The sequence below is a fragment of the Lutjanus erythropterus genome, chromosome 10 (genome assembly GCF_056507025.1).
Source record: "Lutjanus erythropterus isolate fLutEry1 chromosome 10, fLutEry1.hap2, whole genome shotgun sequence".
Taxonomy (NCBI): Eukaryota; Metazoa; Chordata; class Actinopteri; order Lutjaniformes; family Lutjanidae; genus Lutjanus; species Lutjanus erythropterus.
This window is the reverse complement of record NC_139326.1, coordinates 6,516,412-6,619,202: the sequence shown is the minus strand read 5'-3', so window position 1 is coordinate 6,619,202 and position 102,791 is coordinate 6,516,412. Positions and strand designations below refer to the sequence as shown.

General features: G+C 39.3%; 7 protein-coding genes across 16 annotated transcripts; 6 read left to right on the top strand and 1 right to left on the bottom strand.

The window, feature by feature from the left end:
• The first annotated feature begins 1,095 nt into the window (after nt 1-1,095).
• Nucleotides 1,096-14,446, top strand: dbnlb (drebrin-like b). 3 transcript variants are annotated; one of them, XM_084728070.1, is made up of 15 exons: nt 1,096-1,255; nt 3,791-3,846; nt 4,070-4,182; nt 4,273-4,347; nt 5,455-5,604; nt 6,569-6,646; nt 7,101-7,252; nt 7,363-7,417; nt 8,686-8,754; nt 9,040-9,163; nt 10,499-10,615; nt 11,099-11,176; nt 11,403-11,461; nt 11,555-11,642; nt 13,119-14,446. In XM_084728070.1, the coding sequence occupies exons 1-15, from the start codon at nt 1,173-1,175 to the stop codon at nt 13,253-13,255; spliced, it is 1,434 nt and encodes a 477-aa protein (XP_084584196.1). In that variant the 5' UTR covers nt 1,096-1,172; the 3' UTR covers nt 13,256-14,446. The 3 variants fall into 3 exon arrangements, with proteins under 3 accessions (XP_084584196.1, XP_084584198.1, XP_084584197.1); XM_084728071.1 differs by lacking the exon at nt 10,499-10,615 and having other exon boundaries at nt 1,097-1,255; XM_084728072.1 differs by lacking the exons at nt 10,499-10,615; nt 11,099-11,176.
• A 7,677-nt stretch (nt 14,447-22,123) lies between these two features.
• On the top strand, nt 22,124-34,420 carry arid5a (AT-rich interactive domain 5A). The gene is made up of 7 exons (XM_084728069.1): nt 22,124-22,291; nt 23,779-23,849; nt 28,433-28,601; nt 28,697-28,749; nt 30,077-30,174; nt 30,257-30,416; nt 30,759-34,420. The coding sequence occupies exons 1-7, from the start codon at nt 22,288-22,290 to the stop codon at nt 31,995-31,997; spliced, it is 1,794 nt and encodes a 597-aa protein (XP_084584195.1). The 5' UTR covers nt 22,124-22,287; the 3' UTR covers nt 31,998-34,420.
• A 3,140-nt stretch (nt 34,421-37,560) lies between these two features.
• On the top strand, nt 37,561-45,605 carry gins4 (GINS complex subunit 4 (Sld5 homolog)). The gene is made up of 8 exons (XM_084729446.1): nt 37,561-37,844; nt 37,977-38,063; nt 41,852-41,965; nt 42,057-42,154; nt 43,147-43,235; nt 44,608-44,698; nt 44,840-44,944; nt 45,243-45,605. The coding sequence occupies exons 1-7, from the start codon at nt 37,746-37,748 to the stop codon at nt 44,934-44,936; spliced, it is 675 nt and encodes a 224-aa protein (XP_084585572.1). The 5' UTR covers nt 37,561-37,745; the 3' UTR covers nt 44,937-44,944; nt 45,243-45,605.
• A 2,677-nt stretch (nt 45,606-48,282) lies between these two features.
• ppp1r3c2b (protein phosphatase 1 regulatory subunit 3C2, duplicate b) lies at nt 48,283-52,181 on the top strand. 2 transcript variants are annotated; one of them, XM_084728068.1, is made up of 3 exons: nt 48,283-49,313; nt 49,544-49,614; nt 51,141-52,181. In XM_084728068.1, exons 2-3 carry the CDS (start codon nt 49,544-49,546, stop codon nt 52,006-52,008), a joined length of 939 nt encoding a protein of 312 aa, XP_084584194.1. In that variant the 5' UTR covers nt 48,283-49,313; the 3' UTR covers nt 52,009-52,181. The 2 variants fall into 2 exon arrangements, with proteins under 2 accessions (XP_084584194.1, XP_084584192.1); XM_084728066.1 differs by lacking the exon at nt 49,544-49,614 and having other exon boundaries at nt 48,285-49,313.
• Nucleotides 52,182-56,451: 4,270 nt separating this feature from the next.
• On the bottom strand, nt 56,452-68,633 carry phyhip (phytanoyl-CoA 2-hydroxylase interacting protein). The gene is made up of 5 exons (XM_084729445.1): nt 68,488-68,633; nt 63,481-63,657; nt 60,598-60,772; nt 60,268-60,385; nt 56,452-57,692 (listed from the first exon to the last, which is right to left on the bottom strand). The coding sequence occupies exons 2-5, from the start codon at nt 63,655-63,657 to the stop codon at nt 57,146-57,148; spliced, it is 1,017 nt and encodes a 338-aa protein (XP_084585571.1). The 5' UTR covers nt 68,488-68,633; the 3' UTR covers nt 56,452-57,145.
• A 4,386-nt stretch (nt 68,634-73,019) lies between these two features.
• polr3d (polymerase (RNA) III (DNA directed) polypeptide D) lies at nt 73,020-77,861 on the top strand. Of its 2 annotated transcripts, none has more exons than XM_084728065.1 (9): nt 73,020-73,162; nt 74,683-74,850; nt 75,067-75,110; nt 75,192-75,346; nt 75,799-75,923; nt 76,011-76,170; nt 76,324-76,571; nt 76,656-76,808; nt 77,449-77,861. In XM_084728065.1, the coding sequence occupies exons 2-9, from the start codon at nt 74,689-74,691 to the stop codon at nt 77,563-77,565; spliced, it is 1,164 nt and encodes a 387-aa protein (XP_084584191.1). In that variant the 5' UTR covers nt 73,020-73,162; nt 74,683-74,688; the 3' UTR covers nt 77,566-77,861. The 2 variants fall into 2 exon arrangements, with proteins under 2 accessions (XP_084584191.1, XP_084584190.1); XM_084728064.1 differs by having other exon boundaries at nt 73,027-73,166.
• A 1,558-nt stretch (nt 77,862-79,419) lies between these two features.
• On the top strand, nt 79,420-98,333 carry LOC146319947 (glycerol-3-phosphate acyltransferase 4). Of its 6 annotated transcripts, none has more exons than XM_084728063.1 (14): nt 79,420-79,675; nt 81,725-82,090; nt 82,176-82,369; nt 87,151-87,220; nt 87,319-87,619; nt 89,289-89,363; nt 90,033-90,122; nt 92,818-92,911; nt 93,057-93,172; nt 93,363-93,418; nt 93,521-93,606; nt 93,737-93,865; nt 94,872-94,951; nt 96,900-98,333. In XM_084728063.1, exons 3-14 carry the CDS (start codon nt 82,202-82,204, stop codon nt 97,006-97,008), a joined length of 1,374 nt encoding a protein of 457 aa, XP_084584189.1. In that variant the 5' UTR covers nt 79,420-79,675; nt 81,725-82,090; nt 82,176-82,201; the 3' UTR covers nt 97,009-98,333. The 6 variants fall into 6 exon arrangements, with proteins under 6 accessions (XP_084584189.1, XP_084584184.1, XP_084584188.1 ...); XM_084728062.1 differs by adding an exon at nt 81,565-81,606 and having other exon boundaries at nt 79,527-79,675; nt 81,725-82,369; XM_084728061.1 differs by adding an exon at nt 79,790-79,918 and having other exon boundaries at nt 79,534-79,675; nt 81,725-82,369.
• The last annotated feature ends 4,458 nt before the right edge of the window (nt 98,334-102,791 follow it).

Sequence of the window (102,791 nt, the reverse complement as noted above, 5' to 3'; positions counted from 1 at the left end):
TGCAAAAAAAAAAATGTCCTCTTGTGTGCAGTTTTATGTAGGATTTACTTTCTGTCTAGTAGTAAAAAAGTGGATCTTGCCGATATCTCCAAAACTCAGCACCTCATACCAAAACTATGTAGATGTATAAATAGCACCACAGGCCAGGGAAAACTCACACAAAAAATTAATCTAAATCTACATGCGTACGTAGCATTACAGGTAAAAGAAAAAATGTATATTTTTCATTTTGGAGTGAACTGTCCCTTTAATATATTAAGTAAGGCCAATGCTTACCTGTGAGCTGTAGGGTGTCTTTCACTCAACATGTCAGAGAGACAGCTACCTTTGAATGGAGCGATGTTTCATTGTATCTTTTCCTAAAATAAAAAAAAAAAAATTGCATGTTAAAGATTATTCGGAAACTGGATTGTACAGATTAATAGCTGAGTTTGTAAAAAAAAAAAAAAAAAAAACATTTACACCAGCTCCACTCTGTGTGAGCGTCCCACTGTACAGTGTGCAGGCAGGGTTGCCAGGTCTATGTGACAAAACCAGCCCAACGGCGAATAATGCAGCACCAAAACACAGCCCAATACCAGAACCCAAAATACATACTGTGTAATAACATAAATAAAATATAGCTGTGAACACAAAGTAACCTGTTGCTTTGTCTTTTCAGTTTCTGCCTCTTCTCTTCCTCCCTGCCTGTCTGGACAATAAACATATTGTTTTCACTTCGTATGTACTCACTGCAATTAATGCAACATATTATTGCAGCTCAGACACATTATGTGGTTACTTCACCATTTTAATCATTACTTACAGGAAGTAAATACGTGTATGTGTGCATGTGTGTATGTGCTGATCTGGCCTGGAGCCAGTTTGATAGGATTTGGGTATTAACATGTACGGTAAGTATGGATCTTTATTCATAGATATTATTCATGTAATATGCACACAAATTAGGCCTGCTCAACCTGCAGGTTGTTTTTTTTTACCTGAGGCAACACTTCAAAAGTAGCCCAATTCTACGGAAAACCGCAGACCTGGCAACCCCGTCAGTGGTTGAGATGTAGCCGCTAGCTAAACTAGCTTCCTGTGCTGTGAAAGTCAGCAGCATCATCGCCACTCCTCCCAGTAGGAAGGGCGCATCCCGGATAGCTAGCTGGCTAGCTGTACTCAGCAGAAACATGGCAGTTAACCTCAGCAAAAATGGCCCTGCATTAACAGCTGCTTTTAAAGAAGTGGTAGATGAAAAATCCAAAACCAACTGGTAAGAAGCAGCATTTTTACACCAGTGTTAGCTTTGTGTAGCAGGCATTATGTTAGCTGCAGGGCTGGCTAGCATTGTCGTCAAGTAAGTTAATGTTAACCTAACGGTCGATAAACTTAACCTGTGACTTAACGGTAATTTGTTAACCACAGCAGACCTTCTGCGTATTAAATTAGCGACAATATGAGATAAAGGCAGCTTTATTTACACGGCAGTTGAGCTTTCTTACGTTTATTGCCATTTTAACACAAAAGACGAGCTAACTGAATAGCTAGTAACATTGTTAATTAGCTAGGTACACTGACCAACTAGTGAACCGGCTTTATCTCTGTGCTTTCCTTCTTTGCATGTATTTCTTTACATGTTTTGATAAGCTTGCCTGTTAAGAAAATTGAATGAATAAGTTGCTCGCTGCCTCGCCCACTTCCTGGTAAGATATCAGAAGTTCAATATGATCAATATGGTGAAAGTCAAATCTAGGAACTTCCTCTTAGTCTTACCTCGCGTTACAGAAGTGTCTGTTCCTGTCTTGAGATTGAAGTGAGACCTGTTGATGACGGCTTCAGTGTTTAATGATGAACTGAATTAATGAATCCTAAGGAGCAATTACCAAGGGACTCCTGCTGGCCTCATACTCTGAAAATGTCTCTCTGTGAATGTTTGCCATTCTTCATTCAGTTTTAGGCATTTATGCAGCCAGCCACCGCCTAGAGAGAGCACAAGTTGCTGTTCCTGTAAATCTCTCTGAAATGGTGCTGACAGCAAAAGTAAAGATGTCAAGCTAGAATAAAGAAATAATCATTCATCAGCTAGTTTCAGTGCAAGTTCCACTTACCTAACTCTGAAAGTATGCACTGTAACACTTTACTCAGGGTTCCTATGCAGTACGATGAGTATAATTGATTTTTAGTCATTTCCAGGCTTGCATAAGCATAGAAAAAGAATATGGAAAAAATATTTGTGTTTTCTAAAGTCTAAAATTTACAATGTCTGAAAATAAGCTGAACATACAAACAGAGTGTTTTTTCATGGTGTTCGGAGCAGGCAGCCAGCACAGGCAGTGCTTCTTCTTTACAATAATTCACCACACACTACTACTACATGTTTACAATCAGGTGGAAAAACTATTTTTCTGTTTCTATTTGTAAAAGAGATAAAAGAGATATTTATTCAATATGTTAAGAGAAAACAATACAAGTATAACATATGTTTGGCAGTAGATCTCTGGAAATTCCAGCTTCTTATTTTTGCATTATTACATTTGAGGAGGTCATCTTGGGTTTTGGGAAACTGATTGACATTTTTCACCATTTTCTGTAATGTTATAGACCAAACAGACAGTGGATCAATTGAGAAAAATAATCAACAATGAAAATAATCAATGTTGCATTGCTAATGAATTCAATCATATAGTGCTTCATGAACTTTCATGAATGTACGAGAATTAAACAGTATCTCAAGCATGACTTGATGCAAGAACAACACATGAATTAATGCATTGCCTAAGTTATTTCAATCATCATGACTTCTGAGTTATCAATAATGCTTATGTCTTCTTCATAGGTATGTCTGCACACAAAGGGACAGGCCAAAAATCTGAGCACAGCACTGCTCATGTATTCTGTTGATTTCCAGCTGTTGTAATCATGACCAACCAGAGCATTACTTCTTCATGACTTCATCGTGTTTGTGGCCGTTCTAACTAAGTAGTGACTGTCTGTCTTTAACACTGATGAATAACATATGGTGGCACAGTTAGCAAGGTACGACGACCAACTAGTTAACAGACTGAGCATCTCATTTCAAAACTGTCTTTCTTTCTTTGCATGTATGTCTTAAAATATTTTTGATGCGCTTGTCTGTAAAGAAAATTGAATGAATCAGTTGCTCGCTGCCTCACCCACTTCCTGGTAACACTGATGAATAACATATGGTTAAGAGTGGCATAATTGTGAAAAAATCTGTTAACCATTTGTCACTTATGCATACATATTGCTCTTTTCTTAACTAAATGATTGATCATTGAAATAAAGTCTGCAATTATGATCTAATTTGCATTTGAATCTTTTCCAAATACATATTGTTGAAATACACAGAACGGGCTACAAAGTAAGGAAGAAGTAATGCTTAGTTAGTCATGACTACAACACTTGGAATTCAGTGGAATACATGATTCTTCAGATGCCTCCCTGCTAATGAAAATGATGGAAAAACATTTATGGAAGGTTTCTTTTCTGCATGAATGGCTGCTAATCTGTAGTTATTTTTATTGGGCATTTAATATCAAGGAAAAGTCAGTGGATTCTTATTTGTGCAGGGGATGTAACCTATAAAAGTCGCTGCCATGGCTGATTTAAAAAGGGATTAAAGTTGCAGTGATACTCTAGAATATCCTGCGAGAATGAAAGTTGCTTAAAATCAGTTTACAAAACATCCTTTGTTTTGTTTAGTGTGAAACTTCTGGAACAAACTTGTTTTCTGTCTGTCAGTCTGATCTGTTCAGCTGGTATTTTAATATCCTTGTGTTTTCCAAAGGGCCTTGTTCACCTATGAGGGAAACAGTAATGATATCCGCCTGGCAGAAAAAGGAGGTGAGTCTATTTTTTTTTAATCAAGTTTTTATGATTTCAACATGATATTATCAAATGTGTGCAGGAATTTCATGGTCAGCATACAGCTGCAGCACTGGAATATCAGCACAAAAGGACTGCATGCCTCTGCTTTCTCACCCCATCATTTGTAAGGGAAAAATGTCCGCAGTTACACAACCAACCACAGTAACCATTTGACTTTTCCACAATGTTTATGTATCAGATGGAGGACTGGAGGAGTTGGTTGAGGAACTGAACAGTGGAAAAGTGATGTACGCCTTCTGCCGTGTCCAGGATCCTAACTCTGGTCTGCCTAAATATGTCCTCATCAACTGGGTTTGTGTTACGCTTACCTATTGTGTGTTTGTTTTGTCCTCTTTGTTGTGGCCATTGTTGAACTTAGTAGAGTAATCCTTTGTGTTTCAGACTGGAGAGGGAGTGAAGGACGCCAGGAAAGGAATATGTGCAAATCATGTCAGTGCCATGGCCAATTTTCTTAAGGTAACATGCACTAAGTTTTAAGTCTAGTTTAAATATGCATTTGGATTTCTACTGCAGTCTCTTTGGCTTTCTTTGGCTCCCATTAAGGGCAACTTGTTTGAGCAGCTTATTATACAGAAAGGAACACACAGAAAGATACCAACAACCAGGGAGGGCTAAATGTGGGATAAAATCTATAAATAATACTGATAAATAAACTCACTAAAGTACAATGAAAAGATCATATAAAACATATGTGAAGCATTTAATAGTAGATTACAGAAGGAATGAACAATTAGGTAAAACATAACAATGCCCTAATGGCAACAGAGAAAATTTGCAGATTGTAAGTACATGTCTGGAAGAAGCCAGGGTATCTGCTGCTTTCTAGAGAGTTTATTGGCTGCAAAAAGAACTTGGGTATCTTTGTTTCACCTCAGTAATCTCAGACACGGTTTTAGCAATAATCTTCAGACTGTTTCTGTCTTACTGTGAGGCTGTGAAGCCAGCAGATAAAAGAAAAACTCAAGAGACTCTCAACAAAAGCTTGATAAAAATGACAAAGGATGATGGGGCTGACAGAAAAAGGCTGGGTGTTCCTCCGTTCCAGCAGACAAACTAAGCAAACGAAGAGGTTGGTTTACATGCTGCTCTGATGCACTGCTAGATTTGACGTTGTTTGTGTGTTGCATTACAAGGGAAGCAAAAGACCATTCGAAATCTGATTTTAGTGGCCAGGCTGGGACTCATCTGTAGAAATCTGATGGGAATTTAATTTAAAACCACCTCTAAATATGTTTTTTATGTGTTTGTTTTGCTGCCCAGACTTTCTAAAGTCAAATTTGAATCTGCCAAAACACAATTTGTTCAGTCTGAACAATGCCTTTATGCTTACAGAGGAGGTTACTTGTGTGCTAAACTGCATGTTAATGATGGCTTTGAGCAAGACTAAAAATACAACAGCATGCTGCAGACATTGTTGAAATAATTCAAGAGCTTTATTTGATCAGTGTCATATATCAAACAGTGCAAACTACTGGGTGGTGCATGCATAAACCAAGATAACAACCAAGGTGTTTCCCTGTTTGTCTGAGTATTAAAATGAACTTTTATTTCATGCTCTTTCAGGGGGCTCATGTCACAATAAACGCCAGAGCAGAGGAGGACGTGGAGCCCGAGGTGATCATGCAAAAGGTGGCCAAAGCCTCAGGAGCGAACTACAGCTTCCACAAAGAATCTTCCAGCCGCTTCCAGGACAGCGGTCCTCAGGGCCCTGTGGTATGCAATACATGCAGTTCCTGCCTGGTGCCCTCTCCTGTTTGTTTGTGTTTCATGCTCCAGAGATAAGCTGAGGGCAAGATCTTCTCCAGGCTCCTTAATCCTAACATGTGGATACATTTAAAGTCTTTCTGTTTTATTCTCTTTGTCATGGCCTTTTGTTCACACACAAACATTTCTACCACTGTCAACATTTTTTCAAACATTCAAAGCAGTAAAATTGGAAAATGCTGATGTACAAAAACTACTTAACCACACTGAATTTAGTCTTGTTGTGTTTCTCTTTCCTTTTTCTCTGTTATGCTCTCTTTATATGAGAGACAGCAACCATTGGTTCACATCTGATAGTTAGTTGTTAAAACAGAATAGCTCACATTAAATCAGGCACATCATGTGTTAAAGGGATTATTTGGATCGTTTGAAGTGGGGTTGTATGAGGCACTTAAACATAGTCAGTGTATCACCTCCAGTAGATGAGATGTGGAGTAGGACCAGCACAGAAGCTAAGCAGTGTACTGTTGTGGACAGGGTTAGAAGCAAAAAGCTTTTTAGCCACTTAAAAAAACAGCCCACCTAAAAAAGTCAGTATCAGTTTAAGTGTATGCAATGTTTAGAATATTTTGATCACTTTACCTTGCTGTCAGACAGCATTTTTCAAAAGGAACACAAGAATTGCTGTTCTACTTCTTGATCTGTTTTTTGTGTTATTGTGTGACCATGGCGAATCCAAACTAACCCTTGTAAACACCAAAGTCACACAGTAATATTACAGCTATATAGATGATGTGACATCAGTTAGAGAAACTCTGTGTTTTATTGATTTAATGAATAATGGCTGAGTAACAATTAGTAACAAAGATGGATTAGGTTTAGGAAATAATGCTTCTCATAGTTTTACCCCACTGTTTTTTGTTTCAATGTTTATGTTTTCACAGTCATATTAAATAGTCTGTTCATTGTGTAGGGCTCAGTGTACCAGAAGACCAACGCCATGTCAGAAATCAGAAAGACCAACAAAGACAATTTCTGGGCCCAGGCAGAGGTAAGCTCCTGAACTTGCATTAAGCTCATGCTGACTTCAACTTTACCTCTGAGACAGTGTGACGAGTACCAGGAACAACTCTCTAAAAAGTTTTTATTTTTATGTAAGACGCCTTTTGAATCATTGACTCACTGAAATTGTAAGTATTCTTCACAATACTGCAGGAGTTAGCACTTTTGAAATATTTGACAAATCGCTATTTCTCTTAAAAACTCATATAAAAATACAAGGCAGGCAGTTTTTATCCATCACGGATGTAACTGTAGTCAGCAGAAGCATTGTTGTAACTCTGTCCTTTGTTTGCAATTTTGGCTCATCACCACACCTGTCACAGACGCTGAAAGTGGTGCTCATTAGCTTGCAGTTTTCTATTGTGAAATCAAGCTTTTCAGTGGAATTAATATCTCGAAATTACCAAATCAATGCTGACCTCACCGGTCTGTTTGGCTTTCAGAAAGAAGAAGAGAAGCGTCGCCAGGAGGAGCGGCGCAAGGCAGAGGAGGAGCGCCAGCAGCTGGAGAGAGACAGGAAAGACAGAGAGGCCAAGGAGGCGATGCAGAGGGACAAAAGGGACAAGGAGAGGGCCTCTCAAATCGATCAACAAAAGTAGGTAGCAACTGAAGGAAATGCACACTGGTTAAGACTGGTTTGCTGTTGCACCTGTTAAAATGTTCAAATTAAATTTCCTGTCTTCTAAATTATCACTTGTTTAATAGGAAATACCAGCAGCAGCAGGAAGCTGAGAGTAGAGAGCAGGAGAAACAGCGTTGGGTGAGTGTCTTGCTGTCCCATCATCTGAAAAGATTACATGTTGAGTGAATGGGTTTTAACTTAAAGAAATGTAGAAACCATGTTGAAATGAGGATTGGTGTAAAATTAACTCGTATACACACTTTTCTATGATTATATTGATAGTACAAGGAGTTTTTAAATGCTTATGAAACATCTTAATTTAATATTGATGCCTTTTTATGACCTACATAATCAAATTAGACCATCAATGAATAGATCGGCTGTTTCTACATCGTTATTCTTGATTTCTGCCCCCGGGTCCTGTTCCCTGTGAAATCAAACGAAACGATTTACAGCATGCAGACCAGAAGAGTCTGTTTTCATTTTGTGTTTCATGATGAAGTAGTACTTACCAATTAAAAGGAAGAAGGTGGAGATTTTTTTTTCTTCTTTTTTTGTTCTTATTACTTAGTTTTTCTCTTTTTTGTGCATAGCAGAACATTCTGTGACATAAATAACTAAATAAATTAAATCAAACAACAAATAAATAGGAAACTGATATTTGTTTTATATGATATGATACGTTTAAAAATGGTATTAAAAAATAAGTTAAATCTTTCTTTCACACACTTCTAAAACAAATGCAGATGCTAGCCAGATCTAGATCTTTTTCACACAAAGGGTTACCATTTAGGGTTGCCAGGTCTGTGAAAAAAACAGCGCAGTGGCAGATGAAAACCAGCCTGATAGCAGCCCAGCGGCATGTAAAACCAGTGCCGGCATGTCATATTTGTGTGTGTTTGTATGAGGGTGCGTGCCAGGTCCGAGTGTAGAAGCTTATCTGGAGTCAGTTTGGCAGGACATAGGTATAAATAAATTATTTCATTTAAAACATGGATGTGTATTTATGCATATTATTAATGTAATTTGCATGTAAAATAGGTCCAAAGAATTCATTCTCTGGCAACACTTCAAACGTAGCCCACGGGAAAAATGCAGACCTGGCAACCCTGCTGCCATTATCAACACAAAATGAAAGTTCATTGTGCATAGCCTCAAACAGATACATTAACTGATCACTATGCATCTTGCAAACAGCTGTATTTTTCCAGAATATGGTATTCTACTCCTTCTACCTTGCACATGCTAGCAAGGTCAAGATCTTTTTTTTTCATGAGGGGCTGCCATAATTGACACAAAATAAAGTTCTTTGTAATTACTTAAAATATGTTTGGGTAGTGTAAATGTCTTGTATACACTTAAGTCAGAAAAGTAGCTAACATGAGCAGTGATATCATCACCATCAGGAGGAGCAGGAGAAAGAGGCAGCTGAGAGGAAAGCAGTGAAGAGAGGTGAATCTGTGGAAAAGGCCAACGTGAGTTCCCCTTCCCGAAAGCGTTCTTCTCTGAACAAACTTCTTTCCTTTTTCTTGCCTCCTTTTTCTCAAAACAGGTGTCCTCTCTTTCTAATTAAATGTGAACCCTTTGAAGCTCACCATAACACCTTTCAGTTTTTCGTGCATGATCGCTTATCTCGGTTACAGAAATCAGACATCTGTTTCTTCTGCAGTCATTCTCTCAGTAACATTTACCACTGCATTATTAATAACCTATGGCTGTCTAATGCTCACTGATGTATTATTCGTTTTATTTTTTCCAAGGAGGCGGCATCTCTTATCTCCCAGCGTGCTGTAAACCCCAGAGAGATGTTTAAGCAAAGAGAGAGGGGAATAACTCCCAGTGACTCAGACGTCCCTGCTGCTGCCCCTGCTAGCCCCCAACCAGGTATCGCCCCTGTGAACACTGTGACACCTCCATATAAGTCTGCTTTCTTTAAAGGTTAACTTTGGTATTTTTCAGCTCGGTCCTATTTTCACATGTGTTTTTAGTCTTGAGTGACTAATGAGGACAACAATTTCTGAAACCGGTCCAGTATTGTGTGAGAAAGCTGCAGCTGGCAGAAGAGGAACTAAGCTACAGCGTAATCCCTCCAGTCAAGTGTACACTGTAAAAGTACATCCACTAAAAGTGCTTGTTTGTTCATGAACAGGCTCAGATTATTACAAATGTGTGACAACATTATGGAAATGATCATAACTGACAGAGATGTTGTGTGTGATTTTAATATTGTCACCATAATTCAAACTTGTCAGAAACAATAAAACTCCCCAAAATAGCTGAGTTAAATTTAAAAATGTTGGAAAAGGAGTGAGAAGGAGGCGAGACGTCAGAGAAATGGTGTTTAGAGCCAAAATATTTTCCCATCTACCTTGGTGAATTAAAGGTTTATTTTGACAGAACAACCAGAGCGTTTGGCAGAGATTAGGCAAAGTTATGCAAAAACTGAGGTAAAATTACAAGTAAAAGACATAATAAAATAAGAAAGTAAAAGAGATGAGAACAATAAAAACAATACAAGCATCTTCATAAAAATAAACAGAAATAAGGGGAAAAGAATGCAGAGATCACATGATGTCATCTAGTCAATATAAATAAATGAAAATGATAAATAAAATGGATGAAAAGATGACATCATGAAGTGTCAATATAAATAAATACAGATATATGACATCAAATAAAAGCAAGTCTGTGAAAATGGGTTCTACACTCAGAAAATAACAGTCTGAGCCTCTAAGTGGCAAAACAAGTGCTTTTAGTGGACATACTTTGATGGTGTGCAGTTGCCAGGAGGGATTATGTTGTAGCTTAGTTTCAACTGGCTGCAGCAGACTGCCTCAACACTGGACCGATTTCAAAAATTGTTGTCCCTATCACTCACTCAAACACAAAAACGTGAAAAACAGCGCTCATGTTGAGAAATGCCGACGTTACACTTTAAATGTCACTGCCCCTCCTGCATTACTGCAAAGCTCTCTTAGCCTCCGTCTGAGGCAGCGGTAGGTACAAACTGGGGATTTTTCTAGAGGAGACTGTCTCCGAACACTGTCTTTTAACTTTCCATCAGACTGTCTACTGTTCTCATAGTCATACTTAACACTGTGTCTCCATCATGGTGTCTTCTCTTCTTCAGCTCAAACTGTCTGCACTTGTTTTCTCTCTCGTCCATGTTGGGGTTTTTTTGGCCATGTGTGTGGGGGCTCCATGTGTGTCTCTGCTCAGGGCGTCTGCAAAGCCCTTTTCTGTCTAAGCCAGTGTATGAAAGTGAGCGAGCCAGCTCACCTCAGCGCCAAGCTTCTCCTGTGCCAGCAGGCTCCGCCTCTCCTGTCCGTGCCACAGGTGTGAGCTTACACACACACGCACACACACAAGTACACGTGCAAAGAATGCATACACAACAGACTGGGTGAAAGTCTCATACACTATTACAAACCCAGTTCCAAAAAAGTTGGGACAGTGTGTAAAACGGAGTGCAATACGAGTCAGAAGTTTGTGCAAATCTTTGGATTCTGTTTTTATTTATGTTTTACACAACGTCCCAGCTATTGTGGAATTGCGGTTGTAAAATCTGCATGCTTCATTTCTCATAGTTGTTTGTGTGCCATCATCTTCATATTCCTTATAACTGCAGTTCATCATGAGTCATGCTTCCATTCAGTGTACTTTGTTTCCTAAGAATCTCCCAGGTTATTGTTCTGTTACTCCATATGTGAAACGTGCCAAGAATGTCCTCATGTCTGGTGGAGGTTTTCAGCCTGTGTGGACTTGTGAACGTGTTCCTCTGTGTACATGCGTGTCTGTGCTTGTGTTCTGGGTGATAAGAGCCTGATGTGGATGATGGACAGTCCAGGTGTGAGTATGATGAGCAGGAGGCGACACCCCAAGAGGAGCCGCCGAAAGGTGGGGCCCATTTCACACAACACCAGCCTCAGTGGTTAACCCTTTATACATCGGCTTCCCAACCCTCCTCACATCTGCTTCTTATTAAAATGCTGTTATAATTTGTTATGAGCACATATTTTATTATTTCCTCCGGCCAAACCGTGCTGTCAGGATCCGCTGCTGCCACCTGCTGGAAAACAAACAGATCAGACATGGTCTCACTGATGGTAATCTGTCTTTTCAGAGGAAGCACCAGCTGCCAACTCCTACGTCCAAGAGACGGCTTATGAAGAGCCAGCTCAGGTAGTTGTTTACTCATCTTCAGCAGGAAATGCTCTGACTATTTTCTTCCATATAAATCATTCTAAAAACAGCTTATCCTTATTCCACTCGCAGGTGGAGGAGACAAACTCCTATGAGGTGACTCCTGAGGAGACATCAGACAGAGGCATCTGTGCCAGAGCCTTATATGACTACCAGGCTGGTGAGTGTTTTTTTTTTATCACTACACTATAACAGCACATTGACTGATGTGTTGTCAGTCAAATAACTGACATGAGTATTAAAAAGAAACTTGACACTCCTATTTCAGATGGGACATGTCACCTTCACAAGCTCAAACAAAAAAGTATATTTAGTGTTCTTGCTCTTTAAGTAGTTCCTTGTTTGTAAATGTTGTGAAACATATCTTTTTTTTGGCCTGGCCAAGAGAAGGTCTGCAGCCAAAACAAAAAGTTACAGACAGAAACACAAGATACAATTAATAAGCATTAAAAATCACATTAAAAAGAGAAGTTTCTGGGGCGCCTGGATAGCTCAGTTGGTAGAGCGTGCGCCGCATGTACGGAGGCTGTGAGTCCTCTGCCGCGGCCGCGGGTTCACCTCTCGCCCATGGCTCTTTGCTGTTTGTCATTCTCCCACTCTCTCTCCCCATTTCCTGCCATGTGTTCAGCTGTCCTGTCATTAAAGGCATAAAATGAAAAAAAAGAAGTTTGTAGAATTCAGTTGCATACCAGGTACATTCTCATGAATCTGCCTTTAATTCATTCAGTTTCTGTCATTTGACTTTTGTATATTTATTGCATGAATATAAAGTAATGAAACAGACAGCTTCACTATTTACTTAATTTTATTGACCGTTTCAAAATGCAGCACAACTGTTTCAAATGTTTTTCAAATTACTGCACAAATTAAATCACTGTACTGCGTTCAAATAACTATAATGCACTCAGTGTAGTTTAGCTGCGGTGTCTCATGGGCTTACACTCATTTTCCGCGGTGTCGATATACAGGCACCGGTTGCACTTTCTTGCACTCTCTTCTCAATAACAGAAAATTCACACACACACACACACACACACACACACACACACACACACCGCAGCAGTGCCCGCACAGCCTCGCCTTTTCTTACTCAATCACAGCGTCTTTTTCTCGTCACTGGTCTCATTTGCTTCCGGTGAATCATAAATGGCTCAGGACAGGCCGTGTTAAATTGCAGACTTTGTTATGGTGTTGGCTCATTAAAGATGGCAAGTAGCCAGCGACGCTGCAGAGCAGTGCTAACGGAAAGTGCTGACACAACAAGTTATGCAAAGCACCCGAAGGACAAACATGCTGACCTCTGTAAAGAAGGTTTCTGGGCCAATGGCTGTTTGTAATTCCCAAAGACACACAGCAGATAGCATCCTAAAACAACAGAGTTTCAACTGATAGCAAAGTAGTTTGACTAAGGCCATAGGTAAAGTAACAGACAGTAAAAAGCTTGATATTAGAAAAAAAAATCTTTGTAAATGTTGTTATTGTGTGACAGTCTCTCTGCTACTACCCAAGACAGTAAAAGTTAAGAAGTTAAAATTAATGTTTCGTGACAATATTAGTTTATGGTTCATATGTTTATGCTAGTTTATACTAGTTTATTTGTTCATCATACAGTAACTTTACTGTTACTCTCCTTCAGCTGACGACACAGAGATCTCCTTCGACCCAGATGAAATCATCACTGGGATTGAGATGATCGACGAGGGCTGGTGGCGAGGCTACGGCCCAGGCGGCCACTTTGGAATGTTCCCAGCCAATTACGTGGAGCTCATCTAGCCCGGCGCTCCTCCCCCACGCCTCCATGCCCCACTACCACCTCAGATTATCACACTGGCAGCCCTGGCAGAGGACCTCTGCAGTAAAAACAACACACAGCGAAGCGAGTTGTCGCACACACGTGAGCCGATCAGGCTGAAAACGGAGCAAACGATCCTCCACATCATGGACCAATAAGCGGATGGTGACCGTGGGCCGGAAGCTTTTGAAACCTCCCCTCATTTTCAAGAAAGAAATTCCATTAAATTATTGATGTTGTGAGCAAACGATGGCATAGTTTAAGGATTTGTGAAGACCAAAACTCCCTCCCACTCCCTCAAATGATACATCTCCTTACCTATTAATGTGATGCAGTACAGTATCAGCCTTCGTTAAGTCTTAAATTGAATTGTGAGCATTTAATAGCACTTCTTGTTAGCATTCCTTACAAAGTGACTTCAGTTCTATTTCAGGTATGATTTTGTTGTTACTTGTAGCAAATGCTCCTGTACATTTCAGGAAAAAAAAAAATCAAAGATGGTGGTACCGGCTACAGTATAATCTTCTGCCTTGTTTTTGCCTTTCTTTACCGGCAGACTGAATCTTTCCTCTTGTTTTTTTTATGTGATTGAACTTAACATCCTGTGTGAATTTCAAACCATGTTTTAGTACTGATCTGACTGTGATTGAAGTGAATATTTAAAAGATAAAAACAGATGTTTGCTGTGCTCTGGGTGGTCCAATTTAGTGGGGAAATGCATAAAACGGTTAAGTTCCCTTTAACTGTGAGTAGATATAACAGTTTTCATTTCATTATTTCAGCATTTCAACATATTTAACTTTTCAGGGACAAGCTGAAGAGAACAAACCATTAAGTCAGCTTTCTTTTTTTTTCTTTTGGATCTCGCTGGTCTGAGGTTGATTTTGAGTGCATAACAGCTCTAATAACTGTGGTATTATGGTGCCATAATGAGGGGGATGCAGTGATTGGTGACATTTTAATTGAACAGCAGTTTGAATTTATGCAAGTTCACCGTTTTTATCATGGAACAAAATTGTTGCTCTTTTAAGCTTTTTAGGTCAGTCGAGAAAAGGAGAAATGAATCGATCATAAAGGGCATCCTGTATTTCATCGCATTATTCATGTTTGTTTTTTCCAGAGTCTATTGTAATGCACAGACATTCTTCATAATAAAATAAATAAATAAACAAGCCGTGTGCTTGTATCACTTCTCTCAAATAGCATATAGGCTGCATACATTTGAAAACTTTGAAATAACATCGAAAACCTTGAGGGATTTTCAGAGGTCTAACAGGAACTCAGACGTACACACAGACTCACTCTGTGCTCTACAATCAGTTTCCTGGAATGAGGCAACAGCTGGGGAATTCACCTCTAATGCATAGGTTTCATTTTCACACGAAAAATCTGATTTTACTTCTCCCACATCCTTCAGTTAAAACTGTCTTTGGGTAAATTACAGATGATGAGCCCTGCAAACTTTAATTTATTAAATGATTATTTAAACTCGGTTTACCTCCATTATCAAGGTACTAGACAGGTTTATCATTTTACTCAATTTGCTGCATATAAAAACAAGAGTATATACAGTAGTTTTTCTGAGGAGAGAAAAATATAACTTATCTATACTTAAAACTATATTATTAAGGGGGTGGATGAAGCAGTCTCACAGCCTGAGGAAAGAAGCTGCTGATCCAGCAGCAGATTATTCTTTTATCACAAACTAACTTCACACACAAACGCACACACACGTCAGGCAGCCATTCCCAACACATAAGCATACCACAGCCACAGCTGAAATTTTGAAAGTCTGCTGCAGCCCATTCAAACCTTTAAATCACAACTCTGATCAACACACAGGATTAATCGAACCCATGACGAGATATAAGATACGTTCCAGTGTTAATGTGACAAGTCACCAAATACAGCGTGATGAATGTGACACCTGTTAAACCAGGTCAGATAAATAAAGAAGAACATGTCATTTATATCTGGTGGCTTTGTTTAATTAGTTCTGCTTACTTTTTTTTTTTTTTTACTATTTAAGTATTTTATTGTAATTTCAAGCTCATAAAACTGGAGCTGTTTTATTTAGTTATTTTCATTGACCTCTCAAGGCCCACCTGCAGTGAGCAGGTCATTTGTTTTACATCAGACTCCTGCATCAGCCTGTCTGGGTTTATTTCACCATAAAGACCTTATGATCCCATAACTGACCAATCAGAATCATATTTATTTGACAAACTATAATTTTTCCCATCTCCAAATATATTTCCATATTTTAGATCCATATAATCTCATGTCAGGCTGATTATCGGATATGTTTCATTTTCCACTGTATGGTAAAGACATTTGATCCATTACGCAAATCTTTTATTGTGCAACTCTTTTTGTCTGATGGATGTTGCTCAAGAAGAAATAAACTTTGACACTTCAGGTCAGGGGTCAGCAGCCTTTTACCCTCAAAAGAGAATTTTTTTGTCCAAAAAAGAAAATAAAAAGGTGTCTGGAGCCACAGATACTGAATTCTTCGTCATCCTCTGAGAATTATGGGAATTTTTTTGGAATCTGGCACAGTTAGCCAAGGGTGACACAAGACTAGCCACCGGCAAAATTTAGAGTAAAAGGCGCTGAGCTGTAGAAGTAGGTCATGACACATTTTAGCTGACAAAAACTTGTCAGAAAAAAACTTTTTTTTTTTTCATTTGGTGTATGGGCTACACATTTATACCATAGGAGGATGTAAGAATTGTTTAGGTCTACAACAATCATGAGTGAAAATTAAAATGTAAAAAATAAGAACTGTTATTCATGAACATTTCATTTTTTGCCAAAGCCATAGAGAACCACAGGAGAGGGGCAAAAGAGCAGAACCCTGCTTTAGATTTTCAGTAGTGTTTCATTTCAGTCCTCCTGCAAAAAAAAAAGAAAAACTCATCTCAATAAGAGTTAGATTACTGCATTTTAATGCTTCAGTCCCATGATATAGCCTGCATCCCAAATATTTAGTCTGAGATGTATTAAATTTAGATGGAAATTGTCTTTAAAGTAGCAGCATGTTAGATTTACAGGGATTTTCAGAATATGGCAGAAATGGAAAATAATTTTCAAAAGTTTTCATTCATGTATAATCACCTGAAAAAAAAAAGTTGTGTTTTGCTCACCTTAGAATGAACTGTTTATATCTACAGACGGCGGAGGTCTTGTTCCACAGAGGCTACTGTGTTTCTCCAGTAGCCCTGAACAGACAAACCAAATGGTTCTAGAGGAGGCCTTTTGCATCTTCAATGAGTTTCACGGGTTCTCCTACACGTTTGGAAGGGGAGTGTGAGGCAAGGTGTTTGCAACCTGAAAGCTCACCAGTAGAAGCCACAAAATCCCACACACTAGTCCTTTAAATATAATTTAATATTTGCTTGTCACTAAATGAATCATCCTGCTATCAGGACTTTTCCAGATAACCCAGTTTCAGGATGATTTCCACTTACACCTACGCCATTTAGAAACTATAAAGATAAAAATATTAACTCCCACTATGCAAGTTATACACTGTATATATGAGTGTTACACCTCTGCTTTTAATGACTGCATAAAATACTTCTGTATATTTATTTTTATCTCTAAAACAACAGGAAAACCCGACTGTGTAACACAGCTAATGACAGTTTCTCACCATGACTGGAGTCTTAACGTGTCAGTGAACATGTTTGCAGGTTGTTCCCAGGATAGTGACTCACAGCAGATAGGAAATATTTTCTGTCTTGGATTCACAATATTTTCTCCACGCGCTCTCATTTAGATCGCACTGCCCTCGTCTCAACCTCGTATGTTTATGTCAGTGAAAGTCTGAGATGAATAGCTGGGGATTTTCTCAGTCTTACAAACCATGTTTTTGCTCATCGTCACCACAATTGTTGTCAGCTGCAGAAAACAGACGACTTCTGCAAAACATATTGTCACAATTAAATGGAATTAAAAGATATTTCCAATAAAGGCCACATGTATAGAAGGTCATAAAAGTTCAAATCTCACTACAAACCCGATCTCTGCAATTTATTTTTTATTTTTAGTTTTATTTCTCACACTTACCTCTGAGTACATGGTCCAAACTTTGCCTATATCTAATTTATCAAATAATTTATTTTCCACTGAATAACCACATGTGCATTTGAAATATCTGTTTAAGATCTAATTTCTGTCTGAGTCAGTTTCTTCATATGGGAGCTGTGTGAATTTCACATTTATTTCCATTTTTGCAGAGAGCCTTGTTGATCTTCTTGTCAAAAAGCAAAACAAAAACTTGTTTTGTAGCTACCAAACACACACACACACACACACACACACACACACACACACACACACACACACACCAAAAAATCCCTCTGAGATCTGGACAGTGTGTAGATATTTGGTTATTTTGACATTTAAATGTTAATCATTTTGAAATGTCATACTCTATCCGCAACAGATGGAGGAATAGGGCATCCCCCTTTGAAACACATCAAAAACATGCGGAGGAAATGTGGATCGTGTCAAGTACATCTTCATCACTGTTTTTGTCACGAGATCTGTGTCATTTTACTGAGTGTGGGACAGCCGGAGGACAATGGGGGCAATAAGTTTTAAGTGTGATCTCGTGAGAAAACAGCAGAAAATTGCGCAAGCAAGCAAATAAGAAATCCATGAAAGTAACTTGACCCCTGACGCTTTCCAAGGACACTGGCGTGTTCCCATAAAGATTCAAGAACATAAACCCTCAAGACAACTCCCTGTGACTCATTACTGGTAGTAGTAGAGAAAAAGACTTTTTTTTACTCATCTCTGGTGGAAAACGTTGCTTCTGCATTGTCCTGGCATTTTATTTTTAACCAAAACCTTTCATGTAGAAACCATTTTAAAGAAGTAGTGATTTATCTCTTCCTTAAAAAGTAAAGTCTCCGATCCCTGCAGCTACTAGCCAGACCCAAACTTTCATTTACCTACAGTATGAGCTATTAAAGAAGGCAGCTACTCAGCCGTTAGGTGCAGTTTTAAGTGCTTAACAATATTATTTCACCAGAAAACCTGTTATATTTTTCCTTTTTTCCTTTTAGGTTTGCACAGCACCCATTTTATTTACATCCTCACATTTAGGTCAGGCTTTTATTTAATTTCAAACCATGCAATCCACTCAAAAAGCAACATTATGTAAGCTGTAATACATTTCATTGAAAATTATTTACTACTCCCTTAATCATACAACACCAATTCCAAAAACGTTGTGTGAAATGTAAATAAAAACAGTGCAATAATTCGCAAATGCTGTTCAACGTATATTCAGTTGAATACGGTGTAACGACAGGATATCTGATGTTCAAACTCATAACTTGAATGTCTTTATAGATATAGACAAATCTGGCGACTGCTTTATGTGCAGCGCTGCCATTGCTGCGGTTGCACGTCGTGTCCATTAGTCTCTGTATCTGCTGCTTGGATCTAGAAGGGAACCCCAAATTTGCGAGATTCTTCACGGTTTCAGTCAAAACGCTCCCACTCACGAGATCTTGCAGACTGGGTTTCCCCTCTTGACATGTCGCATGGATGTTAAACGGCAGCCCTCAGTAACTGATGAAGGTACCTTTTGTGGTGGTGATATTAATTTTCTAAAAATTTTGCACAGTAGTTTGACATTAGTTGTGACAACAGCCAGAGGTGGATAATGGAAAAGAGAACAGATGGACCACCTCCGCCAAAAAATGTATGAATTCACATTTTTCATTAGGTGTTTAAGAATATCAGGACCACAGTTCCTTTCTGTTAATATTTTTGATCCACTCTGACACATGGTGAAGTGAAGGCTTGTGTATTTTGCATTTCGTTTTTGTCCAAAGTTAAAATTTGACACGACTGTTGGAGCCGAACTGCACAGGTTTTTCCCGACTTCCTAGAGGTCGCTGTCGAAAGTAACGTTACATAAAAAGTAAGTATAAAAGTAGAAAATTTTAAACTTCTTAAGGTGCCTCACATTAATTCGCGCTCAAACTGCAGGGAGACTCCACCGCAGCAATGGCGTCTTCTGAACTTCCGGTACTTCGCTGGATTCACTCATTTTAAATTTGACGCCTGCAACAGAGTTCAAAAAAGTTGGGCATCATATGTTGCTCCAAAACCGGCATGCTCCAGGTGCCAAATTCAGAATCAGTGTACATTTACACAAAACAATAAAGTTTGAACATTAAATATCTTGTCTTTGTACTGTACTCTATTGAATACAGGTTAAAAAGGATTTGCAGATCATTGATTCTGTTTCATTTACATTTTACACAGTGTCCCAACTTTTTTGAATTTGGCGTTATACTTTCTTTTTAAACAAACAGTTCGCTCTGTTATGTTTCATTTTAACATCTTAGATACATTCATAAGAAATTAAGGAAGGAAGATGCTTTCAAAAATGCTAATTCATTATTACTCCATGTTAGAAAATAGACATTTTTTTTGACAGCAGGAAATGGCTACATCTTTACTCATGAAACACACTTATATTATGTCTGAACATAATTACAATTATTTCCCAGCCGAAATAGCAACATTTTTCGGTACCCAGTCTAATCTCATAGTGACATAAAACACTGGAATGTACCGTTTTTTAAAAAAGAAAACAAAACTCTATAATTTGCCTTTGAATCACTTTAGCTGATTCATTGTGAAATTAGTCAGCTCCAAGAAATATCTGATGCTTACTCAAACACTAATTTACATTAACAGTAAGTAGTTAAATTAAAATGATTAAAATACTTCTGGAAATGTATTTTTATTAATTTTATTCCTACATTTAGACACCTTTAAAACTTTCTGTGGGCATCAGTTTAGTGTTCTTTCACTTCCTAATGAGTCCAGTCTGTAAACTGAAGGTAACCATGCTTTATTCATTGTATCACTTCCAGATCTCTTTTCTATATATATATATGTATATGTATATATATCTTTTATTTTCAACAACAGTGAAGTTAAAGGCTACATTATAAAGACATACAGTTAAGATTAAATATAACAAAAAACAGAAAACAAGAACAATCACATTAACAACATGAAAGAGGGAAGTAAGCAACAGAAATAGTCACATCAGCTGAGTTTACAACATGTGGTTTGTACTTATTATATAAGTTCATACTTATTTCTCTTAACTATTCCTCTTTCAGCTGCATTGTTTTTGAAGTGCAGTCCATTAGAAACTCCTCAAGAGTATTTCTCTGATGGAAAACTTGACATAAGTTTTTCATAACACACTAAATTATCAGTGGGCCGTTTGTATTTTGAGATATTGTGAGTCATGCAGCATACAAAGTGATTCTAAAAAATGCATCTGTACCTATGTTCATAATTGGAGTTTAATCTCAGTGCATAACCAGAAGAGGTCGCTCAGTAGAGTGCAGATCCCCGCCAGGCGACAGATGGTGAAGCACCCACTGCAATGCCACCACGTGCCTGGCTGACCTGGAAGCAGAATGACCACAGGTGTCGCTGGTGTGGAGCCTTAAAAAAAAGTTTCGTCAAGGTTTTTCAAAATTCTCAGTCAGAAAGATCCATCAACATACAGTCATTAATGTGCACACACGCAAAAAAATAGGCTGATTTGTCCAGTAGTATGCAAGATTAGCTGCAGACAACATGCATGTCCATTGATCACACACACAAGTGATCGCATGTTCCCCTCCGCACTTATTAATGTGGAGTTTAATAATGTGGCATCACTGTACCAACAAACTGAGTTATTATAACATGGAAACTGTGGAAGAACTTGATATTTATTCACATGCTGTGGAAAATATTTTCACAAAATGTTTGCTAGCTAATTCAAAAAGTCAAGCCACAAGTCCTAAACTTTGAGTCCTGAACAAGTCATAATCCGCTGTTCATCAAATGTAATGCCATTTTAACAACAGAGGCTCGACTCTGTGCAACTTCAAATGTCAAACAAGGCTGGAAGTTGTTGCATCTCTGTCTGTAATTTTCAACCCACACATTTGCATTTGCAGTTTTTGTACATGGAAGAGATTATCTTTGATATCCAGGGTGCGATTTGTAAAGAAAAAAAGCAGATGGGGCACATTTTCCTGAATAAAATAACATTTAAATTGTTATAATAAAGGCATAGGGATATCAAGACTTTTTCTGTGTATTTTTGTCACAAAATACGCTTTTTTGATGTTGCACAACGCTGTTGATAGCTTACGAATGTTAACACCAAGCTAGTTATTGTTTATAATAATTTAGTTCATAGCACACTCATTATCACAACTAACATATAAAGAGTTCAATCCACTTGCAACTCCACTCCACTTTTGGAGCATCCATAGTGTGTCTTACAGACCCTCAACAGAGTAGGGAGAAACTCCCTCAAAAAAACCTTTAAACTAGGAAAACAGCTCCAACCAGAACTCAGCAACATAACGTTAGTTCTTCATGGTTCTCTCCTGCAACTCTCCAGTCTAAACTACGTGGATCTACAAAATTAAGAGTTGATTTGCTGAGAAAGAACAGCATTCAGGGTTAGTTTATTCAGGAAATGAAAGGATATGATTTAATTTGTGGATTCACACTTTTTAAATAACATATTGTATAATTTGTAAAGTTTTTTTTTTTATGATTTTGTCAATTCGAGTCTGAAGTCATAAAATTTGTGACTTGAGTCTGACTTGAGTCCAAGTCATGTGACTCGAGTCTACTCCTCTAAAGAAAATAAACAATAAACTACACAGACAGACTAATAAACTGGAGTAATGTGAGTTTGATCCGCACTCAAACATTTTAAACACAGCTGCTGTTTTTGTCTGAAACTCAGTAGGTGAAACAGAAAACAGACTTTGTGAGATTTGTATGACAAAAAAAAAAACTCAGTTTCCCAGACTCATTTGCTGCAGTGCCATTGGTCGACCAATGAAACTGTTCTGTGGAGACGCCTTCCTATTTGATGGTGTGAAGTTGAAGAGGGTGCCTCATGAATTACTGTCACAAAACACTGAAGCCGGAGACCTGAAGACAACTTCTGGAAATGGGTGAGAAACAGTTTTATCTTTAAATGAAACCAGATAGCATTCGCATTTACTGTTTGACATATTTACAACAGCTTAAGCTCTTTATAGTTTGAGATTTATGTAAAGTTTTTGAATTTTATTAGATCTTAACACTTTACATGACATTGTTTATAGCATATAAGAAAAACTGTGCTACATCTGCTTTTACAAAAGTAAATCACTGTGTATTACATTCATTTATGAAAGAAATGAACTGTTTTGATACATAAAACCATAATGCCTCAGTAATTTATTATCAACCCCAAATGTTAAGCAGTTGTGTGTATTAATCTGAGATCAATACCTGGTAAAATAAACACTACTATTAATGAACTTAACACAGAAACAAACCCATATAAAGTAAGTGCACAGTGACGAGTACTTGAGAAGTAACACAATATATCTAAAATTTGTCTCCCACACATGAAATGGAGAAGTTAGAGGCTACTGAAAGCAGAATTAAAGGTTCAAGCCACAGCACAGGAAATAAGTGATCTCAAAAGAGAAGCATATTGGTTTTGCACTCAAATGATATTAGTGTGGGCGGAGGGCTACGAGGTTTGTGAAGAATGACATTTCATTCTTGGAATTACATTTCGTTGCAATTTAGATTCCACTTACATGTTGTGTTCCTCGTAGAAAGAACATGAAAATCAGAAATACACCCAAAAACAGCTTTAAAATGTGCAGCATTTCTCAATATCTCATATTGCTCAAATAGTAATATTATGTTGCTCTGCCTTTCTAAATACAGAAGGAAATAAACATTTATACTTTACATTGCAGTTTATTGCTCGAGGTTATCTCACTATTTCCAAATACTGTAGTTTACGTGTTGCGATATCATACAGTGCAGTTTACAAGCGGTTTTGTTCATGAGCAGGAAGTGGTTTTGCAACCTGTGGTTTTATATCACACTAAGTCGACAATATGTTCTACAGATTTCTATTTTTTGTGCTTGCCAATCATCTGACTGTTACACAAATTGCTTAAGCTTTCCCAGAAGCACACTTGTAAAGCTTGAGACCTCATCCTTCCCTCAAATTGGGAAGATTTCAAAACCAAAGTGGGAGGGTTCACAGAGTTTTCAGCATTGTGGTGACTTTTAACGAATAAACTTGTAAAGTGACGTATGCAAACAGATTCCTGTAGGTGACTTTTAACTGACAATTATCAGCTCGGACCACAGAATTTAGCCTCAGGTAGCGATACGATTACAAATTTGATTCAAATTATGAAGAAAATGAATATTTTACAGCTGCTCTTAGAAAAATGTTGTTCTTTCCTTTAAAACCTTTCATAAGAAACAAGATGTTAAAAATTATTTCGGCAAGTATTTCCAGCAGTGATGACGACCAGCTTGAATACTTTTTTTTTTTAATGAACATATTTTTGTTTCCTTTACTTTTTAAATTCGAATGTACATACTCTTTTGAGTAAAACTGTGCGTCTCATGTCAATGTTTGAAGCTCAAGAGGACCAGAGTGAGACGTCACAACAAACAGCAGCCAGTGATGAAGACAAGGGGACAGAAAACCAGGTAATGTCCTGATCTCAGTGTGATAAAATGTCGGTTGGCCTTCTGGCATGAGACGGGTTAATTTCCATCAGTTACAGTTAATCAGTGAGTACAGACATGACACCTCTGAGTGTGTTATGCGTTGCGTTTTCATTTCCCTTTTTTAGTGAATTTGAGATAATTTTTGAAGTGCTGATTGTGTGTGTACAGTTGTTTCATCTTGATCGATGGCGGATTGTGAAATGACTAACAAGGAATAAGTGATTCTGCCTTGTATTGCACGCACATCTAACTCCACAGAGACATAGCATAATATCATTGCACATACAGAAACTGCAGGAGGTCGTCTCACAGCCACTGTTCTGGTAACTGAACTGAGAGGTACAATATGAGAAACACAAATTAGCTCATCAAATTTCCAAAAGCTGATGCTAGTTGAAAGCCTGGTGGTTTCTGTGGTGACTGCTGGCCTGCCGATTGCATCAATTCAGCACGCCACTGACAATCATAGCGAGAGTCACATATCAACACATTGACATCAACATCACCCACACGGTTTTCCAAAAAATTTCATCTAGTGGAAATCAACCGAATGATGTTTCACAATGATATTCGCTCTCTGGTGTAGAGTGAGAGCTGCTGCACAGGGGCTACAGTATGTGGCTTCGAGTGCAGACGTTTCCTGTAGGCAACCATTGATGCACGAACCCGAAAGTTTTGTGAATCAGATCTGAAAACAATAACTGAAAGTTAAAAGGCCCTCCGTGAATACTGGTGAATTTTATGCAAGATCCCTAGCAACATTTTTCAATCTTCTCATAATGTAAGACGCAGGTGTGCATGTTTATTAGCCAATCGCAGTTCTGGAAATACAGGCAAGAAGTGGTTTGTAAAATTTGACTTTTAGACATTTCGACTGGGTTGCACCAACAGCGACCGATTTAATCTAAGATAAGTTCTGATCAGAGTTGAGCATAGCGAGATTTAAAGGTACAGAGTGTCAGATTTACAGGGACTTATTAGCAAAATATGTCAGATATTGAACAGAGTGTGTTTTCATTTGTGTATCATCACTTGAATCATTGTGAATCATTATGTTTTTGTTACCTTAGAATGAGCTGTTTATATCTACAGACGGCGCAGGTCCTCTTCCACAGAGTCCTTCATGCTTTGGAGGGGGAGAGTGAGATGATGTGTTTGCAATCTGCAAGCTCACCACTGGATGTGCTAAATCCTACACACTGGTCCTTTAAGACAAGGAAATCCAGATTTCTAATTAAGAAGAGCTCTGTTGCACAATTAAAGACTAACCTATGTTTAGTAAATCCAAATTTATTGATGTAAACTACAAAATATCAGTAAGGAGAAGCTTGCTTACCCAAATTCAAATAAATAAAAAATATGAATAAAAAAACATTAAAAAACATTAAAAATGACATTGTTTGCTAGCTCGCTAAAATGCTAAATTAACAAAATGTTACATTCTTTACAAGCTATCTAAAAAGATAAATGACAGATTCTTTACTAGCCTGCTAAAAAATTAACAAAGCGCTACATTATTTGCTACCTAGCTAAAAAAGTTAACAGCTCATTACATTGTTTGCTAACTAACTAAAGAAGATAACAAATGTCACATTGTTTGCTAGCTAGTTGAAAGGATAATGAAATATTACATTGTTTGCTAGCCAAAAAAAGTTAACAATTAATTTAATTGTTTGCTGACAACCTAAAAAGTTAACTTAACCTTAACCTACATTGTTTGCTAGCTAAAAGTTAGCAAAATGTTATCCTACTTTGTTTTTTCGCTAGCTGAGAAGTTAGTTAGCCAAGTTACACTACTCACTTTGGCTTGGCAGAGAAACTCTGATTTCTTCTCCTTTAAGAAAAAAACATTAGCAGCGACTGGCAGAAGAGACGCATCATAAAACTCAGTTGAGTCAACTTGATTATTTTGCTCAGTTAAACCTCCTCCTCCTCCTTACATTTAATCACGGTTTAAAAAAATATAAACAACTAAACTAAATGGAGGTTAAAGTTAAAGATAAGAGGTTAAAACTGAATCTGTCTTAATCTGAAGCGAAATGTTTGGTGCAACATAATTGAAAGTCAAATCATGATTTAATCAGGTTCAAAACTAATCTCTGTCGGTACTCGCCAGCCATACAGATTTGAATACAAACATAATATGTGCAGTGGGAAGAGCAGGTGACAGAGAATAACAGTGGAAAGTCAGAGCTGTTGGCTGTTGGCTGGGAACGTCAGTGTGGAGCCACTGAGCTGTGACTCAGTCGGGGCTATCTTGGTTAGAGGCCTGCACCTTCACTATTACTCACTCTAGAGGCCTACTTCTCGGAACCAGGAACCACATAGAGGAACTTGATTCAATATGAAACCACGTCGAGCCGTTTTGTTGTACAACGAAATAAAGCTGCTTATGCGTGTGGTGATTCAAAGTAAAATATTGACAGTCCAACGTGGTCTCTTTTCACATCCAATCTCTTGAAATTGATCGGCACTGTGAGATATAAGCTTTCGCATTTAAATACGTGGCATGAAATACCGTAATCTATGATTGAACTGCAATAACAGAAGTGAGTAAGCTGCTGTGTGAACCGGTGTTGAGACAGCAGGAATAATATCTAAGAAGTGGTATCGTCCTTGAAAACAGTTTCTCTTCTTAACTCTTATTTGCTTAATACTTCTCTAAATCCCTCCAACTGATGATTTTATTTCTGCATGCCTTCACTGTTTCATTTCTCCTTTCTTACAAACCACAAATAGTGACATTGTCAATTTCTTGTACAGGAGTTCTGGGTACTCTCACACTTCAGACATCTAATTTCTTGGTATCTTAAACTCCTCTTTCAAGTTACTGGCACCAGTTTTGCAGAACTACTGCAACGACTTAGATATTAGTAGATAGTAGACACTATGCAGCAGTATCTTTATTTATCTGGAACCCATTCTTGAAAACCAAGCAAAAAAAAAAAAAAAACCTTTGATTTTGTCAATTTTGGCAGACCTGCAGAGATGAGGGAATTTCTCGAAAAAGAAGAAAGGCTTAATCAGATCTGAAGTGTGTTCTCATGTTGAGCAAATAACATTGGAGCAAAATTAACGTTCATTATTTTCAGTATATTGTTTTTTTTTGTAATTTTATTAGAAGTTAAATGCTTTAAATTTAATTGTCTTTGAATTATATGGTTATCATCATATTGTATATTATATATTATAGATTATATTAACCTAATGTGAGGTTCAGTCAGAGGTGTCAAAAGTTCACAAGTGCAAAAACTTGTAAAAGTAGTACTGATTCAATGTGCCTGTCATGACTGTACTGATTCAACTTTTTTTCCCCGAGTAAAAGTGAAAAAGTACAGGGTCTGAAATGTACACAAGTATAAAAGTAAAAAGCGGTAGTTTCGTGTTGTTACATCCTTAACTCTCTTTTTTGTTTTGCTATATTTTTTACATTTTGTCAGGTCTTTTACATCTTGTTTCATCTTTTACATCTTGTTAAATCGTTGTAGGGTTGTTATGTCTTTTACGTCTTGTAAGGTCTTTTTTGTCTAGCGTCTTGTTCGGTCTCTTTACGTCTCTTGTGACGTTTTATGCATCTCTGTTATGTCTCGTTATATCTTTTGTGTCTTGTCACTTTTTATGCATCTTGTTAGGTCTTTTTTGTCTTGTTAACATTTTAATGCCTCTTTTGCATCTTGTTAGATCTTTTACATCTTGTTACCTCTTTTACATCAGTTTTCATCTTCTAACATCTTTTTTCTTTATCTTTATCTTTATCTGTCATGCACGATATGCACCGATGGATACACCAAGGAATCGCCATTTAGGTTGAAAACCATCTTGATGTTGTGAAGGCGGTGGCCAATGAGGCAAAACAAAAATAATCAACCATTTCCCTTAAATGTATTAAAATTTTAAAGTAACAAGCCTGTTTTTAGAATGTAAGGAATAGAAAGTACATATGTTTGTGTTAAAATATGGAAAGTAAGTACAACAACAAGCATTTGTACTTACATGGTACTTACTTCCCACCTCTGGGTTCAGTTATGTTTGTGCAAAAACAGCCTTCAAAGGGCTACTTTTACTTTTATACTTTGAGAACATTTCAGAGCCTGTACTTTTTCACTTTTACTTGAGTAAAGAAGTCGAATCAGAACTTCTACTTCTATTTTCTTTACACAAGTATCTGTACTTTAGTAAGTGTTTACTACATTTGATGCATAAATTTGCTGTTTTGGCTTATGTTTGTTTTTCAAAGTGACATTTGCAACACCAGCGACAGACAAACTCTAGACCAAAAACCCCACAAGTCTGCTGCTTTCTCTCCAGACAGGATGTGTAGCGGTTATCTATTGAAAGTAGTGGTAAAACCCTACCCTCTGATTTTGATGTTTCATTTCAGCATTTGCATCCCATGAGATGATTCTGAGTGTCGTTTTTTTCCCCATCTGTGATAATTCTGTCAACTGTAAAGCAGGTTTCTATATAAGGGCAGCGGACCATGTCACATTTACAGGAGCTACTGCGTTTGATGCAAAACATTTTTTTTTCTCTGATACATCCATTTTTTATCTACGCTATAGGTTTCTCCCCCCGTCATTGAGATTCATGACTCTATGACTGAATGTGAGGAAGACGTGAGGCCCAATCTAGTGCAGATGGAGGAGAAGGCGTTTGTTTCAAGTCTGCACACCTTTATGAAGGACAGAGGTACACCCATAGAAAGGATCCCACATCTGGGCTTCAAGCAGAGTGAGTTAAAAAGCACTGCTGTTGAATGAGCTCAATATTCACATGGAATCTGAATAAAATAATTAGGTTCTCCTGTGGGTTTTTTCCTCTTCCAGTTAATCTTTGGAGGATCTTCAAAGCTGTGGAGAAACTTGGAGGCTATGATTCCGTAAGTACCAGTTGTCTGCAGTTCATAGTCCGCTGATGCAAGATGCCTCAGTATTTGCAGGTTTCGAGGTGGAAAGTGAGCAATAGGTCAAATGCTGTGACACGGTGGTTTTAACCACACTGGAGGACATTTCGGCTGCTGAGCTCTCGCTGTATCACCACCCCTACTCTGCTTTCTTTGATGTTGACACTGTGGGACAGTGTCTGAGACTACAGCTCATACTGAAATAGAACTAGAGCAGGGCTGGGGCTCTCAACGAGGACCCCTGCCGCTAAGATCACCACTGCCGCTCTCTCCAAGGGTGTAAACACAATATAGTGTGCCTACATGTGTGTAAAGATAAAAATGAAAGTGTTGTTTCAGTTATGAAAACCAGCAGACGTGCATTTGAAGAGCAACCGACAAAAAAACTGTTTTAAAACTAGACTTGAAGGCAGGTATGTTGAGGTGCAAGTTATGTGAGAATTCAAATTCATAATCATAAATTTTTGCAAATCTTTTGAGCCCTTTTGGTGACAGTCATAACCTGTGTCTTGTACAAAACAGATTCCAAAAAGACTGGAGGCTGTGTAAAATGTAAATTAAAACATAATGCAATGATTTGCAAATTATTTTCAATGCACTGACTATTGATAAGTGCTTCATACGACCCTACATTAAATAATCTGGACCATCCCTTAAATTCAGGAAGGGTTGTACAAGTGAGATTGTACCACACTGATATAGTACAACATACATCCAGGCATAAAGTTGGCATTTTAAACTCGAGCAGATGTTGCATACAGCTGTAAAAGCACTGTTAGAGGCAAGCTTTGGCAAGTGCAAGGATCAATTTCTCAAAGAAACCCAGATGTTAACAGCTGTCTGAAGATCTCACTTCGTGCATTTTAAGAGGGAAAACCAGACAAGAATAAAAGTGGAGGTTGCGTCTTTCCATAATATGACAGGATAAGCTGTTTGCTTTTGGCCTTATGACTCTTACGAGGATCAGGACACTCGTTGAAGACTTTGTGCAGCGTGGTGGATTTGAACCAATCCAAACTCGCTTACTTTGCAATACAGTACAAAGACAAAATATTTAATGTTCAAACTGTTTAACTTAATCGTTTTTTGTAACTGTAGACTCATTCAGAACCTTTTTAAATTGGGGCTGTACTTACAGATTGTACTTACAGTAAACAGGCTCCATGAGCATTTTTGTTTCATGTGTCACTGGGTACATGGTGTGATGAGCCACTGATTCTCTCAAAATATTTCAGTTACTTCTCACACATCTCAACCTATGTTGTTACATAATGCACATTTTCCCCACTGTGTTGCCCAACAGGTGACAGCGCGGCGACTTTGGAAGAAGGTGTACGATGAGCTGGGAGGAAGTCCTGGTAGCACCAGCGCTGCTACTTGCACTCGCAGACACTATGAGAAGTGAGGATAATTCGGTTTACATCTCACCTGACAATGCAAATGCTCTGTCAACAGATTCATGACCAGAAATGTGTTTGTTTAGGCTGGTGCTGCCCTTTGAACGACATGTAAAAGGAGAGGAGGACAAACCTCTCCCTCCAAGCAAACCACGGAAGCCATATAAGAGAAATCTGGATGGCAAGGTCCAGAAAGCTGAGAGGAAGAGGAAAAGGACTCAGTCGGATAGAGAGATGGATTCTGAGGTAACATCTAACTATATCTGTGCCTGTCTCTCTGTAGTTAAGTCTTTCAATTTGTCGAGTTTGTCCTCAATTTTCAAACTCAGAAGGTTCTTCTCTTTATGCTTTGATGCCATTTTCATGAATGAACACTTCCTGACATATGGGGCAGGAAGTGAAGCCTTATATGGATTTATTGCAGTGTCTCATGCACATGCACTCAAACATGCAAAGAAGGATCATTTACACAGTAATCTGAAGTTATGTGGCACGTTTCTAACGTAAAATAAAGTTACGATAAGAATATAAAAATGTTCTTCCATGAGGCCCGATGTGTCTTAAAGTAACCCCTGTATAATTTTATAGATAATCACCCAGAGGAGTCCAGATGCCGCATGCCAGAGTGAAGCAGTGATGCATCCTCACCCAGCCCTGTGGGCCGCCACCTCCGACAGACACCATCCAGACTGCTCCCAGCCAAGCAGAGCCAACGGCAACCTTTGCAATTCTGTCTTTGCCCGCCTTGTCCAGGTCCCCATGTCCAGTCCCTGGACTGCTCACATCCCCTCTGCTGCTGGAGAGGTCATCTCCCCGCTGGAGAAAAAGAAGCGAATGGCTCAGGCCAGCCTTAACTTGCCCCAGAGCGAGGAGAAAGAAAGGCCCTCTGTCATCCAGTGCTCCCAGTCTCCGGCGCGGGCTTCTTCCAGCCAGAACTGCAGCTCCTCTGACGGCTCCCCGGTCCCTTTGTCCTCCTCCTCTTCCCGCACACCTTCCCCTTACTCTGACTCATCAGAGGACTGTGCAACAAGGAATGAAGATAAACCTGCATCAGGCTCTGAGATCCCCTGTAACTCTTCCAGCTCTGAGAAAAATACATCTAGTGAGGAAAGAAAGTCTGTGAGTTGCAGTCAGACATCCAAAGACCCTGCTGGACAGAATAAAGACATTTCTCACGTCAGTTCCCAATCCGCAGACTCAATCAAAGTCCCAAATAAAGACTCTGCCTGGAAGACAGTCTCCAAAGGCAGTAGCAGATATTGCCACTATCCTTACCACTCATCCTCCTCCTTCACTGTGAAATCTGACTGGGCTCCAACATCTACCTCTAGTTTCACCAAAGTTGTTCCAAAATCTGTGCCGCTCCTGCGGCCCGCTGCCGTCCGACCGGGTTACAAAACCCACCAAGGCAGGCTGATGCAGCACGATGACTCTCTGACTTGTGCAAAGAAGCTTAACAATATCACTCCGTGGCTTTATCAGACGGAGAAGAGGGAGAAATCCAGGACAATGCTTCAGAAAGCTCCTGCCACTCAGCAGAGTTTGTCTCACTCCAGTGCCGGCCTGCCGGCATCCTGCGTCCTGTCAAACTATGACAAATCAGGGAGAGACTCTCGGCACCAGCCTCCGTTACACCCTGTGTTTCTCCCCAACAGGATGAGACTACCTCAGTCTCACCTAATGTACCGCCATGTCCCAGTGGGCCCGGCTCACTCTGCACTCATTGGGTCGGCTGTTTACCCGTTTTCCTACCCCATTCCACTGTTAAACCCCCAAACTGGATATACCCTACCTGCCATGAGTCCCATTTATCCTCACAAGCTATGATTCTTTGTAGTTCATCTCCAGGCTTAAATACTTGACAAAAAATAAATGAAGGCAGCCATTTACTATAGAGAGCACCTAAAAACTTTGCACTTCACCAGGATGGGTGTGGTTTTGCAGGATGTAGCAGTGCATGTTTCAGCGAGCTCATGGGCGAGCTCCGGGATCGCTTCAGTCTGCGCTTATACTTGGGTTTACCACCCACTCTGCCCCCAGTTTTAGCACTATTTAGTTATATTTCCCAGGATTATATTATGATGGAAAGACAGTCAGGTACAAGTCATTTGAAAATCTGCAGGCATACTTCTATGTAGTGTTGAATTGATAACCCATCAGTCACCGTTATACAACAGCTAACATTAGCTTTCAGCCATTTCCTAGCTACCTGTACAGTGTGATTGTGTTACACAATATGATAGGAAGGTGTAAATTAATTGTAAAATATCAACCTCACATACTGCTAACCCTGTTTTAGCTGCTTACCCTACTTGGACAAGAGACAGCTAGCTTGATTATGTCCAGTGTGTTTTACTTCCAAGCTTAAATAAATGTCTCCATGATGTGCATTCAATTGACACCTTTCTACCATATCGTGTAACACTATGAAACAGTAATGTTAGCAGGGAAGTAGCTGGATACTACTGTTAGATGTTGTCTCTCGAACGGGTTATTAAATATGGTGTTTTAACTTGAAATATGTTTTTCAGATTTTCACAATCTCTTGTCTTTTCAATTAGGGATTAGGGATTAATGAAATTACAATGATTTGTGAGATTCTCTTTATTTCTACAACATTTGAGCTTCCCAACCGGAGTTTGACATCAGAGGAAAATGGCTGCTGTGTGAATATGGAGAACTGAGCTTGTTGGCCCAGTTTTCTATTGTTCTGTGTAACTCTGGCAAAGCCGTACTTGTGTTTTGAACCTTAGCATTAGTATGCAACACAAATATTTAGGTTGGCTTCAACCCTGAGTAGTCATTATCTGATGGGCTGTGTTGACCTTCGGTAACCAAGACAAAAGGTCAACAAAAGACCAAACCAAAGTGAAGAGAAATTAAGTCACAGTGGCTAAAAATATTTATATGATCACAGTGAAAACAGGATGACTCATCCAAGTGCATCAAACAGTTGCTTAATTTAGGCCACAACAGTGCACCAGTGCCTTCTGATAACCTGTAACCTGTCCATTTTAAAAGCGATCAAATCAAAAAGGTCTCTTTACCCACAATAAATAAAAAAGTCTTTAAATTTCACCCTACACAATGTAATGGGGGGAAATAATTTAAAGGAGCAATATGTAGCAATTGATTGCACAAAAGTGAGTTCTGCAGTCCAAATAGCAAGTCGGAGCCTTAGACTAATATTAAATAGGTTGAATTTCTATTTAATATATGATCTATGGTTGAAGCAGGTTGTTTTCCCCCGCCCACTCCTTCCCAGATTAGGTAAGACTTGGGTAGGCTGCAGGAACACTGCAGGAGTGCAGGACGTGTGCAACATCGGAATTGACAATAACAAGTGAGGACGAGTCCCTCGTTTTATGTTGATCAGGTGTTTTTAAATGTCAGTTGTCTGTGAATAAATGTGAAGTTAAGCGCGTTATCCTGAAAACAGAAGCCCACTGCTCTGAAAATACGCACACTGTCTTTGGAGTTTGAGTTAACTGACTGCTTGTCTCACTGCCTGCCAAACTCCATTAACAGATTGCTCAATTTAACTGTTATAAACATCTACGCCTTCTAAAAGATTATTAATGATTTATTCCAATTCATAAATAGACACTTACTCATTCAGCAGCATTCGGCATTAAATTGAACTCTAATTAACACGAAACGGGCAAACTAAATTATTCCGGCCTGGAATAGAAATTTCAGAGGACACTGCAACTGTAGCATTGTTGTCAGAGAAGCGATTATTTTGACTTGACCTGTTTCCTTGATCTCTGATGACATATCATGGTAATTTTATAACTTATTACAGTAAATATATTTCTCATTTCAAGATAAATCTTAATTATTATGACAAACTCATAATAGATTGCTTAAACAAACCCATTTGAGTTAAATTCAAGGCTTCAGATCTTGCACATTTGTACTCACTTGCACAATTACAGATGAACGATAAATATCAGGGCTGATAAATTATCAGCCAATAATGGGAAATTTCTATTGTTAATTTTTCATCTCAGCCAAAATACTTATATAGTATGTTTGTAAAGTTTTTTGATTTAACTTTGGTTTAACTCATGTATCCCTACGCACAATTTCAATACTTTGTGTAGAATGTACTGTAATGTGAAGTCTGTTGAACAAAATAATACTGTAAAAATACTGTATATGCCATGTGTCAGTGTTAAATATTTTAGATTGTATATGCAGATCTCATTGTCATTCAAGTGTATTTAAACATAAAGTAAGTAAATGATCATAAACAAAATAAACGTAAATCATACTTAAACCTTTGGTCCTTTGTTTTTAATCGTAGAAATGTTGCTGATTTCTCCATACTGTTAAAACTAACTGTTATATTTCACTATAATAGAATAAGTCAAGTATGTTTCGTGCACTTACATCTTAAGGATCTCTCATTGTTGTAGTGATTCACATTTTTTTTAAAAAAAACTTTGAGAAACCTTTTCTGTCGGCTGCTCTCATTTATACCGACTGCTGACTCCTCGCTCATCTTAACCAGCCAGTAGAAGCTGCAAGTGATCAACAAATGCTAGGCAAAAAACAAAGCTTACCTACTTTGTTGTTGGCAACATTTTGGCCTTTGTCCTGATGCAAAAACTGATATTCAAAGAAAAGGTTGCCCTTTTGCGCCCTTACAGTGGTTAAAACACTCTAAAGTTCTCTTCTATGGACAAAATGTGGTAAAGTTCCTTCTACATGGCTGTTCCAGTGGATAAATTGCAATGCAGTGCAGCACAGTAGTTGTTATACTTTAAATCACATAATAAAACAATTTAATCTAACCAGGGATTGGAACTGTTTGACCATAAATACATCACAACTTTCTGTGTGCTGGTGCACCACCACATACAACCAGTACCCCTTTTATTTTTTTAACCCCTGCTCATCAGGTGATCTGACTCCACCACTGTTTTCATGGTGTATAAAATGACTGTAAAGGGGACCAGGAGGGACAATTGAGTAAGATTCAACTCTATTTTATGTTCTAAATGAATAACATTGTTAAATTGAGAGGTTGGGACTTCTTGTCCCATTTATTATTTCCATACGCTCAGTTACAAAACCATTACACTATTCTATGTGTCTTAGAGAAAACTGAGATTATACTATATACTATTAAGATCTTTGCATACATCTATATAAGAAAACTTACACTAAAACATCTCAACAAAACAGAACAAAATCTGTGCTGGTTGCATCTGGAGGTTGTGGTGTCACTGCGGTAGGTGCTTCACCAGTGGTTGTTGGGAGTATTCTAATGCTTTTATATGTTTGTTTTTTTTTTGTAATCAGGAAGAAATGGTCTGTCATAGAAATGGGAAGTACATCACTGACTACGAGAATTACGGGCGCTTATGAGTTACAATAAATGAGAAAATGGGCAGGACTAGTCTGTGTTTTCCTGTCACTGTGCACAGCTGTTCAGCCACAGTGTTGCAAAATAAAACTGACTTTTTCTTACTTCAGTAACTCATCATCACAAAAATGTGAGCTGTGATAGCGTAAATCCTTCTTTCTTTCCTTTCTTTCCTCCCTTGTTTTTGAGCACACACCTCTCTACTGGGAATAAATGTGAGCTGCGTTGTTTAATGTCTTGTTGATCTCCTTTAACAAAGTGACTGCAGCCCTCCATTCATGTTGTGGTGAGACCTAGATACAACCCTGCAGGTGCAGCACAGATTGAAGAAGCTGCCGCGCCAACTTGCGTGCAACGCTGGACATCAATGCTGTGGTATTGCCACATCGGATGTAAGATCATTACTGGTGAGAATAACAATGAATTCTGATGCAAGAGCAATGAGGAGGAAAGAGGAAGAGGAAATCAGACAAACGAGATACTGCTGCGGGCCACAATGTGGTCTGAAACAAGACAGCTGGAGCAAACGAAGCAGATGATGGTATTTCTGTTAAATTCACACTAGCTGATTAGGATACACATGGGTGAAGGAGGGACACAATAGTGCAGAGGAGACATGGCATGCTGACTTTGAGAAACTGGCTTTCATTTGATGGTGATATTTTTGTTTTCTCATTGTTTTCCCATTGTTTTGTTGTGTGTAATAAATGTTATTATTGTTAAGTGTCATCGAAGTATATACATCCTGTAGCTAATGAACACATCAAAAAATAAAGGTACAAATCATATACTTAAGTAATGCTTAAATAATGGATGACTTATGATTTAATACATGAAGAATGGGTATAATTAATTTATAATAATTATATTATATATATTATATTATATTATATTATATTATATTATATAATATAATAAAAAAAAGTGCAGCATACCCACATATCCAGTGCTGAGTTCTGATTTGTTAATAATACATTACACAAATTTAATCATATTTCAATAAAACTTTTTCATACACTGCAAAGTAATTGTATTTTCATAGTTTCAACTCCAATTAAAATTCAATAAAAATTCTATTTGGTGCGCCTTCGTAATCTGCCACTATCGTTATACTTACAAAATAGGGTATTACATGCATATTCTTGAGCAACTCTATCTTAAAATACATAATGTGTATACTCATATGCAAAGTTGTAATAGTTTTGTATTTTTCATTTGTATTTTGTCTGTGTTTTTTTCTCTCAGTTCAGTTTACTTTCACTTCCAAAGTAGGTGTCACTTCACAGTTTATTGTTTAAAAATATTTAGTTTTAGTTTAGTTTTTACGAGTTTCAGTAATAGTTTTAGCTTTTTCTATATTATAGGGGCTATTTGTCAGGGGCAAGATTTAAGAAAATTAGAATGGGTATTACAATGCAAACATAATTTGTGAAAGAAAAGTTGTGTAGACATCCCAGTCTCAATATACATATGCGGCAATGTCTCCTTATGCATTGAAAAATTTGACCAAACTGACAAAGACTTAAACTAAAGATATTTTCTGTATATTTTTAATTAATTTGGGTTAGTTTTGTAAGCACACAATATCATTTAAGTTAGTAATTTTTTTTCTCAAGTCTAGTTTTTATTTTTATTACAAGCAATTCAAATTTTTCACACATATTTTTAGTTTTTAGTTTACTGTAAGTTAAATATAATACATTTGTTTACATGTAGTGAAGTACGTTTTCACTATTTATGTGTATGCACTGATCGTCCAAATATTTTCCCTGCTCTATGACTCACAGGAAGCAATGCTTCTTGACATTGTCAATATGCAGGCCTCCTTCAGCAGGAGAATTAGAGTCTTACACCACAATGATAGAAATCTTAGCCTTAATTTCTATTTAATGAGGCATCTGACTGTATATCCCGGGTTTTGGTGGTACGCATTAGACGTAGTCTGAGAAGAACCTTACCTTACAACCCGTACGCAGGTATAAAATACCCTCGAACTTCTCGCGAGAAGAGCTCGAGTGGCGCGAATAAACAAGGGGCTTCTCCATTAAAGACGTGCTGCTTTGTGACTAGCAGTTGTTTCTTCAGTAAACTTTACCTAATAACTGTTTGAATCGCTGTGAAATTTAGCTTAAAAGTTGAACATACGGGTTGTGTTTCGGTTTAGATCCGTAGTTTGTGTGTTTACCTCGTAAAGGGAAACTATGTCGGACGCTTTCTCAGATGACGGCAGCGACATCAACCAAGATGACAGTCAGGAGGATGTTATGACCCCGGCGGAGCTAATCGCCAAACTGGAAGAAGTGAGCTGATTTTTAACAACATTATCCCATTAAGTGCCTTAAACTTACTATGGTCCCTTCATAACATGTCATCACGGTTGTGTGTGTGTGTGTGTGTGTGTGTGTGTGTGTGTGTGTGTGTGTGTGTCGCAGGCTTGGCTGAATGAGAAGTTCTCACCGGAGCTGCTGGAGAACAAGTCAGAGGTGGTGGAGTGTGTGATGGAGCAGCTGACTCACATGGTAAAACAAACGGGGAATACCTCCTGATCTGTGGGCTGTATGTTCAGATTAAACAGTCATGATACAACCTACATTTCTAAATGTCACCAGACAGCACAAACATGGTGCTGCAGCACTGCAACCAATGACTGCTTTCATCAAATATTACTCCAATAAATGTAGTAATACAACATTTAAATAACGCCAGGTGCTGCACTCAAAATGTTACTCAACACACAAAAGTATTAATAGCAAGATATAAAGTATTTAAAAGTATGTCATTGGTGTTTTACTTTCATCTGTATGTTATTACAAGAGAAATACTGATGCATTCATTATAATACGTTTATTAATATAGCACCTTTAAAACAGCAACTGCTATTTGTGAAGATGCTATATTAATAATGGAGTAGGAGTAGGCCTGCACAATTAATCAAAATATTATAGAAATTGCAATATGGCCAAGTGCAGTATCCAAATCGCAAAACCAGAACGAAGTCACATTTCTGAAAAAGGAAAAATGTGTGAGTTTGAGTATTATAGTGCTACAGTGATGTTCTTAAAGTCTTCCCCAGATAAAAGAAAACATGTTTGTTAGGTACAGACTCCAACAAATGTCACATCATCACGTTTTAATTTATCTATATATTTATTTGTTTTCCTTTAATACTTCATTTAGTATTAAAGGAATCATGAATATGCAGATAGTTTGTGCCCTCTCTACACACCTCCAGACCCCACTCCTACCCCTAAGTAGCTGCACCTGGCTTCTCATCTTTCCTTTTGCTGTCTAATCACCGTCCCCGGCTTCTCCTGTTGGCTAGGCATTGCTGCTAATGATATGTATAACACCATCCTCTTGATTAACAGGACTGGTTCCCTAGGCTTATAATGTCATATACTAGGCCTGTGCAGTATACCGGCTCGTACCAAAAACCGGTCTTTACTTTCATTATGATATTAATTTTTCATATACCACCATACCGATGAATAGCCCAAACAAAGTCTGGAACGTGCGGGGCGGGAAGGTGTTTCAGTAGGGACCCATTTCACTGCTACACGCCAACACCACAGGCGTGCTTGCTTGAGCTTGTGCACTAGGGATGTTCCTGGCGACTAATTTCCCTTTCGATTAAATGCAAATTTTATTTTAGACTAGTTGACTAGTCTAACACTAAGAAAACACTCAGAAAGCAGTTAAATTTTAGCAGACTTTAATAATTTAATGTTAAACACTGTCCGGAAAAAATACTGTGTGTATTAAGAGCCGTATGAAGCCGTTAATCACAGTCTACAATCACCAAATCATACTTTTCATGCTGCTGAAATGCACGCTAGTTTGCGCTGTGCAATACAAACCTTACACATAAATGTACAAAACATGACAACAACTCACGGTGTCACTCATGGTGTCTGCGGGTAAAGGACACAGAGCTAATGTTAGCTGCCAGCACAGACACACAGTGTGGCTAACGTTAGCAGTGCTAGCAGCAGCAGCGGCAGCTCCGCTTGCAGGTTTATGTCTGTGTATGTGCTTAATGTGGGCACGTTTCTCCAGTCAAGTGAATATATATCAGCTTATTCTGTCACGGTCTACATTCATCTGTCCGACTTTGCTGATATAAACATCCGTCGGTTGCAAGGGCGATCGGGGCATACGCGCTGGGCGAGAGGGGCTGCCGTCTGACAGTGCCGCAGCCCCGACTAGTGGCGTGCGGCTTCATAAAGGCAACAGATAACCGGCATCATGCATGATTGATAAATATTTTATTTTTAAATATTTTAAACTACTAATATTTCTGCTGCCCACTAGTGTGGGTGGGGACATTTAATCATATAGTCATGCAGTTTGTGCAGTTTTATAAGTGGTTTGCAACTTGTGGCAGCCTCTCTACAGTTATTCTGGTGAAGTTCTTTGTATCGTGGTTTTTGACACATATGCCTCCCTCTTAGAGAGTCTTCTTGATGTGGCTGACAGTTGAAAAGGGGTTTTTCTTCACAAGGGAAAAGATACTCCCGCCATCCACCTGTGGGAGGTATACCAGGCCGTGTTTCATTGCTCAGATCAGAATGTACCAAATAGTTTGGAAAAAACGAATGTTTCTGCAACTTCTTTGATTGATTGTTTTCCTAAATGGCATTGTCGCCTCTTCAGGCCTCATTCATACCAGAAACAAATTCCAAATGAAAATGTGACATGGTCAACTCAAGGCCTTTTATCAGCCAATTTCTGCATGACCTAGAGTCAGGAGCAGTTGAGTATGGTAAACTTTATTGTTCCTAAGGAGAAACTTACTTTACGTAAAATCATTGCAAAGACATACTAATCGTTTGACATGATGCTAGACTTTTGCATGACATGAAAACATCTTAAAACATAAGGAGACATTTGACATTGACAACGCGGCTTCTTAAAGCACTCGGAAGAATCAAAATGCTCTTGAATCTGCTGCACATTGTTCTGTTGCACTAAGATTTACCATTAGATTTTTGCAGCTTGATGGAGGCTGCAACAAATGATAGTTTCAGGTGGTTTGGCTTGCACTTTGGCATGCAGAGTCTTCTTCCTGATGGCAATGGTATGTTTAGTGTCTGCAGTAATTTCTCTCGGTTGTTTCATCCCCTAATGATGGAATAACACACACCTATCCAAAAACGGGTGGACTATAACTATAAATGTCTGTAATTCTTACACTGTTCATCCAATTTGGATGTAGATACCCTGAAATTAAGGCTGAAACTGTACATCTGGAGCACATACTAATGGTTTCATTTGAAATATGATATGGTGGTGTACAGAGCCTAAAAACCAAAATGGTGCTGCCCAAATACTTATTCATTTTATACTAAAATGTTGCTGACTGTATAATTAAATGTGTAATTTGGAATATATATATATATACACACTGTAAAAATATCACATCTCTGTGGAAATATTTCTGTACTAGATGGTTTGCTTTGCCATGCTGGCTAGAAAACGAAGCCAACAATGATGTGCAGAAAAGTGCAGTTCCTCAAATGGCCACTTGAGCCTGGCTCTAATTGTGAGTTAATCCCCACAGACCCCAAGGCATGGCTGCTTTGAAGCAGAAAGCAAGATTGCTGGCAGAAATCTAGCCATTTTTAATCAGTCAAACTATATTTGCATAGCACCTTTCACACAGGATAGTGCAATTCAAAGTGCTTAACAGATGACTGGCTCACTGACAATAAGAACACATGAAAGACTGTAACAGAGTGAAATTAAAACTGTATAATATATTTCAAACGGAGAGTAAAAACAGAGTAAAACTGTTGACAATGGCATACAATAAAATAGATTTAAAAGCAATATTAATTGTTTATAGTCAAATAAAACCTAGATTAATACCTCGATAAAATAGAGTAAAAAAAAGAAAAAAACAATAAAAACAAAACAATGCTGATAATAAAAAAAAAAAAGTTTAATAAAACAGAGTAAAATTAAATAAAATTGATAAAATAAAAATATGATTAATGTCTATAATCCATCTTCTAAATCATCTTTTCCTCCAAAATCTAATCAAGAAGAGCTTTCTGGCAGAAAGCCTTGAAGGCTAAGCAAGTTTCCTCACATTTCTGCTGTTGGAATCCCAACACCTGATCCAGCTGTGGAGACAGAGGTGGATCTATGTACCTACATCCTCATTTATTCAAATTATCACATAACTTAATTAGTGTAAAATGAATGGATTCTAATAACGCAGTCATATTCTAAGATATTCCCAAGCTGCTGTTTATCTCTCATTGTGAGTCACCCTGAATAAAAGACCTGACCTTTCCGCCAACAGGAAGAAAACCTACAGCGGGTGAAGAAAGGTGACGCGAAGGCCAGCATCCACCGCATGGAAATAGACAGGATTCGCTTTGTGCTCAGCAGCTACCTGCGCTCTCGTCTGCAGAAGGTCGGTTCAGGTCAGCGGTACGGTGTGAGAAATAAAAACATCATCTCAGTCAATGCCTGCTGACAAAATTGTCTGATCTTTGTGTGTCTAGATTGAGAAGTTTTTCCCTCATGTACTGGAGAGAGAAAAGTCTCGAGGGGAGGGAGATCCGTCACTGCTCTCACCCGAGGAGTTTGCCTTTGCCAAAGAGTGAGTATAGAGTGTTTTCACGGCGCGTCATCAGTCCTGAGGTCAGCCATGTTGGCAGTACTGACCAGAGGAAACACATCTGAAGTCGCCACTGTTCCTGATTATTTGCTGCCTTCAAATGCGCTTGCATTTATTGCGTTCACCAGAAGAGTTCATATGAACGCCCCTCTTGTGGTATTCACAACCTCTTAGGTGGGAATTTTCTCAAAGCTCCAGTTCACAAGTGTGATACAAGACTTCCCACCACTTCACAAGTAACATTTGAAGGCAGCATTTTTTGCACAAAATGGTCAACTTTTGCTCAACCAAATATAGACTCATAATAACCCATTTTTTTCATTAATTGGTGAATTGGTTTAAGAGGGACAATTTAATGGTTTATGTGTTTATGACAGATCAGTATTTTGATCCAAAAAATTAAGACTCAAAATCCTAAAAGTCTTAGATAATTTCTTAAATGTCCAAAATGTAAAGATCAGTTGATTGCCTAACTTGGCTTTCACAATACAGATCATTGATGAGCTGATACTGAGCCTCTCTCACCATCCACACACCATCTGGTTGTAGTCTTCCAAACATTTGGAACGTTTAAGGTCCTCAGCTGTGTGTGGGCTCGGTGAAAAACGAGGTAGTTCAGTATGTCAGGATAGCAAATAAAAAGCAAAAGTGTCATTCCAGCACGAAGGAGCCAGCTCGTGTGGATCTTAACCACCTATTAACCTCAGTTTCTCAAAATGTCACAGCCTTTCCTGCTGACCAGTTTCTTCTCTGTAAGTTTTAGCAGCCTCCACACATTTTCCTGAACTTTTGGTAGTTTAGACGGCTTGAATTGAGTATTAAGCTTGTAATCCATTCTGCTTTTTACATCCCAGTATGTCTAAAATGGCTGCACATCTGGGTTACTGATCAAACTTTTGATGTCAACTCTTAGAATACGGACAGAGTTGTTTCAGCTACTGATGTTTTTTGTAACGTGTTCGTGTGACACACAGGTACTACGCCAACACAGAAACCTACCTGAAGGCTGTGGCACTGAAGCGCATGCCCCCCAACCTGCAGACAGTCGACATGCTCAAAGCAGGTAAAATCTCTTTTTTTATTGTCTTTTTTTTTTACCTCACAGGCTGTCTTTTACTTTATTTGTTCAGTTTTAATAATAGTAATACCATTTATCTATACAGCACCTTTCATACAAGGGGTGTAGCTCAAAGTCCTTAACAATAAAAAAAACTGAAAAAAGAAGACTGGTTGCTGAGAAATGAAACAGCCAAATTTAAAGACGTGCAAATACGGCACGATAAAACCAAGCGATCAAATGAATAACAAATAAAGAGGCAACATAAAGCAACAGCCGGAAGGTGCCAAGAACAGCTAGCTGCTGAATAAATATTTTCTTTGTATTTGTTTAAAAATCTTCACAGCCCTTACATTCCTCATAGCTTTGAGTATTTCATAGGTTCATCAGGTTTACAAACTTAAGCCATTTTCATAATAGGTCACCTTTATGATTTGTGCTGATCCGATGCATCAGGAAGAAAACAGGACAAACATGAGTTTGTAAAGAATTTCTCGCTAGTTTTTACATTAAGTGGCCTATCCTTCATTCAACATGTTGAATATGATAAACAGTGGACCAGATAAGTTAACAAAGCACCTGGATGTTTTGTTTGCTTGCTGTCACTAAGTATTAATAATAATCTTAAGGTTTGTTTTCTGTAATTTGAGTATTCTCTTCTAGTAGTCAATATTAAATTTGTGGCAGCAATTAAATGCAGTTGTGCTGCAGGGATGAACAGGCTAAGATGAGCATTTTCACATTTTAAATGATCATGGCCAAAAAAACCCGCAAATTTTGATCTAATAATAAAGTGATAATAATGCTGTCTATGCTCTACTGTCATCTGTAAAACTCAGTTTTGACTTTCTTTCACTGCATCTTGTAATTCTGTTATTTGGTGCTCAGCATCAGAGTAATCCTACAAGGTGCCAAAAATAAGCATTTTGTAGTTTATTCTTAAAAAACAATCTGTGGGGAGCATATCATCTGGACCCTGCTAGTGGCTCTGTGTTTTTATCTGCTCATGCCTCCTTCTCGTTTTTTTTCACCCTTGAACAGTTTGCATGCCTGTGCATAGTTTAAAAAACAGTCTGAACAGTTTTCTTATTTGTGTGATAATTTGTATACTAAAAAATACTCCTATTTTGTAATCCTACAAAATACTGGGAGGCCGTGCAGATTAGCTAAAACTTGTGTGATATTCTCTCTGTCTCTTTCTTGCTTTAGTTCAAAGCGTGGCAGCAGAGTTCAGAACTGATTGCAGTTTATCAATGGTCCTCATGGATGATCCATGCCTGAAATACTGCTATTAGCATGCGCTGGCAGATGGTGGCATTTGCTGTGACATTTTCACTGACCGTCAGACTAAATCCTGCGTGTTGTAATGTAATCCCAGTGCCCGAGCCCTGCTTGGACTCCTTTGTGTTTCTGCGGGTGAAGGAGAGACAGGAAAACATCTTGGTTGAGCCTGAAACAGACGATCAGAGGTATGTTTCATCCAAATTTTACTTGAATTGTTACTCTCAGGCCCCACTAGGTGGCAGTATTACCTTTCTACAGTCACTACTGTTATATTTTCCTGCATAGAAACAACTGATATTATCTCTACTTTTGGCTCTTCTTTACAGAGAGTATGTTGTGGATCTTGATGAGGGCTCTCAGCATCTAATGCGCTATCGAACTATAGCACCACTTGTCTCAAGTGGAGCTGTGCAGTTAATCTGAGTGCTGAGGTAAGTAACAATGAGTTCAACTGTGTCATCTTTCTAATTAACTCAGTACTGCCCTCACACCCTCTTGGTACAGACATCTGCTAATTCATTTCTGCAGATCTTACATAAGCAACCACTTTGCAGTGACATCTGGATTTATTTTTAGCTCTCACTTTTTTTTGCATTTGTGTTTATTGTGTCTTAGTAACAGCTTACGGAAGGAAAAGTGTCTCTTTTAAGAACAATCATGTGTTTACAATAAGGCAGACTTGTCATTTCACTGAACTGCAGTTAACAAAAAGTTATTTTTATGTTACAGATCTGTCTGTTGATGTGGATGTTTTTGGCTCCAGAAGGTCAGAAAATGAGCAGTGCTTCATTTTTGCACCAAACCTGCAGAGATTACATCTGGAAGGCACCCATCTTTCTCACGCTCGTCAGGATTAAGGACTAATTTGTGGGAAGCAAACACAAACATTCGCTTCACCATGTCTGCAAGTAATTCCTGATTTTGTGAGACGGGCTTGCTGACGAATGAACTCTATTCGCCAAAGCAGCTTTTGCAATGCCGTGGTGTTATTTTTGTCTCTTTTTAATCATGTCAGAACATAAGTTTGGTTACATAATGTATTCTGGGGTGTTGGTGTCTGTGAGACTTGTAAATAAAAATCTAGTTACTTTATCCAGATGACTCACATTATTGGCCTTTTTCCTCCGCTGCTCATAACAAGATGCATCAGATGACCCGAAGGTGAAATTTCATCAGTTCACTTGGCATCACAATGCTTACCATCCCAAAGTGCACATCCTAATGTGGGTGTGTGTTTGAGAGAACATTGTTTCGTGTGGTCGGCTCGTTTAAATGTCATTCACACTTAAATGAACATGCATTACTGTCATTATAAATAACAGGAATCCTGTTAAAGGGATAGTTTGGATTTTTTGATGAGTGTTACCTGCAGTAGAAGGCGGTTGGCACGCCTCCAATTTGGAGCAACAGAGAGGAAATACTATTAAACATCAGTTTACACTATATATCGAATATTTTCACCACTTTATTTTGCAGTCAGGCAATCTTTTCCAGCAGCAAACTGCTGTTATATAAACCCAACATTGCTCTTTCTGAAGCAACCAGACCCCTTTGGCAAAAACAGCAAGTTGCCTGGCAGAACTCAGAAGTTACTGGTCTACTGCTGCCTGGATCGGTTTGTTTGTTTGTGTGATAGTGTGACTTTGTTGTTATAAAGTATAGTCACACGATGATACAGAAAAAAAAGTGATCAAAACTGTGTTGACCAGTAACTCCAGTGATCTACAAGGTAAATTTATCCCGTTTTGCGCTGCACAAAACACACACTAACATGTGGCTTTTGTCATCAGTGGGAAAGGATACAATCCATATTTATTCCTGAGTCAAATCTCTCTGCTGTAGTCTGCTCTTTTTTCATGAAAGTGTGTAGCTTGGTTTGACTCGCTTCAACTTGGTGTGTCAGCCCAGCTCAGCTGAGTTTGTTTGTTTCTGCTTGAAGGTGTGTATTTAACAGGTGAAGCACTCGTATTTAGTCTAGTGGCTGAATGGTTTATGAACATTTTACTTCCCATAAATTTTTCACAATGAAAGTGCCCTGTTATTTTGTTACCTATAAGCTTTTACTATGAAGCTGCAAAATCAGTAACTGTTGGTTTTTCGTCGGCAGTAAAAAAATTAAAATGGTAAAATAAGGCAAACATGAAAGTACAAACAGCAACACAGGAGAGAAGCTAAACTTCACACCACAGAGATTCAGTCAGAAGCTACAGAAGTATTGGGAGCTGAAGTGAGGCTTTTAAAAACCTCTTTCTCAGTTTTCCTGCACACAAGGAAAAAAAAGGGGAAGGCAAAAGGGTCTGCGGGCAATTTTTAGTGTTATCACCTGTGTTTTTTTTAAAAAGAAAATGTTACTGTTTGCAAAAGGAGTCTGGTGGCTTTGGAGAGAGCGATATGTGGCTTATAAAGCAGATTTCCTATTGGAATATATTCTCATTATAGTGTACACTACATCAAACTGCGGGTGTGCTGATGAGCATCTACTGCAGCTAATACACTGAGTATGGATAAAAACCTTACACAACCCCACTTCAGTCCAACTTATCTTCACCTCGGCTACCAAAGCCAGAGTTGTGTATTATGTCTGCTTCATGAATTTAAAAGTTTCTTTTTGGGTGCGTTTTTATTTTTACCCTTTATGGAACATTGTCTTCCCTGAGATGTAATTGTTATAACAGCATTGTTATATAAGCGTTTCAGAGGGAGCAATCAGTGCTTATTGTTTGCCCTCACACAAATTGCCCAGTAATTGGAACTAATAAGGGACTGAGGGAGAATGGGCTTCACAAAACTGAAGCACGTGTCAGTTGACTGTCATCTTTTGAACGGCACCGCTGATCCAGCTAATATGGAGTCTTATAATCAATTCAGTGTTATTAGGAGATTAGGAGTAATACTGTTAGTTGGTGAGACACCTGATAACACAGAGAAGCATCTATGAAACATGAACACTGTAATTCACAACTCCACTTCCAAAAAGTTGGGTGAAATAGACCAGTTTAAGAATATTTCTCCACACAAAACTGCAAGGAATTTAGGGATTTCACTATCTACAATCCATAGTATCGTTAAAAGATTCTGAGAAATCTCTGCACGTAAGGGCCAAGGCCGAAAACCAATATTGAATGCACTGCATTTTAGAAAACAACAACAACAACAAAAAACACAGTTTTTGCTGCATTTACAAATACAAGTTAAGACTACCATGCAATGAGAAAGCCATGGATCAACAACATCTAGAAATTTTGCAGACTTCACTGGGCTCCAGCTCATCAGAGATGGACTGACAGGAAGTGGAAAAGTGTGTTGTGGTAGTTTTTGAAAGGCACGTACAAGTTTTGGAGCAACATCTGCTGCCTGTTGACAAGACACATCTGTATACGTTACAACGGTGTGGCTTTTCAGTGAAAGAGTTCAGGTACTTGACTGACCTGCCTGCGGTCCAGACCTGTCTCCTGTTAAAAATGTGCATTATTAAATGCAAAATTTGACAACAGAGACTCCAGACTGTTGAGCACTTAAAGTCATATATAAAGCAAGAATGAGAAAGATTTTCACTTCCAAAAGTTAAACGATTAGTGTCTTCAGTTCACAAACACTTACTGATTGTTATTAAAAGAAATCATTAGAAATCATTGGATTCTGTTTTTGGAAATTGAAAGCAGGGGTGTTTTAGACCATTTAAGAAGAATAAAAATATTGAAATGATAGAATAGTTATGAAAACATTTGTTTTATTATTTGTTAAATACAGCATCTAATGTCACTGTTTTTACTGCAGTCAATGTCAGAAATAGTCAAAACTTGCCCAGTACAACCCCTGCGAGGCCTTCAGTCGTCAGAATGTCCTTAAGTTTGGTGTCCAAATACATCGCAGTAATTCTGGGACTTCCATGTTTGGTACACCTTTCATGTTACTCAATATGAACACACGTCGTACTTGGATTGAATCTTGAATAGCTGCTGAGAGTCGTTTGTAATCCGGCCCCCTCCTCGGCGTCACACATGCTGACGGACTGTGGGGCAGCCATCCCTCTTAGGACCGGAGCCAGCTAACAGAGCTGGATCGCGGCCCAGGCCTTTAGTGGGATCTGTGTCCATTGACAGGTCTGAGAATAGAGCCCGGGATGACTGGAATAGTTTCCACAATGCAGAGTAGAGTTACATACAGTAGACCTGCACGTACTGAATCGCCACATCAGCACTGGACAAAACAGTTCTGAGGTGACCACACAGAAACCTTTGACACACATCTTAACAGCTAACACAGTGGTGTAATAATAACATGTTTCTTTTTACTGACACCAGATCATATATGGAATTAAGTTGTGTAAAACTAGTTCAATATAAGGAATGTTGCTGTAAACAATCTGAGACTGACAATTCATACAGGTTTAAAACAACAGAAGAATACAAAACCACAAGAGTGAAGCTGATTGGCCGGAAGAGTAGGAAGGGTGGAGTATACAACATGACATGTTAACTAAGGTAATATAAATAGGATCCTGGGCTACATTCTCCTGCGGGCAAAGGAATGACTGAGACTTCATACGACAACTTGCTGCTCATGGGAGTGTGTAAGTAACATTTTAAAAAACATTTCAGACTCTAATAGGTTCTTTTGAGATTAAAATTGCAGAATTGCACATAAAGGGAGACTTTTAATGTATAACAATAAAGATTTTGCAATCAAAATACTGTCCGACTCAAAATTTGTATGCTGTTTTCCAGAGCTCCAACCACAAATTGAGGATAATCGTCACATCACTGAATACCAAGCTGCCAGTATGATGTCCGATACAGCGTAAGTACTTTATGCAAACTAGGTGTGTGGTGATTCTGCTGCTGTGGGGTGCATTATCTCGCATCACTTCTTCAATCTGAATTGTAATTATTGTCACTTTTTCGGTATCATGTTGACCTTAATCTTGTCATAAATTCCTTAAAGGGATATTTTGCATCATTTGAAGTGGGGTTGTTTGAGGTACTTATCCATAGTCAATGAGTGAGTCATGAGTGTATTATCTACACTAGATGGTGGTCGGCACGGCCCCCAGCTTGGAGAAGCAGCAGGACTACCGGAGTAAGAAGCTACTATGGACAGGGTCAGGAGCAAAACCTTTTGTTGGACACCTAAACAAATAACACCAGTTTAAGTGTACATTGTATTTACAATATTTACAACCCTTCAGCATGCTGTCAGATCTTTTTCCCACAGAAAACTGCTGTTATGTGTTATTTATTTCTATTAATCCCTTAAGTCAAGACGGCAACACAAGCAGTTTCACATAAAAGACAGTTTCACGGGTTAGGAAAGATAGAGTGCACAAAAAACAGAACAGAATCGTGTAAAGCAGCAACATGTTTCCCTCAGGGCAGTTTGTAAAATACCTTTAAGAGTATTTAAAGAAGGGAGTGCTTCAAAAGAAATGGTATTTTGCAATTCATTCCATGCCCAGCATGCATAAAAAGAGGAAAGCAATTTTACCAAGCTCTGAATTCAACCAGGGGACATTTAGAAGGATCTGACTTGTAGATCTGCTGCTATAGTTGTTGGTATGAGAGGATAAAAGATTGGATATATACTGTTGAGTATATATCCAAACAGTGTCTTGACAACAAACAGCAGCATGTGTGTTTTTCTCCTCTAGTCTAGAGATCGTCCTGGAGAGTCATATAAAATGCAGTGGTGGATGTGTGTCTTGTTACTAAACATAATGCAGTGTGATTTGCAGAATCCAGTTTTTTTGGGTAGGGTTGAATTAGCATGTATGTAAATCACATCACCACAATCTAAAACAGATAAAAGCAAATGTGCACACTGAAAGCCAACTTTTCCTGAAGCCATATGCCTTGGTATTTGTAGGAAGTGACTATCTACCTATCTACCTTCTAATGTCAGAGTAACAGCAGTTTTATCATTGGAAAAAGCTGTCTGACAGGAAAGTAAAGCTGTGAAAATATTCTAAATATAGTGTACACTTAAACTGACTAATTTTTTTAGGTGGATAAAAAATTTCATGCTGCTGACCCTGTCCACAGCAGAACATTACGTAGCTTCCTACACTGGTGCTCCTACTGCTTCTCCAAACTGGGGGTGAGCTTTACTGTCGGTAGTACACTAAACAATAAGGATTGCCTAGGGGCAGGTAAAATGGCTTGTTGGGCAAGTAAATCTGCCAACTCACTTGCCCGGTATTTAACCTCAGTGGGCTTGTTAACACCTTGACTCATGGACCCACCCCTCCATCAAGTGAACCGTTAGGGTCATCTGAGGAAAGGTGTGAGCGGGAGTCGTTAAGGTCACTTGTGAGTCACTGACTCACCCTGCCAGCATGTGAGTCGTCAGGGTCACATGAGGGTAGATGGTGTTAATCTGCATAGGGAGTCATAGACCTCCTCCTCTGTTGAGGGATGGTCGTCCCAAACAATTTCTGGCCCTATTGGGCAAGTGAAAACAATGGATAAGTACCTCATGCAGCCCCACTTCAAAAAAATCCAAACTAACCCTTTAATGTTGTGATGTAATTCTTAATAATGCACCTCACAACCTAAATACACCACGATTATAGTATGTAGATAAATTGAATCCCACTTCTCTTTATTGACATCACTGTTTATCTCTCGAAAGTGTCCTGCCTGTGGTTGGCATCAGATCAACGGCCCAGTCAGCAAGTCTTGCAGAGATCGCTGTCAGACTGTGCTTGAACCAACGTAAACAACTATGTCCTCACGTGTGGGTTCCCATACTGAAGCCACAGCGTCCTTGCATCCGTCCTCAAGTTACAGACCACCTCCCCTCTGACATCTTGAGTCAAGCCTTTCTGACCCACCCTGTCCCTTTTTTCCTGGATGACTTTGACGACGACGACGACATTCTGCTCCCGATCAAGAACAAACACGTAGTTTTCGCTGACTCACAGGGATTGTCTCTGACGGCCGTGCGGATGTTTTCTGATGAAGAGGAGCAGTCTGACCTCGACCTTTTGCCATCGCTGCAGGATTTGGGAAGCATGACAGAGGACGGCTACAGCTGCACCGTCAGCACCTGCTGCCCGGGAACGCAGCTCAAACTGGGCTTCCCGCAGCCCTCTGCAGATTTCCAGGCTTTCCGTGCCAAGCTGGCAAAGAGCATGGTTATCTTGGAGAACTGCAGTGTTAATGAACAGGTGCTCAAAGGCACCGTCAGAGTCAAGAACATCAGCTTCCAGAAGGATGTGCGTGTGCGCGTCACCTTTGACTCGTGGCAGAGCTACAGAGACGTGCCCTGCACGTACCTGCAGAAACGCTTCGGAGGACCTCAGACAGACATCTTTGAGTTTGACATCCCTGTTCCTAAAGTGCTCGACGCCAAAAGGAAGATAGAATTCTGCTTAATGTATTTACCAGGAGGGCAGAGCGAGCCTTTCTGGGACAATAATGATGGACAGAATTACAGCATTGCTGTGAGTGTGAGCTCACATCTCTGTCACGGCAAGAATCTAAGTGAAAGGGCATGACTTACCCAACCTGGACATGATCCCTATTTTTGTCACACATAATATATTAGTCCTGGGTAAAGATAAAGTCAGTATTTTTTTATTACATTTGCATTGTTTTCACTCTGAAGTGGTGCTTTCTTCATAAATGTTTAAACATCTCAATAACTTCTTTGTATAAAAAAAAGTTTTTTTTTTAACAGGTCGCATTCAGTTTCAGTCTCTTTTGTCATGTCCTACCATTGACATATATTGAAATGGACAATGTGACAGCTCCCAAATGTGAAGCCAAAACACTGTGATTGCCCCCTGGTGGCTGACTGCAGTATAGGTCATAAACTCCCACCATGTTACTAGAAACGACATGGGCCAAATCACGAACATCGGCTGAAACTCTGCTGGTGGAATCACAAGCGCTATATAGAACGGCACTGATGAGCTCCGACTGACGTGGTGCAGCGGTAACACGATGCAGCCGTGTTGGGTGGAATCAAGCCATAACATGGTTTCTGCCATTTTAAGTAGTTCTTATGACATTAACGCACATTCAAGTCTTCATTTTATTCTGAGAAATTTGGTTTTAATTAGTTATTTGGTGCTATAAAGATGGGGGTTTCATGCCATAATTGACACCTGAGCACTACTCGCAACTGAGTTGGCTGGGTGTATGGGCGGCAGTGTTGGGAAGTAATGCATTACTGAGTGGTGTATTACTGTAATATTATTACTTTACCAGTGAGTGATTGTATTCTAATTTGAAGGTGACACTCAGAGAGGTCAACTTTGTTTCTACCACAGCCGACATCCTTTGATACCAAGTATGTAAGTAATGTTATTACTTTTTAAAGTAAAACGTAACTTATTACACTTCCTCAGTAACTTGCCCAATGCTGATGGGCGGGAACTCAAAAGCACGGCGCTCTGGCTCTAAATGACGTCACCACAAAAGTTGGCAGCGCTTGTATCCAGGATGTTTGGGCTTCAGGTTGGTACTTTGGGAGGAAGTGGAGACATGGTGTCCATCTTTATTTATGTCAGTGTGTCTGACATTCTGGACACTCACCAGTACATGCATTACTGTTGTACACCGGGGAGGGGATCCCTTTCACTTTGGGCATTTCTGGGATTCCCATATAGGTCAGAGATTACTGTGCAGGGACAAACAGAAGCCCCCATAGCAAGAGAGCAGCTAATCTTAGCTCAGCCCTGTTTATAGCGCCGAGGCTCACTGTCAGAGACTGATTGCAGGGAACTCTGTGATACCATCTTCCTCATTACTTTCCCCATAAAACCCCAACACACTGCTTTCAATGTCACATTGCACCATATTTTTCTGGAGTCAGTCGTGCAACATTCAGATACAATGAATTTCATTATCATAACTCTACGAGTATCTTGTTAAGAAGCATTACATTTTTTTGGCAGGGATGCTTGAAAACTAGTTAAATATTAGACATTTGGCAGTCAGAGGTCTTTTTTTTAAGACAAAGAACATCTGGCAGTGACTTTAGAAAGAGCATAGCAAGAAATAGAAAAGCAGAATATTTGTTGTGACCTCCTTAATATTTAAAAGTACAGACTTTTAAAGGTAGAATATACAGGATTGTTTGTAAATGCACTGTTCAAAGTAGCCCCCCCCCCCCCCCTCTGGCTCAACGAACGAGACCTGGAGACTTAATTAGAAGAGGGAGCGACGTTAGCAAGAGCAACGCAGTGAATCCAAGACATAAAACGTTATTTTCTGATTGTTTCACAGCGGTTATGTTCTAAAGCACAAATAACCCCCCCCCCCCCACCTCCACACTAAGCCAGACTTTGTGAGAATACAGCTGAAGTGATCCTCAGTATGTGTATCTCTCTCTCTCTCTGCAGTTCTCATAGACAGGATTCAGAAAAGACAGACGTAAAATGGGATGTAACTGCTGCAGGCCTGGTTCTGCGAGAGTGCAAAGACATGCATTGCACCCTCAGTTTGATATTTTTGCACTCTCACTTCAGGCTTGCCAGCTCGTCACCTTTCAGCAAAACTCGCCACTCGCCGACAGTGGTCACCCATATGATTTGTGCAGATCTGGTGAGAAACATTTTTAAGGGAGGGACGAGGGTGTAGAGAGCCTGTCTGCTCAAAGCAACCTCCATAAACACAGTGGAGTGCAAACATCTGATGCTGTGGATGCTGTTTGGATGTTCATGCATGACTGTCAATAAAAGACATCCAGTGCCTACAGACAATCGATTAACTAGTCACAGTACAGTGTGAGCCCAGACCATCAGTCTGTGACTTGCTGTGTGGAAAAAGTCGAAACGAAGTTGCTACTGGTAGCCTGAGGTAAAAGATAAAAGGCAAAAGATCAAAATGGTCTGCTATCATTTTTTAAAAATAAGTTTTGTCCCGTTTTCATCTGCTTCTGAATAAGAGCTAGCTCATGTATGCATTACAGAATATAAAATGTATTACTTCACCTGTCCTTGAGAATTGGGACAAAAATAATTAATACCAACACTCTAATTTAAATTTTTTCATGAACATTTGTTCTTTAATGATTTATTTATATGAATATAAAATGCAATTTATGAAATTTTTGGTTTGCTTTAATTTTTTTAATTTGTAAACTTGCTCTGTGCCAGAAAACACCCATGTTCCACACAAAAATTTACACCTTCAAATAATTAAAATTGATCTTTTAAAATATATTTTTCAGCATAATTGAAGAGTAAAAATCAAAACCCCCTAAAATACGTTTTTGTCCCATTTCTGAAGAATGAGTGTTAAAATGAAAACTTTTCACTTTACTTAGTTTAAATCTCCGGGGACTCCCGGACTCCCCTAGTGAGTCTGCATTTTTAACTGCTCACTCATCCGTCTCACCTTTTTCACACCTGAGCAGTTTGCATGCCTGTCAGTTGAAATTTGAATAATAAATGCTAAAAAAAGGTGGTAGGTAAGTCATCCATGGTGTCTGCAGCTGTCCGTGTATATTCAGGGCACACAGACTGTATGTCTCCATACGCACCCTCTATTTTGGTTCATGTATGTGCTGCAGCACAATGTGCAAAAGAACTGGGCCAAGGTCAGTATAGATCAGCGGGCGTTGGGATTATTTAATACTTCACGTCAAATACATCACATCGCTGGTCTCATAGCTTTGACACAGCTGTGGCAGTCACAGTTAAACGTGATAACGAGCAAAGGGGACGCTTTACCTCCACAAATCTGCCAGAGACAGACAGAGTATGATTTTCCATCAGGTATTTATGATAATGATAGAAATGAAAAATAAATAATGTGTTTCAAGGATAAAACATGAGCTACTTTTGCCACGAGCCCTGGTGTTCAGACGTGTCCTTCATATAAAAGCAGAATATGGAGTTAAATTCGACCAGTCTGATGTGTGTAGGTCTGTATGGTTATACTGTAACAGTCTGATGTTGTTTGCAGGCAACTTAACACAGCGAGCAGCTTTGTGTAACAGCACTGTGCTCTGCTGCAGCGCCTCAGAGACTACAGATTTGTCCACACATCACGCATGTATTTACTTATGACTGTTTACAACTTTGTCCAGTTGTGTTCCAGCATAATCTGTTCATCAGGGGCCACAGTCAGGCCTGTAACACCTACACTATGTTTCTTTGCTGCTGCTGGTCTGAACTTTAGATTTTAGTCCACCCCTGCTAACTACAGATGCACACCAGTCATTTTAAATAAGAAAACACAAGCAGAGGGCAGAATCTCTGCAGATATAGACACCGACTCACACTTCTAGTGCATCATAAGTGATGATTTAGGGGGATTATTTTCATGGGTCCAGCACTTAATTGCGTCTTAATAAATAATAATAAATAAAGTTGGTGTAATATTTAATGTGCTGACTATGTCACAGTGACGCAAGTAGGGGTTTGTGCTGTGAAATGGTGACGCAACTGGCTAAATTTAGAGATGTAGTGCTGTAAATTACTGGAGTGCACATATGACATGCGCATGCATCTAGAGACGTTCATCTGGAGGTTTGTTTCAGGTCATTTAACCACTGTTTCACCAAACACTGCACTCTGACAGGCGTACAAACATCTGTCAACTCTAACTGAGCACACAATCAAATGTTGGACAGACTGGATGAAGAGTTTCATCATGTTGAACTTGAGAATGTTAAGTAGCACTTAGTCCACATGAGCATTCACTCTGTCTGCTGCGTCTGTGAGTCACTTCACAGATGCCTCTTACTGCAAAAACTGCTCTCTGTCTGATTGAGGGTTTTAGCTACAGAGCTTTCTTTAAAAGGTGATTATTTGAAATGTGAACTACTTATATTTCCTGACTTGGAGAAAAAAATAAGTGGCAGAGCACCGTTCCTGGGCTCCCCGCAGCACTGAGGCTAAATTTGTGGGTGCTTGTGTAGAGACAGTTGCGGAGGACACTGACAGACAGAAAGAACACGTTCGGTTTTTAGTGATTGTAAAAAGAATGTAAATAAATAATTCCTTGTTAGTTATGACCTTGTAAGTTTTGTTTGTCTTTAACTGCGAGCACTTATAGGTTGTCCAATGTGCTCTAGGCACTGACTTTTTGTCAGAACCTCTCGGTGCTCCTGATCTACAAATTAATCACTATATGACTTTTTTTTTTTTTTTTTTTTAAATCCTGCATAGTATACCTTTAAAAGGAACATGCTTCTGGCATCTACACTTGCAGGTTGTATCAAACCTACATTTCTTTAAAAGAAATCACATCAAACTAGTAGTTCAACATAACAAAACATGAACTCAAACACATCTGAAGGAAGAAGGTTTTGGAAAAGATATTCAGAAAATACCACAAAGACACCAGAGAGCAGAGACTCTCAACAGATGAGGAGCAGGGATTCTGTCCAGTCTTATAAAGCCTATTATGTCTTGTTCAGCAGTCATGGGTGGATGTTCACTGTATCTCCAGCTGTGATCATGATGAAGTTGTTCGATACACATTGTGAAAGTCTTCTATTTAATACTCACTATTCTAGTCCAGGCAGGAGGGAAGAGGGACAGCAGCATGCACACACCTTGAGAGGTGGGCTGTTTCCACTGTGTTCTGACCTGCACGTGATTTGGTCTCGTGCAATGCTGTGTCTGTCAGTGCTGCAGGCTCACACGCTCCCAGCTCTGCCCTACATCAGCACCTCCCTCAGCGCCCAACGCTGATGTTGCACACTTTGCAGCTCGGGTCTTTCTTGGCGTTGGCCGTGGTCAGACTCTTGAGCTGGTGGTGCCCACTGATCTGCTCCACGCTGCCCTGATCCAGGTGGACCGGCTCCGTGAAAAGCACCTCGAGGATGACGTCACTGGCATGGCAGTACAGAGGCTCCTCCCCAGGCCTCTGGGGGTCAGCGTACGTCAGGAAGGGGTTGGAGGCCAAGTCCAGCGTGGGGAGGCGGGTGCGACAAAAGGTGTCTCCCTCTGAGCCGACGGGGGCCAGCACCAGCACCACGTAGTGGTAGGCGGTGTACATACAGTAGAAGTCTGCAAAGTACAAGCTGATGTTGGGGTTCAGCAGGTGTCCAGCTGGGATCTGGAAACGCAGGGGCCCATACGGGGAGTCTTTGGGAGGAAGGCCGGTGTCAAACTCTGTGTTGCAGCTGAAGAAGACTCCTTGCAGTTTGCCATTGATGGGAGAACCGTGACTCCCACTGCAGTCTTTTAGGGCTGGACGCATCAGGCCTCCACACTCCTTTCTAATCCAAGACATGAAGATGGAAAAAGAATATTATGCTCGAAGGAATAATTAGACATTTTGGGAAATTCATAGTGGCCATTCTACACCAATTTTACTGGACGGGGCAAACTGGGACCAATCGTTTTGTCACAGGGACAAATTCAACCTGTGTATAACAATATTTGCTTATATTTTGGCAAATTAGCACCATTAAATGTAGCCATTAGAATTAGCTATTAGCTGCTCCTGTTTGTAATGCAATATCCATTGAATTACTTTGATACTGAAGAAAACCTGAAAACGTGATGATTCTCAGGCAAGTTCTGGAGTTGAAAGTACTTTTTAGGACAAAGTGTCTGACAATATGCTGTTCATACTGTATATATACTGTGTTTAACAGAAAATTTGATTGGTATTTGTTTCAGTAACTGTATTCCCTTACAGTTACAGAAAAAAATGTAGTCAGATTACAGATACATTTAGTAAAAATGGGGATATTAATAGGATTACAATTTTTGAATAAAGAGCAATATATTACTATGCACAGTGCACACACAGTTGCCAATTCATTGACATGGCTTCTGGTGAAAAAATGCTTCACTGGATGTAAATTTTACAAGCTTTAAATCAATCACACAGAGAACTACTACTACAGAGAACTTTTAGCAGCATTTTTGAATTGGCTAGCATCTTTCAAGCAATCAAAATTAAATTTAAAGAAGCAATATGTAGTCATTGCACATGCAAAAATGAGGACTGCACTCCAAAAAGTGAGTTGGATCCACAGACTATATTAAATAGGTTGAAATCCTTTTTAATATACGATCTATGGTTGAAGCGAGTTGTTTCCCCCCTGCCCCCTGCCCCCTGCTGCCCAGACAAGGGAGAGACAGGCAGGTTGCAGGAGCCCCGCAGGAACCCAACAAAAACCCTGCAGGAGCCTAACAAGAGCCCCACAGGAGCCCCGCAGGAGCCTAACAAGAGCCCCGCAGGAGCCCCGCAGGAGCACAAGATGCATGCAACCTCATGAACTGACAATAACAAGTGACGACCTGTCCAACACTGTAAGATCAGCTGTTTATAACTGTGAGTTGTCTGTCACTGTAAAGTTAAGACCATTATCCTGAAAATACAGACTCTTGATAAGTTTCGTGGCTGCCTGCCTTGGTTCTGCTAATTTTGCTCAATTTAACAGATAAACATCTACTTCTTCTAAAATATTATTAATGATTTCTTATGACTCATTAGCAGACATTTATGACAGTAAATATATTACAGATTTCACCTTTAAATAAATTGCACCCAGCCTTTTTCTTCCCCGAGCTTAAAATATCTCCACACAGCTGACACGATGACAGTATCTCATGTTACTCATGTTCTAGGTACTGCTCATGTGACCCTGATCTGTATTACTGTGACACATCTTTCTTTACAGCATGTCACTCAAAGTTAAGCATTTACATGATACATTTAGGCTGATGGATTGTATCAGATCATATGTTATTATTATGTAGTGTATGTATCAGATCAGAGCATACGTGCTGGCTGTGGGGAAACAGTAACCACAGCTTTGTCTGAAGAAAATCTTCCTATCAGAGCTCTAAAGTTTGTGTAATCAAAACAAAAAGCAAGGTGTAAAAAAAGTGGTTTCACAGCAGGTAATGTGCCAGACAGTGTCTTGGCCAGGCACAGTAACTTCCTGGAGTCTCGTCATCACTGTGTCAACCACATAGCCTGAAGACTCGTGGAAGCTGCTGGTCCCAGCCAAGTAAGAGTTCAGTGCATAACACCCATAAAACCACAGCATGCTTGCTTTTGTGCCAATTAAACAAACAAAACTTAGCATTTATCAGTGAACTATAGAGGTGTTAGCAGGTGGATTTTGATATCATTGGACAGAGCCAGTTTCCTCTTATTTTCAGTCTAAGCTAAGCTAACCAGCTGCTTGCACTTTTTATTTACCACAAAGCTCAACAGTGAGGTTCTGAAACTGAAAGTCTTATTCATATTCTGAATATAGGATTTTGATTATTAGTGATAATGTCATAACCATCCAATATAGATTTACCGCAAGCTATGAGACGATGGTTTATCCTCCGGAAGAAGCCACAAGTCTGTATATCAGACTTGTTTTAATAAAATTACCTTTTATTCACAATGTTGTGGAAAAGTACTACACTACACACAATCCTTAATAACAGCAACATCTCTGATTGGTGAAGCATGCTGTTACCACTGAAATATCTAATATTTTATGGGATGAGTAGTTCCTTCAATCTTAAAATAATTACATACACAGCCTTGTACTTTTGCCTTTTTATCCATTTTCCAGTCCTTTTTTTCGTTCCAGATCAAACGTTGTATGGTCATGATTCATCACATAGTTAATTGACTTGTTTCTAGGCTTATATCTCTTTATCTATAAGGATCTTCTCAAATGTCAATAAATGAGAAATTCACTTCTGGAACTGGAATCTTCTTATCTAACTCAGCAAGAAAGCAGATAGCTATTTGCCAAAACATCATACTTTTCCTTTAATTGCTGCTGGAATTTCTGTAGGTACACAATGAGGACATAATGAAGCATCACTGACCTGACATAGTCGAAGTATTCTGGGTGCTGGTTGCGATAGAACACAGAGAATTTCAGCAGCCTCCCTGCAGAGCCTTTGGCTTTGTCAAGAAGCTGCTGAAGGTGCTCCATGGCGTAGTCTGCAAAGTTGAGACGAGTTGTGTTATTTCAAAAGTCTGCACCACTTTGAAATGCTAATGACTGCTCGGTGCTGAGACGGAATTGCTGTTTTTTGCCGTTCCTGTGCACTGCAGTCCTTTGTACTTATCTTGTATTGCTTTGGTGAAAGCTGCCACACTGTGTATAAAACATTATCAGTGTTACTTGAGCTAACAGGCTCTGTGTGTCATACCCCCGGTGCAGAACTCCACCACCTGGCTCCACTCTGACACCAGGTAGTCACCATCTGGCTGTCGGACAGCAGTTTGGACGGCGACACAGTACTCTGTCCGCGGGCTGAGGAACCAGTGTCCCCTCACCGCCATGGGGAGAGGCACGGCCTTGGCCACCAGCTTGGTTGGCACATCCTGCAGAGAGAAGCAGGAAGGAGCTGACATCAGGGACAGGATGCAAGGTTAGAACAGGCTGCTGCGTGTTTCATTTACATTTCAAAACAAATGTAAATGCAATTGTTAAGTCAAGCATCTCCTTCCATAAACTTTGCCTTATTAGCATGATATTCCACTTCAAGCTCAAGCTGCTGTAACTAGGATACATCTAATCAAATCAGCGGCTTTGTTTTGGCCAAGGCCTCTGAGAAGCACGGCTAATTAGCGCGGGCTCAGAGGCCCATATATCCATGGCAACATCTCTGATGCAAGTTTGTTTGTGCCACTTTGTGTATCAGAGAGAGAGAACATATCCTCCACTCAGGATCAGTTCACTCACTCAGTCCTAAACGACGCTTTGACATCATAAAAGCACTTTTTCTGCTGTTGAATGCCAGCTGCAATAATAGACCTGAAACGACGGGAGATCACAAATATTCAGCTTCAGCTACTGGGACTAAATTTAGACACTGAATTGATCACTTAAATGCTGATTACACTGTTAATCTGTGGGCATTCAAGCACTGTAAAAAGGTAAAAATCTTTCCTTTAGCTGGCTCCTCTGATCATACTTTATGTAGAGGGATGGACAGGTTAGTCATCATTTTATTGTTCTTATCGCTCATCTGGTGATCATGCTGTTCACTGTTGCAGCACTCAGTCTGTGTAACTCCTACTAACATGATTTCATGTTTGTTTTTATGTTGCACTTTATGCAGCAAAACCAATTGTCCTTTGGGGGACAGATGTTCAACTTGACTTGATTTAAACAACACCAAGAGTCTATGGCCATGAGGGTCTGCGAGGCTTCACTTAGACACAGCGGTGCTTTGAGCAAAGTTATTTTTAATAGTGTTCACAACCTTACTTTGTTGCTAAATACAATAAACAAAGTATAGTTGAGGCTAACAGGAATCATTTTAGCTCTGCAGGTCTTATTTGACACACTGAAAAGACTTGTTAATGGCAAAGTTTAAAAATCATCAAATTTATTACAATTCATGTCAATTTATGTAACATGTAACTGCATAAATTTCATGGCAGTCCCCTCAATAGTTGTACTTTTGCAAGAGGACCAATGAGTCCAATGATTTGCAAATCATTTATCGACTTGTATTTGGATGAATGCAGTGCAAAGACAAGATATTTAATCTTCAAATTATTAACATTATTGTTTTTATACACCAATTCAGAATGTGATGCCTGCAACACGTTCCAGAAAGTTGGGAGAAGAGTAACAAAAAACTGGGCAAGTTGTGGAATGCTCAGATAACCCCTGTGTGGAACATTTGACAGGTAAACAGGTGACAGTGTTATAATTGGATATTAATGGGGCATCCTGGAAAGGTTCAGTTGTTCACAAGCATGGATGGGGTTCAGCACTGGGTGAAAAAATGGCAAGAGCAAATAGTCCAACAGTTTAAGAATGTTTCTCAACACAAAACCGCAGGAATTTAGGGTTTTACCCATCTAAAATCCATAATATTATTAAAAGATTCAGAGAATCCAGTGAAATCTCTGCATGTAAGGGGCAAGGCTGGAAAACAAAATTGGATACATGTGACCTTTGACCCGTGTCACTGCATTAAAGACCCCATAATTGAAGTTGTATATCAAGCAAGAATGAGAATTTCACTTTCAAAACTTCAACAACTAGTGTCCTCAGTTCACAAACACTTACTGAGTGTTGTTAAAATAAAAGAACTCATCTGTCTCTGTAATGCATTCAATGGAATATAGATCCAAAAGAATCAGCTGTTGTTATTTACATTTTACAAAGTGTCCCAACCCTTTTAGAATCAGGGTTGTATAGTCAGTTTCTGAAACATTCAGCCAGTATCGCCCCTCTCAACTTACACACTGGACCTTTTCCACAGAGGATCACAAAAGTCGATAGACTTCATCTACTGCGCTTTGGCACCATGAAAGTCTTTGCAAAATTTTAAGGGGATCTGTCAACTGTTGAAATAATTCAGTCTGGACCAAAGTGGTGGACCGTGTAGCTGACAGACAGACTCAATTTGCTATCCCTTGAGCCATGGCACTAGCATGGCTCAAACTTAATGGGTAAACATCTGTGAAAAAAAATGTGTTGTACGTGCTGCAGATGCAGTTGATCTGCAGATCTGGGGACTGCAGATGGAAAATGGCTGGTAGCTAAATGCAGTACAAAGCATCTCCTCTCACTGCTGAAATGAATCGTCCCTGACAGTATATTAAAGAAAGATAAAAACACCGCGCTGCTGTTGTATGTGTGTGGTGTAAGAAATTTGTGAACATGAAAACTGTTCTGTGCTCTGGATGAACGTGTCAGTTTTTGTCCACTTTAAAAGGAAACAATGTACAAGTGAGTCACTGGCCTGAAGCTGTTGACTGCACTCATTTTCCTTTTTCACCCGTATTGGAAGTGACTGAAAGGGCGCAACCACTGCTTTCTGTGTTCAGACTAGTGCAGAATATCATGAGGCAGTTACAGCCGTCTGTTAACCCAGCTAGACCTCAATAAAAGCCACATTTTACTGTCTCATTTAGGCTTCCACTATTATCTTAAAAGGGCGGACAAGGACAACCTCTTCACCAGTCCTATGGTGAATAATGATCTGTGTGAATCTTGAGGAACAGAATAGGTCCACGGAAATTAAAGATGAAGATACATGAGGTGGTGCAGCAGTTTTAAATTTTCAGACCCTGTGTTTGAAGCGGTTGGGGTCCCTGCTCTCTTTGCGGCTCAGGTCGATGAAGAAGTGTGTGGCTCTGGCCGTGTCCTCGGGGGTCATGTCCCACACGATGCGGAAGGAGTCGCAGGTCACCTCACAAATCTGGATGTTGCATGGGGTGGAAAGAGGGGCGTCCATTTCTGTCATCTGCCTGTAAAACGAGAGATAAAACCCAGAATGTAATCTGGGACTGTAATACCAGCAGGGTTGGGAGGGTTACTTTAAAAATGTATTCCGATACAATTACTAATTACTGTAACTAAATGTAATGGACTTCAGTTAGCTGTTTATGTACAGAATCCAATTGAATATAATTTGTTCCCATAGTCTCAATATCAGTGCTGGAAAATGGCAACATCTATTGAGAGATTAAATTGCACCATGAAAGTGGACACTAAGCAGCATCACAGCTGAATACACCTCAGACAGAATCCAATTAACCTTTCGTTTGATTTAGGGATCTGTGTCCAGGATTTTTATGCACTGTCCTGCTCTTTTCTCCCACCTCCTCCCCCATCGTCTTGCCCTTAACTGACATTTCCCATCATTACACAACTCGATATGCTCCCAGCTGAGTGACTGGCCTCTGCTTTCCCCCGTGCATTTCATAATCCACCTACAGCAGTCTCCCAGCAACCACACGTCTGCAGCCTCACTCAGACTTCTCCTGCAATTCTCAAGGAAAGGGCTCACCCACAAACAAAACCACTGCTACACCCGTCAGCAACAATTTAAACTGAGCGTAACTTTTTAAACGCTCATGCCGCCCCGCTGAAGTGCATGCCATTTTCAAAACAGCTGAGCAAGTGAACTGCCTGCAGCTCGAGGGAAATCTTCCAGCAGCTTTTATATTGTCGAGGAGGTTTAAGTAGGTATCAGGCGGCTGCAGGTGATGTATGATCATATTTCCTTTGTTGCCCATCAGTGGTTCGATCCAGGCTGCTGCACATGGCCCTGAGTGCCGGGCTGTGGGCAATCTGTTGGTCAGCCTGTGTTTGTGTTTGATTAGCTGTCACCTTCCCCCTCATAAACTGATGGGAAGTCTCTGCAGCCTGTGCACAGTGGTCATCATCTCTTGCCCTGCAGACTTAGTACACATCCATTCCTCCATAGTTTGCTTGTCATTTTCATCCATCTTAAATTTGTTATTGCAATCATATCCAGGGCCGTTCCTAGCTTTTTAGGGGCCATATGCAAAATGTAGTTTGTGAGCTCCTGTTTTGTGAAACCACAGTGGGGAGATTCCGAACCCTCAACTCGCGCAACTCATCACAGCTCGGTGCACAAAAAGTGGCAATGGAAATGCAATTCAGTGAGGTATGGTTTGACTCAGCACGGTCAAATGTGACGATGGAAAAGCCCTACAAGTGAGCTATCATGGTGCCCCTCATGTTCAAAAGAGCACAATCCACCGGTTATTGTTGAAAAGTTATTATCCAGCACACCTGGCACAATTTCTTCTTTCTTCTCATCCTAGCTCGTCTCATACTGACATTTTGTCACGACCCCTTGGTGTCTCATATAATCACACAAGGTAGCCTTTAGTGATTGAAAGAGACACTATCAGAAAGCTTCTTCTTCTTAACATTGTGACATGGTTGTACTTTGGGTAGGTTTAGACACAAAACCTACTTGGGTAGTTTAGGACCAGTATGTTACGTTACATACGTCACTGAAGTGACTCACAAACACAGATTTTAATGTGTTTTAATGAACTAGATAGTGTAAGATGGCACCCATTCTGTCCAATAAGAGTTGCTTGCCTTGTACGTAACCCAAAAAAGTACTTCCTGGGTATACGGTCCACTGAATATGAATTTTAGGCTGAGTGGCGATGTCGTGCCTAGTTCATATAATACAAGACGAAAGACACATGATGCAACTCACGCATGTAATGTTATATACCTTAAAACTTTTAATAATGTCGGGCTTTTTACATGGGAAACAAACACCGTCCTGCCAGGCCATCCAACTACCAGACCTCCTCCAGATGTGGACTTTCTCCTTCTTTATACTACATCAAAAGCCTGTTGCATCTCTTTCAGCTGTTAATAGTCTACTGTGCACATCTGTATGACTCACCTCATTGTGGAATGGGCGAATTGAAATGAGAACAGGCAGTTATTTTGAATTGGACCCATCCATAATACAATCTTCAACTTGCTTATCTAATTAGGCTCACTAGATTGCAGAAGATAATGGCAACAGTTAGCTACTAGCATTCTGGAAAGGTGTGCTCATGTGAATACTGATGTGACATGTAACAGACTGAAGACTCATTTATGCTCAGCGTTAAATCCGCACACAGATGTGGATGGAGCCTTGTGTCTGTACTTTGAGCTTTATTTCATCCGTATTTCTGCACGTGTTCTGAAAATATTTGGGTACGGACGAAACAGAGCAGTACCACCAGTAGTTGTGGGGGCAGTGTAGTAGCCAATAGTTCCAAGACATGACAAAGATGTCTTACAAAAAGTATTTGTCCTCACTTAGTTAGGGAAAATTATTCTCCATTCACTTGTTGCAATGTATAATAACCGCATAGACCACTACCGTCTACAACGCTGCTTCCGCGTTTGCCTCTTTCTTAAGGTACATTATGATAACCTCCTCTTTTTCTTCCTCTTCTAATTTTTGACTGTTAGCGGTGCCCTCTAGTGGATGTATTGCATAACATCCATGCCAATGAAAAGGACTTGTGTCAGTGACACTGTCTGAAGCAGACTATCTATTTTCACACGTAAAGGGGGCATAAATGAGCCGTAAAGTGCCACTGAAGTTGCATTACACTACTTGGGTGCCCCCTGGTGGTTTTTGGGGTCCTATACAACTCCATTGTCTGCACATAGATGGAAACAAGCCTTAGCACCTCTTCCTGTATAGCAGAGCATGTTTCATCTCTCCTTTATTAAAATTACTCTCACACTGAGCATTATGCTAAATAACAGATGTGCCAGAAATAGCAGTTTAGTACAAACAGTCACTACATGCTCATTTTGGCGTCTCTGTGATCCTGCTGATGCCTGCTGTAGTGTCATAGTGTGACTGTGAGGTGAGTTGAGGTGTTCTCCAGTCAGGATGATGGACAGGCTGCAGCAGCTCATTAAAGCCTGTGAACTGTGAAATTTGTGCGGTAGCTCGTTCACTCGGAGGCCAGGAGGGAGAGGGGCTGTTGCATCACGCGTGCACGTGTGTTTCCACGCGTCTGTTTTCCAGCTGCTGTTCTCATTTCTTACCAGGGTGTCTTTTCAGAGATAGAAACTGGGGCAGGAGGGAAGAGATTCTCACAGGACAAGTCATCAAAAGCCCCCACGTCTCTGTCTCTGTGTGTTCCACTTTTGAGTCGAGTGCACGTGAACACAGTTCAAAAGCAGGTTTCCGTACCATTCACACGAATCCCATGGTCCTCATTTATACATCAGCCTGTGAGGAGAAACGTGAGCCAATTACCTACCTTTGATAGGCAGTTGTTCCACATCAGGCAACTGGATTTAACTAATAATTATAACAGAGACCCATGTCATAAATCATAATCAGGCTTGTGGAGTAACGGATTGCATGTAGCAAGATTAGGATACAAAACTTAATCAGATTACAGATACATATAGTAAAATGGGGATTATTTGGCAGAATACAATTTTAAAATGCATTTCAAAATAAAGAATGGTATGTTACCATACACTGTGCACACATTATATTCATTATAATGGACTCTAGCAGAAAAACGCCTCACTGGGTGGAAATTTCAGCATTATTTTGTCTTTAAATTGGAGAACAGGAAAAACATCACTGTGCAGTGACAGTTCTGCCTTCAGCTGTGAAAATGCTGTCATCATACAGGAACTCAACATCTAATTTGAAGAACCATTTACAGGAAAGACCAATGGCTAACGTGAGCTACACAGACAAACCCCAACATAAGATACACAGCCCCTAATGCTAACGTTAGACCAACTGCTAACATTCGCCACACAGACCAACTTATATATAACTGGTGGTGATGCTGGTGACCAGGATGGTGTGTTTATGGCAGTTTACTTGAAGTTTGAAGTGTGAATAGTGTTCTTAACAGTGTACATTTAAATGTGCATAACTATGGACATAAAATATTCTATTAGGCTCAACAGTTTTACCATATTTGTTTTTGAGTTAATCCAAAAGTAAAGGAAAGTAATATTGTGATACTTGGATTAGATTACAGACTACATTCTTTAATAAGTAATTAGTGATTGTATCTGAATCCATTTTTAGAGTAACCATCCCAGTCCTGATCATAATATATCCTGAAGTGTGCACATCAGGCTGTGAGTGCTCAGTTACACTACAGAGATGCTGTTATCTCAGTGTGAGACAGCATCATGAAAGAAGCTGCTGCATTCATGCATATGGATCAAGGCACGAGAAAAGCAACTCTGTGCTTCAAAGTCATTTCTTTCTTCTCTCAAGGAGAACACTTTAAAACACATTTAGATGGCTGCGCGAGGGAGGAAGAAAAGACACAATTTCCTCAGCACGTTTTTAAGGGGATGGAATGGCCATTACACAGTATGAAACACTCAAAAATAGCCTATTGTGCAAAGTTCAATAAACAAGCTGAGATATTTTACCACTAATAGAGTTTGATACGCTTGCAACTCCCTTGCACAATTAAACCAAGCATTAAAATTTGGGAAAATGAGCACCAATCGCATTACATGAGCCAGTGAATGCTGCTGTGTGAAATATCTTCACAGGCACATGTGAAATGGCATTGGAGGGATGCAACTAATGTCATTACACACACATGTGCACATGAAGAGGAACATGCAAATCAAACTCATGCATTAACACCCAAATTACTGTAGTCATTTGACTTCATGTGCACAAATGAAACCATCACGGCAAAGGATTATTTCATCTCCACAACTTCATACAATAGATATATTTTCTGAGCGTTGCAAGCATCCATAAATCTGCTGATTTAAAAGATTTCCTTACTTGTGTGAAGCTCAAATTTATGATGGGAGAAGATTACAGCCGGGCTGAAATTCTACTCTCTTTTTCTTCCTCCGCTGCAGTTGATGATGGATCCCCCAGGAAAACTGATTAGGAGGTGAAACGAACACACAGGCTCCTCTTTTCTCTCTTCTCTCCGTCTGTTTCTCTCTCACTCTCTGTGTCACACAAACACTCTAACCCCCCCACTCCCCCTGCACCTCCCTCCATCCATCCCTCCTCCCTCCCCGTCTCATTTTCGCTCTGGGCTCTGTGGATGATGATGTTTACTTGACTCATGTATGCAGCCACACAGGATGAATTAAAAACATTCAAAGGAGCAAACAAAAATGAGAATGTTGCCCACTGGAGTGTTGACTCAGGCAACCTCGTCAGCATAGTGCTCTCATCAGCCAATCACACACACAGGCTCGGGGAGTAACAGATTACATGTAACGGAATTATGTAATTATAATACAAAAAAGGTAACTGTAATCAATTACAATTATTTAGTTGTTACATATATACAAGAACTCAACATCTAATTCAAAGAAACATTTAGAGGAAATACCATCAGCTTCATTAGCTATACAGACCAACATCAGCTCCTAACCTGGTGTCTGGTGGTCCCTCAGGGGAGTTCACAAAAATCACAGGGGGTCCCCAAAGCTTTTTTTCTGCTCTGAGGTTGTACACATTAGATTTGCACATGTTAACAGAAATCACAGTTTATACAAAAGTCTGGATACAAAACTATTTAAAGGATGTTTTTTTTATGTCCTCACTCAAAAAATACTGTAATCACACCTCTGTGACCTCTCAATCTCTGTGATAATGAATCATTATTTTATTTTTTTATTTATTTATTTATTTTTGGTAAGGAGGCGTGTGCATAAACCTCCTCTGTTGGATTATTGAAAGAAAAAATAGAGACATTTACCAATTATAAGTGATGTTAATTTAAGACAACAAAGCTTTAGAGTGAATCATTTATTCTTTTAGTGTCTGTGTGTGTGTGTGTGTGTGTGGGCTGGAGGGGGCTCAGCTTTTCTTAGATGTGGGAGAGCTTCCAAGGGAAAAGGGCCGGGGAACCGCTGTATTAAATGCTAGCCGCACAGACCAGCGCAGCTACACAGAAATCCAGTTAGTTAGCTACTAGCTAACCTGTCAATACCACTACTGCTACAACTGAAAAATATTTTGGGACTGTAGGCGGTGATGCTGGTGACCAGGGTGGTGCGTAGGAATAAGTTTATGGTAGTTTACTTGAAGTTTGAGTATAAAATGTGACTAGCAGAATTAGCAAAGTGCATTTAAATGTGCATACATCAACAATTTCACCACTTTTGATACTGAGGAAATCCACAAGTAATAGGAATTAATCAAGTTACAATACTTTGATATTGTGTTGCTTGGATTTAGTTACTTACTACATTTTTTTAACAAGTCATGTGGAATTGTATATGAATACATTTTTAAAGTAACCCACATCATGCACACACGTCTCATCGCTCGCCAGTGAGTCTGCCCTGAGGCACAAATTCACACTCACTCTGATATACACTGAACACTTAGCCGCTTGCATATGTGTCACCTCTCAGATATCATGGCGACAGTATGTGGACACGAGGGCTGCGAGGGAAAAAAAATAAGCTTTTTTTTTTTTTTTTACACGCTCCACTGGCTAAAGAGATTATGCTGAGTGATGCCCCAGTAAATTACACAGAGCACCATCAAGACCTCAAAAAATATACATGTGCCAACTGTTATGCCATATGGACTAACTCCACAGGCCATCTCCACCCCCAGCCCATCCGGAGGCGAGGGATGCCACCATGTAAGTCCAGAGTAAGCAGATTTACACTTGCATTCAATTTCCAAGGGATGTTTTTGTACTCGTGCAACCTCGGGGGACAACTTGATTTTGGATTTCATTAGAGATTAAAGAGACCCTTCCCAGATTAATGGCTATAATCTGCAGCTGAAACAATGGATATGTGCATAGAATAAAGTCAGATAACAAAGGGATGAACTGATAGCCAGAGTGAAGTCCAAACAAACACATAATATTTGTATTTGAAAAATGACAAAGATTTATTGCCATAATTCCACAGACTGTGAGTGGTATTGAAAAGCTTCATTTATTTCCAGCCAGCCGCAGATAAGTGATACCCTCAGAGTGTAATTAAACTGCAATCATCCATCATTAGTCATGCCATGACGGTCTGCCTCTGTCCAAATAACCCTCTCAGCTCCAGAGGTGGGAATAGACCGTTTGTTATGGGCGGGCCGGCTGGGTGTTGAGAGGAGAATTTAGCCCCATTTACATGAAAATATTTCTGATGTCCTAAAAAGGACGATATCCCTTGTATTTCAACGAACATTTTTGGAAAAAAAAGTGCGGATTTATTCATCACAGTCCACCCTCAGCATTTCAGGAGACCTACCCCGAGGTCCATGCATTATCAGAAGAACCAGACACCACCGGGTTGGAGTGGGTGTCTGCCCTCAGGCACTGAAATAGTCAGAAGCAGCCTGGAGCAGCGATTTATTTCTCCTTCTCGTTCCTGAGGCGGGAGATGCAGGATGGAAGCAGAACACATTACACTAAACAGAAGTTTGAGCATCACATTTGCATTTCTTAACAAGATTCTGTGTGCAGCAAATTATGGACAAATTTAACAAGTAGCTGAATGCTGATCTTTATGGACGTAACATTAGCTATCTTATACAGTGATGGACTGGGATCAAAGAATGGCAACAGACAAGCCCTATTTTCAACCCCACCCCCCTTTGATCAGTAGGTTTGTTGGCTTTTTACTGCAAACAGACCATTACAATGTGTTTAAATCATACAGCTGGTTAAATCTCAAGTATTTGGGGCTGCATGCTCACATAAAATAACTTCATAAATCAAAATAATTAAAGACAAAATCATCATTTTTCTTTGCATCATTATTATGATTTTCATCAGTACAATGATGGGCGGCCCTTCCGGCATCTCTCATGCCTGCATTTTCATCATGGATATGCATTGACAAACCCCAGTGTTCATCTGCAAAAGTCACACAGTTACAAGTAGGGCCACAACTAACAATTATTTTCATAGTCAATTAATCTGTATAATATTTTTCTGATCAATCAATTTGGTTGTTTGGTCCATAAAATGTCAGAAAAACTGTGAAAAATGTTAATCAGTGTTTCCCAAAGTCATCCTCAAATGTCTACTTTTGCCCACATCCCAGATATTCAGTTTACTGTCACAGAGGAGTAAATAAACCAGAAAATATTCACGTTAGAAGCTGAAATCAGAGAATTTTTACCTTTTGTCCTTAAAATATGACTCGAAACAACTACGACTCTTCTGCTGCAGTTGATAATAGATCCAACTGATTAGTAAGTGATATTAACTCACGCATTCTTTTACTATAGTATTAGTGTGCATAGTGCTATTAATATGGCATGATGTATTAATACGGAACAGCAGGTAACATTGTTGTCTCACAGCAAGAGGATTGTAGTTCAAATCTTGGTTAAAGCAGACCCTTTCTGTGTGAAGTCTGCATGTTCTTCCTGTGCTTGCATGGGCACTGACTGAGTACTGCTGACAAAGGTGCTGGCACAAAACTGGAGTAGGTCCCTGGGTGCTGCAGCTGCACACTAGTGCGAATGGGTTAAATGCAGAGGCTAAGTCTCTAAATGGTACGTTACAATAAAATTTACCTTTATAATTACTGACAGTGTATTGACCAGTTGCACAGACCTATGCTGTTACAACTGTTACAGTCATAACCAAAATTGTGCATGACTGTTAATGTCATAGGTCGATCCCATGAGGTCTTTATTCACGTCATATTGGCCCAGTAATGTATATACAGGTAGCTTGTGCTTGGGGTATAAGTCATCTAAAAGAGTTTATTGAATAATGAGCCATGTGCATTAGCCATACCCTCATTAAAGAAAAAAGATATACTGCTGATTTTAACAATCCCAATTTCTTGGCAGATGAAATTTCCATACCATAATTAACCTGATTAAATAAAATACCTGATAAAATAAAAAACAAAACAAAAAACAAACAAGAACTAGACTACTCACCATTAATATTTATTTTATATTAATTTTAAAACTAATCTGGCCACTGTACTATCTACTGCATTGTATCCATATGCAAATTATAATATATCACATTTATTGCCAAGAACCTAATTAATTTTTATATTTTTATACTGTTAAGTATATTTACAACTGTTATAACGAAAACTGTCTGGAATATGTACAGTACACTCCATGTAATGATCAATATATTGAATTGTATCAGATTATCACATGAGGACAAACTGTCCTACATACTTTATACGTACATCATGTACGATTTTCTCCACGTATAAATATTATTTTATTACGAAGTTGTAATATATATAATATAAGTCCAGGAAACAACGAAACTATCCCCAGGTAATATCATTATGTTAAATAATGGATAAATGATGAATATGCGCGTCTTTCTGCGCAGGTTTGATGCACGTGAGCCCAGAGGCTGATGACAAAGCGGAAGTGTCATGGCGCCGCCCATCATGCCGAGTCAGGAGCAGCTCTAACACTAAACAACTTGTAATGACACTTCTCTGACGAGCCTGGACTTAATATCTAATTAGGACATCAGAGGAATCACAACGTGAGTATGTGGACAAACATTATATGTCAAAAGTTCATCTTGACAGCGTTGAAGTTCAACACACTCGTGTTGTATCCCTGCATACGTGTTGTGATTTGGCCACGTGTTGCTGAATTTTTGCTGTGTTGTTGACGAGAAATCATTAAATATTATGAACCATGGTCGCGATATGATCAAATTTAAACTGATCATTGTCTTGCGCACTTAAAATGGCTGCCAGCTGTTTATGTCACGAGCCACAAGCTTTGACCAGAGACCCGTCACACTTTTCAAATGATGTAATAACATCATGTACTGAAGTAACTCAGTTAAAACCTAGGAGACAAAAGCAGTTATTCTTTTGGATAGTGTGATTTATAAATACTGTAATAAAAATCTAGTCAGAGAATATTATTGTTTTCCTGAACAGATTAATTTGTCAGGAAAAAAAGGTTACTGGAGTATGTAAGTCTTAAGTCAACTTCATCTAGACTTAACTGATAAGACAAACTGCCATGCAGGGAAATTACTCATTTACAACAGTCATTAACTGCATAAGTACATTATTAGCTGGTCTGAAAAGACAACAATTACAAAGGCAAAAAAAATAATAACCACATCATCTTCGTCATTCCATTATCTGCAGAAGAGCTGTGTACTTTTTAATGCAAAAAACGTCAGTATATCTGCTTTCTCAAGTGGGCACATTGGTTGCATGCATTGGTTGGATCGATGGATGGACTTTATTGATCCCAAAATGGTACATTCTTGTGTATCAGCATCAGGTTATACAGGCATAACACAGGAACAGTAAATACACATATAGCCTACATAACAAGAGGAGAGAAATATATATCAATGTAAAAATAAGCACAGTAAATAACAAAATCAATTAAAAGAGTTCACTGTAAAAGAAAAGAAAAAAAAAACCTTAGCACAAGGGCTGCAACTAATGATCATTTTCATTGTCAATTAATCTTTTATTATTTTCTTGATTAATCAATTAGGTGTTTGGTCTATAAAATGTCAGAAAATGGTAAAAAAAATGTTGATCAGTGTTTCCCAAAGCCCAAGATGACGTCCTCAAATGTCTTGTTTTGTCCACAACCCAAGATATTCAGTTTACTTTAAAAGAGAACTAAAGAAATCAGAGAATATTCAGATTTAAAAAGCTGAAATCAGAGAATTTTTCCTTAAAAAATTACACAAACCGATTGAGCGATTATCAAAATACTTGGCTATTAATTTAATAATCGATTCACAGTTGATTAATCAATTAATTGATCAATCATTACAGCTGCACTTGGTATACTCTATAGATAATAAGATATATATACTAGAAATACATGATACATATACTGAAATATAAAATATAATCATACTTTTTTTAATGCAGCATCAATTTAATTAAATTAAATTTAATGTAGCATCCAAAACCACCACAACAGTCATTATAATCAGAATACCTGCATTAGTGTTCCTATTATTAATCAGTCACACATACAAATGAGGTATTTATTTCTCTTGCTACATGTCTCCAGTTTAAGATGGCAGATTCAGGTGCAGGTGACGGCAGTGGTCAACGCGTGCCAACACCTGGCGGGAGCAATCTAGGACTGCTAGTGGGCCGTCGACCGTCATCCGCCATCTCCCCCGGCCGTCTCCCCTCAATGAGATCTAGAGACCTGACCCTGGGAGGAGTGAAGAAGGTATCATAACTGCGTCACACTGTTACAGGGAGTTGTAGAGAATGAATATTGTCTAGGAAATGTTTAAATTTGCAACCAACTCCTCAATAATTTCTGAGACACAACCCCCAATACCATCTGAAATAGCCTATATGTTGTGTGAAAGTCAATAAAATATGATACATTTTCTTCTTATGGCCTGATTTTGTAATTGTGATTTTTGTGTTTTCGTTTTAGAAAACTTTTACACCCAACATTATTGGCCGAAAAGTCAAAGAGGAGTAAGTTCATAACTAATGTTAAAAGAAAAAATATGTCATAGACTTTTCTGACTGTTGACTAATTTTGTCTGTCATTAACAGAACGAAAGTCGACGGCGGGCAGAGGAGAGAGAGGAATGATGGAGGCCGAGGTCGCGGTCCCAGAGACAGAGGCAGGGGCCGAGGTCGTCCAGAAGTCATCCAGTCCCACTCTATTTTTGAACAGGGGCCTGCAGAGATGACAATGAAAAAGAAAGGTAGGAGTTCTTGATCCTGCTGGGTGGGCGGGGCGCGTTTCAACTCTGGCCTCCACCAAGGTCATTGTAAAACAAATTAAAACCAACACTTAAATAGGATATGAAACCAGACAAAGAAGACAACCAATCACGTACATCCAGGCCCATATCAGCCATTATAATGAAGATCTGTAGTGCTGCACAGATGCCCTGGCCTACAGATCTTGTTCTCCAGATGTTTGTTTGGTACAGAGGCCAACAAATGCCACATCATCAAGTGACAAACCGAAACACTGCTGCTGGGGCTTGCAGCTGTGCAGAGGACGGATCAGAAACAGAAATAAAATTTTAACTCTCAGAAGCTCACAAAAAATGGTTGCATGTGCACCCACTTTGATCACAGTCTGGAGCTCTGATCACATGTGCATAACTGCGTCGTATCTTAGTTTTAAGTGTATCCCGGTGTCACACAGGTGGCTATGAAAGTGAGAGAGACGCTCCGGCTGTGGGACCTTCACCCATCATCAATATTAAAAAGGAGAAGCGGGAGACGGAGGAAGAAACCAAAGAGATTCTGCGCGGTCTGGAGAGAGATAATGTAAGTCCCTCAGATGTCGGTCATCTTTATAAAGTAGCTGTATTTTGCATTTTCTGTGAATTTTACTCTTCTTTGGCATTATTTCAGTTTATAGACGATCCGTTCCTGAGGAGTGAACAGAGGAGCTGCCCAGTCCAGCTTCCCCTCGCTGTGTCAGGATGGGGATTCAAGGAGGAGTTTAGCACAGCTGCTATTAAAATAGAGAAGGTAGAAGAGGATGGTGAACCCATGGAATCCTCAGTTGAAGGTAAGTGCTGACTTTTGTCATTTTGACTGCATTTGCTTCATTTTCTTAATATTTTGCAACGAGATAACACTAAGTCAGCAGCTTGTGTTTCAATTTTTTTCATGATAGTTTGTGAAAGCAGGAAATAAATGATGAGCATTATCTTGTCTTCAGTGAAACAGGAGCCAGAGGAAAATGAAATAAAGAAGACAGAGGCAGCTTTCAAGCCGCCTCCTCTCCCTGAGCCTGAGGTCCTGAACGACCTGCTGCATCGATGGAGCCTGAGCAAAGGGGAGGAGCTGTTCTTCATGCAGCTGCCCGACTCGCTGCCCGGTCAGCCACCCACCAAAGAGCACAGGCCAGTGAAGACGGAGGTGCAGTCAGAGGACGGACAGTCTGTGCTTCTGAAAACAGAGTCTCAGGTAGATTTAATCTTTGTCTGCGTGCCAAATGCACGACGATGATCTTGAGGTTCTGTGTGTAAACCGTATCTTGGTTTTAAACAGGAGGAGGAAGCTGAAGAAAACTGCTGCAATCTGAAAGACCTGCGGGAAGGTCTCGTAGGGAAGATGCTGGTGAGGAAGTCTGGCCGGGTCCAGCTCATCCTGGGGCAAGTGACACTTGACGTGTCTCTAGGAACATCATGCTCTTTCCTTCAGGTATGATAGGAGTATATTTATTGAAGTGTCCTCCTTTGTCTGTTCATCTCAACACTGTATGTTTCTCTACAGCGGTGGTTCCCAAACTTTTTCCTGAAGGGACCCTTGTAAACTTGACATGCACCGACTGAGTGAGATATTTTATAGATATTTCATATTATACTCAATACATAACAATAACAGCACATAGCAACCAGTCCCCACAGGATTTAACTTGCTTCATTTAGGATTGTTTTGGCCTTGCAACCCTCAGTTGTGGAGCTGTATGTCCAAGATTGTTGAAAGTCCAGCTATTGTAGATTTCCGTGGCCCACGCACATGCACGCTGCTAATACAGCTCTTGGGAACGTGTGGGTTCTATCACCGTTTTGGGCCCATTTTCACAACAATTACGACTCCTTTGACAAATCTCTTGCAGAAAAGTGTGAAGTGGGTCTGGTCAGAGAGATGCCAGGAGGCGCCTGCTCAAATCAAAGCCAGTTATCTAGTCCTCTAGTATTGGGAACCTGAGCTCTGCAGCTATATTTGCCTCCCAGTGTCTCTCTATGGGCTCTGCTGCTCTATTATTTTATCACAGAATCAGAGTTATTAACATTTCTGACGTGCTTTTTCTCTTCTTCCTCACCCTGTGGTTTCTCAGGAGCTGGTCTCCATTGGTACGGAGGGAAGAACCGGTGATTTGACGGTACTGGGGAATGTCAAACACAAAATGGTATGCTCCCCAGACTTTGAGGCTCTACTTGAGAGCAGTGCTTGATGCTTGCTGGACTCACATGGTGGGTTGACAAGATGTTTACTGTTACTCTGGCCTGTCCCAGGAACCACACCTCACATACAAGTATGATAGTTGTTGATTGAACGTTTGTGTTTACAGAGTGGCTATGATGACATATTGAAGTACACTATATAAATATAAATTTATTTTTTCTTGTGAAATAGGCATATTGATTCAGGGTTCAAAGATTGAATGCTGTGCCAAAATTAAGTACTGTTGAAATTACTTGACAAGACTGTACATGGATGTAAATGTGTGAATAAAAACATTTTTGTTAATCCACGATGTTGATGTCAAATCATTTCAATTGTTGGTTCACCCACATTACAACAAAACAGCCTATTTTCTAATGTGCTTCTAGTGGCTATGCAAATATGCTTTTGGTTTTATTTGCTTAGGTTTGAGATGTGAGGTTTTTGTCGCCTCCCAAATACAATGGAGGTGAAAGGCCTTTTGTTTGTGCTGAATGAAGAACTGCATTTGAAAAATTCAACAAGGTTACAGCCCAGTGCTCCCCTGCTGCTTTTAACTATAACTGAATTGTTTTCAGTGTCAGTTTTTTTTTCTTCATTTGAATGCACCCACCGCAGCTTAATGTTTGCTTTCACCACTTAGCAGCACTACTGTGGCAAAGCACTGTTGTCTGCAGTCATATTTTACTCAAGCAAAGTTCTTAAGTGCACATTTGAGGTACTTATACTTTACTTGATTATTTACATTTTATGCATCTTTATGCTTCTATTCCTCTGCATCTTGGTTAAGTTAATATTGTACTTTTTACTCCACTACATTTGTCTGACAGCTTTAGTTACTCATTACTTTTCATATGACAGTTTTTCATACCTTTCCTGTCCAGTGAAAACCATGTATCTCCATATTTGGTGATTGTGACTTTGACTGATAGATTGAAGGGCTGTTTTCTTCAGCACATGAAAAGTTGATTTGGGGCTCTCACAGGACAGCAACGCCACAATTACATGATGATCTAATAGGATCTGATGTATTGCTGCAGATTAAAATAGCCAGCAATATATAAAATAGTTCAAATGAGGTGAAAGGCCTTTTGTTTGTGCTGAACAAAAAATTACATTTTAAAAAGTGTTTTCAGTCTTATTCTTTCATTTCAATGCACCTACTGCAGCTTAATGTCTACTTATACCAGTGTTGGTGTGTAGTTAACTACACTTAAATTTCAGTAGCTTTTCCAGTACTTAACTACTTTGGGTAATGTAGTTTAGTTTAGCTAATTACAAACTACATATTCACTGTATTTTCACAACATTTTTGCCATGCATAAATTAATATTTTGACATAAATTAATATTATAGTTTTGTTCTTATTAGTAAAAATATATTGATTATATTATTAATTAGTGCATATATATATATATATATATATATGTTTGTTATATCAAAAGATGACTTCTGTATTCAAGCTGTCTGTAAGTTATGTGGGAAGATGTAAAAAAAAAAAAGTTACAATTGCCCCCAGTCTCCCCTATTATGTGCAACCAATATGCTAGACACTTTAGATATGTGGCCTTTCCTTTTAAAAATTTAAACGTGTTATTTCCCAATGATGCATTCATTGGGCTACTGTGGCATATTCTGTGTTATCATCTGTCCCCCTTCATTTATTTATTGTATTTTTTTTATTTTTTCCTTCATTTATTATTTTTATTATTTTTATCATAATTGAATTCCCTGGTACTTGTTCCCTCTGTTGTTCCTCAAAATTGCTTAATTTTTCAAATGTTACTGCTGTTATCAATAAAGTTCTTTTTTCTGTGATGTCACGTGCTCGCCCGCGTATCAAAACATTGCTCTCTGGCGCCTCTAGTGGTCAAATGTGTTTAGACACCGGTCAGTGCAGCACCTCATGTTGGCCAGCAGGTGTCAGTGCAGAGCCGTGTGTGTTGTGCCGTGTGGGTCCGGCTGAGAGCTGCTCGTTTTAAATACGTAGCAGCATCGAGCCGCCCGTTGTCTGCCCATGTTGTCCGCCGGGTGGAGTTTGGCTTACAGTCCCCGAGACAAAGACATCTGAGTGAGCGGAGGAACCTACTGTACCGGCGCAGGAAACAACGTGACTGAAGGTTGGTTAACTATTAATTCCGTTAACTTACACGCACGTTTAAACTGTCTGTGAGGAGAAAAAGCCTCTAAGTTCACGGAACATAACCGAGCTGAGAATAAAACGATTGGCTCAGCAGTTCATGAAACACCCGGACGGACGGACGGACGGACGGAGCTGAGGTGGAGCACGCCAGGAGACAAAATGTAGCATAACCGTTAGTTAGCTCGGAGGCTACAAGCTAACTTTATACTAAATCATCCGTGTGAGTACACGAGTCTTCTTCACTCTCTCACGACCCACCGCTAGCTTAGGTCGTGCTCTTAATTGATTACATCTGTGTGGATGAGAGGCTGCTAAATTATCCCAGTAAGCCTCGTCTGTTAACTGTTTGTGGTGATGATTCAGGCCAGCTAACCCAGTGTGGTTCAGTTCCTCGGGATGGAGCCTCTCTTCAGCTAGCCGTCCTGCTGCATCATCAGAGGGGATGAGGAGGACAGAGGGCCTCTATCCTTATCTCTGCGCTGGGGATGATAACAGCAGCGCTGTGGACTTATGTGCCTCCTCTGTGAAAAGAGAAACATGACCATAAATCAACCTTTCCTCAAAATTAGTTTAATTCGTTTCTGTTCAGTATAGACGGATGCTAGTATCAACTAAAGGGGATGGTGCCACTAGGACACGTTTCCTGTCTTGCATTATTTACTCTGGGGAGGTTGGTGGTGGCTCAATTTTGCAGACTTTCTGTGCAGTCATGTTTGGCTTTGTTTAGCACATTTCTTGTCTCATTTATTTGCATATACACTTGCACAAAACTAGTGCGCTTTAAAAATCTGCACTTTAACTTTTTGTTTTTACTTGCATAAACTGCCCCTTGTGTGTCTCACATGCGATTTTGTAACTGGACACAGAAGAAACTTATGTATGCATACACACTATAATTAAGCTAGGGTTGCAAATTTCAAACACTTCCCTTAATCGATAACTGGCTAAATTAACGACTCAATCAAAGCTTTATTTACACAGCAGCATATTGCATATTCTCAGAGATAAAAGTGTACATATTGAAGACATTTGCACATCAGATCACATGCAGAACAAGCTCATAAAAATAACCCGTTTTATTTCAGATCTTTAATTGATGGATGAAATTTTACTTGATCGATCTAGTTCTTAATGATTGATTAATTGATCATCGTTTAATCACTATCATCCTTAAGTTCAACACTTTAGAAGTAAGTTATGCATAAACATGTTGATTAGTGCACCGTTATTTATGCACTTTTGAGCTGGGTTGTTTGTTGGACTTATTCATGCTTGGCATTTGGATTTGTTTCTGTTTTTCCTTTTTCTGTTTTGGTTTTTGGTCTTTTATGCATACAACGTGATGTATAGTGTTTTTGTTTTTTTTCCGTGTTTTATGAGCTCTTGCACCCCCATTTCCAACGTAGTACCGACAGCAAATGGCACATAAATTGACTCTGACTCTTACACTCTCCTGACACCCCCCATGTGTTGTGTCCCTTTTTCAGGACAAACTCAGTTAAAGAGCTTTGGGTTATGAACAAAACATGACATTTGAAGACATCATCTTGTGTTTTGGGAAAGATTCTCAAAATAATTTTTGGCAGATGAAGTGACAATTAAAATCATCGTGAGTTGCAGTATTATAAAGACCAGTTATAGGCAGGGTGGAAAATTTTCTGCATTTTCCTTACCTGGTAGTTGAAAATGTTAGCAATCAGTTAATTAGTAATACAATACAAAATGCAAGTTTTTGTCTCTTTCAATTTTTTGTTTTTTCCCCTCTCATTTGAAGTTTTAAAGTTTTGCTATTGAACAAATGCTTCCACCAGCCAAAACAATGTCATATTAGTCTGAAAAAAACTCAACAGCAGTGTCTCTTTCCAGAAACCATGACCTGATTACTGAAGATAATCCACAGACCTTGTTGTGAGCAGTATTTTGACTTTTAACTGTCCCTTTAAATTACATTGGATGTACTTGGGTCATAGAGGATGTATTATTGTAACATGGCTCATCCTGACTGTTTGTTTGTACATCTTTGCAGATCCGTGTGACACTGAGCTGCAGAGCCCCTGGATGTGCCCCAGACAAGAGAACCACCTGCTGTGCTGAGTTGTTTTTGTTTCATTGTTTACATCTCTGTCACCAGCGGGGGAGGCGTTGTTCAAATAGCAAAGGACATCTGCAGCACTGACCTGCCGTTATTTCATCACTTTAAAGATTTAACCTTCCTTTTCCTGGAATTGAAATCAACTTTTACCAGATTGATGGTGGAAATCATGAAATTCACTGATATTGCCCATGAGGGCAACCTCAAGATGGTCACTTGTACTTGTATTGATTCTCTGTTCAGTGTGAGAAGAAACTCCATTCCCTAGTGATCTTCATGAAGGCCTTTTTCTGACAAAAGGTAAGGGCCACTTGGGGCCAGGAGGTGGAGGACTGTACCTCCCGCTGCCATTTGCTCTGCCCACTGATATCAACTATTTAATTAGAGTTCGTCACTCTCCAAGACTTCAAGATGGAGCTCTTCTTCAACCCTTTTGACAACTTGGTGTGTATCCTGCTGGGCATCTCCTTCACCGTGTGGTTCACCCTGCTGCTGGTCTTCATCATCGTGCCTGCCATCTTTGGGGTGTCGTTTGGCATCAGACGTCTTTACATGAAAACCTTGTTAAAGATCTTTGAGGTAAGAGCTTTCTGCATAATGACCCACTATGTTGTTCATTTGAGAAAAATTTTGAAACGTAAAATGTAAAATGCAGTTTAAAGGAGCAATATGTAGCAGTTGTGTTTGCAAAATGAGCACAGCTGTCCAGAAAGCACATTGGAGTAACAGACTGTATGTTAAATTGGTTGAATCCCTATTTAGTATATTATCTATGGTTAAAGTGAGCACCAAGATGTGTGCAACAGATTTTCGTCATAAGTGATTATTTTGGATTGAAGCTGAGTGGAATCACTGCATACGCACCCAGTATAAAAGTATGTCTGGAGGTGTGTTGCTATTCTTGCAGTGTAATTGCTCGTCTCTTGCTCTTGCCAAACATCCTGTTATTGAACAAACTAAAGTTTGTAAAAGTTGTTGGATCTGTTCTTCAAGGACAGTCTTTATTTGCTCTGGCTCTGCTTTTTTTCCACCCTCCCAATCATCATAAGTCATTTTGCTTCTGAAAAGCAGTTGCTAATATTGAATAGAACAACAATTAATTGAAATTTTATTGAAATCGCAATATGGCCAAGTAAAGATCCAAACTGTACAAGCTGCAATTTTTTCATAGGACAAAATGTGACAAAACAGCATTATAATGAAGTAGTGTAGTGCTGCAGATCCCCAACAAATGTCACATGATCGATTTTGATAGATTTTCCAGTGAAAATGAAAATTTGTGGTGCAGACGTGTGGCATTTGCTTCCTGTATTAATTTGGTAGCTTTGTTCTGATTAAGGACACGTTGAATTAGCATGGGAACGAGTAAGTCAACTCAAACAGGTAGAAAGTGACAGACTCTTACACTTCTCTCACTTTTGGAGATGAAGCAAGCAAGATGATTCCTTTGCTTCGCTTATTATTGACCTGGAAAAGTCCTGGAAAAGCATGCTGATGGAGTGCACTGCCTTTCTGAATGCAGCCCTCGCCCCAATCCTTTAATCTCTTCTATCTGATATTTTTGATGCTGCAGTTCTGGTCAATTCAATTAGAAATTCGCTGGCCTCACATGCTCACCTCAGGGCATTGGTCATGTGCAGGCTTTACGCTCGTCTCCGGTCTCGCATCCAGCCAGTCGCTATTGTGTTCACTGGCTAATACAGATTAACATCACAGCCACAGGGCTCTTTCTCTCTGATTATGTAACAGGAGAAACTGTGGCACAGACCTTGTCAGTAACTGTCTTCTGTGACGTGGCTCCAACAGCGTGGAATATTGCTTGCTGACTTGTAGTTTCCACTTTCTAGAAATTAGTTTGAATCACCAGCGAGGACATTAAAGCATAATTGTGCAGTGAAGCTTATTTCAAGATGCCCTTATTTACCATTTAATGGTCTCCTCTCCTCCTGTTTGACTCCAGACACAGACACAGTTATTGAGTTTCTCTTCTTCTGCTATCTCTGGTGTATCTTCCCCAGTAAAGCTGTCATCACTTTCCAGCATGCACCTCTGAGAGCAGATCTTGCGCCAGAAATAAATGGACTAGAGGGAGAAATGAGAGATGTTCTTAGCTCCTGATTCCAGCACCAACCAATAGATTTAGAGAAAAGGTCAAAGGACAGATGGAGGACAGACTTCGAAGCTGAAGTGATGTTTTCTGGTCTGTACTGTTTGTCTCATTGCTTGCAAATCTCCATTTCAGGCTGATGAAGAAAAGTTAAACGTCTGTCATGGGTATATGATTAAGTGTTAAAAGAGCAATAAGCAGTATTTGTACACCCAAAAATGAGTTCTGCAGTCCAAATAGCATTGGAGCCATAGACTCTTAGACTAAATTACTCCTTTTGCAAACATTCGGCATCAATTAGAGCTCTTAATAACATGAATCGGGTGAAAAATAACATAAGTTCTAAGAAAAGAAATATCAAAGGAGAATAGCACTGCTGTAGCACTGCTGTTGAAGAAGCCAGTATTTAAACTTGGCATCAGTTTCATGTATCATCATATGTAGGGTCATTTTACTATTTACTACATTAAAATATATTTTAGATTCCTCCTTTAAATCTGTTTGCATCAGTTCAACACAAGGCCTGCAGTTGCATTTCGTTTGTGCAACCAGTTACTCAAAGATGGCTTGTATTGCTTTAAGCCCATCAGTGTGACAAAAATCACTTTTCTGCTCACTTAAGTGAAAGATATTTGCGCTGTAATCCCACACCTGTCAGACGTCAGGGATAAATAAGTAAAAACCTCCTCTTTGACATGCAGCTCTGGAGCTGCATGCATGGCATGTTTGCACCTCCTCCTCTTTCCACCCAAAGGTTGGTGACTCAGTAACGGGCTGCAACTTGTCACAACACGATTTAAAGGTCCCTTTCAAAGCAAGCAAAAATAATGCTAGATCCAGGTCTGGATAAGTTTGGAAGACGAGAGGACAGCATGGAAAAATATTTGTTTCCAGACTACTGCCCCTATTAAAATCTAAAATTTAGTCATCCATGATCAAATTAGTGAAAATAATACAGAAATTGCTGTTCTATCTTTGAATTACATATACCTAGCATCACAAATAGACAAATACTAAGCTTGTTTAAACATTTGAGTTACGCAGTGATGTAGCACTTCTAATAAAATAAAAATAAAAACAGGATAAGATAAAATGAAAATTAAAACTGCAGGATAAAACAAGATAGAAGAACCATTAATTAGAAACACTTAGGGGAAAGCAACTATAAAAAGATGTGTCCTAAGATTTTGTTTGAAAGTCTGATTTGGAGCCCCTAAACCCTCAGTAGACTGATTTAGAGTTGGTCAGACATTTTTTCTCAGCTTTTGCTTCAATGACAAGAACCTCAATTTTGCTGTTATTTAGTTAGGATTCATCCACAGACTTATGTCAGGCGTACATGCAACAAGTCACTGATAAAACTGTGGTTATTTGAGTTTACAGCGATTTATTTAGCTGCGTTACATCTGCGGAAATTGATGCTGTGGTTTCTAATAATGTTGCAGAGTGGTAACTTGTATAGACTGAATTGAATTTGGCCTAAAAGCGGGACACCACATGTCAGTTTTTATCAAGTAGTGTGGTCATCCAGGGCCAAAATATCAAACTCATTTTCAGTTCTTATTTATGAGCTTCAGCACTTAGCTACAATCTGCTGGCAGTTATTTGGCAACATAATAACATACATAGTCGGATTTACAATTATGTTAACAGTTAGTTTAAAACTATATTTACATAATAAACATCGAGCTGTTGAGACTCAAATATGGTCTGAAAAAATCGACAGAGAAGTCTTAAAGTGTGGAATTTTGAAATGAAAAATGCCCTGCAACCTTCAAATAATCTGCTTTAAGTTGGCTGTCATTTATCATGTAGCTCTTAAACATAACCAGTCTTTGAAAGTTTTGCCAAAGTCATAAAACATGTTTATCTTCAGTTAATGAAAATAAGTTTAAACCCCTGAATCAGACATTTTAAAATTTTGAGTGTTTTCCAGCGTCTCCTGCAAACAACATCACTGTTGCCCAACATTCTCAGAAGTGCTTCAGGCAAATTCCAGTGTTTTTTTTTTTGTTTTTTTGCATACATTAACATACATGCCTACCATTCCTGTGTCTGATTATACTTAGTCACATTAGTTGGGCTGTCAGTTTATTCCCTATCATTGATTGATGCAGACAAACCTGGAAATTAAAAAGTGCTGTAACCTGAGACTGTTGGCAAAGTGAAACATGTCCAGTACAATCATTCCTGATCTTTCCTGCTCGTCTTCCAGCAGGAACAGCGTGTCCTTTTCCTGCCTCTTCCTGAACACAAACCATTTGTTTTCCCCTCAGCATACAGAGTGCACACAGAGTTCTTCATATTGAAGCAGGACAAGTGGGCTTTACAGTGTTTGAGTCATGCGTGTGGTAACTTCCAAGAATTCAAGATCTTCTTTCTTTAACTTCATTGAAGTTTCAGACACAGACAACATTAACAACCACACTCAGAATAGAGAGATGACCAGCAGAAAGCATGAGCAGTAAGCAGCTGTGACTCTGATCAGAATGAGCGATTTATGTGTGCTTCTGTGTTGACTGATGTTCTTGAATGACTGTAGAAAGTGAGACTGGCAGCAGTTTGCTAGTAGTGACAGCTGGTTGCAGCAGACATGTTTTGCATGTTCTTGCCAGGACTCCTTCTTCTAAATGTTTTATGACTGCGTTTCAGCCTCATTTAAAGACATCACCTTGAAGTTTGAAAATATTCTCTGACATTTTATAGACATTTCAGCCTTAAATTAAACATCACAATTAACTTAAGTCTTTGTTATTTTATAACCACTAATAAATAAAACAGTTTTTAATGGGGTAAAAATTGATAAAAAACAAATGAACTCTCCATTTGACATTTTTTAATAACCTATTTTTAAGAAAGACCAAGATAATTTAGTCACTTTAGTTTGAATTTAACCACCAGTAGGTAACAAACTTAAGAGTCATGCATGTGACTCATAACAAGCTCTGTTACCAAGGGATATGGTAGGATGCTTATGAGCCAGGGCATGTTTGTTATGTGCTCAAAATAGTTGGCGATTAATTTAATAATCGATCCCTGGTCATGATGATGTGATATTTGTTGGGGTCTGTACCAAAAATATATGTTCTTACATTAGGAGAACAAGATTAAAGTTCAAGGCTTCTCTGCAGCACCACAGAACTTTTTCACACATGATCAAAAACTGCAGCTTCTACAATTTGAAGTTTGATTTAAATTAATTGTGCAGCCCTGTGTGGGTATTTTTTCATGCATTTCGTTCTTTTTCTTGCAGTGGGCCACACTGAGGATAGAGAGAGGAGCAAAAGAAAAGAATCATCCCCTGTACAAACCCTACTCAAATGGTAAGATGTTGTGTCAGTGTGTTTTCCTGCATGTTCAGTTGGTGCATTTCTCCAAGAGGCGAGTGTTGCTGACATCCCGTCTCTCTGGACCGCTCCAGCTATCATTGCCAAGGAGCCCACCTCTTTGGAGGAGGAGATCAAGGAGATCCGGCGGAGTGGGAGCAACAGAGACCTGGACTCAGCCCCCGAGTTTGAGATGTCGGACATCTTCTATTTCGCCCGGCGAGGAGTGGAGAGCATCATGGATGACGAGGTGACCAAGCGGTTCACTGCGGAGGAGCTGGAGTCCTGGAATCTGCTCACCCGCAGCAACAACAACTTCCACTACATCAGCTTGAGACTGACCGTCCTATGGGGGCTGGGCCTGCTGATCCGCTACGGCTTCCTGCTACCGCTCAGGTATTAACTGTACCTCCAACACGGAGCTTGTTTGATACTACAAGAAGAACCAGTTCCACACAAGCTTTTGAGACCTGTAGACGGCCTATAACGGATATTTAACCCCTCAATCAGAATATATAATACCCAAACTTGATTTTGACACTGGCACTGGTACAAGTATTACAATGTCAGCAATTTAAAGCTGCTATCCATAAAACATGGCTATTGAATACTGCAGCAGCACCAAATGTGTGTCTTCTGAATCAATTTGTGTAGTTTTTTTGCATTAAACTAAGTTCTCCTTTTGGATTTGACTAACGAACTTCAGGGTTATCACCTGTTCATCCTGGCAGGTATCTTTGTCCAGAGCGTCTGGAAACACAAAGCCTGATCGGCCACATACCAATTACCTCTGTACAGTCAGAGGGGCTGGAGGCAGTATGCATTAGATGATGAGTTTTTCATTCCTTCCTGACATTTTACTGGAGTTTACAGTATTGTGGCAACGTGTTTTGTGTAAAACTGCTCAACTCAACTGTACATGGTATTGTACTTGCCCGGGGTGAGTGGGCAAACCTTATTGTTGAACCTGGTCAATCAGCCACATTGCATCTCCATTAACTAAAATCAAGGGTTTAATTTTTCCTTTAATACGATGGCAGCATTTATGACATACATTCTGCTGTAAAGGTCTCAAAAATGTCAAGCTTTTTGGATGCACTATTAAGAATTTAAGCCCTTAATTTACACTGTCTCATGACGGTGATCAACATTTAAAAACCTGCTTAGATGGAGTTAGCCACCCATGTGATCCTGACATGTCCCTGTTTTTGCTGGCTTGACCTACAGTATGCAAACTTGAAATCAGTTTGATCATAAGATATTATGTTGTGGTGAATCGACATGGGAAAGTGGTGTGATTATATAAGCATAAAATATTGTCAAGAAATATCAAACATATGGTTTTATTAGATAAGTGTTAAAAACTAATAGATTTGGACACCCTGCATGAGGTTTGAGACTCACATTAAATGTTGGCACATGCAGTGAGTTAAAGAGGGAGATCCTCATTCAGGGTCAGCTTAGACAGACACAGGGACAGTGACTCAGTTCTAAGCCTGGCTGGCTCATTTCCAACTGCCAGTGGGGAGACGAATCAGGCCACCGCGACAAAGACAGACACACATCATTCTAGTTTCCCATCCAGCTAATAGATTCTCTCATTCAGTACTTGTCCAGTTGAATATCGGCCGACCGGCTCACTTGCACAAAACTGTCACCTTTCTAGCATTTGTCTAATCCTCACACAATTTAATCAGCACCTTCTCCAACCCCTGGATGATTAGTTCATCCAGATTAAGTCGGCCTGTTGGCCATCTTAGCCACTGCCTAATATGCCCTCCTGCAGGTGCTGGAGTTTATTATCAGTGACACAGGAGAGCATGGTTACTTTTAATTGATAACGAAGATCCTTCTCTCTTGGATAACATTACTCATGACCTTTACGTGTTATTTGAGCAGTTACTCTTCTCAGTGAAAGCTTGTAGCACACACACACATTTATGGCTAAGGTTCACATTCCTTTATTTAAATGCCAGTAAAAACATTAATCAGTAAACATTGAAACCTTCCTTCCTGTTTTACATACATCTGGTTTATGTGTAACCTACATGCATGTCTCTGTCAGGGTAACGCTTGCCTTCACTGGTGTGGGCCTCCTCGTCTTCCTCACCTCTGTTGTCGGGCTGCTGCCAAATGGAAGGTAAGACTGACGACAAGCTGGTCTGTTTGCATTTATCAAAAATATCAGCTCAGATCCCTGAACGCTAAGGCTGCATGATTAATCAAAATTGTAATATCCAAATCACAGGAGTTTTTTTTGATAAAGGAAAAATGTGTGACAAAACAGCATTACAGTGAAGTACTATAGTGCTGCAGAGATGCCCTGACTTACAAGAAAACACAAGGAAACATGCTTGTTTAGTACAGACCCCAACAAATCACCTCCTTTGAATTATAAGATTCTGATATTTTTGTCAGAATGATATTCACATATTCTCATTTTGTGACCACTTTTTAAAATTTGTTTTTTTTCACTTGTATGCAATTTACAAATTGTCAGGATTTTGATATTGTACATTGAGAAATGAAAGAAGAACGAACCTGTTCCACATATCGGTTTGAAGATATCAGAAAACTACTCAGAACACAGATAGGACCTTCTGATTCAAGGGGAAATTGCAACTGTGATGCAAAAATGATCATTCCTGCTAATTGTGAATCATATTGCAATATCTGTTGAAATAATCATAATATGATTTGTTTTAGATATTTTTAAACATTTTGTGCAGCCTTACTGGACACGATCATCTTCAATTAGTCGTCTTGACACACAAAGTAAATCATGCTGTTCTATGCTTCTCTTTTCTAGGATGAAAAACTTTCTCAGTGAGAAAGTCCATTTGATGTGCTACAGAATATGTGTCAGAGCTCTGACTGCCATTATCACCTACCATGACAGGTAAAGCACCTACGCTTTTGTGCCACACCTCTGTTATTTATGTGACTAATGACGTTAATTGAACATGAACGGGGTGGAAAATTAGTCGCAGTTAAACTCTGGTAAACTATGTCTTTGTTAGGGTTAGGTATGTGGCTGGTAGATTTTTGACATAAAATAATGATTTACTACTGAGTTGCTGGTAAATGTTGACATTTTAAAAGGTCATAGGTAGAAGAGCACACTTCACACAGAAACAGTTGACTTTTGGTGAAATGTTTACAGTCCCTATCAGATAAGGACAGGATGTGTGAAAGAGAAGATGAAGCACATGAGGTGAAGTTAGTTCAGGCTCTGAAAGACTGTATGCAAATGCTTTAGACACTCAGGTATAATCTAATTACTTCAGATGAACAGGACGCAGTAAGTGTGTCAACCGAAATAACGGATGCAAAACAATAATTCATAAAAGACTCATAGCAGTCAGACTGGTTTCCACTGCATGCGCTGACAGATGGGACACAAACAAACACAAACACTTTGACATTACACACAGTGCTTTCCACAGTGGAAAGGATGCTCATTTTGACATAATTCAAAACACTGCATGTTTTTAGGGAAAGCATATCATTGCTGCAGGTATTTTTTATAAACTTGAAGGTTACTTGTGTATATTTTAATGTTAATATTTTTAACATGCTCATTTTGGCTAAGAACATGCAACTTTTTCTTCCTTACATGGTGGTCGCCATTGACTTGGTTTTGTTACTTAGAGTGTTGGCTCCTTATCATTCCCACCAGCTGTGTGCTAACAATGCTGCTCCAGTGTTCCTGTGCAGTTTCTCAACCTCTAGGTCAATTTCTCAGTTTCTGTTCTGCTTTTGTGCACCGTGCTTTGACAGCCTATCTCAGGTTCTCACTGAAAATATTAATAGTTGTGATATATTACAGTTGTTTGTTTCATATTACGTAATAAATGATTGCATCTAGCCACACGTCTAACTGAAAGTTAAGCATCATGAAGTAGCGTGGGGTCATGGGAGTTGTTGTCTTCGCTGTTAAACAAACACCCTAGCTGATGAAATCTATCTGACATGACTCAGGCAGACATTGTGTTTCTGGTTGAGGTAATATTTAACTTTTATTCACGTTGCGTTTAGTCATGTGCCAACTTCTCTCTCCAGTCTCTGATGTATCCTGGTCCCATGTTTTCCTAGAAGTTATAGCAACTAGCCAGCAGGAAATGCACTGTTACCTTTTCTCCACTTTTTAACATTGTTGGAAATATTCAAATCAAAATAATATATAACATAGGTCAAGCATTTTGTGAAATTTTAATGCCAAAAATGCTACATACTATAGCTTTGAGTTTTATACAAGTTGACAAACATTTAAAGAGATAGCATTTTACAACTAATTGCTTTCCAGATGTCATAAAATTAAGCTGAAGTTTAGAGAGGACTATAACATAAAAAAACCCCAAGTCACTCAAAGTGCTGCTCCTCTCTTTACACGGTCCCGTTCTTCTTCATTCTCAAACCTGATCCGCCGCAGACCTCTCACCATAAACATGAGAGGGGGTCTGTGTGAGATTATATAATGACTGATGAGTTATCTTTAGAGAACAGAAACCAGGGTGTGCTAGCAGTTGAAATGTGAGAACCCTGAGTGCAAGAATGAAAAGGAAGATGCCCGAGGCTAGACCGTGTCTGCATTTGTATGCATTGCAGCAGGCATACTGAATGAGCCTAGGTGAAGCACAAAACCGCTGTCTTCTACACAAAACCAAGGCACGCTCAATCAAGCTACAGTAATGTTTTAAACATCAAACACAATGCTGCGACCTGATGAATTCACATCGGTAACAACTGGATGTGAGTAGTCAGAGTTTTGTTCTAAGTGAGGCTTATTTCTGTTGGCATATTGCAAAGTAAGAGGAACATAAAACTGTCGACAGCTTTTATATACAGGATGGCACATGCAACAGGATGTGGAGGAGGAAGTTGATGCTTCTTTTGCCTATCAGTTAGTGTGTAACAGCTGTTGTTGTTCGGTAAACTGCAGTGCAGGCATGACTGAATTTAAAATCAAACCGCTTTAATGTCATGTGAGTTTGAGTTTAAGGGACGTTGTGATGTTTGTTTGTCTTATCTGACTGGAAGTTTGATTAATTATTTGCTCCAGATTTTAGTGAGGGACACACATCAAAATTTTCTCATTTAATCTTTAAAATTATTTTGGGGGACAAAACACATTGATATAGACAAAGTACTCAGAGGTGAGACAAAGATCTGTATCATTTCTTGTGACTTCCTGACTTCTGCCATCAAGGCCTGGCCTGTTGTGGCATGTATTCCTCTCTAGTCTGGAGCTAAAAATACACAAGTGACATAGGAAGTGTTGCGCTCTCTGTTTAGGATAGCAACTCTATCTTTGGAAACCTTGGTATGTTCAGGTCCTGCGTGCTCCGTGGGTCAAACCTTTGACATATCCACCATGGGCTTTGTTTCTTCCAGGAAGACTGGGAGAGGCAGTGACCCAAAGTGTATTCAAATTTCTGTGAAGAATGACATTACACGACGTCAAATAGTGTACTAAAACTGTATCTTGACACTTGCTGCGATCACCCTAAACATTGTTTCTGTTCTCGATAATAAGAACTTCCAGGAATTGCTTTCATGACAGATTAACAGTCTTCCTGTCTCCACTTTTCCAGTGAGAATAAACCCAAGAATGGAGGAATTTGTGTCGCCAACCACACCTCGCCCATAGATGTTATCATCTTGGCCAGTGACGGCTGCTACGCTATGGTAAGTATACTGCTGCCCATCATCGAGCTACAAAAACATTGACACTGGACACTCTTTCCATGACAGCTGCTTGTCTGTTGAAATTACATTTCTCCCACAAATAGATTTGTTGCTATTTGTATATTTGTTTGTTGTGTTGCTTCAGGTTGGCCAAATTCACGGCGGCCTGATGGGGGTCATTCAGAGATCGATGGTCAAGGCCTGCCCACACATTTGGTTCGAACGCTCAGAAGTCAAAGACAGACATCTAGTGGCCAAAAGGTAGAATTACAACCTTTGTTTTTATTCAGCTTTGGTTATTGTATACAGTTTCTCTCTCAGACTATAAGACATTTCATTGATATCCAGTTACAGTGGATGCAAAGTAAAATTTTATATTGAATTTGAGTGTCAGTTTTAACATGATAATTTTGTATCTAAAGAAATAATTGTCATACTTCTTGTATTGCAGATTGAGTGACCATGTAGAAGATAAATCTAAACTTCCCATTCTTATTTTCCCTGAAGGTGAGCTTGTCCAAAAATCTCCTAAAGATATGATCACACTACAGCAAGCAATTTTTAAAAAAGCCCCTTAAGTCTAAATTTATTTTTACTCTAAATCCCCAGGTACCTGCATTAACAACACATCAGTTATGATGTTTAAGAAGGGCAGTTTTGAGATTGGTGCCACAGTCTACCCTGTTGCCATTAAGGTGAAAGTGATGTCTTCTTTTTTCTTTAACTATTTTCATTTATGTTTGTGTAACCTTTTTTTTTAACCAACAGTTTATTTTAAATAATTCATATGTTGATCACTCATTCTGGTGTGTTCGGTCCTCACAGTATGATCCCCGATTTGGAGACGCCTTCTGGAATAGCAGCAAGTTTGGAATGGTCAATTACCTGTTACGTATGATGAGCAGCTGGGCCATCGTCTGCAGCGTGTGGTATCTTCCTCCCATGTCTAGAGAAGTAAGACTCTGTGGTTAATTCAAGGCTTTTATAAGCTGATTGTTTCATTCATCAACCCTTAAATCTGACCCTTCTGAAAACCACAGGCAAACAGCAACTGCCCAATCATAGCCTAGTAACTGTAACTAGGCACCGCAGGCCTGTTAAGCTTTGTATTTCTCTACAGGTTTAAGCTGTGCTCAGAAAAGAGTAATGAGTTTAGAGGGTGGTGTCTTTTCTGTACTCTTTCAGAAACATAAAACAAAAGAATAAAAGTGGGAGGAATGGATTAAACTTTGTCATAATCTGCTCTGATGTACGCTGCAAACATAAACATGTCCAGCTAACTAGCTTACTACCCACAGTGTCAGGTACCACAGTGTCTTTCAAACTTGTTGCTTATTCTTCATCTCCACAAATAATTTTGTCTTGTAAAAGTGGAGCACACTGTTTTAAAATATAAACAATGAAGCATAGTCGAAATCTTAACCTCCATGTTTCTTCATTTTAAAGTGTGTCTGAAGGAAACATTATCAAGTCAGCTGGAGACGGACTTCTCAGCTGACTGAAGGAGTTTAAGCTTTAGCACTTGTTTACATTAGCTAGCTACACTTAGAAAGCCTGTTAGCAAGAGCAGTCATTTTATGGCTCTGTGCTAGATATGAGAAGCTGCTTTTATTTACTTCTCTGCGGAATCGAAGACCTTGTGTTTCTAAAATTACTGCCAGTTTCAGTGTTAAATCTGCCACAGTTATCAGTGTAAACATGGAAATGGAAAGCTTGACAAGCATGGCAACTGTAACTAAGGAGGCTGTGGCTCAGCGAAGGGTCAATTCAATGAGAACTTGTTCAGGTTAGCCCTTGTTCACAACATACAGATAAAATCTGAGTGCAAACAAAATATGATAATACGCACTGTGCTCCATATTTGAACAAAGCTTTTATAGTTGATAATAGCAATGCTTTTAATTATTTTTTACAACCACTCATTTGTAAGTGTTATATTCATGTGCATTCTCTCCAACAGGAAGGCGAGGATGCTGTACAGTTTGCCAATCGTGTAAAGGCAGCCATAGCCAGGCAAGGTGGACTGGTCGACCTCCTGTGGTGAGATAACACACATTCACCTCGATGCTTTCGAACACTTTCACACACAAACCGTATGAATGATGAGGAATAATGAACGTGCTTCAACACACGGGTGACCAACATTCATACCAGACTGCTGTCATGGGTTAATTTTTCACTACAGGTGTTTTGACATGGTGTTGCAGGAAAAGTGCAGATGTAATTGTTAACATCAGTAACTTCATTGAGTTTAGGTGATTTAGGCAAATGGTCCCTGGTATCATGTTTGCTCACTCACTGCAACTGCTTATTTGGCTACAACAGAACTGTTTTCCACCTGTGCTTCTCCTGCTATGACAAGTTAAAATCCCTGCCATGAAAAAGGTCAACACCCCGTTGTTACTGAAACGTTAGTCCCATAACATCACTGCTAAATGCCAGAAATATACCAGATTTGTTTACTATACAGAGAGGTAGAAATGGTCACTGCAGTAGTTAGACTGGAGTGTCTTGCAACTTCATGTCATTACTTTTTTTCTTTTTTTTCTTTTTTTTTAGTGTGCTGTTGTACGTGTTGGCTTACTGGCCCCTGAATCAATCAGCACCCTTGTTAAGATTATCGGTCACACCTGTGCTTTTTCTGCAGTAACAAGTCAAAAATGAGGCAAAGACACAGATTCTGTTCAGTCCAACTCCACCAACTGCAGCGTCTTAAATGACCACCGAGACCACCGTGCTTTAGCCACAAACAGTAGAACAACTTATTCACACCACAAATGTCCAAACACTAGAACGCCAGTCATGTGATGTTTAAAGAGATTGTTCTTGTGGCTAATTAATGATACTTAATTGCAATTCAGCTAAAGTAATTACCCAGCTGGTTACTAGCTCAACTTGTTTCTTCATTTTAGACATTGAGTCTTTTGATGCAGAAAGCAGTTTAGGTGATGGGGAGCAAAGCTTGCACTGTAATGTTGCAACCTTCTTGATGTGTGAAGGTAAAGTGTCTTATATTCCCATGCCAAAAACACGTCCCTGACAGCGTGCTGGCTGTGCGTCTCTTCTCGCGTGGTGTGTGGCAGGTGCATGTTGCTGCACTTAAAAAAATATATATTTTTATTGGAAATGCATGCCTCATTTTTAGAGCAAATAAAAAAAATGATGATAATAAAGTAATCCCTTCAATGCCATTACTTCTAGTATTCTGTTACTCCTCAGCCCTGGGTTTGTCACTATTGAACTTTACTACCATCTGCTGGATTTGAAGATGTATGACATTTATACTGCCAAGGCCAAATGCCCTATCTTGCAATGCAAATGAAAGTGAAAAATAATTTGTGCGTGTCCGCCCCCTGATTCAAATCTGATCCAAAATTTAATAGGTTCTTCTTTGGCCAATGCTACACCCTTCCAAGTTTCATGAAACTCAAGCCAGTAGTTTTTCTTTAATGCAGCAGACAAACAGACAAACAACACAGAAAACATAACCTCCTTGGCAGAATTAATAAACACTACGAAGTTGGTGTCAAATAAAAGATTGTCAAATTGGATTGGACTGTGGTGCGCTAATCAGTTCAAGTAAATTTTAAGGAACTAAAGTCAAAATTCTCTTGTTCCACATCCCTAAATCTTTAATATTTTCTCATTTCTTTACTCTTATATGACTGTTAATTAAATATATTTGGCCTGTGGGCAAAACAAGACATTGAAAGATGTCATGGTGGGCTTTGGGAAACACCGATCAACATTTTTCACCATTTTCTGACATATAGACCAAACAACTAATAGATTTATTGTGAAAATAAACAATAGATTAATCGACTATGAAAATAAAGGTCAGTTTCAGCTCTATATGTTGCATATCAAGTCTATTGCAGCATCATAAACAACAAGTTTGTGATGAAGTGTATTTGGTCAGCATTTCTTGCTATAATTGTCCTCTTCATATTTGTTGTGACTCATTTCAAACTCTTTTTTTTTTTTTCAGGGACGGAGGATTGAAGAGAGGAAAGGTAAAAGATACCTTTAAAGAAGAGCAGCAGAAGCTGTACAGTAAAATGCTGGTGGGCACCCAAGAGGACCGCAGTCGCTCCTGAAGGACCTGTGTGGAGGTGGACTGGCTCAGAAACCCACTCGGGCACCTCTGACTAAATATGCAGTCAGCAGGGCTCTGTTCTTCTCTATTGGAGCTCCCGGACTGGAAAATTCCCTCTCTGATGTCAACAGTACTCCATTTGGCTTCCTCGGTCACTGCCTCAGCTTGGCATGTTCAGTTTGCGTCGCTGTTTCGAGTCATTCTGAGTCTGCTGCCCTTTGTCGGAAAGGCTCTACTGAAGCCTTACTTGCGTTAGAATGACAGCAAGGTGCGTACAGTACAGGAACATCGTCTTCCTTATGGTGACACTCTTTTGAGGGAAAACTTGTAATATTATCTGTATTGAGTTCCTGTCTTTGTTTGATAGTTTCAACTCTTTAATTTTCATTTTACTGTCATGTTTGTATCACAATGTTTTAAACTTACAGACCTGATTATACCTGGGATGTAGATGAGAGTTATTGTAGATAAAAAAAAAACTAGTTTGTTCTAATGCTAAAACCTGTGACTGAGTTGGGGTTTTGCATGACTGGTTTGTGTCCAAGATAAAGGGCACGACGCCAGAATTTTGTTACATTTCAGATATTTTTATGGGCTTTTTCCAAGAGAAAAAAAACTTGTATTTTAAGCTTTGTGTTTTACATTAAGACTTGTATCAACACGTGGTCACTATAGGAGTTACATTGCAGGCGAGCCCTTGATATGTTGTCTGTTTCTGTGTTTTAGTTTCCATGGAATGTGTAAATCTTCACATTATGAAGTGGAAATTGTGCACCCACAGTTACTCAGATGGAGGTTTATGGATCGAGGCAGATATTCCGGTTCCAGCTAATAATGCAGCATAACTGGAGTAAAAGGGTTTTATAATGGTCCATTCATTAAGAATTAATTTGAGATGCTTTTAGCATTGTCCCATGGCACATTTAGTGACGCAGGATAATGACCACAACAACTGACTCAAACATCATTATAATGACAATTAGCTGATACACATTCATACTAACACACTTCCTAACAGGCCTCATGTTTTCATTGGCTTCCTGCTTGTGCAGTGACCATTTTGCCTAATTTATTTTAAGTGAACTCTGAAAGCTATTGTCTTTAACCCCCACCCACCCCCCCTTTATCAACAATCTTTCTCCCACTTGGCAGCCTCCTCAAGGAGGTTTCAAGGAGACACAGAGTGCAGCTGTAGTCTGGACTCCCTGTTAGGTCGGAGCTGACCCCGGTGAGGGTCTCATCACTTTAGTTTGCTGTTATCAGGGATAGTCATTTAGACCGTGTCAAATCTATTCATCAAAATAAATGTTCAAGAATGTGACTCTACCTTTGACTTTGAGGATTTTTTTTTTTCTCTGCAAGAAGGGATTATAAACATGTTCTTACAGAAGGTTATGAAACAAGAAGCCCCACAACATGAGTGCAGGTGAATGTGGAGATGAAGTACAGTACAGAGGAACACCGTCCCAAATAAATCTGAAAAAGAAAGGAATTTTTTTTTTTTAAAAAAAGGAGAAAAATTAATTCGGCCGGGACACAGTTTCACCACACTCGACATGCTGCTTTCAGCTCTGCATCACTGCCTGCCGTTATGAATCCAGATTTAATGTATTCAGCGTTATATTTCCTCACCACACATTTTGGAGCTTTTACTGGCACCGTGTTGTCTCTCACATCACTTCTTTGTTTCAAAATCAGTTCCATGTAACGTTGGCTAGCTAATGGTGGCAAAATACACCTGATTATGTGTCATGGTGATATTCAAATGGCACTGGTCATCGAAATTCGTTTAATTTGATATTTATTTCTGTAAAATCTTGAGTACATGTAAAAATAAAAATAACTAGCTTTGTAAATAACCCGAATGAACCTAACCATTTGGCAGTACTGCTGTTTCCAGGGCCCAAAATATGGGGCTCTGAGGCCCCCCAGTGGGCCACAGCCCAGTGGTTTGTACACCTATGCACATATACAAGCATTCATCCTCTCATTCAATGTTTTCTCTTTCTGCACATTGTAAATTAATACCGAAGACATCAAAACTGTAGATATGGAATAAGGTAGTGAGCCAAAAATGGGAAAACATGGCAAAATGTTTATAATATCTATTAAAATATATTTTGAATTCTTAATAAGCAAAAAACACTCTTGCACACTGTCTTCTGCACTTGCAATCAAAGATTTGATCAAAATGAGACATTTAAAAAAAACAGCCACAGCAACAACTAAAAAGTTTACCTCCAAGGTTACGCGTAAATAAACAGATTCAAGTTGCAGTGTGTCCCATTGCTAAATATTTAGCATTAAAGTGATAGTTGTGATTTTTTTTTGAAGTGGGCTCTTACGAGGCACTTGCAGTAGATGGTGGTCAGCACGTTCCCAGTTTGGAGAAGCAGCAGGCGGACTGGTGTACCGCCGTGAGGAGGGTCAGCAGGGAAAAAAAAATCACCACTTTACCTCACTGTCGACCTTTTTCAACAGGAAACCGCTGTTACATAAACCAGGCTCCTGTGGTAAAAACGGTAATTTTACCCCGTAGAACACAGGAGATGTTGGTCTCCTGCTGCCTCCATATTTCAGTTTGTTTGTGTTATTGTGTGACTTCGATGTTTTTAAAGTTTAGGTCACTGAATTCACACAAACAAACTGATGGAGGCAGCGGTGGAACAGCAACTCCTGTCTCCTGCAAGGTAAAATGACTGTTTTTCCCTGTATAATAATGGTTTCCTGTCAGAGAAGGCTGTCTGATGTAAAGGTGTAGGCGCATTGTTTAGCACTCCTGTCTGCTTTTCCAAACTGGAGGCGTGCTGACCAGCATCTACTGGAGGTAATACAGTGTATAAGTACCTCATACAACCTGACTTCAAATAATCTGTACTATCCCTGAAGCTCAATGTACTGCAAATGAAACCAAACAATATATGTGTATCTAAAGTAATAGTTTGTCGTCTTTTTCTTTCACTGGAAAATATTTATTATTTTATTTGATTATTTTCAGAATTGAATGTTTTTCCTCCAAACAGTACTGTCTTAATTAGCTGTTTCTTTTCTTTGCTATTCTTGGCAGCCGAGTCAGGAGTCTGGTAACATTTCCTGTCTGATTTATTGTCCAGTGGGCACCAGGCTGCTATAACACTGTCTGGCTGCAGGATTAAGTGCTTTGTTTTGAACATTATATATTTTGTATTTATTCCCCAGCTGACTGTGCACTTGAGTCTAAAACGTATTTCCATGGAAGTTTATTGTTGATTCTTTTGCAGCTTCATCTAAAAACCCGGGCCTCGCCTCCTGGCTGCGATAAACGGCCTCAGTCTCCTTTCAGAGAAGTTTCCCCGCCAACTGCCTTTGTTTCCACACCGGTGATGGACACAGCGGCATTCTTCTGCATCCCTGTTTGCAGTAGTTTCAAATGGTCCGTTTGACGTTGGAGAATAAAGCACACAGGGCTCGGAGGAGGAGTAAGAGGAAGCAGGGAGCTCAAAGGGTTGGCTGTGTGAGCCATGCCATGGTTGAACAGCTTGCTAACAGCACTATGGAGAGCCAGAGTCAATGAGGCCCCCAGCAGTCTTTGCTTTACCTCAGACTGCCGGATGGCACAGATCCATCTGCTCCAAATGAGAGTTTTACAGCCCTCTGGTTCACAGTGTAAAGAGAAAGCTACTGTAGCCGAGTCGTAAAATACTGTGGTTACTCTGCTGTTGTGATGACTGGAAGTTGTGGGAGGCGGGCTGTTCTAGAGAAAATGACTACACCGTAGGTCATGCAGAATAAAAACAAACACTGGCATAAGACTAGCTTCTGCTGGTGCAAGATTTTACACAGGGGCAGCTGTAGCTTTAGGCAGGGTAAAGGTGGCAGTGATTACAGATGAGCACATGCCTTAGGCAAAGTCAGAGATACAGATAAGACCACCTGCTTATAAACATTTTAGAGGACTGACAGCTGTAAATCAGACAGGGAGGAAGACAATCACAGCGAAAGCAAACTGTCGTCAGTGTGAGGAGATTTCGTTGAAAAAAAAAAAAGTTTCCCAGCAATAAAATGACAAACTTCCTGTTGAGACTTCACAGAATGAGCCTGTGGTATGTTGAGTGGTGAGTTCAGGCCTTTCAGGTATCATAACGCTCTCTGGTAGTTGAGCTTTATACTGAAGCAGAGGTTTTTGCACATTAGAGCACCCAATATGAGAAATAAATAATCCCCTCTGAGTATTTTTTTTTTTGTTGTTATTTTTAGATTTGAAGATCATAATTCTCATGAGTCAATGATTAATCTAAGAAAACTTTAAATCACAATCAATCAAAACAGCCAGAAGAAGTAGTTCAGCTGTTTTGAACGCTGGTTGTAATTTATAGTATGGATGCGAGAATATATCGAATAACATGCTAAAAGAATGTCTTGATACCATATTGGACTGTGACAATATCTATATGATCTACATAATTCAAACAGTCATTGCTAAAGACAATTTTTTTTGCATATGCTTAATTCACTGCTGGCTACTTCTATTTTATTTTATTAAAGCAACTAAAAGGAGTTTTGAAGTAGTTATGAAACAGTCTCAATTTAATGCTGATGTCTCTATATGACCTAAATGAGCAAATGAGACCACCTGCGAGAAGACTGGCTATTCTATATAGATACTCTTAAAGGAGAAAGCTGTAATTAATTTACGTTAATAAATCATAAAATGACAACAATATGTCATCGGAGGTTAATGAAGGGGGAAACAACTCGCTTCAGCCATATGTTAAATAGGATTATATTATAGTTTTTTTTAATATACTATGGCTCCAACTGTCTGTTTGGAGTGTAGTGCTCATTTTTGTAGCACAATTGCTACATATTGCTCCTTTAATGGATGCCACTGGGTTGGGTTCTGCTTAAAAACAGATTTACAGGTTTACATTTTCTCAGGCAAAGTCTAATATGTATGTTATCAAGCTAAAAAGAAGCAGGAGATTTTTATTCACATAATTTTATTCTAGACGTTAAAGTTTGTGGTTATTACAGTGGAAACACTACCACTTTTATCCACAGGGGGACAAAAGCAGCAGCAAAAAACTTACGTACACGTCAGATTTTTTTTTTTAATAATACACATTGCTTCAAGTCGTCATTTTACATTAGATTTTATATTTCAATATCATGATAGATATCATATCGTGGAGTTTTTATTGTGGTGTTATTGCACCTTAAGTATTTGGTATCATTACATCGCCAATAAAAAGTTTTTGTATTTTCAAATTACTTACATTTTAGTTAAACACATTTTTCTCACCAGTATTTTGCATTTTATTTTGATGCATTTTTTTTTGAGGTTTCCAGTTTGTAACAAGGCACTTTGTGATGTATTTGTGTCCATCTTGACATGTCACTTTTCTCTGTTTTTTAGTATCACAATAGATATTGTGTGTTGTAGACTTTTTAATTGTATTACCTTGAATATTTGGTATCATTACATCGCTAATATTAAGTGTTTTTGCACTTTCAAATGACTTGTATTTCAATTAAATAAATTAAAATAAATTAATAAATTAATAAATACATTTTCATACCAGTATTTTGTATTTTAATTTTGATAGACTTAGTGAGGAAGTATTTGCAATTTGTATCAAATTACTTTTTGATGTATTTGTGTCCACCTCAAGACATAATTTTTCTTTACTTAAATATAATTTTATAATGTTTACAATATAGATATAGACTTTATATTGTGGTGCATCCCTAATAGAAAGTATGGTTTTATTTTGAAATTAAAGAGATTTTCTACGCCAGTATCTA

What these genes read in the sequence shown, in the direction of transcription:
- arid5a (XM_084728069.1), top strand. An exon ending in ACATCTGGGCTTCAAGCAGA is followed by an intron (nt 28,602 to 28,696) that starts GTGAGTTAAAAA and finishes TTCCTCTTCCAG; the next exon opens with TTAATCTTTGGAGGATCTTC. An exon ending in AACTTGGAGGCTATGATTCC is followed by an intron (nt 28,750 to 30,076) that starts GTAAGTACCAGT and finishes GTTGCCCAACAG; the next exon opens with GTGACAGCGCGGCGACTTTG.
- gins4 (XM_084729446.1), top strand. Translation starts at nt 37,746, where the DNA reads ATGTCGGACGCTTTCTCAGATGACGGCAGCGACATCAACCAAGATGAC. An exon ending in GAGTTTGCCTTTGCCAAAGA is followed by an intron (nt 42,155 to 43,146) that starts GTGAGTATAGAG and finishes TGTGACACACAG; the next exon opens with GTACTACGCCAACACAGAAA. An exon ending in AGTCGACATGCTCAAAGCAG is followed by an intron (nt 43,236 to 44,607) that starts GTAAAATCTCTT and finishes ATGTAATCCCAG; the next exon opens with TGCCCGAGCCCTGCTTGGAC.
- LOC146319947 (XM_084728063.1), top strand. Translation starts at nt 82,202, where the DNA reads ATGGAGCTCTTCTTCAACCCTTTTGACAACTTGGTGTGTATCCTGCTG. An exon ending in GGGCTGCTGCCAAATGGAAG is followed by an intron (nt 89,364 to 90,032) that starts GTAAGACTGACG and finishes TCTCTTTTCTAG; the next exon opens with GATGAAAAACTTTCTCAGTG. An exon ending in GTGACGGCTGCTACGCTATG is followed by an intron (nt 92,912 to 93,056) that starts GTAAGTATACTG and finishes GTGTTGCTTCAG; the next exon opens with GTTGGCCAAATTCACGGCGG.
- ppp1r3c2b (XM_084728066.1), top strand. Translation starts at nt 49,174, where the DNA reads ATGTATAACAATAAAGATTTTGCAATCAAAATACTGTCCGACTCAAAA. An exon ending in AGTATGATGTCCGATACAGC is followed by an intron (nt 49,314 to 51,140) that starts GTAAGTACTTTA and finishes ATCTCTCGAAAG; the next exon opens with TGTCCTGCCTGTGGTTGGCA.
- dbnlb (XM_084728070.1), top strand. Translation starts at nt 1,173, where the DNA reads ATGGCAGTTAACCTCAGCAAAAATGGCCCTGCATTAACAGCTGCTTTT. An exon ending in AGCAGGAGAAACAGCGTTGG is followed by an intron (nt 7,418 to 8,685) that starts GTGAGTGTCTTG and finishes CATCACCATCAG; the next exon opens with GAGGAGCAGGAGAAAGAGGC. An exon ending in AATCTGTGGAAAAGGCCAAC is followed by an intron (nt 8,755 to 9,039) that starts GTGAGTTCCCCT and finishes ATTTTTTCCAAG; the next exon opens with GAGGCGGCATCTCTTATCTC.
- polr3d (XM_084728065.1), top strand. Translation starts at nt 74,689, where the DNA reads ATGGCAGATTCAGGTGCAGGTGACGGCAGTGGTCAACGCGTGCCAACA. An exon ending in CATGGAATCCTCAGTTGAAG is followed by an intron (nt 76,171 to 76,323) that starts GTAAGTGCTGAC and finishes TCTTGTCTTCAG; the next exon opens with TGAAACAGGAGCCAGAGGAA. An exon ending in TTCTGAAAACAGAGTCTCAG is followed by an intron (nt 76,572 to 76,655) that starts GTAGATTTAATC and finishes GGTTTTAAACAG; the next exon opens with GAGGAGGAAGCTGAAGAAAA.
- phyhip (XM_084729445.1), bottom strand. Translation starts at nt 63,657, where the DNA reads ATGACAGAAATGGACGCCCCTCTTTCCACCCCATGCAACATCCAGATT. An exon ending in GGTGGAGTTCTGCACCGGGG is followed by an intron (nt 60,386 to 60,597) that starts GTATGACACACA and finishes TCAACTTTGCAG; the next exon opens with ACTACGCCATGGAGCACCTT. An exon ending in GAATACTTCGACTATGTCAG is followed by an intron (nt 57,693 to 60,267) that starts GTCAGTGATGCT and finishes GTCTTGGATTAG; the next exon opens with AAAGGAGTGTGGAGGCCTGA.